The sequence below is a fragment of the Drosophila montana genome, unplaced genomic scaffold (assembly GCF_035044405.1).
Source record: "Drosophila montana isolate Dmon_TW-CO22-7 unplaced genomic scaffold, ASM3504440v1 contig_3846_1, whole genome shotgun sequence".
Classification (NCBI taxonomy): domain Eukaryota; kingdom Metazoa; phylum Arthropoda; class Insecta; order Diptera; family Drosophilidae; genus Drosophila; species Drosophila montana.
This window is the reverse complement of record NW_026998718.1, coordinates 597,322-741,500: the sequence shown is the minus strand read 5'-3', so window position 1 is coordinate 741,500 and position 144,179 is coordinate 597,322. Positions and strand designations below refer to the sequence as shown.

Sequence of the window (144,179 nt, the reverse complement as noted above, 5' to 3'; positions counted from 1 at the left end):
ATAAATATACAGAATACACACAGCTTGGTGCATATGACGTAGACCATTTATTATTTCAAGTTTATCGCAATATCATCAGAAGCTTAAGAAGTAGTTGTAAAACTTTTCAAATTTGCAATGAACATTATTTAATTTATTTTCGTGCCCCGTGCCCCGTGCCCGTAACGGGTGCAGTAAAGCACCTGCTCCCAAATGTGGCCCCTCTGCTCGCTTTGATTTTCATAATTGTTTTATATAATGTGTGAAAGTTTATTTACGAGAGTTTTTCCGTGCCATATCCAAGCGCACGCAAGGCGTTGCACAATTTTGTGGCGCGTCCATTAAAAATTTGGTCCATGCCCTCGACCTCGTCCTTGTCCATGTGGCAACTGGTGCTGACAGTGAAACTTATTTCGTTGCCTGTCAGGCTTTTAATGATAAAGTGTTCTGTTTTAATCCTGCATGCCTGCACTCTGGCGAAAGTGCCACAACTTTAGCTCGGGAAAGTGCCTGATGGGCAGCGCGTGGGGTACCCCTGGTTGTAAAAGGTGTTGGGAGAAAGTGGATGGCACAATTTCCGGCAGCGTTTTTTAGTTGTGGCCCTTGCTGCATCCTACTGGTTTTAACACTGTTAAAAGTGCGTGGCAAGTGGTTTCAGCTATCATCCATTTCGCACTGTCCCAAATAGTTACGCAACAAAGGTTACCTCAAAGCTGGCCCTTAGGCCATTTTCATTTGTCTCGCAGGGCATTGAGGTACTTTCGGGTTGAGTCGCAGTCGGTGTGCTATTTGTCCGGTCGTTTGCTCGATATGATCTGCAGTTCCTTTCACTCAGACTCAATTGTTATTTATGACGGCCATGGACAGCAAATGGAAATGCGTGCGTGACGCAACGTGACATGCACATGTCAGGCCAGTTGGAGCCCATAATAAATTACACAGCATTCGTCCCATGTCGACCAACTGTTCGAGACTCAAGTGAATGCACTGAAATGTCATTTGGTTGCTCACGTGATGCTGGCCACGTTTTGGTTGCGACTATAAGAGCAGGAAACGAGCCCGCTGCAACTTGGACAGCACTGACAAATCGCTTTTACCAGGATCTCCTGTCCGCGGTTTGCCCCCAGCAATTGCCGCATGTGATTCCTAAGTGAGGTGCAGCAAGCATAGGGAAAATACCTTGAGGGTAATACGTGTATATGACGAAGAGGTTAAGGACTTGTAAAGGAGACAGTGTATTTATAAATAAGGCTGAAAGAATGTTTAGAATATGGAGAAAACGGAATTCCAATTTATTTTTTGCTATAAACAGAACCTTTAACCAAAACAGCTTCTGAAGAGAAGGCTAATCAAAATCAGGCCGGCAGCCATTTTTTAAGCATGATTTAAAATAACAAACTTTTTAGTTAGACTTGGCATGAAAGCATAAAAACAAAAACACAAAAATGATCTTACCAGTATGGAAAAATATAAATTTAAAATGGAATTTTTTCATTATAACTGTGAATCTATGTGTATGAAAATCGAAGACAATATACATATAAATATGCAAGGATTGATTCAGGCTCACAAGCTGAACCTAAAGGCAGCAAGTTAGCTTAAACTGCAAAACTGAACCATTAGAAAAAAATATCTTTAATTTTATAGCTATCGACACCACCCTCCTTCAACCCGTAGCTACTAATCGAATAAATAATTCAATTAAAACTGCCCACTTATTAAAGCCACAATTTCAACGCAATTGTTTTTTTTTTTAATATGAATATTCTATAGCATTATAAGATTTGCTGCTGAAAATTTTATCAAGATCAACTAAGAAACACAGAAGTTGTTAAAGAAAAGCGTAAGAATTTCTGTATGCATGTGCACCCATACACACACACATGCATACACATATAAATATAATATAAATAATAAATAGATTTGTGAGTGTGAGCTGTATTTGGTGTTGTAGAAGAGGGTTCAGCGTATATCCTAGTTGGGTACTCCCTACTAGAGCCCCTTCATTTTCTTTTTATTATTCATGGAATAGTATCCAAATGTTCTTACTAAATTTTCTTAATCTGTATATGCTTACGAGAATCAAGATGCCCCAACTGTTGTCTATGAGATATGTTTAAAATCCATTTTATCGACTTGCGGCAAAAGCTATCTATAATTGGACATAAATCGTTGTTTCTTCACAGAAATATATACCTGCTTCTCTCTGTTACAACTGCATTATATCCATATCTGATCCATTTTGAACCCGTCCTCAAAGAATACTTAATTTTAAAGTTTGTTATATAGAAATTATGGATTTTATAAGAATTATTATGTTGAGATAAAGGTTTGGGTAAAACAGCACATTGCAGCTCAATTTTCAAGAGAACATAATTTAAAAGGCTGCTTCTGCTTCTGCATCGTGTTCAATGTCCACAAACTGTTTGGTTCCGGTTGGTCTTGTACGCAGCAGCCGACATACACAGACACGGCCATATTTTCGGGCAACCATCCATGCCCACTAAACACGACCGCAAAATGGTCAAGCGACTGGGTCGCTTTTAATTAATGGCCCAGCGTATTCATGGAGCATAAATGAACGCTCTAAAATTCATACAAAACCAAATCCCGTTCCACATTTAGCGGGTGCAAAGGCCGGCTGGCGGAAATTTTGTGAATAAATGTGGTAAGTCCCAAAAAGAAATTAAATAAATTTCTATTATTTTTGCCAACTGGCTAGCAAATAAAATAAGTGCATATTAAAGATGTGGAAATTAATTTAACAGGCTAAATGAGGCATCTTTAACAACATTAATAAATATATGTATATACTTATATGTGAGCAATAGAAGCAAACTGAGTTGATTTACCATCCGTCCGTCTGTCTGAGACTATTAGAGCTAGATTAAAATCCATTCTCAGATGAGCTTGTTTAGTTTTCTTTTTAGTAGTTTGTTTGTATATTTTCAATGAGAAAAGGATATGAGGGCTCAAGTATAGTATGCACACGTATAGTATGCACGAATTGCAATTTTGGGGAATGCCATTGTGCATTATTACTAATGCACACTAAACAGAAGACTCTGAACAGGAAGCTTCTTATAATATTCGAAAGAAACGACAGGAGAGATTAAAAATCCAGCACATATAATTGAAATTTTGGTGAATGTTATCGTTAAGTCTTGGCAACTTTGTTACTAAAAGAGCACTATTTAAATATTAGTCGGGAGATTCTTATAATTTTTGGGAGAGGTGTGTGGAAAGTTAAATATTCTGTAACTGCAGAGAGTCTTCCTGCCAAATTTGTTGTGCCTAGTTCTACTGACCATAGAGATATACTCCAACAACCGAAGCTAAACATTGATTTTTATCGATTTTGTAATATGCATGTCAAGGATGGCGACAATTCGCACGCTGTTGCATCACCGCGGGTCAGACGAATAGTCGATCGGCATGGTGTTGCATCACCGGAAGATAGGAGAGGGGACAACAATGAATGTAGCAGGCGCAGAGTCGCAATCCCTGTTGTTTTCTACGCGTGCCAGGGCACGGAAATATTTCCAACCAGCTTTTCACTAACACAAATTACAGGGCACACACACACAAAATTAAAAGCAGTGAACATTGTAAAAAACACGAACCGCAGATGAGTAGAAAATGGTAGATAAAAATGGAGTACACATGTGACGGCTGTTGTTGTTGTTGTTGCTGTTGCCATCCATGTGCGGCTTGTTTTACATACTTGTATAACGAGCCACCCAAAATGCGTCGACTGCTTTGCATAGATAAAAAGGCAACAAGGAAAAATCCATGTATTGGCTAGAAAGATACCCTTTGCAAAATCACAAATTCAATGCCACGAACAGGCTCTGGTTATATATTTGAAAACCCTTTTAATCGATTTGTGTGGGAAGACATCTGCTTTGGATATGTTTCTGTCAGTCATGGCTTGGAATGCCCATCAGAAGGCTTTGCCAGCTGGTCACAGTTGCATGGACGGACGCTTGACACATAGCTGTCACTGCAAATCCACTCGAAACGTCAGCCAGGCGTCCACGTGTCGCCCTGCCACACCTGTTTTCGGTGGGTTTATGCTGTCAAAATAGCTGTCCATTTAGTTTTTCTTGTTTGCCATGCGATTTCTTTGCGCACAATTGAGAGTTTATAAAAAACGGATGCTGCGTTTTCCGGCGGAAAAAACTTGGCTGCTGCCAGCTGACTGCGCGAATGCTCGCGCCGGAAACGCGCCAACTTGATTCAATTCGAAGACGTAAATGGAAAACAGCAAAGCGGCGGCCAAAAGCCATGGCAACAAATCCGGCAACAACGATAGCTATGTAATCAAAGCACAATGCAAAGCTTGTTAAATGCAGCCGGGCCAGACCAGACCAGACCAGGCCAGACCAGATGGCTAGCAGGAGCGTAGCCGTTGACATTGCCAAAAAGTCGCCAAGGCAACAATGAATTATTTGTGTGTGCAGCAAATTGAACCTTAAAGCGAGCTGTTGCCGTGGTTGTGGCAAAGTCAGATGCGGCTTGCAGCCAGCACAATATAATATATATATATGTAATTACATATGTGTATGTACATAAAGAAACTTGGCAACATGGGTTTTTTTTATGCACAACAAATATTTACTCCCACGCACACACACACACACGCATGCATATCATTTCGTACGCCATTTTTGTGTTATTTTATTTGCTGCGTTACGCATACGCCGCATGTGCCGCATACTCTTGCATGCCCCTTTCTGATTGTTGTTATTGCAATTATTAATTATCGAACGAGCAATTGTGTGCCACAGATAATGTGAAATTCTCATTGTATGTCGCATACTCATTTAATTTGATTATTTTGCGCAGCATTGCATTTAGAATTAAATTCTTTATTATGGTTTTCTATTTTTTTGCGGCTCATGGAGCAACTATTGTGTTTGTTACTCTAACAACAGTCAAACAACATTTCTAATTACAAATACCCAACGATAATGTCGCCTAGTTGTGGTTTTCTATAGCCTCATTTGTAAAGCTGCTTCCTTGTTGCCCATGCAAATTGATATTTGGAAAATAATGCGCCACATATACGCGTACATATGCCTAATTGAATTTTGTTTTGGTTCTCATTGAACATATTACGCATCTGCCACAAAACTGATAAAGCCTCCACATTATAGCTCAAATGAGCCAATAAATTGGCAGACATTTAATTTGACGCCATTTAATTACCCAAAGGGCGGGTTTACTCGGCTGACGGTACAATCCTAAAGAGGATATTTAAATTTTAGTATTGTGAAAGAAATTTCAGAAGCCACAAAGTACAAGTATTTATGGTCACGGTGAAGGTTATTTAATAAACGGATTACCAATAGGTGCTCCTTTTAATATCGAAGCTGCGACCGAGCTCTAACTGAAAGGACAAAGGACAATGACAGCTTGAGCCAAAACAATTCTCTAAGTTGCAAGCAAAGGGAAAAGTTTTCATTTTACCCCTTAAATTGGTCAGCTCAAGCACACAGTTTCCGCTGAAGGCGTTGAGATGCAAAAGTCTTTGCAAATCCAATTGAATTATGTTGCCAACATTGTGAGCCTCAAGCTGTCAGCCATTTTAGCCAGGTGGGAAAACGTTTCAGACGGCTTTAACCGCGCTAACAAATGTTATCGCAATGGGCCCAAATATATATATATATGTATATAGTATACATAAATAAATAACATTAATAAATCAGACTCTTAGGCCTTTGCGAAAGTTCGTAATGAGATTGTATCAAACTGGGTAGGCCCTTAACATATTCATATTACAAAAAGAAACAAAATAAGAAAAATCGGAAGCAAGAAGGAGAAATAAAATGAAGAAGGGAGAATGTTAGTACGAAAGATCAAGTTAGAGTGAGAGTATGAGCAGAGAATCAAAGCATGAAATCCTTTAGGTCTGAGTTGTATTAGTGAGAATTGCATAGAGGGGCGTTTTTTTAAAAACTACTTTGCTTTCTCTTGATCTACAGTGCAGCAGGTTTCTTGCAAAAATGTGAAGTCTGAAGTCTAGGTCTGTGTTTGGTATACTTACTACTTGCAACCCCTATTCGCATCCAGTAGAGGAACTCCATATCTAGAGAATCATGTTTAAAATAGCATTTGACATAGATATTTCCAAATAATTTTAAGCACGTCTGGGCAAAATGTTGCACTCATTATTTTTTCGCCCATTTTTTTATCGTGGCATTAACTTTTCATAATCATTAAAACTTTTTTTAATTAATTTTGTATCTAAGCTTGAACTGATGGGCGATACTTAAACTTGCACCCATACCACCATGGCCCCGATATTCCAGCCACGTTGTGAATTTTGCGTAAAGCGTGAAACAAGTCTTCAAACAATTTACAATCAAAAAAGTTGCATATAAACTTTTTCTATCAATTTTTTATATTTGGCGGTGAAATTATTCAAAAGGTAACTACAGGACACAATTTATCTGCAGCTTTAACGGCGTTGATCACCAGTCGGTCAGTCAATCAGAGCGTACAAACATATAAGCATACATATACTATAAATGCATATCGATTTTTTAAATGCGAACCGGTAAACTTTATTTCCAGCTGGAGGCTGAATTGAAGGGGACTTACGGCATGGCATCAGCTGCTCAAGTGCCAAACAATTTTTGACACCCAACTTTTTTTTTTTAAATTGATTTTGTTTTGCTCAACTGCTGAATGTGCGCATTTGTGTGTTGCTGTGTGTAATGAAGCATAAAGTGTTTGAAAGTATAAGCAAAAGGCAGCAGCAAAGAAAAACTATTAATTGACAGCTATAAAGCTAAATGTTTCAAGTTTTGGCAATTGTGCAAAACTATGCTCTATAGTATAGTATTGAAAAACGTTGGGACACATGAGAGAAGCCCTCCGAAATAAATGGGTCTCTGAGTGCGGTTTAAGTCTGGAAAAATATAATGCAGACTTTGCTGGTATCCTAAAACTAACATTGAAACTAGAGCACTCACATTTGCTTTTGCATGCAATTTGTCTGCAATTAATGTTCACCAACAACTTTTACATTGGACTTAAAGCCAATTGGGTGATAAGAAATAAGTTTCATACGAACGTTTACCACCAGTTTGCCATAGTAACGGGTGGAATTAAATCACATTAGGTAACTTCTGAACAAATAATAGATTTTTATAGCGTTGATTAGTCAAGCCAGTCAGTCAGCCGTACACACAGTCAATCGGTCAATCAGCTAGTCAGGATGTCAGTCAAATAGTCAATTACTTTGTAAGGAAGTCAGCCGACCAGTCAATCAGTCATTTAGTTCATCAGTCAGTCAGTCAGCCATTCACTCAGTATGCCAGTCAGTCAGTCAACCAGTCAGTCAGCCAATCAGTCGATCAGCCAATCAGTCAGTAAGTTGGTAATTCAATGAGTCAATCAGTCAGTAAGTTAGTCAGTCAGTCAGTCATTTAGTTTTCCAGTCAGTCGGTTACTCGGTCAATCAGTCATCCAGTCACTCAGTATGTCAGTCAGTCAGCCAGTCACTGAGTATGCCAGTCAGTCAGTCAACCAGTCAGACAGCCAATCAGTCAATCAGCCAATCAGTCAGTAAGTTGGTAATTCAATGAGTCAATCAGTCAGTAAGTTAGTCAGTCAGTCAGTCATTTAGTTTTCCAGTCAGTCGGTTACTCGGTCAATCAGTCATCCAGTCACTCAATATGTCAGTCAGTCAGCCAGTCACTCAGTATGCCAGTCACTGAGTATGCCAGTCAGTCAGTCAACCAGTCAGACAGCCAGTCAGTCAGCCAATCAGTCAGCCAATCAGTCAGTCAGTCAGTAAGTTAATAATTAAATGAGTCAATCAGTCAGCCAGTCACTCAGTATAACAGTTGGTTATTTAGTCGGTCAGTAAGCCAGACACTCAGTATGTCTGTCAGTCAATCAATCAGCCAATCGGTCAGTCAGTCAGTCAGTTAGCTAGTAATTCAATGAGTCAATCAGTCACTCAGTATGTCAGTAAGTAAGTCAGTCAGTCAATCAGTTAGTTAGTTACTCAGTCAGTCATTTAGTCAGTCGTCAGTCATTCAGTTTGTCAGTCAGGTTCTGTCAAACGCAGTCCCTATATTTTTTTTGCTATCCCAGATAGTTACTACCGCGCAGACTTCTGCTTAAAAGGGTAGTTCCATAAGATAAGCAAAAGTCTGCAGTGCATATATTTGCCAAAAAAATAAAAGTCTACTTCGACATCTTCTTTAGCTTTGCCAGTTGCTGGGGATACAGACACAAGTCATAGAGAGAAATTTTCAATTTAATAACGACAAGAGAAATTACACTGCAGCATTTCTGACTGCGTCTCTCTTCCTCTGAGTGTGTGTGTGTGTGTGTGAGTGTGCGTGTGTGTACAATACAACTTTCAACTGCATTAATTTATGTATGAAACTGTATGGCACGTACACACTGTAATGGGGAAATTTCTTTACCATAGGATGGCTTTGGAGAAGCGCCCAAAAGTCAGACGGGCATAGAGAGGATGCAAAGCCAGTGGCAGGATGTGGTAGCGCATGTGCACTGGCTGCAGCTAGAGCCAATGGCATTGCCACTGCCAGGAAGTCACTGGCAGAGGCTTATTATCAGACTCAGCCGGGCTCAGCCAGCCCCCCTGCCGCCTTGCTCATTGTCTCATTGCTGGCCAAATATGCACGACTGCAGTCCGACCTCTACACACGTGCGCCTCAATCTTGCGCCTCTTTAAGCCTTAAAGCATCTGTCCATGAGGAGCTCTTGAATTATGTCAAGTAACTGGGGCTAGTTTTTTGTTTTATTTTCTTTTCTGATTGAGAATTGTTCCGTCCGGCACCTAAACAAATAAAGGCCCAACCGAAAAGGACCATTTGTCTGCTTCTTACAAGCTGTTTACGAATTTACTTCTATTTCCCGTACATTTAAATTTAAATTTGACCTAGAGGAAGAAAAAGACCCTTTTTAAATTTTGTGTCGCGAATTCTGAAAAAAGGCTTCTTTCAGTTTAATTATAACAAATTTTGATTGACTGTTAATTTTTTGTAGGGCCGCAAGAATAGCTATTTTGGCTAATTATTGAGTTACAAATAGCTTATATCAATCTTCAGCGCTTTTTTCCCCTTAGCTCTCTTTGTCTTTCTATTCGACTGTCAATGGGGTCTTCCGTCTGCTTCCGACGTTTGTTAGTTGGCATTGTGCGCATTTAATTCGCATTTGAATGGGCTCGGTCTTACGTACATATATACCTCGACCCAAATTATGCAACTCAATTTGTATGTGCAAATGCCCTGATTCAATTGCAGTTCCTTCTACAGTGCTTTGTACCGGAACCAGGACCGGTAGCATTTACGAGTAAACATTTGCTGGATAGGCCAACGCCCTGATTTACGCTTTCAATTAACGGGTTACTTAACAACTTTGAATTCATTAACTAAAAGAAATACGTACAAATAATTTATTTAGGACTCAAGTGCTTTGAACTTATCCCATTAGTCAGTCAGTAATTAATTATAGTGCACCTTAAGCGCGAAAAAAATCTTTAAAGTCTGCCCAGATATAGGCAATGGACAATTAAGAATCAACTCGAATACTATTGACAGGACGATGCATCAGTAATATTAGAAATAATCCTTGAATTTCCAAACAAATGTACAAATATCGTAAAAAATTTTAACGAATTTTTAACGAAACTGTTAATTTAATTTTTTTAGTCTTTTTTATTTTATTTTTTTTTATGTTATTAATTTATTGTCAATTAGAACCTAGAACCAAATAGTACTTTATCCCTTTACATGATCGTATACAGTTATAATGCGACTAAATTTAAATATATGTATTAAATTTATTTAAAGAAGTGAAGATTCATTTTTAATTTAAGAATCCTGCGTGATAGATTCTGTAAACTCTTCTCTTATTAGCCTGAACAGCGCATCTTACAAGTCGGTTAAGGAAATTTAATCAAATTTATTATTAAAGAGAGCTTAATTTACCTATACTTCTTACTTAATTAAACCTAAAACCATACTTCTTACTTAATAAAACCGCAAATCATTTTAAGAGTTTTGCCCTTCACTTAATATCGTAAATTCGATATTAACATCCGAAGCTCATTCTAGAATTTAATAATAAGTAAAACAGAAAAGTTAATCCATAGATCAGTATTAAAATTACCCTTAAACGCTCTTAACAGCATTTCCCTTAGCGATCTGATCTTTCCCATTTCTCTCTTAATCTGCCAGCCTCTCATTAATTCGCCGCCATTCAAGTTATATTCCCATTGGAATTAGTTTCGTGCTCCTTGCAGTCCGAATTCGTGAACTCTTGGAATTCGAATTGGAATTTGGGTGGCGGGAGTGCCGCAGCCGAAACGTCACGCTCAGTTGGAAATCGTTCCTTGTTAGCAGACGTCGTCGGTTGAACTGCATTTTTTTTTATTCGGATATTGCGTTGTGCCAAAAATTACAAAAAACTACACTTATATCTTGTAAATGTATAATGTGTACGTCGCGCGTGTAACAATAATAAAGGTTAGCACAGTTAACCTCAAGAGCAAAAGAGAATGAGCATTTTTCCCACTAATAATATCGAGTGTGATCGCGAAGTGAAGCCGTTCTAGGCGCGGAATTATTATACGCAATTTATTTATGTTGTGTTAGTTGTTGTGTTTGTGTTCGTTAAAAATAAAACAAATGTTCAAATTTAAAATTAGCTTTTTGCAAATTGCAAATTCTTTTTGCAATGCCCTTTTTTCTTTTTCGATTGCTCTAAATTTTTTCATCTTCTCCCATTCCTCGCTTTCAATAACGGATCTCCGTCTTGACGGCGGGTAGGTAGCGATTGAGAGAAGGAAAGAAAACAAGCCAAGTGCAGTGACAGTTAATTTTCTAGTGCTTTCTAATTCCTCGTTCGCTTCTTGTGCAAATCATAAAAAAAAATGCATTCCAGTGAAGCATCCGCACATTAGTTCAATGGAAGCGCTGTGGAAGGTTAGGTGAACGAACGTAAGTGAAATATTTCTCTTAAATTTATTCAAACGGAAAATTGATTTTAACGAGCAAATGGCGAAACGTAATTAAAATTTAATTGAGTCGAGATATGAAATTTAATGTGTTGATTACGATAATAGTATTAAGAGAGCAAGATACATTTTAAGATACTCTACAGATAAGAGGATACTTTGCTTAAAATATTATGAGTAAATGCGGTCAACTAACTAATTGAAATATAGTTTTCTTGAATTTCGCTGACGCAAACTAGATTTAAATCCATAAATTAAAATTTGATTCTTGACACTTAAACAAATTGTGTTGTATGATTAAAGGAACGATAAGGAAATTTCGCTCAAGCCCCTTAAAGATTTATACAGTGCCACAGTAAATGAATACAGAATAATGTACGTTAACGGGAATAACAATCTAGTGTGCATGTCTCAGGTTTCAGGAAGTACCTGGAGAGGTGTTTAGTCATTCAGAGCATGCTTGTGTTATCGCCCCACTGACAAACCGACTGACGGACGTACTGACTGGGTGAAGGAGATGCTACCTGATGCACGAGTGCTTAAGTGGCTCTCCGCGACGGCAGCAGCATAAAAAACAGGCAGACAAATCACTTAGTGTACTTTTCGGCGCACATTTGTTATTTGCATTGGGCTGACGTGTGTGAAGGTCGCGAGCATTGACTACGTCATCGTACAGCAAGCATATTACCAACAATGTGTTAAGCATAATAATGAGCAGCACACATACAGACATGCATGCAGACAAACTCTACATGCATACAAGCATACATACTTACAATCGTGCATACAAATTATGCATACATGCATACATACATACATACATGCATGCATACGAACTGTACATACATACATACAAACATACATGCATACACACATACATACATACTTACATGAATAATAAGCCTGTAATGCTTGACTTTACGGAGGCCTCTCTTGCTCTCCGTCTCCTTTGGGACAATCTTCCTCCTCTTATCATTTGCATTCTGTGCAGTTGTTGTTCTTGCTTTAAGTAAATTATTCTTGGCTCGTTTCTTGTTACGAAATAATATTTACTGTCTATCTTCTTCAGTTACTTTTTTATCCACATACTTGTTTTTATTAGCAAAATCTGTTGCTTTATCTTGAGTCAACTTTTCCAGCATTTAAAACCCAAAATGAAATTTAAATGAAAATGCAAATGCAAATGCAAATGCGCCTTGGCGACAATTTCCATTTCATATTCCCCCAAGCAATTAGTCTGCCACTTACGTTCAATTATTTATGTGAGCTTGAATTTTGAATCTAAACGTAAAGTACGATTTGTGGGCGTGTGAGTGTGTGCCACTTGGTGTTGCACGTGCGTGGTTGCACTAATAGCTAAAATTTAAGGAAGTTACTTGAGGCGAGGATTTAATGTGAAGCCACATCTTGTCTTTTTAAAGTTACCTGTTTCGAAACATTGACTAAGATCTGTTGTAAAATCCGATAAAAAACAGCAATTGGATTTAAAGCCCGCAACTACTAAGAAAGATTCTGTCAAATCTGCAGCAATTGAACAATTCTGAGAACACCTGAACATGATCCCTTAGCACAAAAATAACAAGAAGAAAAATAAAACTTACACATAAGCTTAAATTACATGAGGTAGTTACCGCAGTTTTCGCACAGTTTCTGCCATTAAAATGAAGCGCTACCTAAAACTTCAAGCATAAAAACGTAATGTATCCTTTGGAAGAGGCTGGGCTGAAGTGTCATCTTACAAACTAGCTTCCACATCAAAACATAATTGCAAGTTGTACGATAAAAATGGAAGCACAACGCTCTAAAAACAATTTGCTGCGGTCATAAATCAAATGAATATTGGCCACAACACGTGCCCAGACATAAATAAACAGAATGCGAAATATACATATGTGCCAAAACTGTGCTAGGCAAATGGCGGCCACGCCCACAATAGGCCAATAAGAAACAGCTGCCAGGACATTAAACTCAATGAGTTGAAATTATTTGCAGCCGAAGGTCACTAGCTAAAATCACGGCTAATGGGGTAGGTAGGCGGTGGTGGGCGGTGTGGCTGGTGGGTTGGTAAACGTGGCCGTGCTACCAGGCATGGCATCTGGGGCGATGCCATAAAAGACAACTTCCGCAAACAATAAATTTAACGCGCCAAATGAGAAAAAGTGGGTCCCCGGGCAGCCCGTGGTAAACCAAGTCGAACGCATTGGTATGAAAAGGGAGGGTCAAGGGGCATGCGTACTTATAAAGCGTAAGCTAAAAATTTTTTATACATATCCTTTTGTTGTTGCATAGTTGGCTGATTAAACTTTTATACATTCGATGAGGGACTAAGTTGTGGCAGCACTTCCCATTTTTGGCTGTAATCAGTTATAAGGCTTATTTATAGAATCTACGTCTGCCAAAGCAACCAAAATGTTAGATGAGCTGTCAGATTTAATAGGACAGCAAGTTAAGCCACAAGAAATCAGCTTCAGCTTGGATTTGCTTAGCAAGTTGGCTAACAACGCTTTAAAATTCAGGCTAATTGAAGGATTTTCATATAAAAGCCGCATTAAACCTAATTGGAAAATAGATAAGCTAATATAATTAAAGCAGATACAATCGGGCAAAGCCGATTAACTTCAAGTTTGTGATGTACAGCTGATAAATAAATATTTAATAGTTTTAAAATAAATTGGTTAAGTTTGGCAAGTCGAACATCTAATACCCTCACAGACATTTGGCTCACGCTTTTAACGATATGCGAGAATAGAAAATTACAATACTTTCTACAAGGTTATAAAAATGGTTTATAAATTCGGTACATAACATTGAAGGTTTGGAACGGTAAATACTTGCGTTTAACTTTTCAGACAATTGTAAATCATTCGAATGCTTTGATACATACAATTTGACTTCAATTGAATAATGCAATAAATCAATTTTAATTGCTCCGGTCATAAAAATTTCTCAGAACAACTCTCATTGGACACACTTGAATTCACATTAAATACAATTGCACCTTCCATTGCCCGCGAAAGCGCTGCACTTTAAAGACTTAACAATGCAGCTTCTGTTGCTGCTACTTAGACTTCTAACAGCTATCAAGCTGTTCGAAGCCCATTTGGTTCGCCAACGGAGTACAGACCCCAACCCCAAGATGCAGGATTGTATCAGTCGACTGCACTTGCAGGGCGTCAATCTGACTAAGGTGGTTGAGTGCATGGCGCGTTCTGCCAACCGCACGGCATTCTTGGAGGATACACTGTGGAAGCTGGACCTGTTGGAGCGCCGTCTGTTGAGGCTGGAGGCCATGGATGCAGGTGAGGTTTATGTGCCGACACCCTACGTGAGCATAGACGATGTGCTGAAAATTGAAGGCAGCGTTGCTGGCTTTGATTGCCAAGCTAAGCAGCATGTCGTGCAGGCCATACGCAGAAAACTGGAGCAAGTTCATATGCAAAATGGCATGGAGAGCACACTGTTTCGGTGGCCCTTCACTAAGATGCGAGAAGCTAAGGACTTGACTAAAGAACCTATTCTCATGGGCGGAACAGCAATCGACGACTTTCCAGACAATGAGATTAACGAGATTGGCTGCCTTATACGACGGGCTGTAGAGCGGCGGACCAAAGCGTTGCCTGCGGAGGCCATCGAAGAAAACAAAAATTCAAAGCACTAACTTCCATTTGAGGCCCATCATAATACCTGTCTCAATTGAATAAATTGTATAGGCACCAACTTGAAATTGTTAATAAATGTAACACACTGACCAGCTGTTGTACAGGTGCCCACACAACCAGAAACGCATTTGTTCACACACGGCGTATGGGTGCTGGCTCTGATTTATACACGGCCACAACAGACACCAGCTGGCCCAGTTCTGGCACAACAATCGCAGCTCAATTCAGGACACTTTGAAGTGCCTGCATGCAAATGTGGGCCAGCGGCAGCGAAGCGCATTAAGTAATTGCTTAGAAGTCGCACAACATGCGGCACAGTAATAACAATAATAACACTATAATAATAACAACAATGAGGCATTCAGCAAGCTGCAGTTCCACAGAAGATGCTGCCATGTGTGGCCGGAACGGGACAAATGGCTTGCCCTGGTCGTGTTGGGGTTATTCTGCTCTGGGCACTTGGCAGACTCTGCGTTTTACTTTTTTTTTTATGCACTTGCGTAGTTTATTTTAATGTGCCATATAAAATAATTTAATGGACGCAACAAGCGGACAGACGGCAACAGAGAGTATGGTAAGGGGGTAATCGGGAGTGGAGTTTTTTTTATAATTACCATAGCGAGCAACTGCAAATGGCTTTAATGGAAAATAGTAACTGATGCCCAGTGGGTCCATCAATTAGAGTTGCGCTAGTAAAAGACCTGAACAATAATTGAAGTCAAGGGGCGTATTCTACTTTTATTATATCAGTTTATAAAAGATAAACGCTTACTTTAATCAGTAAAAAATATAACTCTGATAACTTCCTTATCAGTGAAAATCGATTTAATAATTACTATGTCTTGTGCCTATTCCGTCGTCTGACCACAGCCAAGATTTACAAATTTTGAGTCATAAAAATCAAAACTTCGAAGATCTTACTACTTTGAGATATATTTCATCTACTTGAAGATAGATGCATTAGACCAGTTATCCACCTATGAAAAACTGTTAGTTACCCAAAGAAATATGATTGAAATATTCTGCGAACTTAAATACACCTTTTACTGGTTCTTCCTCTCTTTAAGTGCGGTTCTCGAACCTGGTTATCCATTTTTGAAAACACAAGTGGCTTAGTTCCTTTATCGATTCTGCATATTATAGGGAACTGGGTTGATGAAAGTTTCGTTTAAAATTAAAAATATAAATTGGAATTCCGCAGTCGAACCGATTCGATTCCGTGCAGGCTTGCAGCCTTGTTTGCAATGCCATTGTAAGCGCATCGAACCATATTTTGTGAAATATAAATTAACTTAAAGTATTTCCAACGAGCAGTTTCATCTTTTACTTTATTGTTTTCGTGTTCAGTCGTTGTGTGCGTCATTTTGCCGCCATTTTTATGCGCAAGTGCCCAGCCCCCTACGCCATGAAATCCCTCACAGCTCAACGGCTCGGCTGCAATGTCAATAAAAATTCAATTACGTTTCGTACAAAACTTGTCTGGCATGCCTTTCTTATGGCCATTTAGAATTGGCTATCGGCCGTGCAGACGCACAGCGATTTCGGGCATCAACTTTGTTGTCTACTTTCGGCGCTGAGTGGCATTGCGAAATTTGTTTGACATTTGAATAGCAGCTCCAATTGAATTTGGCCAACAAAAGCGGCTTCAAGTTGCGTGTGCTAGAATCTGGTATTTGGAATGCGAAATCTGAGATTTGAACCGAGCCACTTAAATTTAATGGCATGTTTATGTAACCCAACGCCCACAGTAAATAATCATAATCATAATTTCGGCTGAAATGAGCTACTCAAGTTCTGCCGAATGTGCCCAATATATATATATCTAACTATACTGAACGTTCTTTTAGGCTCCAATCAAAAGCAAATTGTGCGCCTTCGTAATTTGCTGAAAGCCATTTTGGTTCTGGCCACATATGCCAAAAGTGTTAAATAGTTGCCGCCAAGTCGAATTCATGTTAAGTTTTATTGTGCGTGTTATGGCCAAATGGTAATTTGCTCTCTACTTTAGGCAGGTGTAATCAAGCCGCCATCCCCTTCGAGTTGCAGCCTCCGAAGAGCATACTACACGCTCACAACGAGCAGCATAAAACTGTTATACTGTTATACGTGCGCCTTGTCGCTGTTGCTGCTGCATACTTACAGGCGCGCTTAGACTTTAGCCTCAGTCTCCCTTTGCCAGTGCTCTCGTTCACACTGACAACTTTTGCCGCCAGCCGCTAGCCGCCTGTCAACGTGAATGTGCCACAAGAATCGCGTAAACTGTGTAAAAGAAACCTCAGCATTCACATTAATCAGGCGCATAAATGTTCAGTCCTGAATAACGTTTACGTTTGTTTCTCTTGGCTTCATTAGCAGCTGCATAGCTCTGTCTCTTTCTCGTTTGTGGCTCGTTTTGTGCGTGCGTGTGTCTATATGTGTGTGCGTGTGTGTGCGTTAGCCTAATGAGCCAAAAGTGTTTTATCGTGTTGTGTGTGTTAAATATTTAATACAATCTCAAATAAATGTTGCATAATCTGCGTGTCGTTGAGCATTAGAGAGTAGCCACAACAGCATTTCATATTGGCTATGACCCTAACTACATAAACTGACATCCAGTATAAGCTATAAATATCAAGTAAGTAACGTCCATTTACTTTTTTGGTTCTTCAATTATTTATAACAAATAGAAGCTGACGAGCCACAAATGTTGAAAACACTAATGCGATTTCGTAAAACCAAGAAACTTACCCCAGTTAAACACGAATGCTATAAGTAAAGCTCCTTAGTCGTCATAATTTCCCACACTTTGAGCGTAATTTAAGATTTTTTCCAAATTACATGACTTAGGGAGCAGGCTGATTTCCAAAGAGTAGATAAATACACTGTCAAATTTAATGTGAGACTCAAAGTGTATTGGCTTCGTTTCGGAAACCTCGGGGATATTAGGTTATGTTTAGCAGGCCGGCCAACCATTTGTCCATTATGCTGCCTGATGGTATACAGGGGTATTCGATTTCTGGTATTAATTTGAAATTGAACGAGTTTTAAATGATAGTCCTGTGCTTACAAAAACCAAATGCCTTCAATTTCATTTTATAAATTCCAATATGCATATTTTCATGTGCACTAGTTTTAATGTTAAGAAAATTCTTATACACAATTCCAATTACCAATAAATTCAATCGATGCACACACAAATTGCCAGCATAAATGACCAAATTTTCAGGAAATCATTTGAAATAAACATGCGGCAGCCACAAAACGTAGTGTTTAGTAAACATACCCTTAGACACACCTACTCTCACACCCCCACTCACCCCCACTCACACCCATAGACACACATACACATTTATATATACAGAAACCCAATTCCATTCACCGTGCAGAGACTTTCAAATTAATTGTAGCCTAACGTGCGGCTACTTGCCACAACTTACTGTAATGCTAGTTCATTTGCCACGCCCCACACCATGGCAAGTACACAGACACACACACACACACACACACACACACACACACCCACACGTAGTGCGTAGGAGCATCCCAACTAAGTAAATAATGCGTAAAACAAGTCGAGCGTTTTACGGTTGCCCACTTCGCAACTCCCCGCCCCGCCCCGCCTCAACATACCCCCTCTCTCTCTCACACTACCCCAAAGAGCTCTGCTCGCATAGGAAAACAGTCAATTGTAAAATTGTGGCAGGCACCAAATAGTAGAAGGAGCCACAGGGAAGTTTTAGCTCGTGCTGTCTCTGCCTGATGACTGTCGACTGCAGCTTGATGAAGGCACTGTCAGGAAGGGCTCCGTCGCGCGTGTGCCGGTGTAATTCATTATGCTGACTAACTAGAGGGTAGCCGGAGAAGCAGCAGCAGCAGCAGGAACAGGAGCTAAAGCTATGGCTACCATTGTCAATGGCAGCAAGGCAATAAAGAAGCGGGTGCTGCAGGGAGGCTGCTGAGGAACAATTCTCATGCAGATAAACATTTGTGCACATGTGACGATGACTATTCAAAAAATAAAAAATAAAATAGAAAATAAAGTAAGAGAAATAGCTACAATTGTTGTTGCTAACGCAAAAATTGTCAGTCATGGTTAGACTTCCGCCATCAACAAACTAAAGCTGTGCCACTTCAGCTGTGTGTGTGTGTGTGCAAGTGTGCTCGCGTGTATGTTTGAGCACGTGTGGGTATATGTGTGTGTAAGTGTGCTTTGCTGCGACAGTTGCGTGTTTGCTCTCCGCCTGAATTCTCTGTCGGTGTGTGTACTTTATCATTTTTTGTATTATTTATGCCGTCTACAAGTTATTCAAGTGCCAGTTGATGGCTTTTAATTAAGCCAACAAGCAAACTGCATACTAAAGTTGTGCACATTTAAAAAGCCTTTAATAGTTAGAGCCTTTAACTTAAACACTAAAACTAAAATAAACATGCGCAAACAGCATTTGAAATATAATTTAATTTAAAAAGACAACACGATTTAGTTACTCTGCCTCACGCAAAGGCTTTTCCATAAAAAATATAACTTGCTTAACATTCAAAACCGCGAAATATTCCAATGTCAGCTATATAATATATACTACCTGCAAAAGAAGACAGTTTCGTGCCAAGTTATATGGCGAAAAATATAAGAATCTTATAAGGGTGGAGAAGTCTCCTGAAATACGTTTCGCACATCTTGCTTAAATTATAATACGCTTTTTCAAGGGTATAAAAAATAAGTGCAACATCACAAAAACAAACTGTGTGGCACACATAATAAAAACTGTTTTTTTTTTTGAGTAGTGCCGAAAAAGTTTGATTTTGACAAGCTATAAAATGTGCGCGCCATAAATCAGTGGGGCGTGCATGCACGATAAAAATCAAGACACACAGACAGACACAAGTTATATGTAAACTATATAACTAACACAATATTGTGGCATAAACAGCAATTACTTTAAAGTTCGAGCCCTGAGCTGTTTGGCTAAGCAAAAGTTTAGAGTAAACTGTATTTGAGCAGCTACATTAGCAATTATTTATGTAGTGTAGTCCTGCGTGTGTTTGTTTGTGTAGGTGTTTTTTTTTAAGGTATGTGTGTATCTGTTTGTGTATATAAGTCGTGTAATTCTGCCATATAATGTAGATTATTTTAATTTTATTTTGCAGCATGCAATAAAAAAAGTGAAGAGAAAGAGTATGAAATATACCCTTGCAAACATGTAGCTGTTTTGCGTTAAGTTTTTACTATACAACATAGTTGTCGTACCAATATAAAATGCTTCTTTTAGAGCCCCATTAGCAAATGTTTTATTTGTCGTACTACACTCGTATACCCGTGTAGATCCTCGTTATAAAATGTGTTCATATTTTCTTTCCCACTCACTGGAGTCTTGATATATCATAGTACGTCACAACATCAAGCCAAGAATATTGCGATCACGCTCAAAGACGCACTTTTAACTTGCAAAATTTGATTTATTCTAAGCTCGCACTTTGAAATTCATGGCATTAAGGATACAGTTTTAGAGTCTGCAATCGAATAGAAAAAAACTCTTTTAGACCAATTTAGACTGGTATTATACGTGTCAGAGTAAGTTACTCCCGGCTGCAACGCTCTTACTTGTTTGGGTTATTAAATTGACTTATAAATTGTTTGATTTAAGTTTTAAATGTTAACAAAAAAAACAATCATATGCTCCTCAAGAAACGGATTTGATAATATCAGAGATTTCATCGTCTTGATTTGAATAGTTTACTTTATTATACTTTCACCCCTGAAAGGCTGTAAAAACAGTCCAAGACAAGACGCTTTATTCCCTTCACAAGCCTGAATGGGCAGACACAGCATGTAGTAGCCACTTACGGCATTATATTCTGTACTCAGTCGCCTATTGCCTTAATGCTTTCGTGCAGCATTGAGACTAATCCCTAAGATTCTTTTTTTTTTAATAAATCTAATGGCATTTTAAATCCGTTTTCATGGCACTTTTTTTTTGCGTCGGCATTTATCTATGCCGCATAAAGTTGATTAAATGCTTGGCTTGTCTTTTTGTGCATTAGCATACAAAGGAAACTGGGTAAAAGAAACACCGTAAGAAAATATACTGAGACTTACGAGTTCGCCAAGTGCTGCTGCCACATTTAGAAAAACTTTCTGCTCTCGACCACATGTAAAAATAAACACAGCTCCTGCGTCAGCCGCTGATGTTGCGCCTGGAAAAATCCTCTTAGGGAGCAACAAAACAAAAAATAATAAAGTTTTCTTTCGGGCACTTGCGTCAATCACGTACTAAAACAAATCCGACGGTTGTAGTCGACTGCACCGACTGCGCCATACTCTGTTCAGTGTTTCTTGACAGCTTCAGTTAGGGGCAAAGATTTTTTTAGTCAGTTTTCAGTGGAGGGTGTGAAGGTGTAAATTGAGACAGCAATACGGACGGAAGTCCAATATACCCGTTCTTACTTTGCAAAACCCTTGCTAAAGCAACTCACAGTTTTCCATATATTCAGATATGGGTAGGGAAAGAGGTTTGGCCGCTTGACATGCACTTTTTCGCATGATATTTCTCGCAGTTCTCGTTGTTGCTGTTGCTGCTGTCTCTCGCAGCAGACAACAATTTATCACATTTCAATCAAATGTATCATCAATCATGTCAGCAATGCCAAAGCGGACCAATGAACCAAACCAGTAAACATTTAGTTAAATACTTATCACATAAATGGGCTACCAGCTTGGTATGAACCCAAATACATGCATATATGTAAAGCGCACATCATCAGGATTAGGGTATCTCAATGAAACAACAACTGTGTGTTCTAACTGTCAGCTGGTTTTCTTCTTTCGTTTCAAAGGCATAAAGACATCAGATTGGGAACCCACTTACAGAAACATTTCCCAAAAACAGTCAATGTGTACACACATATTGCATACGGACCAGTTTATTATAAAGTAGGAACTTTCGTCTTCCTGGTGTGATACTCTGTTTAAATTACATTTTTAATTTTTTGTCAATTAATGTCAAATAGATCCTTCTAGATCTGAGGTTTGAGAATTTGAGTTTTAGAATTTTACTTGTGGAAACTTAGATTTATGCAGTTAGGGGCTGAATCGATCTTTGAAAATTATTTGATGCAAATTTCTTGTCTCCAACTCTTAAGCTGTGGGGCATTTAGATACTTTCTATTTACGGAAGCAGGTTGGACTAAATATATTTAACTTAAAAAGATATAATAAAAATTACATTTATTTTACTTGATTTGTTGGGAAATTCGATTGTAATTTAATTTAAATATTCCCCGATAGATAAGAATATAAATTTCATTCTGGCGAACTAATAATGTGAGTAATTCTTCAGTGAAATCGATTTAAAATATATGCAATTGCTTTCAACCCGGCATAGTTTAAGTGGGCTTATTAGACGGTAGTTACACTTTCTGCCAGCGGCGTCCCTGACATAGCTGCTGCTGCTGCTGCTCCATTAAGCGAAAAGCATTTAAGCCAGGCAACTAAGATGCTCCCCGCACAATGTAATCGGTACCACGCCCTCAAATAGATGCGTACAAAGTGGCGCATACTACAAAATCTTTGTTTTACTACGTGCTTGGTGCTTTCTTGATGCTGTTAGCAAAAGCCGGATGAAAACAAGTAAAGTACTATGCTCAAGGCGTCTGACTATCAAATATCCTGTAGTCCCCTTCGAGCTATAGACACTTAGGCATAAGTACACAACTGCTCTGCGTGTGATACTGGATAGCCCACCTCACTAATTTGGTGAAGATAGATTTTAGAATCTCCGAGGCTAAGCATCGATTTTATGAAATTTTGAACTGAAGTTCTCTCGAGTAAATGTCATATAATAACTTGCTCTGAGAATGGTAGACTAAAACATATAGTAGCAGATACTCACTTCATATGGACAGAGCGTGAAGGACCCCTTCACTTCCATGCCTCCTTCTGGCCATTACATGCCATGGCACACAACAGCTATACCCACTTTCATTGGATGCAGGGTATGAAAAGTGCGCTAATGGTGAAGGTCAGACCGTTGTTACGTTTTTGGCCTTAAGTACGGGGCTGTTGCTGTTGCCATTGTCGTTGTTGCTGTTGTTACAGCGCTCTGCTGCTTCTTTCTTTAACATTGTGTGCCCCTGCATTTGGCATATTAGAGCAGCCTGCTCTCTTTTCAACTGGTTCTCTTTGGTCATGCGCTCTGTTCTGGCTTATGCTAGCCGTATAACAGTTTAATAATTGCAGACTTTTGGGCGATGCTCCTGAGGCTGCTTCTGCTGCTGTTGGCATGAATTCTCGTGTGCTTTGTGTAACTCTTGTGGTTACAACAATGCACTCTAAATTATTTCTGTTAGATTTTTTTCTCTTTTTACATTTGGTTATTTGTGCGAGAAGCATCTTCTGCATGCAACCAAAAATCATGCCACATTTATAGGTTTTTCTTTTTTGGCACTCGACCAAACGACCCACGCACACGCATATAAAAGCTGAAATATCAACTTTTATCTTTTACAACGGACATACAGAAAAGGGGAAAGAGCTTAACTGAACGTAAAACTCCCTATTTTATAATTTTGAGTATATATGTATATTCTATACATATATATTTTCAAGCCTTAGAGTCTTTAGACTATTTGAACTCTAGATATTGTTATTTTTGAGGAATAAAAAATACAGCATAAAATTTAACTAACATAATGTATGGCTGCAGATTTGTTATTTAATGAACTGTGATTTTATACATAACTTTAAAATGTGGGCATAGCCAACTTTCAACAATTCTCAAGGCAATTTTCACAAATAGCTGCTGAACTTCAGTTTTGAAGTGAACTTGGTTGCCTTCAATAAAAATTGGTTTCAGTCATTGCCAAGAGCAGTTGTCGAGGATCTGTCTGTCTGAAGTGTCCAAGGAGCGTACTTTGGAGGCAAGTAAATCCGTACCTAGCCCTGCCACATGCCGCTGAAAATGCCATAAACTGCCGGCATAAGCTTTAATAACTGACTTGAGTCGCATCGCTGCTGTCGTCGCTTTAATGTCAATTTCATAATATGCCTCAAGCACCTTCGCACTTTTAACATCTTTTTGGCTCTCTGTTGCAGCAACAGAAACTTCTTCGGCAAAGTTTTATGGCACGTTTAACGACGAGCTTTGGACTGGGGTTATACGTTAAATCTCTTTGTAGCGCTTTGGCTTGGCTCCTGTGCCGAGTGCTGGCTGAAGCTGACAGCGCAAATGCGTATTTAATTCCACTTGCGTTGCCAACGTTTGCCACGCCCACAGCCCATAAAGCTGACAATTGCTCTCGTTGTTGTCGTTGTTCTGGTTGTTGTTATTGTTTTTGTTGCTGTTCCGCTCACATTAATAAATGTCACATTTCAGCTGCAGTGATGAAAGCCATGCGTGAGCGGGACAAAAGATATGTTAACAAAAGTAGGTCGGGCGTGCCTGACTAGAAGTTACCCTGTACCCATTGTAATATAGTCGCAAATGTCTTCGGTGCTTATAGTCCGATAATTTTAATGCTTTAAACTGCCAAAGTCGAAGATTTTGAATTTCAATATTTGTTTTGTTATATTTCTAGTTCTCTAGTTCTTGTATCCGAGGTATAATAGATTGCTTTTAAATAAAATGCACGGACTTTAGAAGAACATTCTAAAACTTGAAGTTTTTACAGATGGACGCTTAGACCAACAGACATATAAACCCTGCTTATAAAGTTTACCAAGCATATATATACTTTTTTGGGTTTGGAGATTTCTTCATATGACTGTTACATAAATCTGCACAAAACCTTGATAACCTATGATTCCTATGGTCACAGGGTGTTCAAAATATAGAATACTTTTCCGCGAGTGTCTGGGCTGCTTAATGCCAAACTGACAGACTGGCAGAATGACAGAATGACTAGCACAAAAAGCTGATTGTGTATGCGCTTTAAATTAATTAGTCGTGTTTTTTATCTAACACCCTCTTTCACTTTCGATCCCTTCCGTATTTCTGCTCTGATAAGTTGCCGACAAGCAGACTTGCGACATTTGCAATTTATGCAGATAAAAAATTTGAAGTTGGAAACGGGAATCGAGTTTTGTGGCAAGTTAAAGCCTGGGCCTTGGCTGTCTGTGCGTCTCCAACTGTGGCGATAATCGGCTTAACGTTGCAGAAACGCCAACCATTGCATACTTTTCTGGGCACGCTTTTACGTATTGGCAATTAGCTTAATGGCGCAATTGAGTTACGAATGTGAGCTAAATTGGTCTGTTCTGTTTGGCGCTTGTTACGAAGGCCAATAAAAGAACTTCGATTCAATCTTCCAACAGTCTAAGCAGCTAAGCCCTGGCTTATATTGGCTACAACACACGCCCTCCCATATGTACTTGTATATTTGCCGTGTTGGAACGGATCTGCTGGCTTTTGATGCTTGTGCAAATTTGCTTGAAAGTTTACCATTTTCATTTGTAGCTGCAGCAAAAGCCAAACACAAGCCATGGGAGAAGGATGCGCGCGAACTGCATATTTGCCATTCACATACATACATACATACACACACAGGAGTGTGCTTGTTTGCGTGGGAGTGTGCCTTTAGTGCCTGCAGATTATGGCAGCTATTTATTTTTTTAAGCGTACAAAAAAGCCAAGCAGAAGTTTAGCTTTTGAAAATTAATCACTTATGCAACATATGCGAGATAAAGAGAAACTGTGCATAGCTCTCGAGTAGCGAGTAGTGTTTCCTTCTCAGCCTGCGTGGCTTAGCTGTCTGAGCGTCGGCCTGGCAAACGGGTATTCGTTCAAGCCATGTGGCAGCCAGGTAACAAAAATGTCATTACGTACACTCAGTTTACGTATTGATCATTTCATTTGCCGCTTTTAAAGCTAGAAACTTAAACAACTGCTTTTTTCTGATAATAAAATGTCTTTGTATATAACTTTGAGGTTTAAGCAAAACAATCGCCTAGTTTATAAGAGGTTATATTTTTGTCTGAAGTTGGCGCAAACTTACAACACGAAAATTTACTTTTACTGTCACTTGCTGCATTTTAAATAAGAGCCAAACAACGCCGGGTAATACTAACTAGTACTTCACAGACTCAGACATTCATATTCTTTACTTTAAAGTAAAGCTTGGTATGGCTTTACGGTACAGGGTATTAAATGTTGTAGCTATCTTTTAAGCAAATCATATTTTGTTTATTTTTCATAAGCTATTCATGACAGATCAATTTACATATTTCAATATTCAAATGGTAAAGCGATGGCTTTCAAATGGCCGCAAATATTGAAAATATTCACAAATGAAAAAAAATGCTAGATGAATATTGATGAAGCGAGTGCTATTGAATGAGTTCATATCTTTTGCCAAAAGGTCACCAGGAATTTAATCAAAATTTATAAATCACTGCATTGCAGGAAAATAAATTGGTTAGCTGTGTGCCAAGTTTTCAATAGAAGTTGTTTAGTTGCCAGAAATACGTATAGCTGAATTTCTATGTGGTGTTCGGTTTGTGGTCTGTGGCAGCGCCTGTTTGCCACTTACGCTTGAATGCCTCGTCCAGTCATTGATATGCGAGTGCGCCAGAAAAAGTTCAAATTAAAAACACTCGACTATGTGTTATCCAAGCCACTTGAAAGAAATATTCCGAATGGCTAAAACGAGGTCAAAAAAAAAAGTTGTGCAAATCAATTTTTTACAGAGATCTGATGTCCATACCATTGCGTTAGAGTTATAAAGTTGTTCAAGCTTGCAGGCAAACTGTATCAACTGTTGCATGCACTTTTAAGCACTGCTTGACAAATTTGTAGTAAAACTTTGTTTAGAGAAAAATGTGGTGACTGTGGGGCATTGGTATTGGACACAGGCGTTGGTAAAGTTTTCCTTCTTCCATTTCATATGGCTAATCGTCAAGCATACAACTGGGACGACACACAACGCGACAGTCAGGTGTATGTGTCAATGGACATAAGATCTCAAAGTCTGCTCTCATTAAAAAGTAAAATAAACAAGTATAAGTTTCAAAATCAAAAGCGAATAAGAACAGCAGGGACTGCAGCAGCAGAAGAGCCAACGAAAAACAAAAGGAAAATACAGAAAAAAGGATAATATAAAAGAAGAAAACCACTTGAGCAAGTCGCAAAAGTTTTCCATTTATAACGAGCTTGGTGCCATGTGCACATGCACAGGGGTTATTTTACTATGCGGGTGGATGGGTGGATTTTTCTGGCAAGCATAGAAATGAATGTGTATATCCGACTGTCTCATTTGCTATATGTGCATGTGTGCTGGTAAAACTTTAAATGCGCGGTAATGAAATTGTTGGCAACAAATGCTGTCAGCACAGAAACATGCACACACATTAACACGCACACTAAGACAACACAACACCATTTTATGACACGGTTCCGGCAAATGTCGAGCTTGCAGCCGTTCTGCAGATTTCCAGGACCTCAGCAAAGCCAGAAAGTTGTCTGACTCAAGTGTTACGCCCCAAAACAGCATGAAACTGTGTTAAGTTGCAAGAACTTGGATACGCATCATGGTGGGGACTTGAACGGGTGCAGAACACATTTCGAGTTAGCTACAAGTTTTGCAATAATCATATGAATGGCTTGGCATTCGGAGCATAATAATGCGGTTTAGCCGCTTAGATAATGCGTATAAAAAATTCATTTGTAACAATCCGACGCCAATTGAATGTGTGCTTGGGTAAATAACACTCAACGATGCAGTGCTGCATTATCTTCAAAGGGTTGCAGTCAAAACTTAAGTTTGGCTGAGTTTTCTTTAATGAAAATGCCTTTTTAAAATCCGCTTTTCACTTCCTCAGTCAATAAAAGTTTATTGAAACTTTATTAGATAAGGGAACGGTCTGTACACTGGCAGAACATTATATTTTTTCATGTGATTGGCTCTAATTGGGTTAGTTTCTGTTGTGGTTCGTTTATTTGCATATTGAAAAACAGATATGTTTTCCTTGCAAAGTGCTATATGATATAGTCGCCCGATAGAAGCAGACGTAAGGTCGTAAATAAGTATGATTATGGGTAGAGTATTGAGTAGAGAATTAAGACAACAACTTCGCCTGTATAAACATGTAGAATAATGTAATAATTGAACACTATAAATGAGATTGTATTTGGGATTTTCCGCTTTTAAATTACTATTACCGCCCATTACGAGAACAGTCATTGATAATGTCAATTAAAATGAAAATCGATGCAATTCACTTAATCATTGTGTTATTTATAAGCACATTTGCATTAATTACAGTAACCAGTTGCGTTTTATTGGCGCCCACCGTGATTATTATTATCCAACTAACTAGAGAGCATTTAGTTGATAGATATTCAACTCTGCATTAAAATTAAAAAACTGAACCATCAATTGTAGATTTTATACTCTACTCACCATGTGTAAAAGAAGAGTATTAACTGGGAAAACTCTCTAATCTATTCCCACGTTTAAAAAAGTTGTCATGATTCTTGGCCACGCCCAGTGGGAAGTAGATAAATCGAGCACTCGTTACCTCCAACAGTTTTAGAGCTAATGATAATAAAAATCAAGCGACACACATCCTTCTTTTAAGATCAAATTGAAAATATTTTCGGCACGCCCACTTGTGCCCATACTAATAGAAAAACTTCATATATTTCCTATATCTTTAGTTTATCTTCATAGTTTAGTTTATCTTCATATAAACTAAATCCTAAATCGTGAAGGCATTTTAAGAACGACTGAGTTTAATGCTTGCTCAGAAATAAATAAGCTTTTACCTCTAGGGGTTTTTTATAGGCTATATCAAAACGAGAGATGACCCTAAATGTCGACAGTCGCGTTTCACAACACAAGTAATACCAAATTTATATCATTAATTCAAAGAAGTAAATATTTTGAGATCGCAATAAAGAAAGCCCAATATATTCCCTTGAGAGTAAGACAAGAAAGAAACCTAAGCTGTTCTAAATCAACAAAAAGGCAGTCAGTCGAGAGAAATGTAAATATATATTTTAGAAAACTCAGCAAACGGTCAAAAAGTTGTCAAACGGTTAAACTGTCACAGCCTAGTTTCTAATGATATTTGGTTAGTTTAATGTAGGCATTGCTCTTGTATTGTCGACGTGCTCTGTATTATTTTTGAAAAAAAGTGTTTTCTAAATTTTGGTGTATTTGTCTTAGTTTTTGTCTTTTCAACTGTGTATATATAGAGGCATTTGTTTATTTTTTGAAAAAGTTCTTGTAAATTTCAAGTGCAACTAAATTATCGTATTCGTTAATGATGCAGTGTGCGCGAAGACTTTTCGTCAATACCAGTTTTAATAATAGCGTCCCCATAGTCACTACCATTCGTTTCTCCTGTGTCAAGGAGGATCGAGCAAAGGGACTCGTGCTTGGCATTTACCAGAAAGAGGGTGGAAAGGATGCCAAGCTTTCCCACAGCGCCGGGAAATTCAACGATCGCATAAATGGCAAGCTGTTGGAATTGATATGCGAAACAAAAATCGATGGACGACTGGGGCGAGGCAAGGTATTCAACAATATTGATCCAGACTATACGAGCGTTGCCGTAGTGGGCGCGGGATTGGAGGGTGTCGGCTTTAACGAGCTTGAGATGCTGGACGAGGGCATGGAGAATGTGCGCATTGCTGCTGGCATTGGTGCCCGATCCCTGCAAAAGCTTCGATGCAGTGAAATTCATGTCGATAGCATGGACTATGCGGAGCAGGCGGCTGAGGGTTCAGTCTTATCGATCTGGCAATATACGGAAATGCTCAATAAAAAGTATCGATTGACCGTACCAAAGCTGGAGTTGTTCGACTCAAACGATGTTGACGGCTGGACGCGTGGCTTGTTCAAGGCGGAGTCACAAAATCTGGCTCGGCGCTTGAGTGATGCGTCTGCCAACTGCATGACGCCCACGCTTTTCGCTCAGGCCACCGTGGATGCGTTATGTCCTTGCGGAATAACAGTGGAGATACGTACCATGGACTGGATAGAGCAACAGAAGATGCACTCGTTTCTCATGATTGCCAAGGGCTCGTGTGAGCCGCCGGTGCTTATGGAGATTAGCTATTGCGGCACTGCACCAGAGGACAAACCTGTACTCTTTTTGGGCAAGGGCATCACATTTAACTCGGGAGGCATCAATCTTCGACCCTGCAAAGACATGGATGAGTATCGGGCTGGCATGTCCGGTGCGGCAGCTTGTGTGGCCATGTTGCGCTGTGTTGCGGCTCTGTCGCTGCCTATTAATGTGGTCCTTATCGTTCCTCTGTGCGAAAATCTGCCCTCGGGCATGTCCACAAAGCCAGGCGATGTTTGCACCCTGCTTAATGCCAAATCTATGGCCGTACGCGATCTGGACAAGGCGGGAGTTGTGGTAATGGCCGATCCGATAATCTATGGCCAGAAGACGTACAAGCCGCGGCTGGTGGTCGATGTGGCGACGCTTGGCACGGGAGCGAAAAAGGCATTCGGTGGCGGCGCCTCTGCGCTCTTCTCCAATTCGCACTACATCTGGAAACAGTTCCAGCGCGCGGGCTCTCTGACAGGTGATAGAATGTGGCGGCTGCCACTGTGGCAGTATTACAAAAAGCAAGTTACCGATGAGCTTGGATACGATATTAGCAACGACGGTCGTGGTCTGGCCAACTCCTGTCTGGCGGCAGCCGTGCTCCACGAATTGGTGCCCTGCGCGGACTGGGCGCATATTGATACGCGTGGCTCCGGTATGCTCAGCCATTATGGGCTCATACCCTATCTAAGAAGCTGGCGAATGACCGGACGACCCACGCGCACCTTGGTGCAGTTCCTATACCAATTAGCTTGTCCAGAGAACAAATGATCTCTGTACACATGCATATGTATTTATGTACTTCTGCACTTGTAGGGCAACTTGCGAATTTGAGGCTTATCTTCTTAAATTCACTGCCCTACATGTTTTTATTTGAACGAGGAGGATTGTACGATATGAAACCTAGTCAATTGTGTTGTGTGCTGTTGTTGGGACGAGTCTGTCGATATTGTGGGTATATCAGAAATACAGCTACAATATAAAACTTTTGTAATGCAGTTTGCTTTAAGCCTGTGAGGTTTTCGGTCGCAACTAGCTCCATTTAATATATAATTTATGTATCTTGTAATAAACTATTCTCTTAAATAAAATATAACGGATCTGCTCTTCAATTAAATTCAATTTCTTTGCGGTTAGCATTGTTGCAAAATTAAAGAAGTCAGTCGATTGCGGCTACTTCATGGAAACTTTATTAAGCTTCGCCTATAAAATTTATTCTAAAACTAGGCAGTTTGTCTTGTGACAATCAGTAGAAAAGCACTTTACATTTCTTGCTTTTTTCATTGGAAATATTGCAATTTATATTTCTTATTCACGTGCCTTTTAACTGAATTGAAATGCTACAAATATAATGCAGCAAATAAAAGCCAATTACTTGTCGAGCACTTGTGGGTTTTGTGGGCTTCTAGTGGCATGCATAGAGAACGTTTATGTAGCTGCCACAACCAATTATACAAAAACAAATTTGCAATTTTCACACAGGCATTTGCACGTTTCACACGTTAAGGCCATTTTCCAGAGGCCCGAAGCGTGTCCTTGGTATCCATAAAGGACATTTGCTTTTACACATCTACTTGCCGTCGACTTAGCTTCTCAGCTTTTGTTGATGAAATTGCTGCAGGATATTACTTTGAATTATCATAAATAACTGAGCACGGCAACAGCAATGACACTTATGTCACCATGTGTGCGTGTTTGTGTTTGTGTGTGGACGTGCGTGTGTGTGTGTGTGTGTGAAGCTGGGTGTGCGATGGCATAAGGGATCAGGTGCTACTACGCTGCCTGAGCGCAAGGTTGGGGCTGTTTTTGGTCATCCTCCGGTTATGAAGTGCCCGTTTATGCGTTTGGGTGTGTGTGAGTGCTTGTACATCGAGAATTCAATAATGTTGACTGACTGTCTTTCGCAGGTAATCGTCGTGTTGCTCTCGCTGAGCGGATGAACATGGTGACCGACTTCAAGTCTTGCCTTATACATAAATTATCACCCACTTGTGCTGGCTAAGAGCTTAACTGTGTAACTCGTTACTAATTGCATGACAAAACGAAAGCGATTTTTAAATGTTTTTAAATTTTTAAATAATTTTCATGCTTTTTTTAATTGAAACATATCTGGACCCGAATTGTGCAATTGTTATGTCCGTTTAACTTCTTTAAACACTTTTTATTGCTGCTGTGTTATTATGAACTGATTGGATGGGACTTTAATTGCATTCTTATTGAGACTACAGTTTATATTGCACTGTCTATCAGAATTCTGTCCGTGGCCAACTTCAGAATGCTGGTTATATGGCACACCTGCCGTGACATTTATGTTAAATTCAGTTCGATCTGCCGTCGCTGCCACACATTGACCACATTTTAATATAAAATATGCAACACGAGTACATTAAAGGCCTTCAAAAAATCCATTTATATACTTTTAATGCAATAAACGTAATTGAGTTAATCTCTTTTACACTGTATAAAGTGAATAAAAAGTAAGTTACAGGCACGAGGACGCAACTTCGACTTTATTAATATAATAGTAGATAAATAAATGCAATATATTGCTCACAAGAAAATATTCTAAAATTTTAAGTCTAAGCCCCATTTATTAATATCATTTGTTTTTAGTTTGTCGTCTAAAGCAATGACATAAATGTGATTACTACAAAAGGGCATAGGCTCCATATATTGTTGGCCTAACTGTTTTGTCAGCCAACAATAATTTGTTTGTAGACAATGAAAAATTCAATTACAGTTTCTTTTCAGGCCGCCTTTCAAAAGCTTATGAGCTACAACAGGCACAAGAAAAGTTAGCTTGGAAAATGTTTATATATGTATGTCTACTCAGCATGTATTGTATATAAAGCTCATCCTGTAGATGAAAAGGCCTTTGCCTAGTACAAAACAAAGAAAATCCCTTTGGTTTAAAAGCAGCCATAGACTTGTGCTGGAAACACTTGTGTGTGTTGCAGGGGGCTGTCGAGGGCGGATGGGGAATAAACGTTATTTTTATAGCCTTGTCAAGAGTATTATAATTTTCCATTTACGAAATGTGAAACGCAATGAAAGTGGCACCTCTGATGCAATAAATGTTATATGCCAGTTAATACTGCGAGTTTAATTTGTCGACTCTGAGGCATCTTCAGAATTCCTCTTCTTAGTTGAATTTTGGACACGGTTTGTATATCTCTGCCACTCATTTCGGCTTTACAATGATTAACTTGGATCTTTTTTACCTTAAATATAATACCACAAAATGCTGAGAAAAAACTTTACAAATTAAAAATGTATCTTTTAAAGAAATCCTTGCAATGTGCCCCTTACTGGTCTGTATTTAAATATTTTCCATTGCTTTTACATACATACATACATTTTGATTTAGATGTAAAAGTAAAAGAAAATCAAAAAATACACTGCAAGTAACCAAAAGAAACGCGAAATACTCTTATGACAATAAAGATAATAGGTGTTTCTGTTGAATAAATGACAATTAATTAATGTGCCAATTATATAATACAATATTCTTACCTGATTACGAGATTTTAATACTATTTAGATTCAATACAATTCTGATCAAATATCTGATGTTTCTTTTACAAAAAAACGAATGAATTTTTGGTAAAGCGCATATGGAAAATTCTTACCTGGTTATTAAAACTGTGCGAATAAGTTTGATTATTCTTAAGGAATTTTAAAATTCGCTCTAAAATATATACGGAACCGGCATGGTGGAGTTTTCGCTTTTTTTCACGCATCTTTGAATTGTAAATTTTTTTCAGCACAACGGGCAAACAGCTGGAAATTCGAATCATGGCTAAAACCTAAATAATTTAGAATTTTCGTATTTTTTTTTTTTTTCTAAATATATTGTTTTTGCTGTACAAATAATTTGAAACTGAAACTCACTGACATCGAATTCAATGTCCTGGCACCAAATCACACAAAAAGTTGAGCTCTCAGTTATTTTTTTAAGTCTTAACTAAATATATATAAAAAAAACCAAATGCTAAAGGAATCGTATTCTTGATTTTGATTAGTATCAACCAACGTGTCGATATAGTCTGCCTTTTTATTGTTATGCAAGCTAATTGTTCAAATTTAAGTCTATTCTTAGGACTTGTAACATAGCATAATATAACAAATCGTTGTACATTTTTTTTATAAAAATATTTATTTTCGTCAAATCAAGTTTTTTTTCTAGCCCATATTCAACTGCTACAGGGTATAATATAAATACTTTCGAATGCCATCTGAAAGCCCTGGAAGTAATCCGTAATAAGGGAAATTAAATACAAAAAAAAAATATAATTCAACAAAGACTTTTCCAAAGTGCGGTGGGGCTGAGAGAGCTTGAGCTTGAATGCTTAAATATCCCGAACCCATTGAAAATGGGTAAAAAAAAAATATAATGGTTTTGTGGAAATGTATGTAATAGGCAGAAGGAAGCTTCTCCGACCGCACAAGGTATATATATTCTTGGACAGCATCAACAGCCGAGTCAATCCAGCCATGTCCATCCGTCTGACCTTTCGTCTGAATCTCCATCCGTTTAGAGCAAGAGAAATTTTTAGTGCCCGCGTAGTATAAGTTTGTTTCCGATAATCGATAACTTGCCCGTTTCCAAGCAAGCGATAAAATTAAATATCGAAATCCTGTTTTTTAAGCAAATCTCTTATGTTTTAAGAGATAAAAAAATATATATACATACCAAGTAGCTTTCTTTGTATAGCTACTGCAATATTTATTAATGCGAGGGTGAAAAGCACGCCCGACTAAAGCACTCTTTATTGTTTTTTTTTTGTACAGCAGGTCAGCTGAGTACAGGGCATCTTTTGGTCTCGAACAGGGCACTCAACTTGATTTTGTTTCTTTTTTTTCCTGTCTCCCCCTTTGTTTATCTACCAAAGCACATATACGAGCTTTGACGTTTCAGGCATGCATTCATGGCCAGCAGCGTTGTTTAATATTTGACTTAATTAAAGTGCATTTAATTAAGCTCGACGAGTGACGAACTGAATCAGCGCAGGAAGCTTATCAACAGGAACTAACAAAAGCGAACTCTGTCAATGCACAGCAGGGTAAAGGTAAAAGCACGAAAGCCTGGTCGAGTTGGGTTAGGACAACAAGGGTATGACGATGGCGGCACATAGCCAAAGGCAATCATCGCAATTTAATATTCATGACATTCTCACAGTCAATGTATTTTCAAAATATTGCCAGGAGCTGCAGCTGGGGACATGCTAAAGAAAGCGACCCGACCTGCGCTCTGTGCAGGCGACAAGTATGACGAGCTCAAAGTGATGCCTGGAACAAAGTTATGGCTAGACTAAAGGCATGTCGGCATATAGGCTGAGTCTATAGGGTATTTTTGATGTAGCGCTCAAAGTAAATATTTGGCTATAGTAGGGATACATTAACAATTTGATGCCACGCTATAATAGTAAGCACCATAGTCAAGAAATTTGTTTAAAGTGACGCACGATGATATATTTTTATGATTTTAACTTTGAAGTCAATTTTTGGAGTTGTGAGACAAGTTATTCGACTTACGTATATGCATTATTGACTTCTTTGTCGCCTGGCACTCTTTTTTTTAAGAATCGTCTCGGCATGTGTTTGTTCGCTAACATACTTTCAACGAGAAATAAACCCGACCCTCCCCCTTGGTACATTGCTGACACTCTTTGCTCATCTGTTATTTATCATATTGAGCGCTATTCTCCTTCGATGATACTCTGTTCATATGCACTCCTATTTTCACTTTTGTCGCAAAGTTTTTCCGACCTTTTCTGTGCTTAAAATGTCTGTTGGTTCAGTTTTTTTATACCCTGATCCTTGGAAACGGGCTAATAGGGTATAACCTCTTTCTGTATTTGTATGTAACAGGCAGAAGGAAGCTTCTTAAAAACTGTAAGGTATATGCAGATATATTAACATATATATATTCTTGTCATGCTGAGCTGATCTAGCCAGGTCCGTCTGTCTGTCAGTTTGGGGGATCGTGGAAACTACAGAAGCTAAAGACAGAAATTTAAAATATATATTCTCGTATATCATACGCAGAACTAGTTAATTATTTTTTGTCAACATCTCCACCCATAACATCGATAAATATAGGTTTTGAGTCGCGGTTATAAATAGTTATACTAGGTAGATATATACAGAGTATGTACTTGCTTCAACAATTGAAAATTTATTAATTTCTAGAGCCTTGCGAGTGGGTATATATTCAATATGACAGCCTTGAAATTCTATACAATTGGACTATGTAAAATAAAATTGAACTAAATGTAGCTCTTCGCTGGCTTTAGGGTATCTCCTAATCGGGCACCGCCGACTGGTGCATTGTAACTTGTTTGAACTTCCGCTTTGTGGCATGCGGAACTATTTTGATTCTTGCTCCACTGCTTTCAGCTGATTTGCTATCAGCGATAAGTCAGAGCAACGGCTCAGCAAGGTTAGTTTTCCCCACAGTCGAACTTTATGAATACTTTGGCAGTCCTCTGCGAATTAGATTCGCCAATTGTTGGGTTTCGTTTCCATTTTCAGTTTTGTTCACTATCAAAACATCAGCTTTTTATGCTGATTGTGTGTAAATAATAGAGCTCGGCTGTAACTGATTTCTGGTATTCTAGCAATATGCGTGGGGCACGAGCACAGTGTTCCCTGTAATTTATCAATTGAGGTTCTATCGTAGAACCAGAAATAAATTGGCTTTCAAAGCTTTTAACAAGTCTTTGTGTTTTCGGCAAGCTATGCATTGTTTAGCTTGTGTCCATTGTTTGTGGCATACTTTAAGGCACCCCAAACTGGCCAAGCTTGACTGCACACGAATTTTATAACGATTTGTTCGCCGGTCCAGTCACGAAACGTGCAAATGATTAACGATCCCAAAATGCTTGTCTGCCATTTGCTATTGGCCAGCACAGCCTGACGGCCGTAAACAATTTAGCTTATTGGCATAATTACGTCGAGTTTTTAATATAAAACTAGCAGGAGCTAATCCTTCCCAGCAGTCGGTTGATTTACGCTCACCATTATGGCCAAACATAATTTGCCTGTGGTGTCAACATTTGCTCAGGCTTACGCTAAAGTATTGCATAATTAATGATGAAAATTAAAAGTAAATATGCCAGCCTGACTCTCCGCGACCAAGCCACAGATTCGCCCCGCGCGACTCTTGCAATCAAAACGTCCAGTAAGTCGGCAAATCTCTTTGCATAATTGAAATCTGGTATAAGGATGTCGCATTTTAAGGCAGCGCAAAAAATGTCGCATTGGCTTCCGACGGATGACAGTCAGGATGAAGGTGTCCGCGTATCTACAGAACGAAGCCAGAACGAGCAGCTGAAACAATTTCAAGATACAAATTGCACTAATTTGAGCGGGATTTTTTATAGAACTATTTTGTTGCTACCAAAATAAGACATGCTTTTTACTACAACTATATGATAAAGTGCTCCGATCCGCCCAGTTCCGACATTTGCCTGCCTGCAACAAAAAATGAGGTATCAAAGCCAACTTACTTTAAGATAGCTTCAAAACTAAGAGATTCGACTGGGCAAAACAATGTCTTATAGAAGAGTTTCGTTAAACAGTTTTTTCCTATCTGGGCTTCCTCTTGCTTTGGCTAATCGTCAGCACATGCGACTACCGCACTTGAACTTCATATTAAACATTTATTCTTGATCTTAAGTCCCTTATATCACATAAAATGTATATTTAGTATGAAGAATTCAGGGTATCTGAGCGTACAGCAAGGGGCGCATACTCTGCTTTAAGGTGTTGTGACGCAAGCAGCAACTTGTACATTTTGCTCCATTTCCTTTTTTCTTTCCTCTGCATTGTTGTTGTTGTGGAAATTAGCCGCACGGCTGTAAATAGCAAAGCGTATTTCTTGGGGCGTTGTTTGGTGGGTTCTTTGGGGCTGCTGCTGTGCCATTTAACGTCGCTCTTCTATTGTTGTTGTTGGGGGATTCATTAATGAGCACGTGGCTGCCGGCACCTTATTTTGCGGCTAGATAAGAATAGCCACCCTGTATTTAATGTTGACAGCAAAACCACCGCCATTGTACAGATTGTGTAAATATAATTATCGGAGAGAGTATGTATTAAATTCGGTTATAAAAAACAAGACAGTAGCTGGTTTTTTTAACTTGCCCGTAACAAAGTTAAATGAGCGACAGCGCAGCCTGCTGCGCATAATTTTCCTCTGCCGAAGGCGCTTGGTCGCCCCCAAGTATGCCACGTGGATTTGCAAATTTATGCTAGTTGCAGCAACTGAAAATTTACGTAAATTCGAAACAGCTTTGGCCCCGAATTTGCATATTGTTGAGCCTCAAGGTATGCTGCTCACCTTGTGCCGGCCAGCCCAATTTATGCGTCGGACAGTTCATTAAAATGATTAATTAAGAGCTATCGAAGGCATGGGATACTGTCAGTGTTGTCTTTGGCTTTGAAGTTAATTTAAATTAAATTGCTGGAAAAGAGTTTGAGAACTTTTCGCAGATAAAAGAATGTGAAAGATCAACTGCAGGTAGCATAATATTAGCTAAAAATATTTGCAAAGAAGTCGATTGTGTTGAGGATTAGTGACGTTTTAGCTGTAACTCTGAGACAGTGACGAGTAAACTGTTATTTTAACTAAATGAGGTGGATATTTACCATTTGAAAGTCGAGAATGTGATATAGTTGAAGACGGCACCATAAAGGTTTGAAGTAGGGTAAAAGTAGAGTATATCGATATCTGTCATTTTCTCATATATTCTATTTCATAATGGGATATATACATTTTAAAACGTATCTCCGCTCAAGAATGGATTTGAACTAAATCAAAATGATTCTAGGGAAAATGCCTGCCCAACAGGGGTGTTCGCCTGAAAGGTGTGTCCTTTAAGAGATTTTTTACCATTTTGCGACCTCACATTAATGGGCAGATGGACGCTTTTTGCACAAAACCAATATACTCGCTTTCACTTCTTAAACAGATTGTGAAAACTTTTGCGAACATTTTCGCTTTTTCGCCGCTTGCTTTGGATTTTCTATGGATCATTATGCAAAAGCCAAACAAACTTTAACGAGCTGCATTTTTGTTCGTCTTTTTACTTAAGTTGGCTGCAGCAGCTCAATTAAAACGGCATTTGAAGTGGTCGACGAGCTGCATCCTTGTGTACATGGCTTTAATGAATCGCTTGCTGTTGTTTGCTGGCCCTCATTGATCGATGGCTGCCTCTTGGTTCAGGTGCACTTTGTAGTTGACATTTCCGATGCCAACTGTAAATGCAAATGTTAAATTCAAATCAGCCGGGCGGGCAGCGGAAATGGAGCAACAGAGCGGCAACAGCAAAGTTTACACATACAACTTTATATATTTACGTTTATATTAATGTAGTTTAGTATGTACATATTTTCATTCATTCTGGCAAATTGTCGTCACTTATGTCCTTTTGGGTACTACACAAAATTTAGTATTTGCATATTTTTTGCAGCTTCCACACGCACACACTACCCACACACTGTGCAAACGTTGTCCTTGTTAAGCACAATAAAAGCCTTGTATAGCAACGTTTCTATGTGCGTGTGTGTGTGTCGGTGTGGTTATGTCCTGTTCCCACATCACCCAAAAATCCATTTTAGACGCAGCTTACAAACTTTCGAGCAATGTTTTTACACAAAAATGTGACATGTGTTCTTGTCAGTTTTTGGTCTGATCCTTGATGCTATTGTTATTTTTGATTTTATGTGCCGGCCGCATGTAATTTTTGCAAAATTATTCCCGCACAGAGTGGCTGGCAAAGTATTTGAATTATTTGCCTTTGTCAACACGGACCGGCAAGCGACCCTTGTTGCTTTGCCAAAAGGTCAAGATGAAATTCGTCACACACACAAATGAGCATATAAAGTGGTTCATTAAAAACAAATAACAGTGCGGTAGTCGAGTGTGCCCGACTGGCACAGATACCACGTATGCAGTTTCAATTTGCAGTTACACATGGTCTTTAAATACAAATACAAATATATAATCCGAACAATTCCTAAGGTGTAGTAGGGCAAAGTTTCCGAATTCCTGAACCTACTTACCGAATTTTCGCCTCTGGTTCTTAAACTCGATCGATATTTATCGATTTGGGAAAATACAGCGAAGTTCAAAAATTGTACTCAGCTGTTAACTAATTCTTCTAAATCAAACATTTAAAATTTGAAGTCAAATGACAGATATCCTTATCCTTTTCCTGAACCCTATTTTCATCCTTATCCTTATTATATTACTATTAAATCTTTCCCCAACTTCAATGATCATGAAGTGTACTAAAAAATGTCCTTATAGTTTTGAAAATGTTGGGATAACATTTATTAAATTATAGTTCACTTAAAGAAACCATTTAAGCTGCACTTACAGTAATCAACCAAACTAACTATATAAACTACTTGTATTATTATTAATATTATTATTATTATACGTATAGGACGTAGCTACGTACTATCATTAGCCTCTTAACCGGATCCGAGATAGACGACTATAGTGCCCTCCCCTTGACCCATAAATAGAGCTAACGCAAGCATGCCGAAAAACTAAAAAACGATGTCCCGTGCATAAATCACCGCCAATCGCTGTAAACCTAAAAAATAGTCTGTCTGTCAAGTGCTTGTCAAGTGAACTCGACAACTGCGGTGAGCAGTTACAACAAGTCGTTGGAACACTAATTGAATACTCGAGTAAACCACAGGACGTATCCAAAGTGTGGCTAACACTCAGCATTCAATGTCAGACTCCATGACTGAATTAACTGAAGGTCAAGCAATCGACATAAAAATACGAACTATGCAACAAAACTATATCTCTCAGCCCCAGACAACAGCAGCAACAACTGCGAACTGCAAACTGCAGCACAAAGTGCATTTCATGTTTCAATGCTTGGCAACTGGGTGCCTCGCAGCTGTTTGTCAATGTAAACAAAGTGGAGAGCAAAGAGCGAGCTCTGCTGCCGAAGAGAGCGCATTCGTAACGATTGCAAACTGTTATACACTTGGTACAAAATGTATCATATTGTCAATTTTTTTTTTTTTACCAATGGTACACGAACGATTTTTTTTTTTGCCAAAATGGTATTTTATCGTTTTTTGTTTGAAATGAGAATGTAAGGATATCTTTGGCAGGCCGAAGATTTAATACCCTTGTAGACATTTGCCTTGCGGTTTGGCATATATGTGAGAGTAGTCAAGTTCTTAAATGCTCAATTTCATAAAAATATCTTGGCAAAACAGAATATCTTGCTATACAGAAACCTAGTTTTCAATCGATTGTTCATATGCCAGATATATGATACTTATAATGGTCCGATCCAGCCGGATCCGACATTTGTACTGCCTGCAACCGAAAGACGGACCTATGCATAGCTTAAAGACGATGATAGCCTTAAAACTGAGAGACTAGTTCGCATAGAAATAGTCAGACTGACAGACGGACGGACGAACAGACAGATCTAGAATATATACCTTTTGGAGTCGGAAATGTCTAACATTCAAAAAGAGAGAAAAAAGACACAGAGCTTCTCTGTTTGTCTATTTGAACTTGGGTGAGTCGGAGAGGCCGATGCTGGAAATCGCAGCGCATTGCCTTTTCGGCTTAGCCACGCGCTTAATTTGCAGTAAAAACAAATGTTTAATTACCAAACTTGCGTGCAGTTAGAAATTTGTTTTGAACCGCAAATAATTGCAGGTAATTAGCAAATGGCTGACAGGTGAAAAATGATGACAAATAAAATAGATGAAGCTTATGAGCTTGCGGCAAAGATGTCAATCATGTACATGCATATTTATCCAAGCGCAGATACCTTTTTTTATTAGTATGCAGTCTAAATGTGTGAGGGTATAGCAAATTTGGAGTTCTGTACATACCTTCCCATAAAACCAACACAGATAAAACAGATTATTTTTTATGTAACTCTCCCATTTATTGTTCCTTGCTTTTATTTTCAAATATTAAGCTAAGCAATATATTTGCAGGGTATCTGCCAGTCGGACGTCTTAAACTTTTATTTCAAGTCATTTTTTTGGACGTCTTTTCCCGGGCTTGTTGTTCTCAGTCCTTTGTTTTGGCTAGCACTACAAATGAAAAACTTCACAAAAGGCAATCAGACATTTCCCCCCAGCGAAAATCCTAATCAAAACAAAATCTCAAGTAGCACAATAGGCTTATCAAGAAGAAGAATCAGCTGACAGCAGATTGACAATTAAACTAGAGTTTCCAAATCATGGTCGAAAAAACTTCTTCAATGCCCAACAACTTAATGAGCTTTTCCTCTGTTTAAAGTCATATTAAATCCATATAGATTTGGTAAGCTTTAAAGCTATTGGTAGGTAACATTGGGTACCCCAATTAGCATTAGATTCCGTTTTGATCGTAAATCTTACACATATATACAAAAAAAAAAGTAAAGCTTGTGCCAAGAATAGTATATGGGTCATATCAAAATGACTTACTTTACATTTTACCAGGGGCAATGCCGGTGAATACCCGTTAGTATATACATATATATTTTCCCATCCACAATATAACTTAGCTTAGAAACCCCATAAAATTCTTTAGTTTATTTTGCCACATGTTCCCGAATGGAGATTACATGGGTTGTGAAAAAATAACAAGAAGATGTTAAGATATAGATTGTCTTTGCGCCTTATTATTTATTTTACTGAAGTTTTGAACAAAGTTTTAAAGAGTCCATCAAAATATTTATTTATTTAAATCGCATCTTGGTATGTCTTTCGTGTCTGTAGTATAAACAGCAGTAATTATGAATGTATTTTATGAAGCTGGGCACCTCGCATCAAAAGCCACACAGACAAAACAAAAAAAAATATTTTGGAGTTCTCTAGTCGGGAGTGCGCGACTAGGAGATTCCCTGAATCATTTAAGACACATACCTGCATAGAATTACCAATACAGACGCACACATGCCGTGCTTTTACCCAGAGCCCCACACTGTGGGACATTTTATCGTGATTTACTTTGGTGTATATTGTCCGGTCTTTATTTATTTTATTTAGTCACATAAATGTATAAAAACAACAAAACCGAAGAGAGTACCTCTAAAAATGCATTTTTTTCAATCAAATTTGGTGTCTAGCTCTCAGAACCTTATTGAAAAAAATAAATATTCTCATTATATGTATACCATGGAGAACCTACATACTAAATTTGGTGTTTGACTCTCAAAACACTAGATTTCGATATCGATTTATATCGAATTTATTGGAAAAGGGGAAGTTATCGACTACTTGAAGCAAAGTTATCCACGTTCGGAGATCGACGGACAGATGGACAGACATGGTTAGATCTGGATGTGATAGAATATAGATACTTTATAAGAATCTATATACTATCAGAGATGCTTCCTTCTGCTTCTGACACGCACTTGCAACAACCAATGTACCCTATTTACCCAGTTTCAATGGGTTCAGGCTAAAGCAACAACACGAACACTCAGAAATATATGGAATATCTCATAAAGTGTGGAAAAATGCTGCCGGGAAATTGCCAGCTGAGCGGTGCCCAACGTGTGGGTCGGTGATGGGCTGGTGATGTGCCCAAAGTTGTTTTTGTTGCTGTCACGGCTACTTGTCAATTGCACTGCGGCCGTACTGAGTGCTTTGCGGGTGTGTATGTGTGTGTATTTAAGCAGCCAAACAAACAAAGCGCTCAACAATTTTCCGCAAAAAATGTACCAGCTCTGCAGCTGCCATATTAAAAATCATAAAGCATCGCAACAATAACAGGCCGAGGAGAACAGTTCAGTCAACGCGAATTAGTAGAGAGACATTAGTTGATGAAACTTGACTATGCGATACTCTCTTTTTTGCCTGTACATAGAGATAAAGATCATAAACAAATACCCTTTTTAGCCATCTACAAAAAAAATAGATCCTTTGCTTCTTTAAAGCAAAAATAAGATTAACTCTACTCAAATCCAAAAATATAATTACTTTTCTCTAAAGCAAAAGTAATTATAATTACTAACATAATGAAAGCGTAAATAATATATTTATTAATTATTGATTATCTGCAGTTTATCATATTAATTAAAATAACTATTAGCTATGCACTCAAGTCAAATGATTTGCACGACCTGTCGAATATAAATTACCCTCGCAGCCAAATTCATTATATTTCATCATATATTTACAAATTCTTAAGGTTGCTTTAATTAAAATCATAAAAAAAACTTTTCTTACAATAACTTAGTCTTCGACATATCGATACTAAGTTATCTGTATAGTACCGAGGTATGATCCAGCTATATCTGACATGTTACTGCTGCAAATAAAATTATCTATATATAACCAAAATAGCTTTAAAATCGAGAGGCTAGCTCTATTGAAGAGGTGCTAAGAACACGTATACCTTATGCGTTGGGAAACTGGCTCGTATAAAAATGATGATAAAAACATTCTACAAAAGATATATATGTTCATCTAGAAATGTAATTAATTTTCCTGCTCGCATTTTAACAGCTTGGTATATCCTTTATTAGCTGGGCTACAGGGTTAAAACGGCAAGGAAACCAAACTGAAGCCTGAACTTGGCGCAATTCACAGAGCGCTTTTGTTGACAAAAGAAAAAGCATTATGTGGGAGTGGGTATGTGTGTGTGAGGGTATGTATGGGTGTGTCTGATTGTACATGTTTGCTTAAAGTCACGCGGAATGCAGTAGCATAAGAGAAACTCTTAGAAATATTTTACGCGTGGCAGTGCAACCTTTTGTTGCTGCCATTGTTGTTGCTGCTGCTGTTGTTGACGTTGTTTTTTTAGTTTTTGTAGTTGTTGTTGCGTTGCCTTGAGCGCCGCTGAAGAGTTTTCAAGCAAAACAAACAAATAAACAAACAAACGCGAAAAACTTTTTGCGCAAAATAAACAGACAGACGACGTCAGCGCCGAGGCCGGAGGCAGAAAAGTTTATAAAGAAATAAAAAACCAAAAAACCAAAAAAAAAAACGTTGCAAATGGTTCGTCCTTGGAACTTTCAATACCTTTCTAGTATTTTGCATTATTGGATCTGGTGAATTAAGGCAATAAGGTGTGGCTAATGCCAAATGCATTAAACAGCAGAAGTTCAGCCCGTGGCGGCAATCAAGCGGCAAAATGCGAACACCGCAAATGGAGTCCCTCGAGAGCGAAATCCTATGGGTAGCTCTTTTTAGAATTTAAAATGAAAATGACTAACTAGTTGCGCAAAGATTTATTGCCAGGCCTTTTTCTTACAAAATTGTTTGGCTCTAGACGAAAAATTCGTGATTGAGATCCCGGAACAAAAAAAAATTGACTTGGGCTCCAACCATTTGATTTATCTAAACACATTTTTTAGTTGCCTATTTCGGCTTAAAAGGAAAATTGTTTTCTTTTTTCAATTATTTTCAAAAATTTCCACATGAAAGACCGATATTAAAGCCAAAATCTGGGCTCGCGTATGCGATAAACTTCACCTATATTTAGAGAGCTGGTTCGAGTTTTGAACCGAACCATCGATATATATTTCAAAGGCTTGTTGCCCTAATTCAAAGTGTTGTTTGATAATTGTTTGATATGATATATGATAAATGTGCATGATAATTGTTCCAAAAAGTATGCTATTAATATTTTTACGCCGTCGTGTATGTGAAAAACTAGGTTCGCATTTATTCGGTTCGGTTCGCTGGTTCAAATTGTAAGCCGAACCTACGATATATTTTTATTAGTTTGCAGCCCTCATTTAAAGCGTCGTTTGTTAATTGTATAAATCCAAAAAAAGTATGCTATAAATACTTTTAGTCGATTTCTATGAAATAAACACCAAATTGGGGCTAAATTAATTGAAAAATGGACATTACAAAATTAATAATTTTAATATATATGAAAATATTGCTAATTTTGTACCCAAAAGGAGGAAGTTTTGATCTACATTAAGAAGATTTTTTGGCACTATCGAGACCATACATTTTAAACTTGGTATATAGATGTGAGTATGCAATAGACTTCCACGAATCAATAATCAGATTTTATTAAATAAAAAAGACAAGAAAAATCGGACTTCAATCAATTCCTAACAAAACAGATTCTAAGTATTATTGGCCTACATAACACTTTTCTAATATCTAATAGATAATCGCATATCCCAACCAGACTTAGTCTAATTGAATAGATAACAAAACTGCTTTGAGCTGCACATCTTCTGTGTGCTCTGTAAAAAATGGTTTATTTTTATAGTCGATAAATTCAAAGAGACGTCAATTTGATTTCTATTTGCATGAATGATGCTTCAAGTAGGTTTTGCATTTCTTTTACCATTTCGCTGTTCGAGCAAACACTTGATTTGATTGAATACACAAAAATTCAAATACATTTGCTTACTAAGAAGGAGCAGAGAAAATTGCAACTAATTTGCTGAGCTCGTCGCTGGACGCGAAATGAGAAACGGAACGTTTCACACGATTCAGTCAGCCGGCTGCTCCCAAACTGCTGACACATTTGGCACATGCCATACAGATGGCTTCAAACCAAGCGTCAGGGCTTTTGCCTGTTTGTTTCTCAATAGCGCCACACCAGCCCCCGGGGCTCTGCCCCTGCCTCGGTCTGTCCCTGTCTCCGTTCGGTTACATTTAAATTCCTTTCCCCCCCGCTTGCTGCAACTGACTACATTGCTAATGTGTCCCATTTGCAATGGCGAACCACTGAAGCTTAACACGTTGTCTACGCAGACATTGGCCACGGTGCCACGCCCCAAGGCGACAGTCACGTTGCACTCACTCGCACACACGCACACACGCGCACAGACAAAAAGAAAGCAGCGTAAACTTTTGCACTGAAATGTCTGCTTTAGTTTTTGCCTTTCTGTGTTGGCACACATTCATCGTTGGTGTTGCACTGTGTGTGTGTGAGGTGTGTGTGTGTGTGTCTGCATGTGTGTGTGCATAGCTGTTCAAAGTTGCATGTTTGCCCAGCAGCAGCAGCAGCAGTGGCAGCAGCAGCGGCAGCAGCAATGGGAGTTGACTCTGACGGCGTTCCCAGCGGTAATTGTCTCGTTTCTCTCGTTGCTTGTTGGCAAACATGGCACATTTTTGCAATGCCCCAGGCAGAGGCTTCACTGTACGAGGGCTTTTTATGAAGTCATTATTGTTTCTATTTATCCATTAGATATGCCACTTCTTACATAAGCCTTACATGGAACATTCGTTTAAGTCTTGCCTGAGGAACTTGATTATCTTATCAATAAACCGATTCGTAATTCACTTTAAAAAAGCTTTGAACTGAAGATCTCTCAGATATCGCAATGTATTCGGTCTATATTGATAATGCTCGATATATTTTTTAAAGTTTATCTTTATTTAATATCTGACCGTGCACATCACTAAAGACCTTAAGGTTCCAATGATAGGCGATGTTGTCAACAGACAAGCAACGAGCTACCTATCTAAGCGCCACAACCACCCTAACGTCCTGGCAAGGAACCTGCTAGGAAGGCTAAGAAGAATATGGCTCAAAAGGACATACCCAACAGATTGGTCGATCGATGCCTTTAGTGTCAGCATTCAGATCCTCAGCCAAACAAACTAGAACCCAATCTAGTCTTTACCAAATGAACATAAACTACCAAATATAACATTTACACAACAAAGTTACTTTCAAGTTTTTCATAATATAGAGAGTCAAAGAACTAATACCCAAATAGACCTCGTTCACACTTATGTAGCAGAGAAATCGGATGCTGAAGAGATTTTTCTAATGTGATTAAATATTTTGAAAAAAGTAGTTTAGGCCAATTTTCAATGGTTGATGCTGTTAGGATTTAGAAAGTGTTTGCTGTCCTGCTCAAGAATTTATTTGATATTGTCGAAGATCTAGCCATCAGAGCGTTAGACTTTTCACCTCAACATATAGCTACTCATAGCAAATATATATATTTAATACATTTATTTTAATAAATAAATAAATTGTATTTATATTTCCAATATATACAACTTGATTGTCTACTGAACAACCCTCGCTGCTGGTATCCAGGCAAGGGTTAACACGGAAAGCACACAGGTTGACGCTCCGCTAATAATTTATTTACACTTAACGTTTTATAAGCTCCGAACGGAAGAGCAGCGGAGCAGCGGAGGAGCGGGGAAGGCGTGGTTGGGAAACGCAGCGAGAATCCAACCGTTTGATTTTACAAATATTTGCTAGCTGGTTTCCTCTCTTTACCTCTTAGCTGGCCTGCCATTTGCCATTTGCCATTTCAGCGCTGAAGCTAAGTGAAATATGCACAATTTCCGTTTGCCATTTCGGGTACTCGCACACAACCCTACCTTACCCTCCAACCCTTGAACAAATAAGGAAGAAGTGGAGGTGGGTAGATTGTTAGCAATGCGTGTAAAACACAGTTAGACGTGTGTAGCTGCCACACATACACAGTTGTGGAGACATTGCAACAGCATTTTGTTAAGCGGCAGAAGTCCAAAGTGAAACTCAGCCCCAGCTGCCAACTGGCAACAACAGCAGTCGCTACCAATGACCATTAGGGCCATTTGTAGCTCGCTTCTTCTTCTGTGTGGCATAAACTACAAAATGGAAATGCACTTCTAATGGCTATTGGCTAAGACAAAGTTATGCTGTACATTTATTTTCTATCCCTACGTACCCAGAAAAGATAGTTTTCCTGGGGGCCATTTGGCTTGAGAGGATTATTCAAAAGTGGCTGTGATTTGCATAGATTACACATTTATTTGAAATGGAACAGCGAATAGCGTATCAATCTGATAATGTCAGCATATATCGACTCTTTTAAGAACATTAATAAGAGTATTAATATAAATAAAAGGTTACACTTGTAAAATTTCCATTTAGGAAACACGTGAGACTTAGGATATTTTCTTTTAAGAAGTCAATTTGTTTTATAAAACGCTGGAATCGATCAGTAAACTGATCTCTACCAAACGAAAGACTGTGGTATAAAGTATAGTAACAATGTTTCTTAGCTTAACTAGTATTTACATTGAGGAGTATTTACAAGGGTAGAATATTTACAATGAATTAACAGAATAGCCTCATACTATAAACTGTTTAGATTTGTCAATTTGAATATTCAAGAATCCCATTCCAGCAGCATGTATTATCCATAATTGAAATTGATTTATCAGACCCATCTTTTCACCATTTCACTCATCCAAAAAGAATTTGATTACAATCTCGAAATTCGGGCAATAGAAATTGCTTTCCAAGCTTTTAACCATCTAAATGTGAATCTACTCTTAATAACTTTTCAAATTCAGAATGCTCGCTGCGACATGTGGCAATCTGTGCATTGGCATCCGTTGCTGTAGCACCTGCCATTTGGCCATCCCACACACACCCACACACACAACGTTAGCGTGGCATAAAATCCATAAAATCAACTGAAATTCACTTAAAAATGTGATTGCATAGCTGAAATAACCCATATGCAGCAGACGTAGTATATATTGATAGCAGAAGTTTTCTCTCTAAAGATTTCCTTGGAAAAAAAAGGAACAAATTTTATTTTTAAAGACTAAATGAATTTTCATAGTGCTCATTTTGTCTCTGTTTTTTTCCTTTCAGTTCAAAATATATAAAAAACCCATTCAACAACTGTGAATAAGCTACAAATATACAAGCTACTTGTAAATCCCAAGAGAGTCTTACGAATTTCTCTGAAATCACGACCGTGCAACCTGTTTATTGTATTCGTGGCACGTTAAGTTGCAACAAAAGGAACAACTAGAAAAAGTCGCTCTCTAAATTCGGTGCGGCGCAAAAGAAACGGCCAAGAAATCCTTCAGATGTCAAATTACAAGCAGATTGTAAAGGTCTGAGTGTAAAAGTAACTGTGTGTATGAGAGTGCCAAACTAAAAAAAAAATACAATAACAATATTAAGTTGCGATACTTGATTTTTTCGCAAATATTAACAATATTCATTTTTACCAATGTCTGCCGTTGAGCTAAATGGCAACGTGCCGGCCATGGAATTTCATCAGAGACAGGTGAGTAACTGATATAATTAGCAGTAATTGGGTTTACAAGCTTTACTTTAGCTTATTGATATTAGAAAATGAAAGATACTTGATCTGTATATACTATTCTAGAAGCTAAATGTCAGTTTTGGTTACTGTAGCTCTTAAAATCTAAGATATATGCTCAAAAACCACGATTTAGAAACGATTCGATTTTTAATTTTTAGGGGAACAGGCTATGCAGTAGAATAATGATAGAATAGAAGTGAAATTATGCAATTATTGGCATCATGCATTTAAATGAAATTTATTTGAACTAAATATTTTGATCTTTTTAGCAGTTTTCATAATCGTATTGATATTCAGCTTATGAAATCGGTTGTTTTCCTTTGAATAAGTGGTTTCAAAATTGAATTAAGAGCTTTACACCCTTCCCAACTTTTCCAAAAACTTTTTCAGATACCTTATTGACGATCTGTTAACAAAGAATTTGTACTTAAAGCTTCACTACTCCCAAAATCTAGCTTTTCCGATTTTTAGGAATCATTTCTAGATTAAGTTTTGTAATGATTATTTTTCATAATTTTCTAGTAGCTTTTTGGCTATCGTGCTAGATAAACGGAAATGGCGAAGACAATTTTGTGGATAAATAGCAATGTCAGCCCTGTTCGGGAAATAAATTTGGCATTTAGCTCAATTTTATATTATACCCCCACAGTCAGTGTCTATTGGGTACAAGGGGAGGTTAAGTTTTACACACAAACTCTTAAGCTATTCCAAGTATAACGTACCGATTTAATATTGCATAAGCGTATTGTCCTCTTCTCTGACGCTGTCGTTTTGAACCCGCTGCCATAGCCGAATTACCTACATAGTTTTCAACGATGCGATCTATTTCTGACATGTCACATAGTTCCTTTTTAGTTTAATTGGATTTCACTGCGTCTGCAATATCTAACATTAGTTGCATATTTAGCGAAGTATTGCACTTCCCCATTTTTATTTTATGATTTGTTTTTCTTTCTTTAATTTTTTTGTTAGCAATTATCATTTTAATTGCGTTCACAGCTGCTTGATTCAATTTTTTAAAACGGACATGCGCACTTGCGAGCAATTTGAAGCGAACGATCATCGCGGAAATAATAATCGATACCTATATCGATACCTCAAAAATGCTTGATATTTTATGAACTAACAGAATACTTGTGTTCTAGTTGGGAGTACCATGCATCAAGCTGCAGTTATAAAAATAGAAGCTCTCATAACCGGACAGACCCCAAAATGTTAAAATTATGACAACGCAACAAAATGTTTTCCCACAATTTGACAAATTTTATTAACATCTCTCACATGCGGACAGATGCGCCAAAACTCACAAACAAGAGTTTTATTAAATCTTTAGTTAGCCTTGTTACCAATTCCGGCTTGATTTGTAAATTTGGTAGAAAATGTCCGGCAAAGTGGGGTGTCCGCTTAATAGAAGTGCACCTATGAAGAGTTTTCACTGTATTTTACATTTTGAGTCTCTACCTTTACTCGACACCAAGATCGACGTACTCAAGCGGTAGCGATTCATGTATATACATAACATCATAACATAAACACACGCAGACACTCACACACACACATGCACACTCACACTCACAGCCGCCCACGCACGCATACATACACTAAACAGTTGAACACACTGCGCTGAGCAGCAGGAATGCCGCAGTCGGCTGCAGCGCAAGCGAGACAGAACGTGGTCAGATTCTGAACGAGTCTGTTTAAAGCGCACGCACACATGCAAATGCTGCGCGCTAGGCTCGTGAAATAGGTCGGTCAGTCGCATTTTTGCCTTTGATTAGTGAAGTTGCAATTTGAGTTCATCATTTTGATTTTGCCTTAATATTTTTTTTATTCAATTGAAGTTGACATTATTTTGTATTTAAAAAGTTATTTAAACGTATTTAGTTGTGTTGTGCTTATAATTTATATCAAATGGAGGAGGACGGTTGGCCTTCGGCGTTTCAATGTCATGACTTTGTTCAGACAAAGGTCTTAATAACCGGCTTGAAATTTTTGCATCGCCGTTGCATCATGAACGAGGAACTAAATGTGGAATGGACGCAATTAAATGAAGACATTTGGGTGCGTTTTTTTTGGTTTTGTTATTCTTATTTTACTTTTTCGTTATTCATTCTTTATTCCATTTTATTGGTATTTTGTTATAACTGTAGTTGTTCTCCTTTTCCTTTTGCGGCCTCTGTTGCAATTTTCCTTCATAGCAGCAATGCCTGTTGCTTCGTTGGAGCTTTCAAGCTTCAGTGCTTTCAAGCGCCAACTTCTCTTATCCTTGTTTTCTCTAAGCCGCCAGATGGCGCTGGCTAGGACAACCAAAGCTTGCAATGTTCATACATTAGGTGGCGCTGTACATAAAAATCGCAGGCGACAGCGCCTGAAATTCCTTTTCTATGTTAGTTGCAAGCTTTCTTTTCCTGCCACGCCTAATTGCCATAGACAACAAGCTTTATGTTAGAACTATGTAAACCAGGTGGCGCCACATCGAAATTTTTCATCTCAAAGTTCTTTGCTCCAGACCCAAAATAAAATTTTTTTTTGAATATTTCCGTTGTTTTTAAATAAAGGAAAGCAAAGAAATATATAGAAAAAAGAAAAAAAGTACAAGGTATTCTCAATTGCGACAGTCGTTAAATATAATAAAAGAGATACACACATGGTTCGTAGCTTCGATATATTGTCATATTGTCATGAGTCCATTTTGAGATTAGGGTTTGTACTTTAAAAATGTTCTGGATATTATAAAGACATTGCATTAAATCTAAAAACGGAACACCATAGAAAAATATTTATAATAGACTATTTCAGCATGAAGAAGTGTTTAAAGAATAAAATGAATTGGATGTCTCGCTTTTAAAGTGTCCGAGCGATCGAAAGAATATGTTTAAAGTATACATTTTTATCATCTATATATATTTTTAGCATGCCCTTTCTATGTATTTTGATGGATACTAGCATAAGCTAGTAAGCTGGCTGAAAAACCATGTTTTTATGTTGTAATATAAATGTTAATCATGTCAAGCAAAATGTTAGTCATAAACTAATTCCAGCTAATTTGGTTAACATGCAGTCGTAATGGACTCAGACAAGGTGACTGATGTTGTCGTTGCCTTTTGCGGAATAGGCCAACTTTTATTGACTTCCGGCGCAGTACGCAGCTGACGGCTGCCATTCTCATTCTCATTCGCATTCGCAAAGTGCAAAGTGCAAAGTTCTGTAGGGGCATACAAAAACGCCGGCAACCGTTGAGCGCTGCCTGTTACGCAATCAAACAGCGCAGGGCCGCGGAGATAACGTTGCCCGAGAGCAGGTTATGGCAGGGTAGGGGGTGGGGCCTAGGCGTTGCTAGCGGCAGCAGCCACGTCAGCGGTTGCCCAAATACAAACATGCAGCAGAGTAGCATCAAAATCAACAGCAGATTCAGCTTTAGCTCCAGGTCCAACATTCCTGCGCGACCAAAACCCATGCCCGGCAACAAAATTTAGCACATTTTCCTGCGCCCACATACACACACACACACACGCACACACATCTATACACACATAGAACATGTATCGCAACCAAGTGAATTTCGTGCTGCTATTAATGGGCAACTTTTTGAGCTAATGCCGCCCATGGCGAGCCAAAAAAGAAATGAACAAACGACCTGAAATTGTATAAGTAGCAAACTAACCACCACACTAGCTAAATAGCAACAACAACAAGAATAGCAACAGCATCAGCGACAGTAACAACATCGACGACGGCAACAACTATGCCAATTCGGCGACTTTAAACAACAACAAGAGCAAACATTTCAGTCAAGCTATTCCGACTGCACAATACCCTGCTCAGTACGAAAAGTGCTCGAAAAATGTGGGCGTGTCATTTTTAAATTTCCTGTCTTTATAATTAAAGTTTTTGTTATATACTTTAAAGATAACAATGATTGTGTCCAAGCAACAGGCTGAACAAGGCATGTCCGACCACATAAAGTATATATATATTTTTAATCAGCATCCATAGCCGAGTCGATCTAGGCCTGTCCATCTATCTGTCTATCTGTCCGCATGTATGAACGCGTCGAGCTGAAAACCTATAAAAGCTAGAGGCAGAGAGAGAGAGGTCCTTCTAACTTCCGCGCAGTAACAATTTGTTTTTGGTAATCGATAACGTGACTTGTTTTAAACCCATCGAAAAGAATCGATATCACGATCGTTACGATCTTTAAAATGGGATTTAGATTTGCACAAGTTATGGGTTCATAGATAAATTCTACTTGAAAATAAGAATACTTGAGAATAAGTACACCTTGACTTACACGAAAATATATATTAGGTTTCTATATTCTAGCTTCTGCAACCAACCGACTTTGAACAAAGCGAATATACCCATTTCCCTCTTTGGGAATAGTGTATAAAATAAAAGAACAACAACAACCACAGAAGCGCCAGCAATAAACAACTAACTAGAAACACTTTCGACTGCAGGTTTTAGCAGTTTTCAGCCGCGGTCGAAAATTCAATTAACTCGCAACGTTTCACACTTTGTTGTTGCGTTTGTTGTTGTTGTTGCTGCTGCAGCTGTTGCCGCATGGTGCCCACATGTGGGCGTGGCCGGTGCATACGGTCGTCCCGAAAATGTTTTGTGGTCTTGTTGCAACTGTTTTGGCATCGCCTTACGGTATGCAACATTTAATTTAATGAGCTAAGCGAACCAACTGAAAATGGGGAAAGTCCTGAACATAGCCAATTAGTGTGTTCCAATAAGCATTTATTAACTAAGTTATATATTAAAACAAGTCAAAAATTTAATATTCATTTTATGAAAATCAGTTGAGTTTTGACTAAGTTAAGGAAGTGGGAAATTTCGACCTTTGTCTATATAGGATATTTGAAGGTACCATTTTCACATGAATTTTGATGCCAGATTTAGATGCCAAATTGATCTAGAGGCCAAACCATGAACAAAAAACCTTATGATCGGTTGAGTTTTGACTGAGTTATGATTGTGGGAAATTTTGACTTATGTCTAGATAGGATATTTGAGGGTACCATTTTTACATGAATTTTGACAAAAAATAAAGTTGCCAGATTTATATGCTAAATTGATAAAGTAGTCAAATCATGAAGAAAAAGTCGAACCTTATGAAAATCGGATGAGTTTTGACCGAGTTATGGGGAGGGAAATATTGACCTATGCCTATATAGGATATTTGAGGACCCCATTTGTACATGCATTTTGATGCCAGGTTTAGATGCCAAATTGATCTACAGGTCAAAAAATGCTTTAGAGATTATATTAAAATGAAGGGTATTATCTCATAAAAAGATATCTCATTATTTCATTGTAAAGGATGGGACGACCCGGAACTCAAAACGAAACCTAGATTCATGGCTGCAGAAAACCAGGCGTATAAACTAAACCCTAACCTTAAGACATTGCTTCGAACTGTGAGGCCAGCCACCAAAAATGTTGCTCTCATGAAAATCTTAGCCTTAGCTTTAAAACTTGGCTTGAATCAGATTATTATTGAAATCTGTCGAAAGATCTCGTTAAAATTCGAATTGTTTTTTTGAATTATCTGGAATATTTAAATACCTTGAGCTAACATTAGAAATAAATGAAAATATATTAATCGCAATTTATTTAAAATATTTGAGTACTTTGCGCTAAATTAGAAATATATCGCTTATCTCAATATATCAATATTTATCGACAAAAATCATCACAACGCATTTGAAAGCCGGTTGCCCAATGCGCCTTTTGGCCAATTGCATAACAAGCAATGAGTCGCTCGTTCTACCTCTGTTGCCATCTCTGTAGACCATTTTGTTGGCCAATGGCCAAAATGTCAATTCCAATACGTACGACGTACGCGGCACACAACACGTTCCCAGCTTCGACCGTGTTTCTATATCATTTCGGGTATAAGAAAAGTTGGCCATCAAATCAAACTGGCGACTGCATTTGTTTTATATAATGCAACAACTGCGGAAATTATCATAGCAAAAACGAAAGCCAAGGCAGCAAACAAAAAAAGGACCATCAAAATAAAAGAAAAACATCTCTTATAAATTTTGCCTGTAGCAAAAGGCAATCAAGATCTTCACACACCATACACACACACGCACACACACATCACGCTGCAAGACACAGCCTCCATTTTGTTCAACTAGGGGCAGACATGCATGGCGGCATTTCCGGTTGCTTGGCACCATTAGTGCAGCTGCCACGCCCTCCTGCCGCACGCCTTACATTTTGGCTTTTTGTCGAGATAAGCAGTTTTCCTTATATTTTCCTTCTACTTGTTTTCTTTTTCCCCTCCGCCCCGCCTTTCGGCCTTGCTGCAACTTTACGCTAGAAGGAAAAACTTGTTTTTAAAAAGCGCATTTGACATGTGTTTGCTGCAGGCACCCAAAAATGTACCGCAAAGTGGGAGGTAGCACCCTCCACCCTCCCCTCTCCACGCCACCATGACCCTCTTCGCTGTAGTTGTGTTTTCGTTTGGCCAAAAGTCTTTGGCAAGAACTTACCAAGTTTCTCGGCGTCCCTTTCTAAGCTTGTGTGTGCGTGCTACGAAGTATATTCATTATTTTGTTTTCATTTGCTCTGCGCCGAAGTTTGCAATTGAATTTTATTGCATCTTTTTTGGATTTTAGTCAAATACGTTCTCGGCCGAACCATCGCCACATCGCCACAAGAAAAAAAAACACACGGACACACTCTGAATGCATTTTTTATGATGCTGCCAAGAAGCCGCAGTTTGCGGGCTCTTAGCCCAACTTTGGCACAGAGTTTTCCTTCATTGACTTTGGCATCGGTAATTATGTGTTTGGCATTTGGCATGGGAATTATTCCGTATAAATATGTCCTTGATTAACAAGTTTATTATCGTTGTAAGTTCTATTACATCTTAAGTAAAAATATAAAATATACTAGCGGGTATTGCCCGGCCTTGCCCGTGGAAAGTTTTCTGCTTAACATTTTAGACATAACTTTTCACTCTGCTCCCGGTCGTGAAAAATATAAACTATTTCTAAATATATTTTAAATTTTCCTTCCAGAATCCGTGTATTTTGCTTATCAAATAAATATCTTTGAAAATAAGTATGAAGCCGAAAGCAAAAGAATTGCAAATTTTCCACAAATTTTTCAATTAATTAAAAAATAATAATTCATATCAATAGTACCTAGGTCTTCAATCATTTAGCATGACTTCTTTAATCAATGCATTAAATGTAGTGCTGGGGTATCAACTAATCACATTCCAGCTAAAAAAGAACTCTGCCAGCTTACACACTCCTTTTAGTAACTCATTTCATTTAGTATAGGATGAAATGAAATGAGTAAAAAGCGGTTCGAGTCAAAAGAGTTGTTCGGATGTGGGTTGATGTGGGGTCATGTGGGATGTGCGGGCCTGATAAACCGACAAATGCTTTTAACTTTCGCAAATGCTGCACACTTTTCGGCGTCCTTCCGTTGAGTCCGCCATACATTCTCTTATATAGTCAGCTATATATTCACACACACATGCACATAAATATATTCATATATGAGGCTGTTGCTCTTTACTAATGCGTCGACGAGTGCGCCGCATCTCCCTGAAGGCCTCAAACCGGGCCCCTGTGCCGAGCTCTGGGGCTGTTTGTCTGTCTAAGCAAATTATAATTGAGTGTGCAGGACGAGCGCATTGAACTGGCGCGTCCTGCAATCAGCCACGCCCAAAGCAACTGTAATGCCAGGTTGACATTTGCTTAAAATCAGGAACTTTGATACATTATTATTAGATAATAGACTGATATAAAAATTGTAATAATTGAAAGCGATTGGAGTTCTAATTTGTTTATTCCGACATGAGTCGCTTGCATAAGCAGACGCCCTTTCTGAAATGAGCTTTATTTTCATTATACCCTAGTAGAACCGTGTAACGCATAGAAGGCCCCATAAAATATATATATTCTTGATCAGCATCAGCTACCGAGCTGATATTGACAAGTCCTTCCGCCCATCTGTCGACTGTCCGTCTGTCTTTTACAATCCGAACTAGTCTCTCAGTTTTAAAGCCATCCGCTTGAAGCTTTGCATAGGTCCGCCTTTCTGCTGCAGGCAGTATATTTGTCGGAACTGGCCGGATCGGACTACTATACCATGAAGCTGTCAAAAGAACGATGGTTCGAAAGTACATTCTGCGTATGAAGAACTTATTTTAAAGATTTAATGTTATTCTAGTAGAGTTTTATAGGTACAAAGTAAACTTGAGATTTTTAAGAATGAAGCACATTTTATACCAAAGGAAGCTTTAATGTGCTTTTGCCCATAATTTAAGGTTACCTTAATTTCTCATAGCATTTGCAAGGATAAAACAACTCTTTAATTTATGTTAGCAGCGTTAAAGTGCTGTTGAATAAGTTTTCTGCGTGTAGAGTAAGAAAGCTAAGAACCTATTGATTAAAGCTTATAATTTATAAGTAAGGATAGACAAAGAAACTACAAAGTTACTGATTAAAGCTTTAAATTGAAGCTTTATTTATTGCTGGGTTTTTTAATAGAATTACTGCCATGTTTATTGTCATTTCGGCATTTGGAACAGTAACACTTTAAGAGAGTTAAAGAGGCTTCAGTTGTTGGCCCACTGTTACCTGTCCACTTGTATAACTGTTGTTGCTGCTGCTGTTGTTGCTGTTGAAAGCTGCTCTTTGTGGCATGCTCGAAGCAAATGCGCTGCCACTTGAGACGCCGTCGACGCCGTAGACGCCGTCGACTTCTGCCCGGGCCATAAATTTTGTGCCACGTTTTGCCATTTTAATGAATGGATTTTTTAATGCAATGTTTTTGGCTCGTTATGGTGGCCCAAGCAGGGCCAAGTGCTGCTGGCTCCGGGCTCCTGCCTGCAGGCTCCTTGCCATTCAGCGTGCTTTAATTTATTGACTAATTTAGGCTCCCCCCCGCTCCCCGACCGACAGCCAACGCTGTCAGCCTAATAGATACTTTTAGGCGCTCTTAATGGCAACTTTTGCTTTTATGCATGCATATATAACATTTTTTTCTTCTCTTTTTTTCCATTTAATTAGGAGCAGCCTATCGGCAGCCTATTTTGAAATTTAATTAATGTAAATTTTATGCCCAACACACGCAGCTTCTCGTGGCTAGGTGGGAGGTAATAGCTGTTACACCTGAGCTACAGTCCAGTCATATACATGTATATACATATATATGTTTTCATGCGATTAGTCTGCTCATGTGGGAGGCAACAATAACAACAACAACAACGACAACAGCAATAATAATTTAGCTACAACTGAATGAACACATGTTTGCCTTGCGTTTTACGAGCGCATGCCGAAAAGTATGCAATGCTTTTGCTGTGCGTGTAGATCTTATCTGTGTTACGCGCCATTGCCAAGCTGTTGCCACACACACACAAACACACCCACTCACGCACACGAACACCTACACCTCACTGTGCGTGTATCCATTTTGTGTATTCGTTTCCTTTGGCCACCTTTTGTCATCGTTTGCCTCGCGTCGCGTCGTTCCGGCTGTGCGATAACAAGCATCATAAATCCTTTTTGCTTTCAAATGGCACAGCACGCCCCCTGTGCAAGGCACACGCCTAACCCGGCCCTGTCGCCCGCTGCCGACCACTAAACCGAATCTCTTGCTGCTTTTCTTTGTAGCCATTTTGTAGGCGTCATCAGCAGGCAGCGTCTGTTTCGGTTTCTGTTTGTGTTTCGCCTTGGCCATCGTTTGTTATTGTTTGCGGTTTGTTGGCCACTCGCAACGACCCAGCCCCGCCTCCGCCCAGCCCAGCCACCCATTCATATATCAACTCTCTGTCTCCCAATGTTTTCCCACTTTGGGGCGGCAGCAACAACTCTGTGTTAGTTTTCTCAGGTCTCTGCGGTTCGCTGCGCTGTCTTAAGCCCAGGAAAAAAACCAGATTGAATTTAGCGCAAACTGAAAATAGTTCAGTTGCAAAAGCCATCTTTAAAAACAAAGCGAAATTATGGAAGATTATGTGTGAGCCCTGAGGCTTTCTATCGTTTAAGGTTTAAGATGAAGTAAAGAAATTGTTCTAGATGGTGAGTTCTTAGGCTCTCTACCGTTTACAGTGCAAGGAAATGCATAGCTTATGTTAAGCAACTGTTAAATGAAAATAGTTTACTTTGACTATGTTAAAAGACCATGTAAAATGCAAAGCAAAAATTACGATGGATTTAAGATTCAACAGAATGTTACTAAATTGCTCAGTTTATGTTATGCGAATGTTAAGCTGTAAACTGTTGACAACTAGCATTGCTGTTAAGCCAAAAAGAAAAGTTTTTTCTGAAAGGACTTTCTTACAAGTCCATTGTTTTCTCTAGAGCTCTTGGGCTCCTTTCATATGTTTTTTATACAGTATGCCTTTTGCATTTGTGATTTCTATATGGGTTATATACCCTGCATTTATCAGCCGCTGCAGGCGAATCCGCTTAACAGCAGAGCCCTGTTGGGGCGACAATTTGCCGGCCAACCGGGATTAAAAAGTTGCCAGCTTCACGGCATTTGCATATTTGCAAGCAGCTCGAGAACCAAAACAACCAAAGCACACGACATAACGCAGCGGGAGGTACAGAGGGTGCAAAGGGTGCCGCTTCGCGCTGATAGAGCGACGGGTATCTGACTGTGCCAGCTCCAGGATACGGCCGGATGCAGTCACTTGAACGCAGAGTGGAGAAATTGCCACCAGCGGCAGCTCAGTCGAATGGGGCGCTGTTAACTCGTGAGGCTATTTGCATTTTAAATCTGGCTCCTGCTCTGACGCCCGCCACCTCGGGCTGCTGTTTAATAAGCCTCGCACGCCTTGCCATGGCAGCTGTTGTCCTGGCAAAGCGAGCACCGTTCCGCCTGCCTGGTGTCCACACACGGCTAATGCAATCTTGACAACGCGTCAGTCATGTTGTTGGGCAGCCGAAAATGAGGCATGTCGCTTTTGATTTGGTTTTATTGCAGTCATGGTGCATTTCTGATTTGTTGGACACGCAAGTGGCAAGTGGCAAGAGGCAAGCAAGGAGGCAACACAGGACTCTGTTTGTTGAACCACATGACAACATGGTCGGGCGCATTTGTGCAATGTGCATGGGTTGGGGGAAAGTTCACTCTTTGATGTCATTAACAATCTGTGCGAAATTGTCTATGCATGGCAAGTGTCCTCTGGTCAGAAGGAAAATAGAACCCGAAGCTAATAGGCGGCAAAAAGAACTTCATTTGGCCATAGCTGCCCTAATTTTGCTATATTTTTTCTTATTGTATTTTAATTTTATTGAATCACTTTAAAATTACATATATAATTTGATTGTTTTTTGCTTGATTTCAATTTCGACTCTGATAATATTTTGCCGCGCTAATCAATCTATCGATACTCGCAATTGCATAACAGCGCTGTTAATGCTGGCCTGTTAACTCAACAGCACTGTTACTGTTTGGAGTACGTGCAATTAGAGCAATCTGCTCTAATATGAAACTAGGTAAGGCAACCCTTTTTTGTCGACTATTAATTTAAATATAACATTTTGTTAAAATTATTTTACAACTCATCATATTTACGGATTGCATAAAAACAGAATCAACAATTTATTCGCGTAACTCAAATTGGGCGCCAAGAGTGTAACAGTGTTGCAAAACATATAAAGGTTCGTTTTCTGTCTCTCGCTCTCTTTGAGCCGTGAGTCGCTTTCATTCTCTCATTTTGCGCAACGCACAAACATTCTGCCGCGCTCAGCTATGCTCGCATCCTCTGTAGTTGCGCTCTTCTTTTTCATCACTCATTCGCATTTCATTTCTCGTTGCGAGCGGACGTCTTCGATTGTTGCTGCGGTAAATTTAAGCATTGCGCGCGTATTTCCCTACCAATTGTAGTTGTATATTCTCGCTCTTCTCAACAAGTCGTGGGAGTTGAAGACGCTTTAAAGTGAAAAAATTGCACGCTTATATGTTTAAGTTGGTGTCTCTTCTAATCGCAATCGAATAATTACAAAACATGTAATACATGTGTGCAAATGCCAAGCAACAAAACCAAATCCAAATACGTTTTAAGATGAAAATAAAAAAAAATAAAAACAACGTCAAGTGCTTTCAAATTTGAAATAAAAGTGCAGTGCAACAACGAGCTATGTTCAAGCATACATATATACAAATCGGAATCGGCAACGTACAACGTACAGATACAAAATGAAATGAAAAGTTAAAAATAAATATATATGCCATCTCTCTCGGCAGCGGCAGCAGCAGCAACAGCAGCGGCAACGTCACATAGTCAGACAGGCGCGAGGGACGTGATTTCTCTTGTGCCTGTCTGTTCTACCTTCCCCCTTCGGCCGTTCGCCCGCTGGCAGCATCATTGCTCATACAAAAAAAAATTATATATATATATATATATGTATATATGTATATGTATATGTATATATAAAAATTCATTCAATGTGCCACATGTTTTTGTCCGTCTTTCCTCTGCTCCCTTCGCAATTTATTTTGCGCACATTTTTCGCTCGCTGCTTTTTGCGCTTCGTTTACATTTCATGGCTGCTGCGCCTCCTTGTTTATCCTTTGATCCTTTTCGCACTGCCATTCGCTCCAACATTCGCATGCCTCTTTTTCTGATTCGATTTTTCACGTCTCTCTCGCTCTTTCTGTTGGCGGCGGCATCAGCATCCACAAACACACACAGTCACAGCCACACCAACACCAACACACGCTCAGCTGCTTGTCGGTGCTGCGCTTTGTCTTTCCCATTCAATCAACGAAAATAAAATGTGTGTGCCAGATGATGATGTCGCCTCGTAAGAGAAAATAATGTGTTGCCGTTGTCGCTGCCGTCGGTGTTGCCGTCGCATTACCAAAAATTGCATCGGGCTGCAAATCAACAAAGCAAAAACAGCTACAACAATAACAACGCGCCACAAAAATGTAAAATGTTTTTGCGTTTTCCGATGGCCCCAGACAAAGCGTTGCCTTTGTGGGACGCCTTCTACTCGGATATATGCCGCAAAGGGAAAAAATATATAAAAAAAAAATACGTGAAGACTTATCGCTAAATAAACCAGCCAATAACAAGAACAACAACAACAAGAACGTTCACAGTGGCATCGAAATTCGCAATAGATTTTTTTCTATTTATTTTATAAACACATCATTTCATTCAACTGGAAACTTTGGCTGCGTCTGCCCCTGCCCCTGTCCCTGCTCTTCGATAAAAGCGCGTGGTTGTCTCTCATGCCTTTTGCCTGGTCTCTTTTGTCTCGCGTTTGCGCTGTGTTTTCATTCTGTCTTTTTGCGCATTTTCTGTTTTCGTTTCGTTTCGCTTGGCACAGCCACAGCCGCCATCCAACATCCTTTGCCCAGTTGGACGCGAGAGCAACCCCTAAACAACAATTAGTTTTACAATATTATTCGTTAAAAACGTTCAAAAACATCGGAATATAAATTCGTACACATATACATACACTAAGTAAACTGCGCAGAAGGCATTCCAAAATTGTGCAAGTCATAAAATTCGGCATAAAAAAAATATCGTTGTGAAAATCGTCTTAAAATATAAACGACTTAATATATTTATGTTCTCGGGCAGTGCATATAAATAATCTGAACGTCGCCCAGATGTGATTTTTTTTGGAAATTCAAACATCTCCATTTCAGCTCAACTTATTTTTTAAAGATCTTAATAATTGTTCAAATATTTTTTCTCATTTCGTTTTGTTTCTGTTTTCCCTTGAAATACTCAAAAACATTTCGAAAATGTATTTTCAGTTCAACTCAATCAAATCGTGAACTGCGACTAACTCCCAAGTGAAATTCACTCAAATTGTAAATTGTGCCAAAAAGTATATTGTAAAAGCAAATACTCAATATAGCTAATGAATAAAACAAATAAATCAAATACAACAAATGCGACGTCAACTCAAATTCGGTGTTAATTAAAGTGCAACAAGAAGTGTGACTACCCCTATTTACAGAGTGTAGACTATCCCTAGTAGGAATCCAGCACGCTATTTGTTGGTGTCAGTTATACGGGTCAGCTGTGCATATAATTTGCGACGCAACTGTAAACACAAAAAGCCGTCAAACTGTGGGGCTCCGGGGCATTTTTTCTTCCTCCGCAAGGAATGTATTATCCGGTAAGCAAACAAACTAAACCTAGACATTCACACACACATTATCTCGAGTAAGAGTGGACATTATGGTGACAGGCACTGTGCACAGGTCAAGCAACAACAGCCGCATACACATTACAGTGCACACTATAAATATTGTGACAAAAGCAACGGACGACAGCTCAAGCCGTTGTGTGTTTGCTTTTTCTGGCTGCCGTTTTTATTTTTGTTTGCCCCCTCTCGCTCTCACTTGTGCACTTTTTAATCGTCGCTTAATAGCAGCTTTTACTGCTTTAACAAACTACCGTTGTTTTCACTCTCAGTTGCAGGCAAATCCAAATTCTTAAGCGTGTATTTGTGTTGTCGCTTATTAGTCAAGCCGCGCTCTCTCTCTCTCGCTTGGACTCTTTGGATTTGTTTACCTATTTGCATAGACAACAACAAATATGTGTGTTAACCATTGTATTCACACGTGTTCCGAAAACATCTCGTTTCCCCGCTGCCTTTGTTGATTTTGCTTCTACTTCAAAACATTTTCTTCTTCTTTTTGTCAGTGCGCGTAAACTGTTCAGTTTCAAAAGCGCCAAACCCAAAGCACGTTCTCTCTCTCTCATGGGGATCTGTATCTGTATCTAAAGCAAACGGGCGGTCTGGTAATTTGATAGCTCAAAATGCGGGTCGACTTGCGGCTTTTAATTTGTTGATACTTCATCGGTTTGTCTGTGCCGTAAGTGAGGCTCACTTTATTCGCCTTTTTTGTTTGGTGTTATATTGTGCATTCCCCATATCATTTGATACATTCATGTGCCAACTTTTGGCGCCCGTTTCTCGCTTTCAACATTTTCCCACGTAATATATGCGCTCGAAGAATATTCAAAAATTATTATCTTATGTAAATTGTGATACGACAATTTGTCATATTATTAATTTATTTGTATTTGCTTCTTTTTTTCTTTTTGCAGGTACGTTTCTCATTTAAATGCAAATGTATGGGTTATATAGAAATGTTGCATGATTGATAAGGAAGTTGACTACACAGCCATGATTTGAATGTTGATAAATGAAACTGGAATTGTATCTATGCCTTGTACGTGTGTGTGTATCTTGAGATTACCATCTAACGACATGAGTTTGTCTAGTTTTATATGATGTCAGCCATTGAACGAAGTTGGTTTCGATCTCACGCGAAATTAATAGAAGTGCTGCGAGTTTTTGGTGGCCTACTTAATCAAATATCTGTCTTAAATATTCGGTGAAAAAAATGGGAAACTGGTTAGTTGAAATTTTAGGATTTGCTGCTATCAGGATGCGCTTAAAGCAGGGTAGTAAAGTTGTAACCCTTGCAAAGTGAAATAATATATAATAGATACATTATAGTTTGTCTATTGGAATAGATCACCTTACTTCAAAGTTAGATATACTTTATAGCATAAAACCCAGATCAAGCAATGGGACGTTATTCACAAGAAAAGACAAATATAAGTATGATGTACATGTGTATATATATCTTCTGGAGCCAGGCTCCCACTGACCTCTCTATCTGACAGAGATGCCAGCCCTTCATAAATTTACTTTGAAAAATTGTCTGCCATCATGTGCATAAACTTAAGTATATTAAATCTGTTTTTGTTAAATCTCATTTTAACCCAATTAACTCCATTTAGAATTTTACTTCTCAATAATTTAGAAGCACTCGTAACTACATTCGAGTTTCTGTAAACATTTTTCTGGTTTAAACTTTAATCGAATGCTAATTATATATGATATTCCGTACTATGATTAATTCGTAATTTCTAATCACATTGCCCAGCTCTGTCGTTCGACGTATTGCAAATGTCATTCTAATTGATTGCGATTAAAAGTTGTCGACGTCAGAGCAACAACTAAATTTTCACATTACGCGCATGTAACATTCATGTGGCAGCTCATAAAGTTATGTGACTCAAATTACAACATTGTGCAAAAAGAAGAAAAAACAACGTATTAGAAAGAAGAATATTAAATACCCTTTATACAAAAACTTATAAGTCGACCGATCCTACCAATAGAATTATGTAATAGTGTGCCGATTTTGATAAAACCCTGACAAACGCTAGGAGCATACTGAATCTAGGAAATACCCATTTCAAGGTCAAGGAATATTAAAAAAAAGCCTTTTTTGCCTAATCAACCAATTATTTCTGTGACAGCTTTATAACATAATGGTCGATCAAAAAGCTTTTCTTGGAAGAACCTAATTTTCAACTGATTATTTCTAAGATAGCTTTTCCGATTCGTTCAGACGCACGAATCCAACTATATTGCCTTCAGATACTGTTCAAGAAGATATTAACCCGAGATATATTCTATGCGTTACATATTTCGTGACAATATATTAATACTCTTGCCGCCAGGGCATAAAAACGGAGTCGTTCAAACGAAATCTTCCGGTTTGCCGTTTGTCGGAGCCACAATTGAAAAATTGCACATAAATTGCATAAACTGCGCTGCCGTAAATTGTTGTTACGCAGCCAGCACGGGGCACGGGGCAGCGGGCGGGGGATGGGTAAGGGGTGGTTGGGGGATGGGTGTCACTAGTAGCTACTAGTTGGTTCCATTGTGCGTGCGCACTTAACCGCAAAGTTGGTGAGTTTTTTATTTTGTTTATGATCAACGGATCTCGATAACAAGCGACCTTAACGTAGGTTTATGACCAAACATTATGCTATTTGTTTATTGCTGATGACGCAATTGGCACAAATATATAAATTAGAAAAAAAAGCCATTAGATGCTTACAGTAAGTTACTTTCACTTGGCCGACTGTTTAATGTTACATTTCAATCAAGTTGGAAGACAGCAGCTGCTTTAAGGCTTTTACTTTTTCAGACATTTTATCCAATTGGCCATCAGTCTAGTTAATGTTAATGTTATAAAGAGAGAGAGCGAGAGTGAGAGAGAGGTGGAGGGGTGATTTTTGGGAAATTCTGTCATATCATAAACATATTTCAATATTTTCAATTTGCTTGATTGATGGCTTTAATTTATGGGCATTTTTAAGTAGCACTCGAGCAGCATGAGCGGGGTGAGAGATATATGCCAGTACATAGCCCACATATTTTCCAGTTTTTCTTCTTCTTGTATACTTTTTTGTAAATTGCTGACAGCGGGTCTGTTTTCTACGCGAACGCAAATGATATGACAATTTATTTCAATTAAAGTTGATTTAAAATTTTGTTGCTCCCCCCTCAAGTTGCACGTTGATTGCTGAAAATGGAGGCACAAGATGAGGCACAATAAGCATAAAGAGCATGCAGAGCGAAAGAAACTCGTGGCTTATTCGAACTGCGCATCTGTTTGCAGCTTTATTAATGGGGGCAGCTTAAGACGTAATCGGATGAATTTATAATTAGACACTAGCTTAGTGCTCTAGACGAAAGGAAAGCTTAATTTTTCGAATGAAAATGTAGATCAAAGAAATATATATTCATTTCAACAAATTTTATATATAAGAGGGCCGTGCATCTCTGCCAGATAGAGATATCGTTGAGAGCCTGTAGCGGCCGATAAAATGTTAGACGCATGTTGTCTAACAGAGGAGTAACAGGAGCATATGAAAGCGAAGGGATGTGCGTGTGATCTCGTTGACTAAAATAAAAACAAAAATATATCAATGCACAAATGAGTATTAAATATCCAGATATATAATTAAAAGAAGATAGATGGACAGAATATCTGTCTATCATATTTCTGACTGTTACATACATGTAACACATATGTTGTAATTTGTATATGTTCAGTATATTATTATATCATATTACTACAATCATATTATCCAATTTATCTCTGATAATTTATCTTTTTGCTTGCTAAAAAACAATTTTAAGCACAATTAATGTCTTTTTAATCTTAAATAATGGGTTACTTAAAAAGAAGACAAATGCGACCCCATAAAGAACAGCATATCGTATAGCTGCAATGGGAACGATCGGTTTAAAAGCAGGTTCTTGTATGACAAAACATTCTGTTTTCCGAGATATGTTCACCAAACTCAGCATTCACGAGCTTCACTTTTCGCACAGATCTGGACAGATATGCTTGCTTGCTCGTTATAATTGTTTTAAATTTTTTTGAAAACATATCAAAACTTCTTTTCCTATGAAGAAATTCATGCTGCTAACACAATTTAGTTAGAAAAAAGTCATTCGCTCGATTTATAAACAATTTTTCAATGCGAACTTAATTCAAATTTCAGCTTTTTAGATGAAAGAAGTTCAAATAATAAATTAACTATTTGAAGACACAGATAACTTAAATAGTTCTCGATAGCAGATCTAGATCTGTATTAAAGTATTTTCCATCTAACTTTTAAGTAATGTAGCTAATATAGTATGGGAATTATAGTGTATATGCACATACACACTATATATTTGCACTTACATAAATATAAAATGGCGTCTCACTCTTGGACGCGTATATGTATATATGTGGGCACACACACATACTGACGAAAGTAAATAAAGATTTGATTTCTGATAATGGGGCGCACATTCGCATTTCAAGGCGCGAGGCGACACATTTGTCGAGCTGCTGATAAGAATCGGTTGATTTTATTTTAATTAGATCGGACAAGGCGTTTACCCTGATGCCTGATGCCTTTCAATCGTTGCCTTCAATTGCTATCAGAGTGATAAAATTCAATTTAATTTTGAATTAAATTCACATTAATTTGCCAAAAGACTCTTGGCCAAAACAGGCAATTAAATTTTGCTGTTGCTTTATATGCAATACTGAATGTGATTCGATTAATTTGTATGCTTGGAATTGCAGCCCAATTCAAATAGAATGTGCAAACAAATAAATTAATTTTTGGGAATTCGCTAAAGAGAAATAATACGAGTTTTCGCACATCGCTGACAAGTGCACAAGCTGCTGGACAAAACGAGAGGGGGCAGGTTGGCAACCGCTAAACAAATCACAACCTACGGCAATGTGAACGACCCCCCGCAACAGCAGCAAGCAACAACAACAACAAAAACAGCATTTGGAGTAACGTTTAAGCAAAATCTTCATGCAAATTATTCGGTTCAGCTCAACGCTAAGACGCTGACTGCGGCAGCGACGGTGACAGCGACAGCGACAGCGACTGCGGCAGCGTAGCTAATCGCTAGTGTCACTCACACGACGAGTCGTCGTTGCTGCTGGCAATTAGCACAGCGTCGCACGCCTGCGCAATGACTCAGCAGCAGCAGCGACGCAGGCGCAGACGCAGCCGAACTGTAACAGGTTTTTTTCTGTTTTGCACTTAATGGTGTTGCTGCTGTTTTTATTGTTGTTGTATGGCAGCAGCAGCAACAGCAGCAGTAGCAGTAGCATGAAACGGTAATTGCAGCAGCATTAGCTTTAAGTTCCATTCCATTTCGTTTCATTGCTCGTTTCGCTCTCGATTTCACGCCCACGTGCTTTCCACAAAATTCTCACACATTCCGTCCCTCGCCATCATTACATTTTATTGCCGGTCCGTTAGTGTCGCCTCAGTTTGTTTTTAACACATTTTTTTAAAATTTATGCGGCCGGCTTATTTGTATACCCTTTGCAATGGCAGGGTATTAAAATGTTGTCATTATGTATGTAACACATTAAAGGCGACATCTCTGACTCTATGTGTGTATATGTGCACATATGGAAGTAGGGCTACGTTTGAAATGGATTCAGTTTTTATTATTATTGTATTTGCTAGGGTATTTAATATTCGCCATTTTGAACATAAAGTTTCATTCTTGCTTTTAGTTTATTTGCATTTCTGCTTAGTTGCCGGTGCACACATTGTTGTTGCTGGCCACTAAATTTACATTTTATTGGCATGTCATAAATGTCACTCTCCATGTGTGTGTGTGTGTACGTGTATGTTCTATGTTGTATTTATTTATTTATTTTTATATTTACTCGTATTTTCCTGTTGTCATTTTTGTTGTTCTGCTTATAAAAATATTTTTGTATTGAGTAACGCGCAATTTTCAGAAAATCGGAAAATAAAATCTGCCTGCATATATTGACATGGTTCCTTAGGCGACATTATTTAATGAGTAGATTATATAGTTTTTTTTTTTGTGCATTTAAACTTTTAGATATATGTATGTATATGTGCTTTAGTACGTATACCTGAAAATGAAAGGTGTCCAAGCTGAGTGAATGCAACGATTTTCAAACAAGATACTGAAGGCGTGGTATTACATTTATCCTAAACACATAGAGAGAACCTCTCACTCTGTCTCTCTTTATCTTGCTGCCCTTCCCTCTTTCCCTCTCTTTTTTCTAACAAATTGATTGAACACCCTCAATCCCCATTCTCTTTTCACCGTCTGACTCATTCTGTCTAACCGGAAGTGCAATTTCAAACAAACCAAATCATGCTCGTTTTACTTTATCAAAGTTGAATAAAAAAATTGATTCATTGATTCAACAATTTAGCGAGGCGCTCAGGAATTTCTATTATAATTGAAATCCATGCGTAATTTATGCAAATTTAATTAAAAGGCAATTAATTGCTCTGTCTGAGCCAACACGAGCAGAAACAACAGCAACAACAACAACAACTACAACAAATTGTGCTATGCAAATGCACTGTAAAAATAACAACAATTTGCACTAACAATTTGGCGCCCTTTTGCATATAAACACGTAAATTTTTTTGCCGTAAATTTTGAAATTTCGCAAAATACGAAATGTATTTAAGTAAAAGAGTTTCGCGCGCAATTCGCGCGTATTTGTATTCGATGAATTTAATTTATTGCCCAGTTAAAATGTGCAAATTTGTTGGCGCACTGCGCTATGCTAAAGGAAAATTGTGTTTACTTTGCATTTATTGTTGCCAATTAGCATAAAACGGCAGCTAACGACGGCAACAATACAAAACGCAAGGTGAACCAGGCGACTTGCAATTAAAAGATACATGAAGATGCGCTCTCTGGCCCAGGCGCCGTGCTATTGTTTGCCAACTTACAGACCATGCAAAACGGTGACATCATCACCTGGCTGCACCAGCAGCGGACAGACACTTTGACCTTTACGTACATTTGTCGACGACCTTCGGCTCCCTTTATGGCTTTTTAATTATCAGGCAAAAAAAAATCAATTTAAATCAGGCATGCTGCAGCTTTTCAGCATAAGCGTTGCATTAAAATCTGAGGCAATATTCTAAATGCAACTTATGAACTCACGAAGTTGTGTTTACATATATGGTAAATATTCTATTAATTCGACGATTGTGTCAAGCTGAATGCAACGTGATAAACATAAATAAATAAATTGTCTATTCTAAGCAAGGCGTTGAATGTTTCTACAATAATGCACATTTTATTAACTTGTTTAATATAGTGTAAACAATTTAAGCTATACTTAAAATGTTGTGCTGATTGATAGATGTTGTGCCCCATTCATGGTTTTCTGATTGCACTCATAAGTCGCAATTAATAAAGCTCTTATTACTTTTCTTGCTTTGAGATAAGTTTAAGCCACAAATATCTTCCTCTCAGCCTCACTGCACAAGCATTTCTTGGAATCCCAAACCCAACCATTGCATATATCCACCCATTGTTTGTTTAGGGTAGAAATCAAGTTTTGTAAAGAACGTATTAATATACATTTAAAATAAAAAAAGGACGGCGGCAAATCTTTTCTGTAATATATATATGTGTATATATAATATATTTAAGCAGTATAAATCCTTATTTACCTGGCTCGAGTTCCAAGCCTTAGTTTATTTAAATTAATAAGGAAAAACAATGTTGTTTTAATACATATTTTCCGATATATTTATTAAGTATATTGGTAATTATATTTAAGATTTCAAGCTCTACAGGGTATTTATGCTAGGTATAAACAATTGTTCGTGATTTCTGTCGCATGCAAATAATGTTTAATGTTGACTTTAATGACCGAGAGACTTTTGCTTATTTATTTAGTTTTACATTGTTTTTGCGTATGTGTTTTTTCCTTTTATATTGCCATATTGCTGACGACCTTCAACTTAGCATGCAGCACGATTTAGCCATCAATTTTAAATTTTTTTTTTATCATTTAAACTTGTTTCATCTTCATTTTTTATACATATATACACATATGAAATATCAATTAACATGTGTGTGTAACTGCGTTTAAGCCTTAACGCGCGCTGAGTGCACTTGAGGACGTTGCAAGGTGTGTTAATTTCTGTATTTGCAACACCTCAGGCACTTTATTCTCTGGTCGATTCTCGAGTGTCATCTCGAGTATCAATTGAGAAAAAAAACTATTGAGAATACTAATAACAAGCATAGAAGATGTGTTTTGCCTTTAACAATGGCCAACAACTAATTCCCTTTGATTACAAGTCCGAGTCGAAATCGGAATTGAGTGCTGTCTGACTGACTGACTGTCTGACTGTCTGGCTGACTGACTGTCTAAAATAGACAATTTCCTTTTCGCATTAAATGCTATTTGTATTTCACTCACAGACCGAATGCCGTTTGACTATTTATTTGTTTTTAGCTTTATATATCTGTGCTGCGCAGCGTTTGCCTGATGCCCGGGCATCATCCAATTACTGAAACACAGCCGTTGCCAGGACCTGAACACGGGTGTCCTGTTTGTACGGTTTGTTTTTGGGTCTCCGTTCATGCCTTGGCCGCGCCCCGACACGTGGCCAGCATCTGTTACAAGCTGTGGAATCGACATCGACATCGATTCGACAATCGTTGTGTGAAGTTTGGCAACGTTTAACGCACAGTGCCAGCGAAATGCACACGAACACGAACACATTTGTGGGACCTGCTTAAAACAAATCAAATTCTGCTGCGAACTGCCCTGGAAAATATTTTAAAATAAAACATACGTAGCTGATGAAAGGCACAGGAAGGCGTAGGAAATGAATACACACAAAGGCAAACGAGATTCAAATGCGACAGCTTGGGGTCAGGGTCGTGTAGTTGCGGCAAGTGCAAAATAATGGCACAAAATTCATACATATTACATGTATTTACTTACATAGGTATATAAATGTGTGTAGCTGACATACACACATACACACATACACACAGCCCACTCTACTCGACTCGACTCGTATGCAGCTCAGGGCGAACCCGCGCACGAGGGTTGACCCAAGTGCCAACCCCAGAGCCTCAGCATTGTGACATTTAAGAGGCTCTCGAGAGCACCAGCAGCAGCAGCCTGCGGGAGGTGGGTGGTCGGTGGTGGGCTGATGCCAAAGTGTTGAGCTAAAAACAAAACACGCACAACCCACCTAAGCACCCAAACACCCACCCCACACCCTTGAACATTTTCATGCTATTTTCACAGCAACCCTCGCGGTGAGCCATTCAAGTAAGAAAGGTGTGAGTCGACTCTCAGTGTGCGGCCTCTCAGGAGCTCTGTTTCATCTGCGTGTGTGTGTATAAGTGTGTGTGCGTTTGTGTGTGCCCCCCGAGAGTTGCATACTTTGTGGCGTTGGTGGCTGCTTAAAATAATTAAAAATCAATATTTAAACGATGCCTAAAATCAACAGGATAACATCTTTAAAATGGCTCCATTAAAATGCACACATTTTATAGAGTGTACAAGTGGCAAGAGGAAGACAAATTGCTTTAATTATGCGAGAAAAAAAAAAAACCAGAAATATGTTTTAATTAAATTCCATCTGCTTGTAATACCCTAGACTTTTTAATGTCCCCCAGAAAAAATTATCTATAATTTGCCACACAACGAAAAGAAGAAACTCCTTCCCCATGCTTTAGAATTTGCATAAAAATTTTATTAAAGAATTCTATTATTTCTTCCCGCATTACATAATTCACAATTTGCATACAATTTTGTTTGAATTCGCTTCTCTGCCGCACGTGCCACGCCCACATGATGCGACTTCCGTTTCACTTCGGGGCTGAATATTGTTCTCGAATTTTATTTGCTTTCCATTTTAATTCTATAAAAAAAAGTTTATTTTACTTTGAGCTTTGCTTTACTTTTATGGGATTTTATTGACAGCCTTACGACAGCTTAAAACTCAAATTTAGTGGGCGAAAATCAAAAAGTAGGCATTTTGCTCGGCAGCTTAAATAGAATTTCCATATCCAAAGCTATTAAAAATGATGCCCAAACGCAGTTTAAAAATCATTTTGAGAAAATCCATTCCAATTAAAATGAAAGCAAAAATTATATTGATAAACTGCCGAAGCAACAAAAATGTGCAAAGACTGCAGAAAGTCTCGGCCATAAATACATAGTATGTCGAATATATATATATATATTTATGTATATATATGTCTGTGCATATATGGATTATAAATAATGCCGAGCATTGCTCTGGCAGTCAATGAAAGGTAAACACCAGGAGGCACAGAGCGGCCCCATAAAGTATACGAGCTGTGAATAAATCATAGAACCAAAAAAATAAAAACGAAAAAATATGATAATATATAAAATTAAATATCTACAAATCAAAGTGCTGATAATTTATTTTACTGCAAATAAATTGATTTATAAGGCAAATCAAAAATCGTAGCGAATTTTATGTAAAATTGCGAATGCCTTCAAATATCAAATTGTCGAAAATATTTATTAAATATATAGCATACAAATATCTGGCGCAGCTCAATTTGATCATATATCAGATAGTTTTATAGAAGTTTGTGCATGCCTTAATTTATTGCAAACAAAGCAAGTAGAGTGCTCTAGTCGGGTGTGCCGGACTAGGCGATACCCTGAACCTTCTTTCACCAATATCAAATTCAGCCCACGCTAGGGAGGGGCTAGAAAATAAAAGATACTTGATTTGTATGTGCTATTCTAAATTTGGCGACTATTTGCTTGGAAATGGGGCAAGTTATCGATTATACTGCGTGGGCACTTAGAGGAATAACATTCAACCTTCAAGTATTATACGGACGGACGGACAGACAGCCGGACATGGATCGACTCGGCTATTGATGCTGACCAAGAATTTATATACTTTATCGTGTCGGTTATGCTTCCTTTAAAGCTATTTTATATGTGACCAGAGTTAAAAATAAAAATTTATAATTATAATTAAAACCTTCTTAATTATAGTATACAATAAAATTGCATTCATATAACTGAATTATTGTTAAGATATGAAAATCTTTCTAGCAGTTCACATATGTACTTTTTCCACCCGTCGTACAGTTCGCCGTAAGGCCTCTCACGTATGCTCTGGTGTCTGTTTGACTAACCAAATGTTAATTAACGCATTTCCAGCTACTAAAACCCACATGAGCCGCTGTCGCTCGTTCCGCATCCTTCAGGTTGACTCTGTCGTATCCGTGCTGTTCATTAAAAGCACGTCAAATATGGCGACAGTCGCAAAAAAAAAAAACATTTTCATTCAACTTTAACTCATTAGAGATCTAATTTTCCGGGCACGCCGACCGTAATAAACATACATATATGAATATGCTGCAACTTTTGGCGATAACTGTCAGTTAGGCAGCTGTTTTAAATGTTGTTCTCGTTGCTGTTGGCCACGGCCAATGGCAATTAGCTCTCTGATAAGATAAGCGCCCAAAGCTGTTGGCTAAACCAATTAGAGCTGTGGGCGCATTTGGGGGGAAAACCCCTTTTTAACGCGTGGCTGTGGCATGTCGCAAAATGAAATGGCGGCAGCTGTCACACACACACACACACACACACACACGCACACACGCACACCCACACACAGACATGTTTGACTTTTGTGTACGTGTGTGTGTATGCGTGCGAGCTTCAATCAAAAAAGTTGTATTTTGTTTTGGCTTTTGTATCGCAGTTTGGTAACTTTTTGTGCTAGCAGAACCGAAATTTTAGTTACCTATCTTGATGTATGTTACTGTCACTTGCCTGCCAAACTCAGCGCATTGTCTGTATCTATGGGGGTTCGCTTTGTCTGGATTTTGCCTTTTTATTGGCTGCCAATCAAAGCAGAAACCGAAAATGTGGCTGTCCCCCCCGCCCACACGCATGACAAGGCATAAAGTATCTTAAAGATACAAACAACAGACAACTTAATTGGTCAGCTGCATCTGTGCACGTGTAATCAATAGATTTTATGCTGAAAGCCAAAAATTCCATTTGAGAACGAAAGCTGTTCTCCTTCTCTCTCCCTGTCCCTCTCTCTTTTCTGTGTGTGTGAATTATTCATGGTTGCAAATATGAATTCAATTTTCATGTTGTCCGAATGTGCACATAAATTTACATTAGCCCGGCTCAGGCAACGCTTGAGCAACAAAAGCCTTACGCCAAGCCCTCTCCCGCCGCCCCGTAGCCGACACATGAGCAAACTTTGTGTTGCCTCGGGAACACAGTGCCACTCGCAAAAACAAATGTAGATGTTGCCAAGCATTCGTTGCGTCATGTGGGCAAACACTTTGCGACGCAGCCTGTCCAACCGCACCCTGGGCAACCTAGCCCCATGCGCCTTGGCCCCTCCCGTGGTCATGCGTACATATTTATTTTTTAAATACCGAAAAACTGTTGTTAATTATGCGCCTTGGCTGACAGTGTGCGGCCAGAAAAGGTTTTGCCCGACAGCCATGAATAAAATATTAATTAAAGACTGCGCGATGAGCGCCCGCCGGTCAGATTTGACAGGCGTGGCTGGTCGGATAAGCGATAAGGCTCTCGCCTGAAAATTTATTTAACGTCACGACAGTCACAAAATTTGTGGCAAAAAGGCAGGCGAAACAAGTTAAAAAAAAAACTACCCAACAAATTGATAATAAAAGACCGAAAAATTTTACATGTCATTTTCTTGGGGACAACATGGACAAAGAACATTAATTAATTTTCAACTATGTGATTTCAAAGAGAAAATGCAGCAAATTTAAATAGCAAAAGCACATCTATGCTATGGCTAAATAAACTAAAACCTTCTAAGCACATTTAGCCCTGCAATGTGTATAGCATAAAAGGCTTGCAGCTCAGATGTTAGGCCACATAAGCAGCTGTGGCCAACGACAAGCAGCTAATTCAATCTTTTGCAGCATCTTTTCCGAAGCGAACAGATTGTTCTGCAGCTTGCCTGTTCTGCCACATCCGCTTGCACAGCTGTTCGCACTGCACGGAATTGCACTTCCTTAGCTCAGAAATGTTATTTGCACATCAGGCCTAAACAGAGCTAGAGATAGGGAGAGTGGGACAGGGAGGCAAGTTTCTGGCAATGTACAACATTTTGGCATAATTTATATGATGTGCACAGCTCATAATTTTCCAATTTGCCAGTCGTTCATTTGGGAATATCTTTTACATATGCCTCACATGACTCAGCCTCTGATGTGCCATAATAATAATGTTTTTGCAGCATATAATGAAAGAGAGAGAGAGAGAGAGAGAGAAATCAGCTTGTTGGTATGAAACACGTGTGCGTGCTGTGTTTATTTCACTCTTACTCTTGTGACTGCAATTGTGAAGGCAACAAATGACGTTGGAGATAGTCAAGTGAATAAATTTTGTTAGCTCGATGGCTCTTTTAAGCCAGGTGTGTGGCCCTGGTGAAGGTGTCAAAATCAATGCCTAAAGGAAGGCTAAATAGTCTGTTGAGATTGGGCACAGCATATAATTAACTTTTACAATGAAACCTTTCTTGCGCGGACAGCGATTAACGGGTAGTATTTGTCCGCTCAAGAGGAGGAATTGGTATTGCCTGATTCATATTGGTTTGAGAGAATATGTATGCACAAATGGAGTATCCTTTAGGAGAGTTTTCACTGTGTATACTCTACTTACCTCTCATCAAACGCGTCTATCCTTTTAAGCCTTCCACAGATTTGCTTTAGGTTACGCTTTTTACTTTGATTATCTTTGTATTCACCTTCAAATTTGCCTTTTCTAATCAAATGCCCAAAATCCGCAAAACTGCTTTGGCTACACGTTTGTCATGGCTACTCGGAAAAAAAACCGAACCAAAAGAAAATCGAAAATCTGTTCAGTTCAGTTCATTAGGTTAATTAAAATAATAACTGTGGGCTTCCTGCTGTCAGTGCGCCGTCAAAGTCAGCCCAAAGAACCCTTCATTAAATCTTGAACCGAAAAGCAAACGCGGCAGAAGAAATAGATCGAAATTCAGAAATCGAAACCCGTAACAACAACAACTAATAATGGGCCAACCAATGTCTTTAGTTACACTCGCTAAACGCTTTGATTATTAATTATCCATTGATTCCTTTTCGTGCATAATTCGTATCAATTTGTATTAACTCAATCATCAAAGATTTCATTTCGGAATGGCACAAAAGCAGACAAAATAATTAATCAGCAAAATTATTGTAAGCAATGTAGAGGAAACCAACTATTAGATGCGCAGCATTTATTTAAAGAACTTTTGTTGGTTATAGTTTTATAAATCTGAAAAGAAAAAGATTTTTATTGAAATCGAAATCAAAGTTTCTCAAGTAAATGGGGAAAATACACAAACAATTTATAAAATATTTAAATATATTATACAAATCTTTGACAACTATATGAAGCCAAACAGTTAATATTCCCGACGACAATTCGGGTCTAGGGTATCTAAATGGAAGTTACTTTTCGGCCCATGCTTTGCTTTTAAATAGCCCGAAATATAAAATTTGCTAGAATCTACAACGCAGAATATTATTTTGCACGCTTCAAGCGATTTGTCCTTGAGTCGAGGCTGAAGTCATCGCCATCGTCATTCGAGTCATCGCCCAGAAACCACTTGAGCTCAAAGCCAGCCTCGTGGCTTACATAAAGCCATCGGCGTCTGTTGGGCTGCGGTCTCGCTGGCCAAGCCAACAAGTTCCCGAGTTGACAGCCGGACGAGGGGCGGGCGCGATTGTGTTGTCTGTGTCTGAACTGATTATGACACCGATGCCACGAGGCACTCGTCACAGACCGGCGCGCATTAGAAGAACCGGATTAACCAGTGGAAAAGCGCGCACTCGCACTGCAATTGGCGAGTGCAATAAACCCGGTCAACGAGAGTGAAAGTGGTTTACTCTACCAGCTGCCAAATGACCAACGAGCTCGCAGAGAGCAGGACTTTGGTGGGCTTGGATAAATGCGTTGGCATGTTGTGTGTGTCATATGTAAATATGTAAAATTAGCGGTATGGCGAAGGCGGCAGCAAATATGGCTGCGTTGCGAGCATAAATAGCAATTTCCGGTAGCGGACAACCAAAAGAGAAATAATATATTTATGAAATGGCAGGAGAAGATGCAGGTGGCCAGCAAAAATGATAAAAATAAAAAAAAAACGTATGAAATGAAGAAAAGTTGTCGCTTGTTTGAATATGCACGCGCGAGCGGCTATAATTTATTCAATCAACGCCAAAGCGGCAGAAAGCCACAACAACAACAAAAACAAAAACAACGACGACACCTAAATTGTCTAATGATGCCATCATTCGAGGCGCTGCCCCTGGTGGGAGGGGACCCTGAGACTAATAAAAATGTACGTATTGTGGGCACAGGAAGCGACAGTAGCTACGTTAGCGGCAGGAAGCGGCACTTGACAGCTATGAAATATAGAATTAAATAAAAACGAAGCCAGATATGAGTAGAGACGTCTAGTTGAGCGAGAAGGCAAGCGGTGGGAGTACGCGCAACAATAGACAGCTGCATGTTGAGTAAGTGCCACACAGACAAAAGTGGCTCTAGAAACACTGAAAGTCACTTATAGATGCCGCAACTGCAGACTCAAGTGGAAGCGAGGGCCATATATATGTATATATATATACATATATGCATAAATAGATTGGGCTGAAGGTAAATGCTGTTTAAAGAAGATATATAAGGATCTTAAGGCACAGCTGCTTATCTCATTTGTATGTGGACCGATTCTTGGCATTTCAGCAGCCATCAAAAATTGTGCACATGGCTAATTGCAAATGTAGCGCCTCGCCTTTTGGCACCTGATGGGGCATACAACACTCTTAACCGCAGCAAGGAAAAAACAATAATAAAAATAGCCAGAACTCAAACTAATTTGTAATGACAGACAGACACAAAGAGCACAAGGCAGCTGCGGTTAAAACTATCGTTAATGATCATGTTCTTGATGATGATGTTCAACCGATACAAGCCAAATGTATCTTTTAATGACATATGTGTACGTGTATGTACATAGCGTGAAACCTGAGTTATTCATAGATTCTGTTTCCTTATGTGAATCGCTGCTCTAAAACTGAACAAAGAGCAAGTCGTAATTGTGTGGAGAAGTATCGAGAACTATTTGAAATGTTAATTCGATTATGTAATGATTGTAAGGCATGCTTAAATTTTCATTGAGAGTCTGAATGCTTATAGTTATAACGTAATAATCAATTACCACAATAGCTTCATAGTTCTCCCGATTTGAGCTGAGCGTTGATAATAAATTAGTTAATCAATCATTCAGAACAAACAGTTTAATTTATGTACGAAATGAACCGATTTTATTCCCTAAAATCCTAGTCCTTAGGTGGCTATCAAATTAGTTTTATGTGCGACTCACTGTTGCCTAACACGACAAATGATATCATGTTACAGCAATCGTAAGAATACGCATGTTAAACATGATTTGTATTTATCTTAAATCTCGCACTTATGCTTAAGCACTAGCCATGGATTAATGACAAAAAGCGCCAGCTTACGGTCTTCTTTCTCAAATTTGGAATAGTGAATGACACAGGTAGACCATGTTCTTAACGATTTGACAGTAGAGACAGCCCAGGCTTATGAGCTTTGTTACGTTGGGCCTTCTCTGCACATCATGTCCAGCTGACAAGCTGGTGGATCATATAGACATGCCCACATCATTAAGAGCACATCCCAAGTGTGAGCCACACGGTCGTTGCTCTGTTGTCAGAAAACTTATGTGCACGCATTTTTTTTGTCTATTCCCCAACAAAAACAAAGCCGAAAAACACCAGCCAAATGATCTTTCGTACATTTTTCCTGCTTAGCTCGGAGCGCCGCCTTGTCGCTAATTCAGAATCATCAATCAAAGCAAAGCAGGCGAGGCGCAACCACATCGAGATTCACAGCGCCCGCAGTGCGGTCGCGGGCGCGGTCCATTGAGTCATTGAGGGAGTTCGCACTGTGCTCCCACAAGACAAATGCACTGTGTCGCCTAGCCTTTCTGCTGTGGGCGTGCCCCAGTGGGCGTTTTAGGAAGAAGCAACGGCAGCAGCGAGAAGAAGAGAAGAAAAACTGCAGCAGCTCCAAAGTTTTCAACTCTTTTGTCTGATGACAAAAGTTTTTGTAGGCGCTGCTTTTTTGACTTTGACAATGAATTTCGCCTTAAGGCGAAAAGGAGAAATACAAAAAGCCAAATCCTGTTTTGTTCGAAGAAATGGAAAACTGGTTTTCTGTTGTGGGTGTGACGCAGCAGCGGCACACAGAGACTCGACGTCATCAAGGCGGCTTTGTGGTACACACACACAAAAAAAGGGAAACAAACAAAATAATGGCAACGACAACAATGGAAACAACTTGACTGCCCGCTGACAAGACGAGATTGATGGCCATCTACAGCCGCATCATGTGTTGCATTGAAACTGTAGAAGGATTGCCGGATTGTCGGATTGTGGCCATGGTTGATGATGCTATTGGGCGATTAGAAGGTGGTCATTCCGTGGCTGCTAAAAGATGGCAGCACGAAATGAAGACAGATCTGTAAACTGCTAATTGTGCTGCCCAATTATAGTTAGAGTTCAAAGCAAGAGACGGTCAGCGAAGGTGCTAAATGGTTAGGTTTTTTTTTTTAATATTTGCAGAGAGCAGTGCTAACGTACTCTGGCTCAACCAAATGATAATTGACAGAAAGCCCATTTTCAAACGTAGACAAATGTTTTGGCCTCACTCGGTCTCGCCCTTTCTAAATGAAACTTTTACTATCAAAAGTGATTCCTATGCTATTTGCGGGCTTGGTAAAAGCTTCTCCAAGCCTGATTGTACTTTAAGAAATGTGGTGTTAAGTTACTTTAACAGCTCGTACTAAACACGGTTTGGTTAATTTTCCATTCTCATAAGCCACACTTCTCATAAACATTCTGACTAATTTTCGCTAATTACTTATTCTTGTTTTTTTCTCTTTCGTTCTTTTCCATTACAGGTAAGTTCAAGAGCACCCAACGAGTTGGCGCAATAAACCCAGCGGGTCCCAAAGTAATTTCCCCATATTCCCCTCTGCGTCAATGTGAGTGACCCAAAGCGGCTTTAATTAGGCAAAAATCTTCACGCCCCTCGCTAAACTCGGTCCGGAACCCATAAATCTGCCAGGTAAACAGCTAAACAAGCCCGAGCCTCAGCTGCAAGTTAATTGAATTAATGACAACAGCAAAGATGAAAGAGGCCTAGAGCAGGCGGCTTATGGCCAAGGGAGAGAAATGGTCTGTCAAACTTTTCAATGTCTTTGCAATATTTATATCCCCCCAAAAAAGAAAAAAAAAGCACATTTCGCTACCTGTGAAATAAATTAAAAATATAAAAAACAACCTGCAGCAGCTGCTACGCAGATTTCCAGCAAAGATAAGTGAACAGAAAGAGAGAGGCAGTGATTGGAGATAGAGAAAGGGAGGGTGTGGCAGCCGCCTTTACTGGACATTTCCATGCTTAACAAGATAAAAATCTCTACGGATTATTTTATACACTTTTGCCTGGGCATAACATTTTTATAACTTTTCTTACCTTTTGTTGTTGTCGTTGTTGTTTTTGTTGTTGCTGCCGCAACCACGCCCAGTTCAACGCCCAGCTTAGCACTCAAGGCGCTCTGCGGTTGCCTCTGTTTCACTTTTGGTCAAGACGCAACAATTTTTGTTTTATTTTTTATATTTTTTTGTACGTGTTTTTTTCTCATTTTGTTTTCTTAGTCAAAAGTTTGTTCTGTGTGTAAATTATTTGCAGCGTTTTGTGTGGAAAAACAAGTCAAAGCCAAAGGTTCATTTGCAGGGGGCGGGCGTTAGGGGAAACGACAACGTTTCCATGTGACATGTTTTGGCAGTTGTTCTTACTTTTATTTTGCTTAACAGAGATTAGAACGTCGTACAAGTTGTAACTTTGAAGACGCAAAAGATTGGCGAACGGTGCCGCAAAGTTGTGCACATCGACTAGCAAGTTGCTGGCAGAAGGTCTTAAGGGCATTTCAGTAAAAATTTTGGAATTTTAATGCCAGAACACACACACACACACTCGCACAGGCACTTCTAACTAAGCTCCACATCCACAAGATGTCCAATAAAATGTAATGAAAATAATGCAAATGACAAGCTCATGCACATAAAAGATATATGGCATGTTGATAATGCTGATGATGATGATGACGACGACGTTGATGCTGTTGACTGTCATGTCGCATAAAATGTTGCATAAAATCTCTGCTCTCTCCTGCTTCTGCCCGCTGTGGACCTTCTGCTCAATCGTTATCTGTGCGCTTTTCATGCCCCTCGAAGCGTGCAACAAGAGGAACAGCACAAGTTGTCATTGTAACTGCATAAAAACGAAATGCAGTAAAAATACCCGCAAAATACTCAACCCAAACACAGTGAAACAGCAGAAGCAGCAGCAACAACAGCAAAACAAGAGGCAGCATATAAAAATAATTTTAAATGAGCAGCACAGTGGAAGTGGATTGGTGGAGAGGGGTTTTTTGCTGTTGCTGCCACAAAAATGTAAACTATTGAATGCCAAACAAAACGTGGAATCGCAATCGACAAGACATTGAGACAGGCGAGAGGGTTACCAGGGGCAGAGCAGCAAAAATAAGAGAAAGACAAAGTGAGAGCGAGCGCGTAACGCATGGCGTATACTTAACCAAAATATTTACTCGCGTAAAATTGTGGAATGTGGCAATGCGCTCGTGTGTGTGTATGTATGTGTATAAATGGTCGCTGCTCTGCTGTATGCATTGCAGATTAAATGGCTTTTATGTTTATTTCTTAAATAATAGTAGTAGTTGCTGATGTTGTTGTTGTTTCTGCAGTTGTTCGCATGCATTTTATTTGATGGTTTTTCGTTTGAAGTTTGTTGCTTATGAATGGAAAGCCAAGTGCTGCATACAACAATTTGCGAGATAAACTTTGAAGCACTCGATCCGATATGAAAATGCAGCCAAGTGTGTATTGATATGGAAGTTAACAAGAGGAAGCCAAATTCAAGTAGATATGTTCGCAAAGAAAGTCAGCAGAATAAAGAAGTTAATAGTTATATCAAGTTTTATCAAAAGCTGAAATCTAAAAATTAAAAAAAATACTAACTTACTGAGCGGAAAAAGATGGCGAAATAGCTTTAAGATCACATAATAGCATAAAGCCAGTTTGATTTATTAGTCTTTTATTTTGTTAGTTGGATTATTTTAATAGACATTGCTCCTCACATAGAGCTATCTATTGTAGAACATTCTAATTGAAGGCTATTCCCAGTTGCTCGCACAAATAATAGACACTTGACTTGTTGTTAGAGTTTTCTTTTAGCTCATGAATAGATTGTTTTTTGCTATTCTAAATATAGTTAGTATAAAATAAACTGGCCTCTATAGCCTTGTCAAAGACAATGCACGAGTCTGGGTAACTCGTTATTCAGTTGTCTAAATGCCTGGCCCGCTTGGACAGCTCATTTGCCAAGAACTGCATTTACATAAACGCACTTGATTCAATTGAACTAAGTATCATAATTAATGCTGCAGTCTGCAAAAATCTGTTGACAATTTCGCGCACAATTTAATGCTCTTGACAAATGTGTCTCACAATATTACACAGTCTTTTATTACAGCAATCCGCACATCTTTTGCTTGTCGCATGCTTTCTTTATGCCACAGATAAATCACTTCCTAATCATTTGTTGTCTATATTTAGGCCACAAGGCCGTGAAAATGGCAATTGAAAGCCATCGATCAATGTAAAAGAAAATTCACAGCTCACTTAAGCGACGGCCTTGTGTGTCTCTGCCTCCACATTTTCCCCCACTTTTCGCTACACACCTGTGATTGTCCTTTGTTCAATGGGCCAAAACTGATAAATGCGAATTATTGTGTTGCATTTCAGTTTCTTTAATTAGTTGCCCGTCATTTGTGTTCGTAATACGAAAAATGTTTTCGCCTGCTCAGGTCTTTAATTTAATTAAAAGCAAGCGAAATCTACACTCGACCAACGTTTCGTTTGGCAGCCAAAATCGCTTGCACAGTGCCTGACAATAGTTTTCGCACCGACTAGACAGATAAATACTGGGATAATCCGATGTGGCTGCCCACAAGACAAATTGTTCTCGAGCTAGTCGCTCCCACTTTGCAGAAGCTCTGTCATACTCAAATTAATTGACAGCTGGCTTAAATTGCATTGCATTAGGCAAGAAAATTGTACGCTCCGCCCCCTGTCCAAAAAAAAAGAACGGAGAGAAAACTGAGAAAATTGCTTTGGCATGGCCCTTGGCCAATGGGATAACAATCCACTTTGGCATAATTTTGGATCAAAAATTGTGTGCATAATCAAGTGAGCTATTAAAACGCTTATCGCAGACGCTCTGCTGCTCCTGCGGGCACTCGGCAGCAACGAGGACAGCACGTCCTAGACCCTTGGAAAACTTATTGATTAAACTCGCAGCAAACTTTTCCATGCAGTCAGTCGGTGACTTGAGCGCGGGCGTTTGGCAGCAGCGGCCAGAGCGTTGCGGGTAGGGGGGTTGGGGGGATGGCAATAAAATGCGACCCGACACGCGAGCCAGCAATTTTGTAGTTTAGTTTTAGCACCCAAGGCGGAGTTGTATGTGGCTAAGGGGGGCGTCGAAGTGGGGCATGTGTGTTAATAAGCCGAGTCATTGATTGTTGTTGTTGCGATTGCTGTGACTACAAATTGCTTGGGCCTCATTGTTGTTACTGTTGCTGTCGCTGTTGTTTATTATTGCCTAATAGCAAATGTAAACAATTTAGAAATTTAACGCTTCATTTTTATGGCAAAATACTCACAATTCTTTCTGTTGCTGCCCATAATGAAGCAATTAAATAAATTAAGTAAATTGCTTGTGATACCTGAAAAATAACACAAAAAGAAATTAATATAAAGCACAGTCGGAATTTTGTTTGATATAACGGATTAATTGGAGGGCTCAATGGAAACGGAAATTGATCATACGCCGCGAAGCCGCATAAAAGCTTCCCGCGTGCTCTTCAAAAATAAAAATAAATAAAAAATGTATTAAGCATACGCAGCGTGTGACAGGTCACATTTTTTTATGATTGCAGCACATTGTTGCAACTTTAATGGATTCATGCACCATATTTTAATTAATTTTTTGTGCACAATGCATTCAAAAAAAATACAACAAAATCAGTTCCATTCGTTGAAGATTTAAGGCCGCCGCCGTGTCTGGCGCTGATTTAAAATGATTATAGGGAGAGTGCAGCCAAAAAGTGGTTGCACTTCAAACGAAACAGAGCCAACCACAAAGCGGACACGCCTCCACCATGTTAAGCTTGTGCATGGCCAGCACTTTTATATTCAAGTTTTAATACCCTGTAAGCGCTACAAGATGGGTTATCATAGTTTTGCAAGAGCAACCAAAGGGAAACATATTTGAACACAAAGATCGGCGAACTGAGTCGATTTAGCCCTGTCCATCGGTTCGCGTGAATTGAATGTAGTTCGATTAATTGCTGCAGCAACTGGACACATGGTATCTGTTGGTCGAGCACTCTCGACTAGGGTTCCCTTACTGTTTTGCCTTGCTTTTATTGCCATGTTGCTCGTTCGTAAAAATGTCGAGGGTAATTGTTAAAAGGCCAACAACGCACGAAATGTGCGCCAGTTGCTACAGTTGTTATTATTGTTGTTGTTGTCGCTCTATTGCACATACATATGTAAATTTGAAATATATTCAGTTGGTGTGCGTAAAATATATATATATCTATATATTAATATATATATGATACATCAACTAGGTGCATGTAGCACGTGGCAATTATCTGCATTTTACGCTTATGACACAAATTTTCGACTTGGCAAAATTATTATCTAATTATTTCAGTTGTTTAATTGCATGTCAAAAATGTTATGATCAGAAATTGATTTTTATTTTTGCACTAGATGAACACGCAGAGGTTGCCAACAAATAAATTTGTTATTTACCCTGTAATCATGGTTAGTTAAGGGTATAAGCGTTTTGTTGAAATGTATGTAACGAACAGTAGAAAGCATATTCAGGCCCGTAAACTTTTCTTGATGCGCTCAGCGAACTAGGTCGATTTAGCCATGTCTCGATTCTACAACAACAATATTTAGATAGATATATGTATATACATATAGATTAGGAGCTGAGTACAGGGTATTCTTTATGCGAATACTCTCACTGCCGTGTAACTTTTGTATTACCAGCAGGCAGTTGGTTATTTATAATTGTTTGTGTTTATTTGCAATTTAATTTGACAGCAACTAATAAACTTTATTTAAATTAGTGAAATTTAATTCAATTGCACTTAATAAAATTCCATATTTATAGAACATTTTAAGCATGTCGATATATTGGCAAAACATAATAATAAAGAAAATTAATCTGCTGATAATAAAGCAGTTTAGTCTGGTATCTGTTGGTTATTATATAAAATAATAACTAGAAGAGTATAATATATAAAAAAAATAAAACAATATTCTGGTATTTAAGATGTCTAGACGTCTCACATTTACTTCTAAAGCGAAAAAATGTTGATTTATTTAAATTTGTTTTTCCCAACTTTTAATACTCATAAATATATATATATGTACATATGTCTGTTATGCTGCCTACCTTTGCCTTTCAACTATTTCCTTGAACAGATTCCAAATTTAAATACGCTTCGAAGTTCGTAATACGAGCAGTTTCTCCACTGACAGCCACAATTTGGTTAGCGTCACATTTTTCCCATATCGACAGACAATTCTTTTCAATTTGTCTTGCCAGACTCAAATTTCGGCTTTGCCGTGTGCCGCAGCTGAATCCAATAACCGAGCAGAAATATTATATGTATGTATATCACTGGAATATGTCTAAAAATATACATATCTTATGAGCATACATCTATAACATATCGATATGAACTGTCAATAATGCAGTGGGCTGAGCCAAATGCCAAAGACGACAACGACGTCGTCTCATGCTTAAACTCTTTGACAATTTCGACGATAAAAATGTGTCAGAATATATTCCAATTTCCCTACACCCAAATGAAAGCAGCGTAGGGGCCAGTGGGGGCGGGGTCTCACACACAGCTTACACTTTTCAATTTTCCGAATATTCTTTGGCAAAGCGCCAGTCAACTGATTTACGGCAACAAAGGCGCAGGTTTGGCCTGACTCAATGGGGCTCTGATGTTCCAATTGATGGATGCTCTGACATGCCGCTGACGTTGCGGCGCTGCCAGCTGCCGTTGCCGCTGCTGCTGTACTCAGTAGCTGAAAGCGGAAATGCCCGGTTCAATTATTTATTTAGCTCTCTACAACAACAAAAATTAGTTGCCTTTTGTTATGCAACTCAAATATTTGTGCTGTGTCCTGGCCACCAATGGGTGACCATTGTTAGGGCCATTGTTGTTGCTGTTGTTGTTGTTGTTGTTGTTGTTTTTGGCATTAGCCAGCACTGTACTACCCACTCCGCGCCTGGTAGCTGAACAATTGCAATTGTTGCTTCGCTAAAGGCACCCCGATCCTGCTGGCCCCCCCTCTGTGCACAATTGTTTGCATGCCAATCTGAAGCGCAGGTTGGCAGTGGCTATTGGGGAAGGAAGGGTAGCTCCTTCTCGTAGACCTCATATGGTCATGCTTGCTTTGGGTTGTGTCATTTAAGTGCCTCATAAAAGTGTCAACTTGTTGTTGCCTCTATGGCACTCGTACTGTCATGCCCTTTGGCCCCCTTCTACGCTGCTCTTCAACACTGCTGGCACTTTGTTCATGCCTGCTTTTGTTTGCGCCCTTACAACTACAGCCGCACACTCATACTCACACTCACACACACACACACACATAAATATATTTATTTAGCTATATATGCATGGCATGTAGCGTCCAGTTATTTGTGTGTCTACCCCTATGTTTGTTTGTGTGTGTAAAAGGATTTCATTTCATTTCTTTCGTACTGCTTCTGTGTTGTTGTCGGCATCATTTGTTCGCTTTTCATACCTTTTGATAGTCGCTCGGTCTATCCGACTGTCCGACAGTCCGTTCCTGCACTTAATACATATTTCTGTCACCCTTATCTGGTCAGGGACGTCACATGGCCCCCGATAACATTGTCTGGGCCGGAGTGCTCTGTCCTGCCTGCCTGGTTGAAAGTTCCAGTAGCAGGGCAGTGAAGCAGCCTGAGGACCTGTTATGATTGTCAGCTTGATGGCTTTCTAGCACGTATACACATGAATGAACGTCTGTCCTAAGTTGATTGTGAATAAGCTTAAATTGTTAGCAACTAGCCAGTGATTGGGTGCCACCTTTACCTGCCCTAAGTTACGGTTATGGGAATTCCTCACATATCTTTATATCTGAATATTTCTTTTGCAACCCATAAGCCATGAACAGTTCATATAAGAATATTAATATGGCGATAGATTGGAACACTCAGCTGATTTCTTATTAGTTCCTTATAAGATTTGAGGAGTGATGATTTTTGTTAAGCATTGCTTAGGTAGAAGTTATTTATTTATGAATTTTAAAGAACTCTTTTGATATTTTTCACCAAGCAGCCGTTCAAGGGTCCGCCTTTTCCGTTCGCTTAACCCCTTAACCCCATGCTGTAAATTCCCCATTCACCCTTTTCTAGATACTGTTTTCCAATTATAATTTACACATGAAAACCATTTGTCTTTTGTCTGTCTGTTTGGGGCCGCCGCTTACGCGACATTCTCATAATTTAGCCACTTGGCCATAATTTAAAGCGGCGTCGCCCTCACTTTCTGCGACTTTTTAGCAAAGTTAATAAAGCCCATGAGACGGTGGTGCTTTTTGTCCTCTTTGTACCACTTCATTTCCGCGTTCTCTCACCCAACCACGCACACACACACATACACGCACACACACACACACAAACATACAGACACATGTGGCTGGGCAAGTGCAGACAGTACGTGACTTCCGGCCAACACAAAACGGTTTCTCAACATTTTATGATAATTTATTTGATTATTTTCTTGTTAAAGCGCAAACTTTGTCATCTTTTTTCTGAGTTTTTCCATTTTATGTTTTGTTACATTTCGCACTCGATTTTCTTTTCCCTTTAGTTTTGTTAGCTGGCAAAAGTTTATGTTTTATTTGGTGTAGCAGACGGAAACGGAAATGTTGCTCAACATATGCGACAGAATAGTTGTCTGACTATGTAAGGGTATCTACGCGAATGAGCAGCTATATACATATGTGTGGGTGCATGTGTATGCGTGTGTGCTGTGCATAGGATACAAAAAATTTATTTATTGCATATTTTTCGGCGCCATATGACACCCCAGCAAAGCGCCAGGGCAATTTATTTTCCGTGTGTGTGTGTAGCACAAAAGTCCGAAAGTATTTTCCTGCTGCTGCCATTCAATCAAGCTACAAAAATCAAGCGGCGAATAAAAAGAAAAACAAATGAAAACTCGACAGACATTTGGTTTTTACAATATATGAATATATATCGTTTTTTTTTTATTTCCATTTTGGTTTTAGCATAGTTTTTTTGTTTAGTTTCGAATTTGGCAGGCTAGTCAAAGTTTGTTTGGCGTCAGCAATATCCTGACTGCGGCGGTTGCAGTTTCACCTTTGCTTTGCGTATTTGCCAGACCACTTTGAGCAGGTGAAAGGCGAAAAAACGCTGCAATTGATTGAGCCCTAAAGTCACACGTGTGTGAGTGTGTATTTGTTTTGAGTGTGTGCATGTGTGCGTGTGTGTGTCTGTGTATCTGTATTGGCCAAGCAATCAAAGTGAGTGGATAAAGATTTGTTTTTGCCACTCATTTAATTAATTTGCATCATATATTACTATTTTTTTTTTTGATTTGTTTTTGCTCATACGCAAAACTTTTTCGAGTGCATATCCGGGCACCAAAATGGCGCCCGAACTTCCTTCCTTCCGTCGCTCTGCATTTTATTTTACGTTTATTTTTGCACGGATTATAATTGGAATGCATAAATTTTGTTTGCGCTCTGTTGAGAAGTTAAAACGTCGCATCGCAGCATTCCATATTTACCATATTATAATAATATTTTCTGCTCGCCGCATTTGCATTTATCCCGATGCCAACTCTCCGCTGTTGCTTTCTTCTTTCCACTCAGCTTATATTGTTCGCTCGATTTGCGAGCACTGCACAACATAAAACTGAATTAAATGCGCATTTTGGGCTAAACAATTGCCGTGAGATGCTGAAGTGGCCGAAGTTCTGGGATTAAACCGGCGCCGTTTCATCATCGTTTGTTACAATTCGCGCCTTGGCCAAAGTAACAAAAAAAAAAGAGATTTATATTCACATTGCGGTTTTTGCCCACATCCGCCAGCGCTTCCTCTTTACCCAGGCTCAGTGTCTGTTTGCCAGTAGTAGTTGCCTCCATTTGTGAAATGCATAAAATATACATTTGGCGCAGCTTCCACTGCCAACGCAGTCGTCGTCGTCGTCGTCGTCGTCGTCAACGACTTCTCTTGCTTTGTTTCCTTTTCTTGCCTCTCATTTTAATTCCAAAATTAAGGCATAAAAATGCAATAAAGAATATAAATCCGGCCAGAAGAGATGGCAGGCTGCAGGTGGGGCGGGCAGCCTGGAATCGAGTAGCGTCTCGTACAGACTGAAAGTCGTCGAAACATTCGGGGCCAATTTGGCGAGGTGGGGTGAATCCTTGGGTGGCTTTCTTCACTAATTACTTGCTCTTTGCATAATTGCGCCTTTCATTAAACTCGCAACACCAAGCGCCAACACAGAGAATTGTTCCTTGGCATTTTGGAAATCTGTAAGCAAACGTTTTATTTTCCGCCTCATGCATATGCAAATAATATGCAAATATGCCGACTCGTAAGTGTAAACGTGAATGGAAGTCCATGTGACTTTGGGAGCTAGCCAAACTTTCCACATGGCCATCAAAGACGATCCAAGTTCTGCCTAGTCATTCGGCAGATAACGAATGCCATGTGCCTTTGCTGAGTGTATGCGTGTATTTCAATTGAAAACAAAGTGTATAACTTTTCTTTTTCTGGTTTTGGTGGTTTGTCATGATTGCTATGCGCAGCTCTTTGCATTTGGCGAGGGCAGTTAGAGAAGTTTAAACGGCTGTCAGATAGAATCTATTCAAATATATGTTTGCTTAATTGTTTTTTGTAATTCTATATTTCTATATTTTTACTTCATTTGACCGAAGTTTCACACAAATCCTCAAACTCTAAGTTAGATATAATATCGTTGCCTTTTAATTACAAAGTTTCAAATCCTTCACGAGCGCAAAAATGACTCAATTTTCGGATACAACTTGCGAGTCACAATTGACACAGCAAAACAACTGGTGGAAAACTTTTCATTGAAGTTAACGCCAACCCGGGTTTTTGTTGTGTTTTTTTTTCCTTCTTATTTTGTTTGTTTTTTTCCTTTTTTGTTTGCCTGAGCTTTAGAAATTAATTAAGCATGGTTGGAGCGTGCTGTACAAATTTTCATTTGAAATGACAGTTGCCCAAGTTTGTTGCTCTCAATGTTGCGTTGCGCTGAAGCGTAAATCTCATTTTAATGCCAAGAGAGCTCTTAATTTAGTTTAATTACGGCAAACACACGCGCGCACGCACACACACTTACACAGAAAGATGTATATATACACACTATATACAGCAGTCAACAAGTTTGTTGCCTTGCCTCAAAGGCAATGTCTGGCCCTACTTCCCCTATACAGGCAGGCTGCCTGCGCTTCAATGTGATTTTAATTACAAGAAATATATGCGGCCAACGTAGCTGCAGCGTCAGCTGAAGTCGCGACTCTGCAACAGCTCCACTCGTACAACATGACGTATGCGTCATCATTGAGTGCCAGACACAGACAGACAGGCAGCAGCAGCAGCAGCAAATTGTTACTCTGTGTGTGTGCGTGTGTATGAGAGCCTGTTGACAGGCAACACTTTTGTGTCTGCCACATAATTATGCTCACACGAAACAGTCGCAAAATTTGCAGGTGAAAACAAAAGCAGCCGTTTCCAGCCGCCATTAAAGACAATGGCAATGGATGCGCTGCGACTGCCATGTTGATTATGTATCCTGCGCTCCCTCTCGCGTATGTGTGCGTGTGTGTGTGTAACTCACACCTGTGCTGGCAGATTTTAGCAAACTGTGCAATGTTTTCAAAATTTCGTGTCTCCCTCTGCAATTAGCAGCTCTGCTTGCAAATTGTTTGTGAAAATGGCGTTGCAAAGAGCTGTGTGCAGCAGCTGTGAAAACAGAGGCCTGCTGGCAAAAGGGGGCAGCATCAATTTATATACTTTCATTTGATAAGAAGCAAGTGGCCTGTCCTGGACATGTCCTGGCTTTGGCCTGCCGCTGAGTGCAGCAACACAGAGCGCCGAAACGTGACTATGCAGACAGACGGCAGTTGGCAGGCTGGCAGCCGAGCTGGCAGCTGGCGAGGCAGGCAGAAAGCAAGCCAAGGCAACACTTTATCATGTCAGTTAGCAAAGTGGAAAGACGCAAGTGCACCCCACTTGCCGCCAAACCAAAAGCAAAAGCTGCAATGGCGTATATTATTTTTAATTTCGAGTGACTCGCCCAATGCTGCCAAAAGATACAATAAAACAAAAAAGAAAGGACTACAATGAACAGGGTCTAAAGGGATAAAAAACTCAACGAATTTGACATGCTCTTACAAGCACGAGCACATTGTTTTGTTATCCTGACTAACGATAGTAAAGTAAGGAATTAAACATATATGTTAGCTTGTTTTTCTTGTTAAATTATATTAAAGCCAGCTTTTACTTCTATAAGAGCTTTCGATAATCGGCAAGCATATCATACAGAACATGTACCAGGTTAACAAACTACACTTTAACGTTTGTAAAGCTCATGCCATAAGATAAGCGCGCTGGGTAAAACTTTTTAGAATAGTCTCTAGTTAACATGGAATAAAATGGAGCTCACAGTATTACACTGTGCAACCTGTTCTCAATGTGTACACTCTTCGCTGCGTTGCCAAACTTATGCGAAAGTTGTGTTGTGTTGTGTGAGCTGCCTCCCCTGGGTAAGAACAACTGAAGGAGCCATGGCCTGGCAAAAGTTAAAAACCCCCAAACGAGTGCTGCTGCGCGAGGACACCGTTGAATATGCAAATGAAAATGCCACAACATCAGCAGCAGAAAACAGAAGCAGCAGCAGCAGGACGAATGAGGTTAAGTTGAGCAGCGTCAATTGTAGCTGACGGAAATGAAAACAAGATGTGTGTAAAGAGCGCGCGTGTGTGTGTGTGGCTGTGCGTGTGTGTGTGCGCAAGGCGTATGCGTTACTTTTGTAACCCTCGCCGAGTGCGGTGCGCTCTTGGGCATAAAATTCAAATGAAAATGTCGCGTATTTTATGAAAAACTGCAACAATGAAACGACTTCAGAGACGTGCCCAGAATCGCAAAATGTGTGTGCCTGTGTGTGTGTGTGTGGGTGTGTGTGTGCGCTGCTAAATAATTTTCGTGAAAGGCAACTTTAATTGGATTGTAAATTGTAATTGCTAGCAGATCCGGACACAAACAGCTTCATTTTTTTTTTATCTTATTTTTGTTTTTCTTTTTTTAATTAAAAGAGCCCATGACCAGGCATAGAAAAGACATTTCTGAAAATGTCGTCATCGCTCACATTTGAAAGGGAATCAATTTTGAGCCCAGGCATTGATTGGCTCTTGGAATGGAAATAACAAAAAAAAAAAAAAACTAGTGAAAACTTTGTTTGTAGTTTGCTATTTGCAGTTTGCTGTTGTGCGTGTCACATAGCAGGCAGAATTCCATACACACTCGCCTGAACAACAATATTGAAAACTCATTTGGACAGAGCAGCAAAAACAATTTGCAAAATGAAAAACTCGATTGCCACGTTTTTTCATAGTTTTTTTTTTTTTTAGTTTTATCATGCTCTCTCGCGCACTTGGCTCGTCGGCGTAATGAAACTTCCAACTTTGTTGCCACAACTGAACTGAGATAGATGAGCTGCATTAGGAGTGACCTTCAGCCTGCGAGGTTTTGGACTTGATGCCGTAGTTGGTCAATGGGCCACGCTGATGATTCTCTGCTGTAATTAGTGCGCTGCGAGTGAAGCGCGTGAAAAATAATTATTAAATAAACAACAACGCACATTTTCCAGGTTTTTTTTTTCGCTTACCAAGTTTTTTTGGTTGCCCTTTTGAATTATATGCCCGCTTTTTGCCGTTTTTTGTTGTTTTGTGTTTACAGCTTATGCGTGGCCAAAAAGATCGTAATGCGGCCCCGACTCAACTGAAATAGACTTGAGCAATAAGTGTTGCGATCAACGTTCGCTGCTCATTAAAAACTAACAACTCATCGCATTTGAGGCAGCGCTTAACGAGTTTCAACTGCTGCCATTGTACTGGGCCAAAAGCAAAAGTTTCATTTATTTGCCTCGTTTGTTTCCCCTCAATCAGAAAAGTGCCAGTAATGTTAAATATTTGCCCCGACGACTCTTCAGATCTTCAATTCTTCGGCTAAACATTGCCCACAACATGTGTACATCTGTGTACAAATATCCCACAATTGATTAAACAACATAATTTCGAATGTTTTGATCGATGCCGTCTACTCAACGCAATTTATCTTGATTCTATTTGCAGGTATGTACCAAACGACAACCTCCCCCCGAGTGTCTCTGGCAACTGGTGGAATGTCAAAGATTGATGCAGTGCTAAGTAGAAATTGATTATAACAACCGCAGCAGGTCTTATTTTTTGTGGGCGTGATGCTAATAAATTCTTGGTTTCATTGAGCAAAAAACAAAGAAAACAAATTCGGTTTAAAGATTTCACGAAGGGCGATTTGTTTCTCAAGATGCGAATGTTGTTCTTTGATTAAAATAACTTTTTTATGCATTTGAAGCTTTTAATGTGTCTTATGGCGAGATTCAATGGAAACCCATTTGGAAAAGTCTTCTATGTTCAAAATCTTAGGCCGAGAGTCGAACCCGGAACTTCGTTGTTCAACTTCCCAATTGGGTTCTTAGGCAACTAGTCTACCCCGATTGTTAGTCCAGACTGCCTTTAAACAATCCTATTAATATATATACTGTGCATTCTTTGCATCCAACTAAAATGTTCTTCCCTGTTCAAATGTAATTCCAGTTATATGCTGTTGCTCTGAGGTCTCTTAAACCATTATATGATAGGAATAAATTTCATATTTAACTATCAAACAGTTTCCAGATATAAAATCACACCAAACTTTGGTATCAACTTGACTTATTTCTTCAGTTTTTTTTTTTGTTTGTCTGTGTTTTGTTTTTTGATATCAAATGTTTAAGCCAACGCAAACTTGAGAGACGCGCAAGATAATTAAACTTTGCCTTGTTGAAAGCCAAAGTGGACAGAACATCTATCGTTCATATAATGGAACTTTACTTTTTATCTACTTTTAGCTACTTCTCATCTCTTGAAAGCAAATTTCCAAATGCCATCTAGTTGATGCTTCGCCTCTGTGTTGACGCACAACAGCAGGGCGCACTTAGCTGCTTAACGCTCAAAGCCATCCCTACCCCTCTCCCTCTTTCTTTTCCCCTCTCTCCTGCTAGCTGATATCGCGCCATTTCTCCTCAATCATTTCAATCAGCTTTGGCTCACTTACAGCCTCAGCAACATTGACTTGGCTTTTGGCTTCTGGCTGCTGGTGTGGCCCCATCTCAAGGCTTAATAGCTGGATGGCTGCCTGCTGAGCGCCCCTAAGTGTTTATGCGTATCCTGTGGATGTATTTTTGAGTGTGTGTGTATTCGTGTGTGCTTGTCTGCTTGTGTACTTTGTGCCTTAAGTTCGAACTTTAATCAAAGTCAACTTTTATGCGAGCTTTTTAAGGTGCTTTTTTCTGCTCTTGATGGATTTTGTGGCAGCTCTTATCCTGCTTCATATCCTTTTTCCATTCTATCACGCCCTCATCCTGCCCGTTGTGCACCCAGTCGGGGCGTGTCATATAGAAGCACAACTAAAAACGTAACAAGTTGCTGGGCGCATACGTTGTGAGGGTAGACGCAGAGCTGCGATATAAGAAAGGGCAAAACTTTAAATTGAAAATTGTATTCAAGCGTTAAATTGGCTTTTTTCGGCGAGCTCTGTAAAAACCGCACGCAGCACACATAAATACTCACCTCTGGGCTTCCCTCTGCGCTCCTTTCTCACTGTCGCTGCAGCATGTGCTGCAGTTTTAAAAAGAATTGTTCACTTTTTTTCCCTGTACCCATTAAAAACGGGTGAAAATGGGTATAATGGCCTTTGTTCTTGATCAGAATCAACAGACGCGTCCATATATCCGTGTCTGTCTTGTCGGCAAACAGCTTGAGGCTTGAAATTGGATAGTATGTCCTCCTGTTACATGCGCAGATCAAGTTTATATTTAACGAAAACTCGCGCAGCTTCCACGAAATCAATGAGAATCTACTTTTGGATGACGTTTTCTGGGGTGCTCAAAACTCTGCTGGAAACACCAAATTATTGTTCACAGATCAGAAATAAATAGAAAAGTAGATTAACAGGTAAAGCGTTGCGCTATGGTATAAACATATATTTGGTTGCCATACGTAGGGTCCCCAATTTCAAAAAATATCGGGCAATTTTGGGTTATACAAGAATACTTTTTCCTTAGTGTGAGGCGGAGTAAAGAGGAAGCACAGACTGTGCTTGTGTTTATGTGAACATTTGTGTAATAGTAAGTTTGAAAGCTTGTGACGGCTTCTCGGCGCTGAGTACAGGGTATTTCCTAGTCTGGTCGTCCCGACTAAACACTTCTACTTGTTTTTTGTTTCGGGCACTTTTTGCTGCTCTTTAAATTCCGCATCTTAAATCAAATGGGGTCCCTGTCATTGGCCTTTGGCTGTTATTGTTGCGCCACATGTGGCCCATGTAAACAATTTCATCAAGATTTACGTTTTGATGAACACAGCTGCAAGACAAGGAAGTACCTCTTTGTTCTAACTCCTGTTCGCTCTGACCTCGCTATCTCCCTCTCACTCTCTCGCTCGCTCGTTTGCCCAAAAAGCAATCCAATAATCGGTGTATGTTTTGCATGTTAATTATGCTCGCTCGTGTTCTCTCTTCTTTGCCATGCTTTATTGTCATTTTCATGTTTTTGCGTATTCAATAAACGCAACGGCCTACACACACATGCTGAATCACTGCCCTCCACCCCGCCTCCCTTGCCCCGTGCACACCATTTGGCTAGTCGATTCTATGATTTTGACATTTGTTTTCGGGTGCCTCTCTGCATGCAAATGACGCTGGCGTTGATAGCAACGCATACGATTGTTGGCTAAGGGCAGGGGACTGTGACTGTGATGTAAAACGCAGGGGGCGTGCACAAATGGAATGGCAACCAATAACACACACATACACACACGCAATCGCCTGTGTCATTTGTTTTAGGCTCGTTTTGACAGCTTTGCCTGACCACGACTTTCGGCCTGTTATATAATGAAGTGTGTGCCATTTGGGCTGTGCATGAAAACTAGTTAAGACTATATATTTTAGCGTGGTGATGTTTTAAATCCGTGAGCCTAACAAGACGAAGAGCAAAGCTCTCGATAGCTTATATTCTGAGAAATGCTTTGTTCTCTGTTCGTTTCAGCATGGGGTTACTTATCTTTCGAAAAACGATGAATTTCAACGTAGCTTATGTCATTTTCAAGCGAAATAACCTTTGTATACCTTACATATCTTTCAAATAACGATGATTTTCAAGCGAAACAACCTTTCAATTTTCGTCGAGACTTTTAAGCCTCAGGATCCCAACTGAAGTTGAAAAGTAAAGATCGAAGTTCGTGATAGCCTTTAAACCGAAGCGGTCTTGGCTCTCTGCTCCCCTTAAGACTTGATCTATGATCAACTGGTAATGCCATCGTTTGCGGAAGAGGGAGGTATAGGCATTGCTTCTCACAGTGAGGAAACCATGTCCATAAACATGGCGTATACTGTTTCATCTGTCGGTTGGTGCTAACATCAATTGCCTTCTATTCCATGCAGCAGTGTTTAAGCGAAATAAGCTTTTAATTTTCGTCAATCCTGGAACTTGTAAGCCTTAGGATCCCAAGTGCAGTTTTTCATGATTGTTATCACAATTTGTTCGGTTCTTGGGTAGCTTATTAAATACCTTAGCTTATTTTGTAAAAAAAAAAAAGGCTTTGAGAGGCATCAGCCTTGAATGTGATTGAAGCAAACGGTAGCTGCAGCCTACTGGCACTGAAAACACTTCTCAAATTATCTTTGAAGATAAGAATGTAAGTTAATGTGGTTGCAAAATCGGTTGCGTGCCAGATAGCCATCAATATGCTGGCGATATTTATGAGACGCGCCCGCAGGATACAGGCTTTAATGATAGCCTAAAAGAGGGCACTTAATTTCAGCTTCATTTGGGTAGCTGCTTTTCTTGCTCCACACAATCAATAACGATTTGATGATGGGGGCTGCAGTACAGGATTTCACATATCTACCCAGGCACCACTTTGCTCCTTGTGTGTGCGTGCATGTGTTCGTGTGTGTGTGAATCTGTGAGCGAAACGAAAGCGAAATAATAATGAGGGCAGTATTAAAGTAGCAACAAGAAGAAGTCAGAAGTAGGGGTTACAAAAAAGAAATTGGTCAGCAAAAACTACAAAAAACGTGAACTGCGCGCTGCTGTCAAGTATGAGTTTATTTTAGTAGATTGTTCCAAACAAAAGCGAAAACTAAAAGTAGCCAAGTTTTTGCCTCATTTCTGGTTGTTGTTTTTGCTGCTCGTGTCCTGGCAGCCATTTAATGCCTGGCTAACACGCAAGCCTTCCAACTCCCAGCAAAATTTCTTGCTGTCTGCCACCGTGGAAAAATTCTTTTATTTTTGTTTTCGCTTTGAGTTGTTTTTTTTTTTTTTTTTAGTGTGTGTGAAAAAACTAATAAAGGGGCAATTTAGGCAATTCTCGTTGATCGTTTGCTGTGGGCTGTGGAAATTTGTGATATCTGTTCTGTCTGGGGGCCAGGCCGACAATGGAATTTATAATGCCAATTATGAGAATTTATTCAACTGCATATTAACTTCAATTGCCATTGGGTTTGTTGGAAGCATTCAAATAACGTTTCCAACCAGTTAATTTATGAAGATATTCCAGTACATAACACATATTAAATATTCAATTTAAAAATGAGCTGAATTTAGCCAGAAAGTGCCTTAAGACCGGAATGGGATTAAATAATTAAAATTGTTTTTTTTTTATTTTTTTTTATTCTTTAATAGCCAATAAATTTGTATGAAATCTGGTTGGCAAATTTGCATATTAATAAGTAACATGAGTAAAAGTAGGCTTAAATACGCTTCATATAGATTTTGGTTTATTCTTTTGAAACTCAGTCAAGGCTGACTGTCATATTTATTTTTAAACTGTATTTTGTTATCAATCCAGATTAAGGTTAATAACTTAATATTTCAATGGTTACGTAATGGTTTTTGGGTAATACAAAATATATGTTATTTTGTTATTAAGCGATTTTCGATTTGTCACAGAATCAATACACTCCTCTCAATATAGAGAACAGAGTAATGATACAATACCCTTTGGGAAACAGATTTTCTTTCAGTGAACAACTGGAGCATTTAAAGCATCTTAGCATTTCCGCATCTGCTTACTTAGAAGCATCTGTTTCCATTATACTTCATGCTATGTCCATACACAAACTCATGTGCACTTTATCAACGCCTACACACGCGCGCGCCCACACACACGCACACAGATGTACATCTTGCTCATACATCTCTGTTAAGTCAGCACTTTGGAAATCAAAATAATACACAGCTTATGCCACGCCCTGAGCTAAGATCAAAATAAATAAAATAAATGTTACTGATTTTTTTTGTCACACCCGCCCCTCTAGTTGTTGTTTTCTTGTTATTGCTGCTGCTGCTGTTGTTGTTGTTGTTGTTGTTGCTGTTGTTGTTACTGCTGGAAAAGCCATTACATTTATTTATGTATTTGCTTTGGCTGCGTACTTGGAGGCGCCTTTGGTTTGCCACGTTTGCAATCGCCTCGTTTGTCAGTGAGCGCTCAAATATATATATTTTTGTTTAATTTCAATGCTAGTCACGCATATCCTGACGGTGCGTAACCCGACCCCCTGCTTGTCATTTACTTTAAATGTTATTTATAAATTTTCGCGTGCCTTGTAACATTTCTGTCTCGCACTTCCTCATTGACGCTCTTTGTAATCTCAGCTGCTTTGTTAATTTACTTTGGTTTTAGGCATTGCCTGGTATTAGACATTGCCGACATACACACAGACACTTCTGCATTTCCTGTTGTTGTCTCTGTATTGCATTTTCCGGGAAAACGTTAATTACTTGACATAGGTAGACGACTAGCACATGGCGCATTCGGCATGGTTATGTTAATGCCAATGCTTAGTGGAATGGAAAATGCCTGCAGCTTATCTATTTTTGAAATTTATGATTTCGAAATGCGGTCGTAAGAAGCCAACGCCCTTGCGACGCTGTTTTGAGTGCTGCGATGGCAGAAACAATAACAAAACAAGCGAAATATTTCTATCTTAATGAATTTGACCCCCAGTGTCAATTTAGACTGATTAAACGGCCAGACTGGGCCTGAGAGCCGCGAGTACAGAAAATGTGTTTTTTGTTTTTCAAGTGCAGAACGAATGCTACTCTCTCTCTCTCTCTCTCTCTCTCTCTCTCTCTCTCTCCTCGCTCTCGCTCTCTTTTTTTCTCTGCGTATCTTTCCAAGTCTCGCATCGATGCGCTAAGCGGAAGCAGCTGCTCTGTCAACAATTTTCTCGCTTGCTTATGTAATTGAAACATTTGCCTAATAATTATTGCTATTATTTTTTTCACGCATTAATTAAGTTTTGGTTGTTTTTAATCATTTGGAAACAACGCCTGGCGCTTCATTTGTATGCAATCTAAAAATATACCCATTTTATACCCTGTTCTAAAAAAAGTATAATGAAAATCTGTAACGTTTGTATATTATTGATCGATTTAGATTAGTTTATCTGCACTTTTATTTCGGAACTTGTTTTAAACGCCTTTGATTTTTAGCTGCAGGCATATAGACGTCCCAGACGCGTAGATCGGACTACTATATAATATAGTCCCTTTTGAAAAATGTTCAACAATCTAATAGTTGTAGGGTATTAAACTTTGGCACACTCGAGAATACTTGTGTTTCATGTTTTTGGCTTTTTTTTTTTTTAGAAATAAATTCATATATCACGTTATTTGATTGCCACTAAATATGCACATAATTAGCAGTATTTATAAATGCATTATCAGTTATGCATATGTCTAAGCCATAAACTGTGGCAATAATTAGTCAAATATCTGAAAAATGCAACTAATTATGCAGTTGACAAAACTTTTGACCACCCTCGAAAATGCTCTTTGACATGTTTTAGCGGTGGGATAAAGTTATAAGCCTATGTTCACAATATTATATTATACAACATACAAAATTTAAAGATAATAAAATACAATATTCGTTAAATAACTTTTAAATGTGCAATAATGCAAAAAACACAATCATAATTTGATTAAAATGTATAATAATATAAATATCTATATCCAAAATATCTATATAATATCTATATATCTTCAATATCTATATAAACCCATTTAAATTGTCAGCATAAGCTGTTATAATTGAGCCTAAAAACTAAATATTATTTTCATTTTCTTCTTTTCAGGTATGTACCATGTCAGCACTGCAAAACACAATAGAGGTATTGAGTAGTGTATAAATTTATTCAAGTGTATAACTTGCACATGTGTTGCAAGTTTTTGTGGCCCCTTTTAACTAAATCAACACGCATTTCCCTTGCAATCCAATTGTATATATGTTAATGTACCCGGGTCTCAGTCATAAGTGCTATTATGCCTATTTTAAGCCCCATATATTCATTATACGCTCTTTCAGAACCTGCCGCTCTTGTAAGCGCCTTAAGACTAGAATATGTGGCAATGTATGTATATGGGCCTATATGCGCTTATATACATATAGAATCGTGTGTATAGTCTTGGGTGCCATATCCATGCTGCCTTATTTACTACGCATTAATGCCACAAATTAAAATGCTGTGCCGTATGTCGTTGCCATTGCCATTGGTGCTTAATGAGTGGAGCTCCTACAACGTGCTGTGTCCCTTGAATGTCTGGAGTCTAATTTTAGCTATAGCTGACTGGCTGCCCGGTTCCCTGACTGTCAGCCTGAATGCGGCTTGCCCGGGCCCGGGGTCGGCACTCAGACAGTAGCCTACAGTCGAATATGCGCAGCATGGGGTGACCGCTCTCAAATCTCAACAGCACAGAAGGGAGAAAAACATACATACACACGCGGAGGTAGCAAAGAACTGAAGAAAACAAAAAGAGCTGAAAACTTTATTAAAGACCAGATCCGACTACTCCGTCCGTCCGTCCATCTGTCTGACTGACTGACGACGAGCTCTCCATACGCAATTACAAGAAAATCCAGTGCGGTATATGCGCGCCGGGTGATAATATGAACGAGCGACGGAGCAGGGATAAAAATAGACAAGCACACACACGCCGTGTTGCTCACCGAATTACTCAGTTATTTGCTGAGAAGAAGTTGCCAGAAAAAAAAACGGTGCTCGAGTCAGAAAGGATATTGTAGCAAATGCCAGCGAACGGACAAAGAGAAAAAAGCCAACGCGTTGAGAAAGAGCAGAGGGAAACAAGCCAGGGTGTTACGAACAGCTGCTACCGACTGGTTAACACACTATTCACAATTCAATAATAGCTAGAAGCAGGCTGTGTCCGCTTCCAGCTGGGCGTGGCTAGCAAATTGTTACACTTTATCCGATGTGGATAAACACAAGTATTCATATATGTCATGAGTTTCAACATATACGAATTAGTCAATATGCTCGCTTTCAATTTGTTGAACAGTGTATATGAGTTGCATCAGATGCCTTCACCATGTGTTGCATTTCAAAGTGTGTGACTTATGGGGCAAGCAGACCGCCTGCCAGATGAGTCGATAAAATCACTAAAATCATTGAGCAACATGAAATTGCATTCGGTGCGATTTCAATTACAATTGCAGCCCAAAATGCCTTCGGCCCACCTGCAGCTGCAGGCAAACATAGATATATCAAACCGCATGCAAATCAATCAATTCCAATGCGGTCTGCTCAACAATGCCCAGTAAACGGGGAATGCAATATTGTCTGAGCTGGAGCTACATGTTATTCATTTTAAATCCGATTCGTATAGCTCGTCATCATTAAATTCCATGAGATCTGTATACGAAGCGTTCTCTTGCAGCGAACGGACATTGTTTGGCATTCTGTAGCCCATGTATACCCGGTACAGCAGGATAACCAGGATTTTCGTAAGCTGGCAGCTTATATGCAAATGGTTTTCGTACAATTAATATCAAGCAGTCGTGTTCTTAAAATTGCATTCTCGGCAATGGCTAACTCCTTGCTTGCTGGTGCACTGAATAGTAAAAATATTTGTATAAATACCAAAAATATTTGGCATCATATGAAATATGCATTAATGCCGCCTGTTGGGCTGAAAGCAAAAGAACTTCCGACGCCTGCAGCTGAAGTTTGTCAGTGCAAAGTTGAAAAATGTTGTAATTTTTTGCACTTTGCCAACTCAAAGGCGAAAATATGCATAATACATCAGCTGGGCAGCAGCTGTGTTAATGGATGTGAGTTCGGTATGGAAAGGTCAGATATGGAAAGGCATGAGTGTGTTGTGACGAAACAGTGCATAATATATTATAGCCCTAAAAGTTTGCAGTCAGTGATTCAGTGTTTTAAATATATCAAAGAAAATCGAATGAACCTACCTCAAAGAATATTGAAAATGAGATTTAATTGATTTGTTGTCCACCTCGATATCAGGGACTTGCATTGTTTTTAGTATAATCCCTTAGCTCCATATCGTTAACTTTCCTAATTCCATTTCATTTTCCTTATCAATATAACGTTCCCTTTCCAGCAATTAAATTGTGTTTTTCTTTTCCAACAAGTACAAATTTCCCTGTCTGTATGTCCTGCAAACTTAAAACCCATTAATTACAACTAAGCAAAGCCAACCCAGTTGACCACACATTTATCATAAGAGGCCTACGAACTTTACACCTCAACAGCTTATAGCCAGGATGCCATCGTTCTCGCTCCCGCTCGCTATCTCCTACTCCCTCTAGAATGGTCAAACCTATTTCAATAGCCAAAATTTTAATTAAGGCAGCACTTGGGAGCAGCTGGCGAAGTGAGGGTTGGCGAGCAACCCAGTCCAACCATTAAGTTCCTAAAGTCAATGAGCTGAGGTCACAATTTTTGCTTGCACTTAACCCAGAAGTTAGAGCGCAATGAGGTGAGCAGAGGGTAGTCAAAAAAGGAGCCAACGTCAGGTGTCGTTGCGACAAAAACTAACGCCATCCCACAACCCCCTTTATTTCGAAATGCATGTTGTTGCTGTAAAAATGATAAATTATCTGAAAAATTTGCAAAGTTCTGAAAATTACGCATTAAATCATGCGGAAAACATTGTAAGCACCTTTCCTAGGGCATCAGGTTATGTGAGTGCAGACCAGAGTGCAAAGTCATTCTAAAGTTTATTGCTGTGATTGCGGGAGCAGTCTATGGCAGGGTGAGGGAAAGGGGGCTGTGGAGATGAGGGAGGCATAGTGCGTTACGGGTTATAGGGCATCAACAATTTTATCGCTCGCATGAGCAAAGTCTTGCATTTTATAATGCTACTAGCACCAGTGTTTCTTTCGTTTTTATATATTTTGCTGGTCACGTTTCTTGCCCAACGACGTCTTTAGCCAGGTGTGTGCGTGTGTGTGTATGTGTATGTGTGCTCATCGTAAATTTGGGCATACAAACAACACAATAGAGCAACAACAAAAGGTAACAACGATTTTCGTCTCGTAGCATAAAGTTTAAGCAACCGCTTTGGCTATTTTGTATTTTCATTATTATGACTATCCATGCTGATTGCAGTCGTTGTTGTTGTTGTTCTCAGTTACGGTTTTCCTTAGCCTGGCACATACTTCATGGCTATGATTTACTCGCTGTTCACGGCCGTTGGCTCAACAACAACAACGGCTACTAACAACAACTCGAGCAGAACAAGTGCCCAGTTCAGAGTAGCCAAACCCCTCGTAACCCCGCCCAATTTCTGGTCGACTGTTTGTTTATTTTGGGCTAGCTTGGGTCAACTAGTTGAGACATGAACCTAATTTACTGGCTGAGTGCTTTTCATATCAGCTCTCTCTCTATCTAGCCATCTCTCTCACTCTATCTCCTGCTGTCTCTCTCTGTTTTACTTGCTGCGCATTTGGAATGTCTTATTTAGATTTGTTTGTCTTTCAAGCTATACACACCAAAATTTATGCACGTGCCAACAGGCATGTTAAATTTGGCTTTGCCATATATAACTCAATCACAGTAACTTAAAGTATACTTAGGATAATACTAAAATAATAATAGATCATTCGTCAAGAACTGACTGAAATGGATTGTTAAAAAAATGAGGTGCATAGCTTGTTAATATATCAATAATTAAGCTTAACTTACTTTTCGTACTGCTTATGCTTTTCTTTGTTATAAACCAAGCTTAAATGTGGTATATATTTTGGAAGCTAAATCATCTTCATTAACTTTGACTATCACTGTCACATAAAAAATCTGTGCAGCGATGCGTGAGTGATAAAGCGTCAAGCAAATCTCATTCGTCTTGCTGTCTGGTTAGCTTCCATGTTTGCCAATTTGGTCAGGTTAACAAGTAGAACTCAAGGACTTAACCACTCACTCACATCTTTATTAAGTGCCGCACAGTATGCAATAAAAATGTTTTTATTTTCTGACATACCATTTTCCCATTTTCATTTTCATTTCGTAAACGTCTCGAATTACGCATGTGCTAGCGCAGCGGTGAGTGGCAGTTTGGTTAATGGCTGACAACCTTTTAAGTGGAAAATCAGCAAAGTCGCGTCGATAATTGCCAGTCAGCTGGCTATAAGCGCACACAGACACACATACATGCACGCGTCTGCTTTTACTTGAGCTTTCGCTTTTCCGCTTTTCATGTGCTGCTACTTGTGTGTGTAAACGCACTTTATGAAGTCTGTCAGGCTAGTGAGCATTCTACAAGCACTTAATAAACTTTACATGTGCAAAGAGCCAGCCCAGTGGGAGCGGCTGTCATGCAGTGAGACAAACTTATACACACACACACTCACACTCACACACGCTGACACGGACTCAGACAGAAGCTCAGTTTTTAATGAAGGCTCATCAGCATTGTTGTTCGGAGGAAAAGCAGCAGGTAACTGTGAATGTAACTGCAACTGGAGCTTAGTGTCTGGCCTGGCCCCACATACCAATTACTTAGACAGTGTAGCTATTACGCCCACTTTCAGCTCGTCGTGCTTAGTTAATTGCCAAGCCCGCCTCAGGCCGCAGCAGCCACTCAGCGGTTATCCCAAATGCATCTCGGCCACTTTTTAAGTACAAAAACAACAGTAACTTGCATTCCTTTTAACTTGAAGGTAAAATAACCACAAGCCAAAAGGCCACTAAAGGATATGGCCTTTAGATGCGCCAATTCATTGCCCAGCCACGAAACCTAATGCATACTCTGTAAATGCTGTAGTGTTTCTTCAACAGGGTTTTTAAAATGTTACAAATTGTATACGTAAAATATAGAAATGAATAATTTAAGAATTTTGAAATCAGCAAAATGACAAATATTCACCGAATTTGAAAGCTATTAACATGGTCCATTAGTAACCTCACTTGGCGTGTTTATTTCCAAACAAATCCAATCCAAACTAAGTAACAATAACAACATTTCATATTCCATTTAACTTACTTTACGCACACACACATACGCGCAATTGACCCACTTATGAAGCTTCAAAGCCTGAGTATTAATTACATTACCAGCAATTCAACAGTCGCTCAAGCGAATCCGAAAAGCCTACACACAAACTAACCGACAATTTGCCAACAACAAAGCAACAACTACAACTACAACTACAACAACAACAAGAACAAGAACAGAAATATACCCAACGAAATACTTCCCACACTAGTGGGGCTTCACAATCCTTGCGCCAGTCAAGCGTTACAGGCTTAGCCGGGCGCTTAAGCCAAATGGCCAACAGCAGGTGGCGAGTACAACAAAAAGGAGCAGCAATAACGGCAACAACAAGCTGTAAAATTAATTGATTTACAAGTGTGAAAAGCGTGAAAAGCACCGAGAGGAGGTCACACACTACAGTCATAACAATAATGCTGAAATGAAAACCGTAAAAGGAAAACGAATGGAAAAATAAATAGAACTAATGCCAAAGAATGCGCAGCAAAGAGGATATTTTAGTTTTAGCTTAGTTTGTGTGCTTTTGTATAAAATACAAACCGGTTTACGTTAATTGCCTGCTGCAGGTGTGTGTGTGTGTGTGTGTGTATGTTTGTGTAAATATCGTGCATACGCCGTGTAGTGTGGCCCGCCCTTTTTGACCCTGTGTCGCGTGCTCTGCTTTAAAGCGTCCCTAATGCGCATTTAATGGCACTTCATATAGTACATAAACTTACTAGTCACGCCCACGCATCCATAAGTTGCGTGTAATACGCCTCCAGGCCCAATAAAACATAAAACTAGCTCATTTACTTTTCATAACTGGCGCGCCAGGAAGTGAGCTTTTGTTTTTAGCCGTCAGTTCCTTCCGCTTTCAGGCGTTCTTTGTTTATGTTTTCCCCCACCGAGGCGGAGGGGGCAGTTAATAAGCCATAACAATCAGCTGGCCTGAGCTCAGCACCTTGCGTGTTTAGCCCATTTCGATATGCAGCAAAACAGCAGAACTTATCGCCCTGAAAGTTAAGCGCTGTCAGGTGTTTCTATTGATTGCTGCGGGGCTTGATTTATAGCTATGACGCGTTGGGCGTGGCCAACTGATTGCATTTAATGTCCATTCAAATCAATCACACGATTGAAGCCAATGTCTGCTGTGCAGCTCTGATTTCTTGAAGCAAATTCTAGATAGCTAGCAACGCTTTCTACCATCCCAATCGCAATCGCAGCCGCCCCCTTCAATTGCTGTCGCAATGGGGAAAAATATCAATCGCAATCATCGCCGTCATTTATTTCTCTGTCGGTCTGTCTGTCTGTCTGCTGTGTCTCTGAACTGTTGTTCAATTTGCAGCCGCTTAACGGGTAATTCAAGTGCCTCACAGACACACCAACTAGAGCACACACCCCCTGTGTGTAATGCGATATTTGTGGCTTCATTGCACTTGCAGTGCGTCAAGTCTGGCAAATGAAATCGCAAGTTATCATAGAGACTGGTTATTCCAGTCGCCCAACTTTCAATTACTTTCGAGTAATTTAATATACATTTCGTAGCTCTCGAGCACTTCTGCCGCGCTGTCAAATTATGCTTTGCACATGAATAATGTGAGTCAAGATTTATGAATTTTTTCAACATCAAAACAACTTTTTGTTTTCTTTTTGGCTGTTTAGCAAATATGCCAAATTTTTTGATATTTTTAAGTGCCATGAATCAGGCCGAAAATCAACGCAAGATGCCGCCAATTCATAAGTTTTCCATGTGGCCGTACGCCCCATTTAAGCGCCGGGGAGACGTCCGAAGGGGCAAGGTGAAGGTGATGGCAATAGAATTCGAAATATATACATATACATGCTGTATACTGCATAAGTCCTTTCGCAAATATTGGACACGCTCTTGTGAGCCCATGAATTGCAAGAAAACAATTTTTAAAACAAAATAAATCTGTTTTAAAATTGAAAAATGCTCGACTTTGAATTTCCCTGTGAAACGTTCTAGAATGAGTAGAATATAAGCCTATTAAATGAAAAGAATTAGATTTATATTCTTGCTTACCATCTTTAACTAAATCAACTTAAGTTGTTTTAAATACCGATGCTGTGTGCCAGATGAATATTAGCAGTTTCTAGGTAAAGCTAGGAAAAGCTTCTTTTCATCCCGAAAGGAAAGTCGCTAAAGGATTTTAAAAAAATATCAAATTAAAAGGTTTTTCTTTAAAAGAATACTTAAACCTGAAACCCGTTTAACAAATTTTGATTTTATTATAAAAATATGTACGACATTGAGTATAATTTTGATAAAATCTTAAGTAAAATAATTTATTTAAAAGTGATTATTCATGATAACACAATGTCCCTTAGTTGTGAGATCTAATATACTATTCATTTCATGACGACTTAATTTTTTTGTAATATTATATATATTTATTATATAATATACTATTATAGCCTTATTTTTAAATATGACCTCCTTCTATATACGGCATTAAAAAAGCTTTATATAAAATACCAAATTTTTTGTTTTTAATGTAATTGCCGCATAAATTGACAGCACCTTAAAGCATGTGCACATAATTCGTTGTCTTTTATACTTAATGCTTCTTCAGCTTCTGTCAACGCATCTTTTGGCTGCCATAATTCAAGTCTTGTCAGCCTGGCCGACAACTGGCACGCCATTTGCATAGCTAAACATTTGCTTCTAAATACAAATTTCAACAATTTTTCTGTTTTTGAATGTACTCGTATTTGCACGCGTTTTATTTTATTTTGATGTTTGGGTTTTTACTTGTTTTTTTATTTTCCTTTGGATTGGCGCGTTTATTGACAAGGCACAGAACGTGAAGATTTTGGTAGTGTGTACTTTTGATATTTGTCTTCATTTATTTTTATTGATTTTGCTGCTGTCGCTGCTGCTGCTATTTTGGCTGATTTACTATATATTATCAGGCAATATATATATATATACGTGGGGAGCGGCCAATGGCCAATTTCATTTTCATTTGCTAAGCCATTGAATAATCACAATGCATTTTTTGTCCGCAGTCTTGCCAGCTTCCATTTTGGCCTGGCATTTTACGACCTCTGGCAATTTTTCGCACACTCTCTGCGCTTGGTTGGCTTTCGAACGCTTTTCAATTATTTAATTTTCCACTCACGTTCGTTAGGTCGACAAAAATTTAGCGATATAAATCCGGAAAGTGCATCTTCAGCGCGCACTCGATGGCGACATTCTCACGTTTTCATTGGCATTAAGGTTTAGTTGATCGGCTCCGCTGCGCCCTCGCCGCCCCCTTGCTTTGCCCTGATGCATGCTTCATTTGGCCAACTGCAGCAGCTGAAGGCGATTGATGTCAGAGAGTTACAGACAGAGCTAAAGGCAAAGCTAGTCGACAGCTAGAGTTGCAGTTGAAGATGGGTTGGCGAATTTGCCGGGCTTGGCTGCATAAATTCCATTGAAATGGCAAGCCACTCGCATCATCATCATCATCATCACCGTCATCATCATTGTCGTCTTCAGCTTTAGTTGGGCCATTAATATCAACAAACACCGCAATGTGGGCAGCCCAGTGACACACAAAAGTGGCAACTTGCAGCACAAAAATAAAAACAACAAAAAAAAAAGTGGGAAAATCTCGAAATCTACGACACGAAGAAGCATGCAGGCCGCATTTGAATGCTGGGCCGGTTCCCCCGATTCAATGCAGTTAGTCAGTTGGTCTGTTTGGCTAAAACTTTTTGCAGATGCGCTGCTTGCCACCTCCTACTGCCAGACATCGCTGGTTGCTCTGCGATCCATTAAGCCGACCCGTTTGTGGCCTAAGCCAAGCTACAGGCCTGTTTGCCGTTTAGGGCAAACTCTTTGGTTTTTATTTTCCTTCTATATACGTACTGTTGTGTTAAGTTGTTGCCGTTGCTGTTATTGTTGTTGTGACTGCTGTTGTGCACACCTGCACCTGACGTTTCGGCTTACCGTTTACAGCAGCCGCAATTTCAGTTCTCTAACGCTGTTTATCTCTGTTATAGCCTCGACAACAACTGCTGCTGCAGCAGTTTGAATAATCAACCACGAAATGTGAATTTGTGCAGAGAGTTTACTACAGATGGTAGGTACGGCAGTATCCCTATAAACGAATAAAGATTTACGATAAAACCAGCCAGATAACAATAGCAAAAGCCAGTCGACTTTTAAATGTGCTCATAACATATTCTTATGAGTATCTGGCTAACTCCAACAGATGCTTAATTAAGCGAAAGACTGGAGTTAAAAATGTTAATATCTATCTAATCATATATTTGAAACCATTTAAAATTGAATAAAAATTCATTTTCCTTGCCGTCTCTCCTTGGCATTAACTATCCTAGACTGTCTATGAATGTGAAAATGTCTTTAAAGAGTCAAGTTCTATCATATAGTATGTTATCTGCTAACCTAAACAAAGGTTTAATTTATTTTAATTGTAAATGAGAATATTCCGTATTATTTTAAGAATGCAGTATTTTTTTTTGTTCCACCCTTTGATAACAACGCGCGGCGAAAAGCCTTTGAAACAATTCTATTTATCGTTCCACTTGCTGCAATTTCACTTTAATTAGGAAGTTTTTAAATGTTGTGTTATGTGAGAATTTTAATTGGGCTGCTCTGCAGTAACATTTCAATTATTTCATTTGGATGATGTTTGTTGTTTCTGGTATTTGCAGCTCAAAGGCAACTCAAATGATTGCATTGCAGGGCAGAGCCAGAAAATTACGTATACGCCGGGTCGTCTGTGAGTGTGTGGAATGCCCACTAATTTACGCTTGTTTGTGTTTTTTTTTTTTTTTCACCTTATCATGACACTATTTTGCAGTCATCCAACGCTGACTCGTGTTGAATTCACCTTATTAAGGATTGTAGATGTGTAACGGCATTTCATGCAAAACACGGCACATTTTGTATTTGGAAAATAAATTTCCGGCTCAGTCGTTGATTTGCAAAACAGAAAACCCTATTACTGGGGCATACACGTATCTAGTATCTGACACCTACACGCTACATTTGCAGTTCCCGTGGCACAGCAACGGCAACGTCAACGACAGCATTCGCTGTAGTCATATTACATGTCATGTGGACATGCATGATTCATGCACCTGCAGGTCCTAGCTAGAAACATCCTTTTACACTTCAACACGCTTTTGCTATAATTTCCTGTACGCTGATAGACACACTGAAATTCCACACACAGGCTAATTCATATCTGAGCTGCGCCTTAGCTCAGCCTGTCTGCCAGCCTGCCCGAACTAATTCGAAATAACTTTGTAGTTATCATATTCTAATAGGAGCTTACTTTGGGAATATTGCCTTGTTAATTGCATTGACAGCTGCCAGGAAATGGCCTTCATCCGGCCAATTGCAGTTTTGGCAAATTGGCTTTTAACTGATGCTTTAGGCAAATATGCAAGCGGCGCCTTCACAAATGGAAATTGAAAAGCAGACGTGATTAGCATCGACCTAGAAAACTTTCTAGCGCACACCCATTGAGCAATTGAGTCACAAATTTGGTAAGATAACAACAATAGCAACAACAACAGCGAAAAATGTTAAACAATCGACGCGTGTTGTACAAATTTCAATTTCGATTGGCTGCCCGTTTTAATTGACATGCAACGCGTCGTGTCGTGCCGTTCGCTAACCAACTTGGATTGGGCTCTTGGCCCGGCTTTTAAACGAGTGTCGCCAGCGGCCCAAATTTGCCATTGCATTGACCAAAATGGGCGCCTCGTCGACATCAATTGCGTCAGCAGCAACTATTGAGCAATTGGTCAAATGGTTTTCACTGTGTCAGGTTCAAACTTGAAACATGTCCGCTGCCAGTCGCAGCTGACGCACAACGCCGGTCTGGGAAAGCACATATAATTTGGCATAACAAAATATTGTGTGCTGTTCACGTCATGATTTATTAATATTCGGTTGATGTAATGGAACTATATATTTTCTGTACTATATACAAATATTTGGGGCAAGCTGTTATTGTATTTGAAATAATACAGCATGATCTAAAAGTATTTTTCTTGACTGATTTGGTGGAAAACTCGATTTTTAGTTCATAGGTAGATACGAGAATGTTGCTGAAAATTGAGTCAACTGCGCTATTTGTTTGTACAATTTTTGTGAAAATATACATTTATATATATAGTGAATGTTAAACATATCTTCAGAAACAGCTTAACGCACGTTTATTTTTCATTTTCCACGTTGCCTTTTGTTACATTGCCGTGAAACATTTTTTGGCATGCATTTCACATAATTTTTCTTAATTTTGGGCCATCAATCAGCTGCCAGTATGTGACATACTTAATAATTACGTATACGCAGCGTGCGGCACACGAATATTTTAGCGAGTATAATGCATATATTAAACGAAAATTGCTAATCTTAAATGCCTTCAATTTGATGGTAGAGGCAAATACTTGCTTACTTACGTATACATATGTATCTGCATGAGGACTGCTGCATTGATGAAATTTTGCGCCAACACTCAAGACAAATACTTTAAATACCACTTGAAAGCCGGCGCAATTGTTGCAAAAATGAAAAGCGTAAAGTGTTTTGTTGAAAACGTTCCAAAAACAACACATAGAACGCCTGCCGACAAATGTAAACAAACTGTGGGCCCAAAAACGACGCCGTCGACGCAGTCAATAAAACAGCCCCAGCTGACGCCAGTTGGAGGCGGAGGACTGGGTTGAATGGGCTGCATTGAAATCATAATAAAAACTGGGCGGAACGGAGAAACATTTGCCATGCAAATAGGCCTTAAAAAACGCGCCACTCTGACGAACATTCGAGTGCAATTAAATGCAAAATATTTAACAATGCAGCAGTGTATAAAAATGAAAGAATTGTTCGCAAAATTGGAGTTAAATTATAAAAGTGATGCCCCCAATCAATGGCCATGTTAATTGTGCGCAATATATGCAGTATATGTGTTGATTTTTTACTTAATTGTTACATTCAGAAGCACCATATTTAACAATATATATTGAGAACATGAATTCCGATGCTGTTACAATTTTACAAGGCTGAAAGCAACTGTAGAGTAGTATACTATCGACTCTCGAAGCAGCTTCTTCGTTTTTGGCAACGCCAGCTATTTACCCGTCATTTGCAGGACAATGGTTTCCGAAGTCAATTGGAGAATAGAATAACGCTTGCTCGTTGTCCTTAGGCACGTTGAACTCACATTAATCACAATAAGGATTATCCGTAGACTTGAACTGGTTTTGGTAAAGCTTGAAGCATCCATCCGGTCAGTATCTGGGTCAAGTAAGAGTCCACATGTATGTGTCGGTGTGTGTTTGTGTTGTGACTGCATTGTTTTAAGTGGCACTCGGTTTGCACAATTCAAAAAACGTATGCACCAGGCGCAGACTAGATCATTCTGACAGACAAATTAAGTGCTGCGAAGGAGACAGCGACAACAACAACAACGACCCGTTTCACGTTGAGTGCTCTTATGTGATGGCAGCCAGTAGAGACCGCCTCACACCTTCGCCTTTAAAAAGTGCATTATTTGCTGGAATGAGTAACTTCGCCGTGTCGTGGCTTGTTATACTTTGTTATTTGTCATATAGTAAAGAAAATACATATGTATACAGTTATTTTTGGTATACTCAAGACACAAATCTAAAACCATCCGTTTGGCAGACTTTTGAACGATATAGAAGTCACTTATAGATACTTCAAACTTCGGGTATACAGTCGTGTTTGCTTTCGACAATTATGAATCTCTAAATTCCCTACAATGTACTATAACAGATGGATTACTGAACTCTTTAAATGTTCGAGTCACAGGTTGAAAGTCGTTATCTAAAAGTCACAATTTTAGAATCACCAAAGCCTAAATCAAAAAGAATGTTTGCATTTGGCTGTATGCACAGAGTATTGAGCAGTCGACCACATTCGACTGCAGAGATCTCACTTTTTTTTCATGGGACATCGAAATGAATTTTCGAAGAATTTCATGTAAATTCAACATGACAATTTTCTTTCTAGTCGCGCACATCACTGGCATAGGATATTTACACGTACGTAAGCGTGCACAAAAAAAATACAAATATGTAATACATATGTATTTCATATATCTTGCCGCACAACACGGCGAATGCGCAAAGTGTGCGCCAATTTGCACGGCGGATTACATCACAGACTGGGCAAAAGGGGCAAATGAAGGCGCAGGAGGGTGGAAAAGCATCTCAACATGTCGTATGGCTTGCATTTAATTAACAAGCTAATTTTTTAAAGCACAAATCGCTGGGCGTTGCAATGCAAAAGAAGAAGATCAACATGAAGATCAGAAAGGTGGTAGGAGGGGCGACGCAGTTTCTGCCCGTGTGCGGCCAGAAGAGATTGGGCGGTGCCAAAAATATGAAAACTGACATTTGTGTGCCTTCACAGTGCCTGCTCTTTGGGTAGCCTAATGAGATGAGATACGAACCGCAGCCAATGCATAAGACATGGTTTATTATTGGATAGCAAACGTTTCTGTGTACAAAGTTTTTCTTATCTTTGATGTGATTTGGGCTACTTTTGGAGCACTTTTCTTATACTCTGTTCACAAAATGAAGAGAGTGTATTAGTATTGCGAAACTTCTGTTTTCCTCTTAAAACTCTCTAGTTAAAAACTTTCCAAACAGACTTTGATCCTTTAAGATAAACCGATCAATATATGGACAAGATTAAAGTTCGCATTTCAGTTAATATATAGTACCTGAAAATTTCAAGTTTACAATTCTTAAATATATAGCAATTTGATTTTAAAAAGTTGTCCAATTTAGTTTCGTACTTTTTCTGAAAATACTCATTTTCAATTTAAATCGTTTTCTTTACGATTTTATTACCGTATTTCTGCGTATATTGTACTAATTACATTTAAGATTTGTAGAATTTCAAAAGTGACAGAGATTGCTGATTCTGTCAGTTTTAAAATTCCCCAAATATCTCTAACGTTTTGTTAAATCCCAAAATTAATATCCATTTCGGGTAGCCGACAAGGCAAGCGCTGTAACCAACAAACAAAAGCAGGCAACAAATTTACAGTAAAACATATTAAAATGCCACTCACATGATAATCCCCCATTTTCCATTGCTTGCCTTCCCTTCTCGCTCTATTTTTCTGCCCCTCTCGCTCGACTACTCTCAAATGACAAAAAGTTTGCCGACAAAATGGTTGGAAAGGTGGAGTTTGGCTCTGCATCAGGAGGATGGGATGGGTTTTTATTTAGCTACAATAAGCTCCAAATTTTGCATATTTCATAGATGTTGACAGGCAGCGCTGTGTGTGCGTGAGCGGGACAGAATATGTGTGCGTGTGTCTGTGGGGGGTGTAAGGTAACCCAAGCAAAATAATGGCTAAAATTTATACAAATAAAAATTGCAATTTAGAGCAGGCAACGCTACTCGCCCACGCTGTATATGAGAATGTGTATATGTGTATATATGTTTGGGTGTGTGTGTGTATTTCGCAGTCGCCTTTGTCTACCCAAGAGCTTAGCGGCTACCATAGATACCGGTCATGGGTTACCTGCAAATATAAACTATATGGATTTCATTTTGCACTTTTATGGCAGAAACGGACCACAGAGCAACTCACACACAGAGATAAACATTTTTGGTAGTCCAGTCAAACCGAAATGCGTCACCATAAATACAACTAACAATCAGTTTACAGTGCCGGACTGTTAGATACCCATCGCATATGACCATTACAAACTGAGCAACAGGAAATTTCCCCCAAATACAGATATGCTTATATTTAAATAAGAATCCGAGTGGGCTAATGACAAGAATTCCAAAAAAAAAAAATTGTGTATAAGGTTCTAAGAACTACTTCAGCATAAAATTCGTGAATTAAGTATATAACTTTCCTCATTTAAGCTAAACTCTATTTGGTCTTCGGAATCCAAAGTTATTAGTACTTAAATTCGAGGTCGAATTTCAGGAATCTTTTATCCGAAGCCCATAGTTGCTATTTGAAGCCAGTTTGTGGCTACATTCTATCCTTTATAATAAGAACAACAAATTTTAAAACGTAATTAAAATTATAATTCGAGAACTAACCCTTTGCCCAGCCTGAAATGTGTGTACCTTGTTAGGCATTTAAATATATTTTATCTCGTTATTTTCTTTTCTTAATTTACATAAATACCCAAAAAGGATAACCATACTAATCCGATACCCTCCTTTGTCCGCCTCTCTCATTTACAGCACATGGTGCAGGCTGGCGTGGCGCCTTTTCCAGGCGCACCAGCTGGCTATGCCGCCGCACCTGGACCGGCCGCTGCAGCCGCTGCTGGTGCGCCCACAGCGGCCGAGAGCTTGTCGCTGGCCGTGACAGCAGCCGCAATCAAAACTGAGCCTGGAATGCAGTTGAAGGCAACCGCCGAGTCTGCAGCAGCGGGCAATGGCAGCACAGGAGCCACCGGTGCAACACCAGCTTCTGTGGCAGTTTCCACCAGTGTTGCCGATGGCGTAGTCGTCAATGCGCCGTTGTATATTCAACAAAAGGTGAGTTTGCCCAGCCAACTACTATATTAACTACACTCTTACACTCTATATTATTGTATGTAAGTGTGTGTGTGTGTGTGTGTGTGTGCAAGTGTGTTTGTAATTTGGATTGTATTTCGTAGCATTTTTGGCTTTGGCTTTTGGGTTCGGTTTGGTCTTGCTCTGCTTTGATTTGGCTTAATTTGGTTGCATTCCATTTTGTAGTTGTTGGCCGTGCCTATAAATATGCACAAACTCACGCACACACACACACACACACACTAGTAGACAACGAACACCATGCTTGCTGCTGTTGGTTTTACATTTTTGATCACACGCGTTGCGAACATAACTGTAAATACCAGCAGCAGCAACACGCAGAGGAGCACAATCTAAGCTCTTGCGCTCACAATTTAGCATTCATATTTTGTATAGCATACTTTTTGGTGCTGGTCCAGCACGTCGCTTTGGTTATTGTTTATGCGCAGCAGCAAACGCTGGAGGATATTTTGCTCAGCTCTGTGGTTTACTGCGTTCGCATACATTTCACATTTTTTTTCTAATTAAAAAACACAACAAATCAAAACACGCACTACAGAAAACTAGAAGAAAAAAAAAACAACAAGAAGGCAAACGTTGTTCGAAATCAAAGCGGCAAACAATTTTGTGAACATGGAGTTTTCACCATAATCTCTCTCTCTCTCTCATATGTCTTAAGAAAATCATTTCAAGCATTTATATTTTGATAAATAGTTTTTTTATACTCAAAATTCTTTTTTACAAAATCAGTTCACACACATAAAACAAAAAGAAATGTGCACACATTTAAATTGGTTTATTTGCATCTGCGTGACATTTTATTTTGCAGCTTGGCCACGCACACCATTTGTTATTTGAGGACCGGCATGTACTTATTTGTTTATGAAATTGATTCGTGCATTTGAATAATTTAACAGTTGAGCTTTGCATTTTTCAACTAAGCCTTTGTGTAACATTTAATTTGAGTGCAACACAAACTACACACACACACGCGCGCTGAAACATACACGCATACGCACGCAGTTGTTTAATTGTTTGCATTTAATTGTTGGCGAACTTTTGGCTCACATGTGCAATAAATAATCAAATATTTAATTATTGCCAATAAAATTGGTCGTTGTTTAATTTTGATATTTTTCTTCTGCTACTGTTCGTCGTTTGTAGTTGAACCTAACTGTGAAAATAGGCAAAAATTATAAATATATTTACAAATTCTTTGTGTACATTGGATCAATTGTACATTCATTTATATTACGCCTACACAATGTAGCACTATTAAAATAACACACGTATAAAGTTACAATTGTATTTATGGCAACAACTAATTGGGAGATAGTCACTCTTGTAGGGTAGTCTGAACCTGCGATAATGGGATGCGTTATATCATATAGTTATTCGTTTTGGCCGACTATAATATGAGTATTGCCTGCATCGAAAGTCGAATCTATTAAAAGTTTCAGCAAAATATTTTTAAGGCTTAAAAACTAGCTTGCGTTATTTGGTCTAAGTATACTTTGGTACCTACTAAAATGAATCCAAGGATGTTGCATTGTTTAGACAATTTTTAATTTTTTTGAAAATCAGGAAGTAATCACACTTACTGCAACATAAAAGCAGCATATAGTATAATATAATAAATTTATATAAATTCTAAAAAATCTTTAGGATTTGTTTTTCCAGTAGCTTAAACTTATTTTGACAATTGTCTTTTATTAAACTGTCATAACATCCTTACTGGATTTTCAACACTTCCTTACGTAGCAACTGCATATAGGCTTACAGCATTCAATTAGTCTATCATTATTTAAATTCAATATTAATTGGTCAGCTGCAGCAGCTGACCAACTGAGCAGCAATAACAAGAAATGGCTGCCATAAATAAAACACAAATCATGCATAGACTTCAACTCGAACAGAACTAACACAGGACAAAGACAGCTGCACATATGTATTGCGAATTGCTTCAAGCAAAATGCTTGCAATAGCAAAAACAAAACCAACAAATAGGGAGAACCAAGACACAGAATTGATGTCATTTCCGTCTGAAACCATGCTATTTGCTTGAAGGAAAAGTAACATAAAACAAAGCACCAATAAATCTGGTTGAATTTGCTTCCGTCTGGTTGATGGGTGTATAATGGACCGACTGCAAAAAGTCTACAATAAATACTAAATATTATTTAAAAAAAACGTAGCTGAAGTTTAGATGGGTGTCTTCTCATGTAAATTGCAACAACAGTAAATCACGCATACGCCCTGTTTGTTGACCCGCCGTTTGAACTAATCCAGCCATATAATTTTTAAACTTCTTGTTTTTTTTTTTATAAAAATATAATATGTGTTGGTAGCATGATGTATTGACAGATCATTTATCTATCTATCTATCTATTTCTCTCAAAGTATATACAAATATATGTATTTATGTACAATACATTTGGCTCTCACTTATTGTTAGCAAAATTAACCGCCTCCCCCCACCATGTTAAGCAATGCTTTAAGTTTGACAGTTTGCTCAACTGATTGATGAATTGTTATTGATATTGACTGGTTGATGGAGTCACATGTGTGCAACTTAGTTAAATAAAATCCTTGGACATGTATTGTATGATTTTTAATGCATACACATCTATATATACAAATATATTATAGCGTAAGATTGTATAAAAATATCAAAAACAGAAACCTGTTAAATCATTTCTATTTTTTTCGCATTTTGTTATATCACTCTTTTAATATACTTATAATTAACAATATGCTAGCTGTATTCGAGGCATGTTTAAAAACAAAAAATAAACAAAAAAAAATGCAACTAAACCATGAGAAATGCAATTGAAAATGAATTAGTTTTATATATATGTATACATATATATATTTAATAACATGTATACATATTGCAATGTACTTATATACTAAGCAATTTTTTGGTGTTGGTCGTTTGGTTGATTGCCTGACCGTCTGCCTATCGTAGTCATTGTGTCACTTACACTCTCTCACACACTCACACATACGCCAATATATATGTCTGTATATGTTTATACAAATGTATATATATAAATGCATATATATAAATACATGCACAGCTATGAATGCGCCTGTGATGGCAACTAAACGCAAATCCTTGTTGTTTCCCGCAAATTTATCACAGACAAATCTGTCAACACAACAACAAACACAACAGACACAGTACAATGGCAGCATCAGCAATGGAACCGCAGCCCCAGTACCAGCAACTGGCACGGGAACAACTGCCACGACGCTGGTCACGCAACAGCAGCAGCCACCCGCACCTCTGACAAATGGACACGCCATGGAGCAACTGCAGCAGCAACAGCAGCAGCAGCAGCTACCGCATACCCCACAGAATGTGCTCAGCATTGTGAGTTTGGCCAACACAGCAACATCACAAAAAAAAAATTATAATAAAATAAACAGTCAAGAAAACAAAAAACGAAGGGACAACTCGAGAGCAATGCAAACAATTGAAATATACGTACGCCATGAGTTTGGTTTCGGTTTCATGCTTGCTCTGGGTTTCTGCAGCTTAAGTTTTATTTTTTGATGCCTTTGGAGCTGACCAGCTCCTTCATTAGGCAAAAGTTGCTACTTAGTCATACAAAAACCACGTAGTTGGTCGCCATTCATTGCAGCTATCGCATTATCATTCCCAGCGCGTCTTTTATATTGTTGTGCAGCATAACAATTCTCCATAAATTTCCTGACAAGGCAAATTAGCTATCTAGGTTTATAATTTTTTAAATTAAATTATACAATTGAGCTGATGATACAATCTGGGCAGTCTTCCAGCTAAATTATATTTATTAAAAAATTAAAACCTATATAGAATACTGGCATTTAGGTTAAAAACATGTATTTCGAAGTTTTGTTTTTTACATAAATATGCTTATGTCCGACAAAAATATTTTCTTTATTGCAAAAATAAAGAATTTTCTATTTATTCCTAAGCTAGTTTGTGTATATCAAAAATTCATTATTTAACAACAATGTGGCTAACCAACTGAAGAACTTCAACCAGATACCACAGAAAAAAAAAAAAAAAAATCAACTCGCATTAGATAATGCCAACACCTTTCGCATTCAAGTTAAAGCATTTAGCTCAAATTCCTTTGGCGTTGGCTTTTGTATGTTATTCCTTTGATTTTGAGTCAAGGAAAAATTTGATATACTCTGTTAATTAAATGAGAAAAGTATTTTAGAATGAAAAATTCGGCTGTGTCAAATAGAAATTCCACAATTCGCACTTTAAAGGCCACTTGTTTTGGGTTCGGCTTAACATAAAATCTTTATAGACTTTTTGAACTTTTTTCTTTAAAGCTGCTTTAAGCCCATGTACAGAGTATCAAGCAGTCGTTCTCACTTGTCTCTTTAGCTGTTTCGTAATGTATGCAAAAATGTTTGATGCGGCATCAAAATGCGAGCGACCTTTTTGCTGGCGTCGCGTGCCTTACAAAGGCATTTTATAAACTAAAAAGCGTTAAATGTCATTTAGGGTAACCCAATCCCAATTCCAAGTTGTAATACCTGAACGCCCCCGTCCATTTTCAGGCCCGACCTACGTTATCGTTAGCCATTTATACGGCTAAAGTTTTTCACGCTATTTCACTTTGCCCCACCAGCCGCCATCTGAATCCAAGGAAAATAATGAAAATGTGCGCTTAACATGCAATCGGAATCGTACAGAGAATACCCTGCTCTGATATGCATATGAGTTTACAAAAAGAATTTGCTTAGATTTATGTGTCAACAATGCGCATTTAATACGAATTCCGAACGAAACCCAAAATTAAGTTGGCGTCATTTATATTGCCTACTTTATGGGGCGTGTGTATGCTATGGGCGGTTCGAATTTATTTGCTATTGTTATTATTGCATTCGCCAGTGCATTTTGATCGTGTGCGTAAATTGACAATAATATGAAATTATTCAAACCCAGAGATAGAGTGCGAGAGAGACAGAGGGGATGGTTCTGAGGGTGACTCTGTGGGATGTGCTTGGGCATGGCCTGGTTGGCTGACAACAATGCCAATAGGCAACATGCCACTGTGCATATTCAGTTTTAATAATGCAAAAATACAAATGCAAACACATCCGCAGGGTCGTCGCTGGGATTTGGTTGCAGTAAGGGGAATTGCAGTACTTGCGCGACAGTTTTATTGCATAAGTCAACAAAAGTCTGTGCCACAAATGTGCCATTCCATGGGTTCGACAGTCTGTCCGCTTGTCTGTCGAACTGTGTGTGCTTTGTAACTTTTTTATTGGGTCACCCACACACACACAGACAGACAGTTGCACGTTGCAGTGCATAACGTGTGTGTGTGTGTGTGTGACTGTCAGTCTACAAACCACTTGAAAATTGTATTTTCATTTCAATTGTTTATTTATTGCGGCACTTGTTCGCATTCGATTTTCCATGTGGCAGCTGCAGCAACCACAACATCATCGACAACTACGAATATTTTTACATTTCACCAATTTATAATAATGCATTTTTACTAAAGCATTTCAACACTTACTAAAGCAGGTGTTAACAAATGTTTGCCAATATTATAGTAGATTCAATCAAATTATACTTTTAAAATACAATTGATTGGTATTAAAAAAAAAAGTGACAAAATTTTGAAAATACGTTGTATTTGCTGGAATAAAAGTCGATGAGGGTTCTATTTGGGTTCATTTTGAAAACCAAATATATCTATTATTATCTATTATTATTATCTGTACTATAATATCGACTAGTAGAAGAAGTAGCCTGTGCCTAGTTCAGCAGTTTCTTTTATTCAGGTATCTCTAATTCACAAATCATAATAGACGGGCTCTATCAAATCAGTTTGGTCTGATGACATCGTGTAAAAGTAAAGGTTATACGATAAGTTAGAGTATATATCGCTGTATATAGGACTATATTTATATGTGATTAAATTGAAAAGTAAAATTCCACCCGCAAGTTTAGATAACTTGTGGAAAACTGTTATATGCAACTTTTTAATTTTTCATGCGATCCGTTTAATTTTCAAAGATCCATTAGATAAATGAGATTTACTTTAAGAATATGCGAAATGCCTGGCGCAATTTACAAATTAATTTGTTCAATCTATTCTTTTTTCTCGTTTCTGCCACAGTCCACAGTATTGATTGCCAGTGAGGCAGCGGAGGCACAGCAGAACTCTGCGTTGCCACATGCTGGTGGTGGCGGTGGCGGTGGCGGCGGCGGCGGTGGCATGCCCAGCTCACCGCTCAGCAGCTCACCGTCCAGCGTAACAGTTGCCTCGACAGCAGCCACACTCAATGGCAACAGCAACAGCAATAGCATCCCCAACGATGGCAACGTATCGGGCAACTCATCACCAATTGCTAGCGGCGAGCCGCTGCTGCAAACGCCACCAGCAGCACAGCAACAACAACAACAGCAACAACAGCAACAACAACTTCAACAACAACAACAGCTCAATTTAAGCAGCAGTCCTATAGCAGCCACTTCAGTGACCGCCAGCTCCATAGCCTCGGGCACCTTGGCCGCAACGAGCTGCAGCATCTCCACAGGACTACTGCCCACAGCCGGACTGGATAGTAATGCCAATTGTGGTGTGCCCGCAAGCGCCTCTCAGGTGATTGCGCATCTAAACGCAGTCAGTGGCATTATGACAGCGACCGTGCAGTCACCCAATGTGGTCACTAGTCTAAGCAGCGCTCTAGTCCCGGCACAGTCGGCCTGCTCATCGGTGGCTGCCGCCGTAGCCGCCGCTGCCTCGTTGGATGCCAAAAGTCAGCCGAAACGCTTACACGTCTCCAATATACCGTTTCGCTTCCGGGATCCCGATCTGCGCGCCATGTTTGGGGTAAGTCCGCTGCAGCAGTCGCAACAATTTCTCATGCTAACCTACATATTATTTGCCTTCAGCAATTTGGCAACATTTTGGACGTGGAAATCATCTTCAATGAGCGCGGCAGCAAGGTAAGTTCCCATTATGCACCCTTTTCCTGTTGCACGATTCGTTTAAATTATGCACCGGGCGAGCACTTGAGGGGCATACTCAAGTCAAGTGAAGTCCTTTGTCCAGGGACGGCAACGTCACACCGTTGCCAGAACTACTTTGAACCATTGTGTTCCGGCTAAAAATATCACTGGACGTCTTTTTCCTGTTTAGCAACAGCAGTAACAAAAAAATAAAGTATAAAATCAGAATGTCCCTTGCAGTATTCTCCTGGCAACCGCCTCTCACTGATATAATTGCATAGTTACGGGCGCCGTTGCTGTACGACACGAAAAATGTGCATAATTTAAGGCGCTGACGCATGTCCCAAGATGCTGAGCCCCGCATGTCCATGGCCCTCACTGTCTACCCAACGCTCAGTCTGTTTGTGTGTATATTGTAGCTTAGCATTATGACTTGGAACAGACCTTGTTTTATATCGTAATTTATATGCTATATACTCTACCTAAATATATGTATATATATACATATATACTCTTATATACTCTATATGTTTTTTTAATTGCATGTTTGATTGCGAATGGCAGGGATTCGGTTTTGTAACATTCGCTAACAGCAACGATGCAGAACGAGCACGCGAACGTCTACACGGCACCGTGGTTGAGGGACGCAAAATCGAGGTGGGTGCATGCAAGCTATACCATAAATCACACACACTATCAACACACACACCAACACACACACACATAGTTGCATACATCCCATTCACATGGGAAGCTATTATTTAAAACTAATTGCAAACCTATAACAAGTTTCTCATTTGCCACTAAAAAATTACATTTGGTTAAGAATAGAATCCCTTTAGAGGGAAATGGGCTTTTGACTTGCGTGTCGTGAAACTATTTCACGTGTTTTCGCGTTGCAGAAACTGATTTTTAAATCCCGATTGCTTGTGCTTTTGGCAATGCGAAGCGTATTTAAAATCGGATTCACGCATGGTCAGCGCATTTTGATTTCGCATTTTAATCGAACGCTCATTAATTTTTAAATTATTCGCCGCCTTTTTTATTTGCCTTTAATTAAAAATTAATTACTTTTTTCCCATTTTGCATTTCCTTGCAAATGTCTGTCTGCGCTTACCAATTTCTGTATTTATGTTGAGTGGATAGCCGCAAATAATTGGCATTTAAAATATGCTGAAAATGTGCAAAGTGCCAACTGATATTTAAACAATTTAACTGCGGGCCACAAAAGACGGCAGCGATAATTCATTTTATTTGCAGCGCAAGCGAAAAATAACGAAAGCTGCCTAATTACGTGAAATGCAGCAAAGCGTTGCATTTGTATAGGTTAATTAATATTAAAGATCCGAGAAGGAAAACTCATTTAGTTAAATTTTGGAAGCGGGCCTTAGCTGTTTTAATTGAATGCCTATTCACTTGCCTTAACAGTTTTTAAAGATGGTTAAACACTCTCACAGATACACACACGCACACACACATACACCTCATTCAATTGTAATCGTTTACTAACACATAATTTATTTTCACGTTCTTTGTACATGTACATGCGATTTGCGATTAAACAATAATTTTCAAAAAATATAAATCTATATAATGTATACATTATATTAAAACCAAAAAAAAAAAAAAAAACCATCACCAAAACCAACCACGCTCGCTGCAACTCAACTCAACTCAACTCTACTCGTTACTTTGAACTCGTTACTCGAACTCTCTCGTTACCAATAACCATTGTGAAGGTGAATAACGCCACTGCACGTGTACAAACCAAAAAAGTGACAGCAGTACCCAACGGTAAGTTGCTCTAACGTACACACACAAACACAATATACACCTGCTTATACACACACACACACACACACACACACATACACATATAACACCCATGTATAAGCTATGTAGCGAACAAGTTTAAATGTTGAACAAAGAAATGCAATTACGTCTGGCCTAGAAGAACTATAAGAAATGAGAAGCACGCAAACGGCAACTTAAATAACAGCAACAACAACAACAAGAACAACAATAAAAAACTTTAACACAACTGCCATAATATTTGACTGGCCGATGCCGTTGTTGTGTTTGGCGTTGCCGTACTTTTCGTTGATTTCTTTTTTCTAAAATTTATATTTTCTTTTCGTTTTTTGCCCGTTGAACTTTTCACATAAACTTCTGCGGTTGCTGCTAAAATGTTAGTTCCTGAACCGAAATGTTTCTTAATGAAAATGTTTGGTCTTGGAAATTTGTTATTGCTTTTGATTTAATTTGAAGAACTTGTTAATAAAGCGTATACCGAGGCGTTTGGCAATCAAAAACTTGTTAACTGTGTTGTGCCACACTAACAACTTTTACCAAAATTTCGGCTGCTAACAAAACAATGAATACCATAAAGCACACACTCACACACACACACATACGTGAAAAAGTATTCGCTAAATTTGGCCTTGTTTGTTCTGTTATTTTGAGTTATGGTTAAAAATGTCTGCATTTAAATTTTCTATAACAAACCGTTTACTGATGATTGAACACACATTATGATAATTACAAAATTAAAAAACAAAATATTTTTTATTTACTTTGTTTTCTCTTACACACCACCACACAGTTGTACTGACCAAAGACGGTGCCCTACCGGCTCCAGCTCTAGGTGAGCAAACCAGAGAACAAATAAAAATGAAAAATTTCATTTGTTATATATGTCTTGTTGTGCCTTGCTTGCCAAAATATAAATAATAATAATAATAATAAATAATAAATAACCCACTCAATGTTGTCCATAAACGTAGGCACCTAATAACGTACCAGCATAACCCTTAACTATAGCACCCAACTCTATAGTCAACAATGTCCTGGCATGTTGCACGCTAACGGTGGCATGATATGAATCCCCATATTGGCTAAATAACTCTAAATCAACTGTTATACCAACATCTAAACGATATAATCTAAGCATATGCATTGACACTCATAGTCCCAGCATGAATACTGTCCACCATATCCATGTTTTCTATGATTATAAACTTTCTGTACGTACTTCATTATATAAAGATGCAGCTTCGTAGGCACAAAACTATTAAAAATATTTTTTACATATCGACTATATACATATATATATAGAGAGAGAGGCATTAAATTCATAAAATATTTCATGTTTATCTGTAGGGTAACTAGATACGTTAAACACATAAACTTTGGTCTTGTCGTGTGGTTTCTTATGGGAAGTTTTGTCAGTTAGAAGTTCTCAGATGCTTAATGTTTCGTTTGCACTGCGCACAATTTCATTTGAAGTTGCGGTTGCTTAAAAGTTTGCTCTCTTACAAAAAAAAAAAAAAGGAAAAAATATAAAACAGCAGCAAGAAAGTTTCCATGCCATGTATAATAAATAATGCTGCTGATTAAATCGCCTTTCCATGCAAGTTGCCATTAAAAAGTATTCACAGTGCAAAATCTATACTTTAGTTTCGCTCAAATACGATAAGCCGCTTACCAGCCCAAACCCAACCTAAACCCCACCTAAACCCAACCCATCCCAACCAAACCCAAGCAAACAAAACTGAGCTGAACTGAGCCAGCAAAAGGGAAGCAGCTGAAATGTAGCCAGCAGCTGGTACCACGGAGTTTTTGCCTTCACGTGGACAGGACATGCAAAATGCTTTTGTATCGCCAACAAACTTAGATGCAGACAAACCGACAGACGAACGGACAGATAGCAGATCAGATGCTGCACATGCGGCTGAGTCTGCTGGCTGCGTCTTTGGCCTCAGTTGCCTTTGCCGTGGCTTGGCTTTTCCTGCCGTTGCCCGTCCCGGCAACTGTTCTACTCCTGTGCACTGCTCGCCACGTGCACGTAATGCGCTTCATTTGCGTTGCACTAAATGCGAGCTGTGTGTCCGCTGGGACACCCAGCTATTTATGCGGCTGCCAGCATATTATAGAAATAGACAGACAAACCGAAAGGTACTTGGTCAGACGGAAGGGGAAAAAGTGGTAGGAGCCACTTACTTTATCACGTTTCGAACTGGCTTCACTTGCCTGGCAAACGGCTGGCAGCATTAGCACCAAACGGACTGAGAGCAGGAGCTCGTTACGCTGCAAGCAAGCGAAGCGGGCGGTCGGGATAATTATAAAAAAAAAAAAAAAAAAAAACCACAATGTTGCAAGCATGTTGCGGCACACACATAAATTTCAGCAGCAAAAAATCAAAAACTTTCCACCAACTCCTGTTGCCTGGTACGTCCTTTGGCAGTTGCAAAACCATTTTAGTTTTGATCCTTTGGTTGTGTCTTATGCAAATGTCTTCCATTCGCACACATTTTAAAGAAAGTTTGCCTTCTACTTTGTATGTTGACTTCCCTCACATACGTGTACATATGTTATGTATATATGCATATATGTTTCTTTCTGTTTTATTTTTCGTTGATCCTTTGACATGTAAAACTTAATGCGCCCAACCAGCAGGAACAACATTTCTGACTGCCTGCTCGTCTATTTGACATTTATTTTACTGCATTTTTCGATTTGTCGCTAGTTGTAAATCCCTTCCCTTTCTGTTTGCTTAGAGTCGATTGTTTAGTCAGCATTTGAGCTTATTTGTTATTTCGCTGGCAATTTGCTTCATTGTGAAGCATTTCACATTTTCAATTGCATCATTTTGTGAGCATCTTAAATGCATAATACAGCATTGTGACGTAAAATGTCAGTTTATTTGCGACAAAAACAAAACAGCATGCTAAGCTCTAAAACAAACTCAATATAAGGTTTAATCAAAACAAATATAACCAAATTTGGTTAAACCAATTCGCTTTAAACGCGAATTGCGCCAAGTTTCGTTTAAATTGAAGCTAAAAGCGTTATAAATATATAAATGTTTGTTAAATTCAAATAAAAATGCATGTTCTGTGCTGCAACAAACCCCAACCAGTATACAAAAAAAAAATTAAGAAATATTTAAACTACACCGCAACTGCATTAGCACGGCCCAAACTAGTAAATGTAATTGAGCTGCGTGTCATGTATATAAAAAATAAAAAGTTTTATTTATATAAATAAAATCACAATTTAAATGTAAAGCTAATTCAAAGTTTTCTCTTGATTTTTCCATGCTCCACAAAAACAAAAACAACAACTGCTGCGACTATCAAAAAAAACTACACCAATTTATATAAATCAACTGGCTGCAGTTTGCGTACAATGGCCTGAAGGTAAGCGTTCCGTCACGTTTTATTTGTACTATTTTTTGCTGTATTTGTATTTTGTATTTATTGCTTGCCGTATTTTGTTATAAATTCTAAAATAACACAAACAATTTGAACAGACACATACACACACACATATATACAGAAAAAATAAGTTATCTTATATGTATACGAAAGAGACCCGTTCAGTTTTTAACATAAGTATAAGCCGTGGCATATTTTTTAGAGTGTAAGCGACAAAAAACAAAAATACATACATAACTTAATGACAACCCATAAGAAAACAATGTTAGGCAGCTCGACATGTAGAGCATACATATATATATGTAAACACTGGGATCTTTGACAGTACAAGAAATCATTTGAAATGCTCATTATTCAATATTTACCTAACAAAAAACTTAATAGATATTTCATTTTTATTGTTAGGCTCCGCGTTAAACTGTATGCATATATTCTACTCGTAAACCTACATACTTTTTACAATACTAAATATTTTATGACTGTTTGTAATTGTACTTATTTTATTTTTTTTTATTGAGTCATTTACTTTTGCATATAACCCAAACTTGGAAAAAAGAATTGAACCAAAAAATAGAAAACAAAACACGAATGAAAACAAATAAAAACAAAATTTGAAGCATAAAAAAACATAAAAATCGTTACTTACCGCTCGCAAACCCATTCTGAATCAGGCGCGTCACCATTTTCTTTCTAGTCTTAATGATGCTGATGATCCTGTAATCATCGAATAATGGTTATGAATTTTAGCATATTGCGGCTGTGTTGTCTTATGCATACTACTTAACTACTATATATAAATATACTCTTAATAAATATATACATATATATTTACTATATATCTATATACATATGAACAATCAATATAATTTTGTTTGACACATTTCTTTTAACCAGTTTTGTTGTATGTGCATTTTGTTTTTATGTCCTGAGTTCGTATTATGTTTTATATATTTTGGTCTGGTTCTTTGATCTGAACATTGTCGGAAATGCTCCTTAGCATAATTACTTATTACTTAAGTCAATACACAGAAACCTACATACACACACAGACACATTCCCACGCAACTACAAATACGAATGTATGTAAATGTTAACTTTCGTCGCGATCCAAGCAGCTTAACTTAGCACTAGACCTAAGCTATATCACAAAAACCAAACCAAGCCGAACCAAGAGAACGTCAATCACTGCATCCCAGAATTCGATATGTAAATACAACACACAGCCATACACACACCCGTATATATATATATATATATATATATAATATATATATATACATACATACAGACAGACATATATTCAGCTCATCCACTGATCCATCGAATGATACAAACAATTTTAACAAAATTTATGAACGTGTATATGAACCTCAAGGTTATCGGCTGCCCATGGCCGCCGCGTGGCCATTTTTGGGTGCGCCAGTTGGGGCCGGAGCGCCGACGCTGACACCGATGACGCTGCAGATGCCACTGCAGATGGCACAAGCGGCGTCAGTGGCACCAGCGGCGCACAGCGCACCCACGCCCACAGCTACTCCAACAGCCACGCCCATTGTGTTAGCGCAACGCCATCCAGCACACAGTGCAATGCCAGCAGGTGTGACGGCGCAAACTGCAGCAGCAACGACACGGCGGAGGTACATTGAAAATTCTGGATCGAATTTGTTTGAGTGTATGCGCCAAAAAAAGCAGAATTCAAAAATAAAGTAAACTCGCTGACTCACACAAAAGACAGACCAACGCATACAGATACACAGAGAGGCACACCCATACACACACACATACACAAAGGCATAACTACAAAGTCAACAACGAGTCACAAACTCTTAGTTTTGAGATCTGTACCATATACTTACTACACACTCACATATATATATATATATATATTTGTTGTCTTGTTAATTTGGTTACGCATTTGGGTTTGACTGTATGCCAAGTACTATATATTGCATACCTTTTGGTGCCCTTGAGATTGCATTGTTCTACGGCTAGGCACACACAAGTAAACACAAATCCACGAACCCAAGAACCAACCAATCAGTCAATCAATCAATCAACCAACTAGTGGCAACTTCACATGACAACTGTAATTAGCAATTAAGTATGGAAAGGTTTTTAGCTTTAACCATAGTGTACCTACTATATATCGTAATTTATAGCGTACCCAATATCGTGTGACGGTAGACAATTTTTGCGCAGCAAGCAATTTAAAAAGGCTTTTCTTTTAGATCATTAGTTTTTAGCAACTCTTGTACTCTTTCTCTCTCTATCTCTCACTGTCTCAATCTTTCTCTCTGTTTATATATTTCTCTATTGTTTCATATCTCTCTGTTTATACTCTTGATATGTTTTTACTTACTTTGCAATTGTGCACGTTTTACTTTTTGTGTTTTCATCGCCAAAAATACAAGTTTTTTAAATTAAATGCAAATGGAAAATGAAATTAAGTTAAATAAGATTGTCTCGATAAGGAATTATTGTCAAGTTGCGAAGACGATACGTTTCTACAGTTTGTTGCATGCTACAAAAAGATACGGCCAGAAGTTATACACTTTAATTGCTTGGCTTTAATGCTTTTTTATTTGTAAATAGCAAAAATCGAAATTAACTTTGGTAATTGAAATTAAAAGTGGCCTTTACTTTGTTGAAAATCTAAATCATTTGTGCTCTGTCCAGCTTTTAATTTGCATTCGAATAGTAAAATCGAATTTAAATTAAAATAAAAATTTGTTTTTGGGCTGATAAATTTCATTAATAATAATAGATGCGTTAGATTTTCAAAATGAACTGTGTAAAAGTTGCCGCAATTGCAGCTGAGGCTCCAATTATGTTCGCTTTTATCCTGGTTATTGCGGCCAGACTGGTCAATTGTTCAACATGAGCAACAAATGTAATTTTAATTGCGTGCCAAGCCGCAATGGCATCCATCGATGTTTGACATATTATAAATTTTAAAAGATTTAAAAGCATTTCATGCTATTTGTGTTTTACTTTAATGTAAAGCCTGTGAAATACAACGTTTTTACTCTAGATTATCTGAGCACAGTCATTTGCCGTTGCAAAAGATCTCATATCTGTAAGCTTTGTTCCATTTATATTGTTTTTAGTAAATGTGTTTTAATAGTTTTGATTTTGTTTTAAGGCTGTAGGGCTTAATATACCAAAGTTAGCTAAATCGTACAACTTTCTATATAAACATATATATTTTTTTTTATGCTTTGTATACGAAAACCTCTAAAAATACTTTGACCAAAATTAAATGCAATAAGTTGTAACAAAACAAAATGTCTTGCCGCATACACACGTAAAATATGAATTCTATATATGTTTTTAATCTAAACTGCAGATCGGTGAAATGTTTTTGGTATTGTTAATGGATGGTCATATTCAATCGTATATATCTTTAAAACACACACCACAAACAATAAAAAAAAAACAACTGCGTAGCATTTCTTGGTAATTCAATGTTATAATGTTAAGTATGTTTCAAACTGAATCCCCCTTTAAATGACTGACTTCACGTATGTCTTATGTATTGTTATATGTATATACCAAAATCATTTCAGTACTCAATCGATACCTAAACTATATACATTCAAACAGTTACTACATATTGCCTAGTATTTGCTAAACATATACTATATGCTATATACTATATATATAAATATATATAAATTTACTTATATAAAGAGAGAGAAACTAACCGCATGCATTTTATGTTCTTTTCTTTTCCTTTTTTCTACTTTTTGCACACGAACAAAAACAAACGAACAAACACACAAATACACACGAAACATATATAAAATGTAATGCGTGTGTACAAACACCCACACACAACACACACTTACAACACTCACACACACACACACACACACTGGTAAAAATGTTGTGTACAAATCGTTGCAAAAATATCAATCAAAAATCAAAATCCAAAAACAAAAAATCGTTTGGCCGCCTCACAGCCGCCGTAGCCGCCGCCGCTGCCATGCGTGGAGTTGCCATACAACGTGGACACGTGGGCGTGGTCGGTGCCACACCCTTCCATCATCCCCATCATCCGCACCATCACCAGGCGCTGGTTGCCGCCGCCCAGCAGCAACAGCAACGTCAAGTGGCCGCCGCTGCCGTGGCCGCAGCAGCCGCCCAACAGCAGCAGCACCAGCAACAACAGCAACAGCAGCATCAGCAGCAGCAGCAACAACAACAGCAACAACAACAACAGCAGCAACAACAGCAACAACATGCCGCAGTAGCCGCCGCCGCCGCTGCCCAGCACTCGCAACACGCCGCTGCCGCCGCCGCCGCCGCCGCTCACACACATCAGCATGCACATGCGCATGCTCTCGCCCCCCAGCTCGCCCAGCTGCAGCCGACGCTCCAGGCGGTCGGGGTGCCCACTGCCGCTGGCAGTGCTGCGGCTGCTGCCGCTCAGCAACACTCGGCGCTGCATCAATCGCTGGCAGCTGCCGCAGCTGCACAAAATTCGGGCGTGGCGGGCAATGCGAACGCTGCCGCCGCCGCTGCGTATGCGGCACGCCTCTCCGCTGCCACGGCTTCCCAAACGCCGGCCGCTGCTGCTGCGGCTGCTGCTTCCATGGCAGCGTCGGCTAATGCGGCCAACAGCGCTTTGCATGGATTTGCGCCGTAAGTAGAGTTCACTCCACGTTGCCCCAAAATCGTCGCCGTCGCAAAAATCGCCATAAAAGAAAAGAAAAAAATACTTTCATGTAGCTCTAGTTGTACCTTGTTTTCTTTTCTTTTTTTTTTTATTTAGTTAAATAATCTTATATATTGAATGTAGTTTTAGCGCACTTACTTTTTGTTTATGTGGTGTCTACGCTCGCTCTCAAACGCTTACTCAAATCAACAACAACTGCAGCAACAGCAGCAGCAGCAGCTGCAAGAACAACTGGCTCACAGAATTGCATGCAACAAAATATTACGCATACGCCACGTTGTGCCAGCTGCTGCTGATGGTGTTACTGTTAGACACGATCTGTCATCATTTTACACAACTTAACTTTTCCCAAATCCCCATAATATAAACAACCTCATCCCACATCCCAGCCACCTCCAACTTCGAGCGCAAATTGTTTATAGCTTTAACGTTGTTTTTTTGTCTCTCAATTTTTGGTCCATGCGGTGATTTTCTTTAAATATTTAGCTACCTTGTGTGTGTAACGTTTTAATAAGTATATTAAAAAAAATATATATGCATAGCGCCACATTTGCCTAATGTACCATCTAATTCAACCGCAAGTTTAGACTTGTCTCTTGTATAAAGTCAACTAAAACAACAACAGCTACAAAAGCAGCAACCAATTAACGCACGCCAACTACTACATAAACTATTTAAAATAAAACATATATATATATAACAAATATATATATATATATAGATATACAACTATATATTCTTGACTGAGAGAAATTTTTTGGCATCGTTTAATATGTTCGTATAATTATTTGATTATTTTGGTAAAAGGGAACTACGTAATTGTATATTGTGTACCACTAGGCGTATGATGAATTTGAAATTGAATTGATTTACAAATGTTTTTGATGCGTCTGCTGCTGCTGCCGCGCATGTTTCCTCTATATCTCAATAATTATTAATATTTTTATTTCTAAATACACCCGTTCTATTTTTTTTTTTTGTTCTTTCTGTGGCTGCTGTTCTAATAAACTAAATAATAGCGTATGAATGATGATAACGATGATAATGCTATACCATTATATATGAATTCTACCCAACTAATTAGCTAGGTGCATGAATGTCTGTTCTGTCTATTAAAATGCAGAGGTCGAACAACAAGTGTTTTTTGTAGTATCGGGCAATTGTAATGTGTACCCGTACTTACCATATATGGTTGATTATCCTTGCTAGTGTTCTACTTATAATTTACAAATGCATATGCATAACCTAAAAATCACCTCGTCATCAATTAGGATAAAGCAAACAAAGGGCACAGAATATTAGGTTTAGTGCTAGGTGTTAGGTTTCTTAGGTGGGAATTTCGTTTCTGTGAGGATACGGTTAGGGCTTACTTACTTTTTCAGTTACACCTTGAGTTTCAGCCATTATACCCAATGCAAAAAATTAAACAGACAAAGGTAAAGGCAAAGTTTTCGCAAAAAATTAATACAAATATATCACACAGTGATATGAAGCGCCAAAACTATGTAATTACCTTCTGCCCATAACGCCCAAACAAAAACCCACACACAAGTGCGTTAAAAAAAAATAATAAAAATATAAAAAGAAAAATAATAATATAATATATGTATAAAAACATTTTTGAATTTTGCTTTTAAGTGCTATCCAACTGACAGTTGAGTCAGATCAAATGAAGAACAATATTTATTGGAAATGTTTTTGTGTTGATCCGGCTCAGCTGACATTGAAACCAATTGTAACAAGTGCCCAAGTGAGTTATTAATCTTGAATTCCGTCTTATCCTTCTTCTTAAACACACACAGCGTATACTATGATCCCTTCTTAGCAGCCGCTGCTTCCGCTGATCCAAATCTACGCTTCCAGGTAAGTCTATCAAAATTGTACACCAAAATATTTTTTGTTAAGACAATCATTTAGATATAGGATATGTGTATTATATGTTAAGCTATGTTAATAACTAATTTAAAGCTGGCTAGCTAAACTAAAAAAGCCTTCGTTTTCAAAATATATATACATATATATATTATATATAAATTTTACAGGCAGCCAAACCGGTCACTGAAGTTCCAGCCGCACAGCCAGCCGCCATATTAAATGTAATGAAATCTATTCAAATTGATACGCTAACCGTAAAGCATAAGAAAAACGTTTTGAGAACGTTTTCTTAACTATAATATTTATTATACACTCGTACATACACATTTATTTACACATTACCTTCTATTGAACTTGTGAAAGACACCAATATTTGACTTGGTTTTTGAACAGAACATTCCTCTATATATGTTTGTACAATTATTTTTTACTTCTTTTGTTATCCTTTTTTTTGTTCCATATTATAATTGCATATAACACTAACGACGCGTTTTGAGATACACTTCTTTCTTTACGTACCCACACATTGGGATTGGTGTTTTTCTATTGTTTATTATCCTTTGGTAACTGGTCGTGCAACTAAGTCTGTAAAATTTTGGCATATATAAAAGCGTGTATACTACATATAAATCACAACACCACAAACAAAAAATATATATATTATAAATTCGAATTAGGGCCCAGTGCTGAGCGTCATTAACAAATTTTCATACATAAATAATTGCTTTTATGTATTTAAATACTCGTATATATGTATATTACCATTGTGTTTGAATACTTACGTCTATTTCTACTTATAAAGCGATTACATATTTGCATCCTTAATTGATTTTGTTAACACATTTTTATAACTATCTAAGTATATTCAAATTACACGCGTAGTCTCCAAGAGAAATACAAAAAAAAAAAACAAATGCTTTAATTAGCGGCCACTTAAAGACGCATAGCATACTTTCAGGCTGCATGCCGCTCTTCCTCTCTCTCTCTCTCTCTCTCTCTCTCTCTCTCTCTCTCTCTCTCTCTTTCTCACTGTCTCTGTCACTCTGTCTAAATTATGATTTGAAAACGAAAGAACTTAAAATATAATTTTCTCTTGTTTTTTACTACATGTTTATCAACATTTTTCACGCAAGTTTTGGTTTGATTTGAATTTTGCTTTTAAAATCTATATATATATAAATATATATATATATATATTAGACTGATATCTTCAATTAAATCTAAACTTAAGTAGCATATAAATAAATATTCTTCAATGCTGTGAACATTTTCGTAATTACTAAGTATGTATTCTTTTTTGGTTACTTTTTTCACGACTGTTACAACATACGCAACAACAACAACAATAACAACAACAACAACAACTGCATCAAATATCGTTACAACATTATCAAAACCAAAATTTATACAAAAAAATTATACCAAATATATCGAAAAACTTACAGCGCCGCACTGTGACTACGCTAAACAGTACCCCACATACGATCAACCGCATTCCGGTACCACAGAATGTTTTGGTAAAAATAATCATTTTTAGCTAGCAATTTTGAAAATTCCAATCAAATATATTATTCAAATCCATTAGAGATTTATTGTTTGTTGTGCCCAATTTTAAGTTTCGGTTATATGTATGTGTATTGTTGTTTTTTTTTTCTGTTTTTCATGGGACTGCGCTTTATGTCTTGCACCCATATCTAAGTTATGATCTGAATACTAGCCATAATCAATATGCTATAAGTTCTTTATAATTCCCTGCACTTTTGGCGCTTTGTTTGTAGCATTTAATTACTACGTATATCCATAAGATTTTTGGCATCTTGGGCTTATAGCTTGAATTCGCTGGTCACCCCCTTAAATATTAGATTTATATCTATTTATATATAAAAACAAAAACGCACTGATATAATTTGTTTGCACTCCTCTTCTTTTTCTTTTTTTTTGTTGTGGTTTAGGTTCTTAACTCTATTTGCCATTTTGCTCTCTATCACCTGTCGCTAGTTTTGTCGTTGCCGTTGCATTTGTTCGATTTGTCCCCCACCTTTAACACACAATTTGCTTCAAATTATTCCAGGCCACTGCTCCGCTGTTAAAGACACCCCTGTCTCAGGCCCAGCAGCAGGCGTACGCCACGGCGGCCACCACCTACACGGCGGTCGCTGCCCGGGCCGCCTACGGCGCCGCTGCAGCAGCAGCCGCCCAACCAGCACTCGCTGGCTATGCCACCGTAGCGGGGTAAGTTTTCATCAAAATTTTCCATGTGCGCCACTTGCTGCCTCAGCCAAAGTTGAGCTGCTTCACATTCACAAATTCTCCACGAAACACTTGACTAAACCTACCATTAACTCAACATATTCTGTCATATTCAACACACCTAAAAATTATTTCAAATAATAAAAACATTAACTAATTTAAAGGAATTTACTAAAATTGGTTTTTACCGCGTGTTAACCTTGAATCTTAAAACTGGGTCAATTCATGTAGTTGGGCCAAGAAATGTATTTTGAAGTTAGGTTAATTGACTAACTAATTTATTTTAAGGCTTAATAGATTTATTTTTTCTATTTTATTGAAAGCTTCAGGTAAGGGTTTTTACAAGAAATATTATATGAAACGGAACTTATTTGAACAATGTATCTTTTTACTTGATTTGAAATTTATTACTTAACTTTTCTTTATTATGTTGTCAACTTTTTATGTTATTGTATTATTTATGTATATCGTTATATCTACCCTAGACTTGTTTATAACTCACATTTGCAAAACAGCCGAGTCAATCCAGCTATATCCGTCCGTAATTCCGTTGGTTCGTTTCAGAAACTGTACGAAAGTCACCAAATTGTGACTATGAATTCTCGTATACCACATAATTATCTATAAAAGCACCGTTTTCTGAGAATACACGTTGAGACTCGGTTTCTTAAGCATATTTCTTACATAATTATAAACCGCTCTCTCGCCCTTTTTGGACGATATATTCGAAAATTTAGAAATATATTGAAAATCTGCAATATGTCCGCAATTATTTTACTCTTCGGCACCCCGAACATAATTTGTATTGCTTAATTTCATATTTTATTCAGAATATTGTATTTCTCAAGTCAATCTTTATTTAACAGTATTTATTTCTTCATATTCGAACATATTCTTTATTTATCAGTATTTATTTCTTAGTATTTTATTGTATATTTTATTTCAAAATTTCATAATTCATATTCAATTTTGTTTTATAATTTACTGTAACCTTCACTAATCTATTTGATTTGATTCTTTTTTGTACAATTCTTAAATCATAAAATAAATTATCAAGAGTAGGAAAAGTCTAACAACGAAAACTGATGATTTACAACTAACCATTGAACATTTTTGCAAAACTATATCGAAACTAAACCATTTTTACTAAACTAAGTCAAAAGAAACTGGGAAATAGAAGAAACCATCAGCTGAGCACGAGATGATATTTACAAAAGATAATTAATTAGAGACTAACACTTTGGAGAATCCAGTTTTGAAGTTATGAAGAAGTGACGTTTGAAGAAGAATCAAAGGATTCACCTTATGCTAAGAGCAACAACTAACAAAAAGCACACAAACTAAACAAACCTAACCCAAGTGGAGACATCAAGAAACGATCGCATTCCTAAATCATATTTATAACAACTTATTTTCATCAAGTATTTAACTAATAAATCGCAAACGAAATATTTCTAGTTACGCGCGCGAGTATGCGGATCCTTATCTAGGACATGGCATTGGACCCATGCCAGGCTATGGGGTAAGTGTCCTAAACAAATTTCAACCAATTCTTGACAAATCAATCGGGAACATATTATATTTGATTATCTATTATATTACTTATATCAACGTTTCGCAATCTACTCCACTATCTCTCCTAAAGGCAACACTGTATCGCGGTGGCTTCAATCGTTTTACGCCATATTAGAAAGCTTCATAAGTCAGCCAAATAACGCACTTGAACTACTCTCGAAAATGCTCAATGTATGAACAAAAATTAGACGTAAATACTCCTCCTCTACAGTGCAGTAAGTAGAAGTTAATTCTAACGCAAAACCAGATGCTCAAAGATGATCGAACAAAACAAAAAAAAAAAAAAAAACAAAACAAAACCCGCTCAATATATGGAGAGATGAAAATCAAAGCTAAAAGCAGCTGCAAACCTGTGGCAAATTAAGCAAAATAAAATTTAAAAAACAAACTAAAATTTTTTAAACAAAAAAAAATCAATGTCGTCCATAAAAACAAAACAAAAAAAAAATGATGAAAACAACAAGAAATGCAGTATACACAAAATATTTAAATGGCAATTAGTTTGCAAAACGTGCTTCATGCGTAGATTTTTACCAAAAACAAAAGCTGAAATTTTGTGCGGCAGAATTTATATTTAAAAAAAATATATATATATATATACCAACAGGATATATAATTATTATGATTATTATACCAATAGATATGGTATTTGTATATCAAAAAAGGAGCAATTTTAATGTATTTGCCAACTCAAAAATTAACAACCGAAAAAAAAGAACATTTATTTTTTGTTCAATAGTTTTGTTCATTAAGTTAGCTTTATATTTATATATATACAAATTTGATTATTTTCTGTTTCATGTATTTGTATATCAGTGTAGTCTGTAGTAAGCAATAAGAAACAAAAACAAGCGCCAGACATTGAATTGTATATTATATTTTTATATATACAAATACACAAAACTAACAAAAAAAAAAAGTTGCCAAACAAAAAAACATTTTATTAGAACAGACATATGAGAACATTTTACCTTAATTTCTTTATACATTTTTAAGTCTCCAAAGAATACTCATTTTATTATCGTCAACAATTATATTTTAAACACGTTTTTTAATCTGCTTTGCTTATTATTGTTCCTAGAAACTTTTTTCGGCAGCTAAAATGCATAGTCAACTCAATGAACATGATATTGCTCAACTTGTAGTGCATAAGTTAATGCAACAGATCAACACGTAGACATATCCTTGGAACATACAATAATAATTACTTTAATGCGGCCGTAGCAGCAACAAAAAAAAAAAAACAAAAAAAAATAATATAAATAATGAGTATAAAATTAAAATATTAATGCATAATAGTTTTTAACTTCAAGCTTCCAGTGACAGAAAGATAAAAAAAAAAAAAGAAAACCCAGAAACGGAAACGTGAAAATTGTGTAGTAAGCATTAAAATAAAGTACATTATTAGCTCTTACTATGTAGCACTTTCTTTGTGTGTTGTGTAAAAAACAAAAAGCTAAACGAAAAAAGAAAAAAGAAACAAAATCAGAAATGAAAAATTTTCAAAAACAATTATATAACAAATAACTTCACATCGTTTCAGTGTTGTTCATTTTGGGTCTAGACCACAAAACTTCCCTAAGCAAGCTAAGAATTTATTTTACACATACTCTATAAAGTCTAATGCACACAATTCACTTTTACAGTTGTGTATTTTGAAATGTATGTTGGAAAAACAAATCCAAAGAAATAAAAAAAAAAAAAAATATATAAGTAAATAAGTAAAAATAGAAAGGAAATGCTCAAGAAGTAATTTGACCTCGTTCTCTATTTCGATTCTTAGACAGCTACTGTCGCAAAATTTATACTAGTTGTTTATAAATAATATAAACCAATATATCTTTGATTCGTTTTTGTGTGTATGTAACTGTGCAATTGATCTTTCGAATTTATCCTTTTAATCAAACAAAATCCAAAAATATTTACTCTTCATTGATTATACTCCATGCGATATTTGATTGTAGCCTGGTGAGAAATCTGCAATCTTGTGTTTTCTACTAAACAATTCGTTGTCTGAGATTGTAAATAATTACTATGAATTTTCTTATTCTCACACACATTTGCACAGCCATACAACGGCAACTTGAAGCAATTTATGTCATACTCAGATTTTAAATGTTTCTTTAAATATCATTATACAAAAAAAATTAAAAAAAAAAAATAATAATAATAATAAAAAAAATAACATATTAAGTATAATTACGTTGACATTTTTCAAGCCAAAGTTTATATTTAAAAATGATTTTTAGTTAGATTTAGTTTTTATGCCGACGACAGACACAAAAATAAAATAATACTAAATGAAACAAATCAATTCAAACCCAACAATTGCCAAATTAAATGTAGCTTTCAAGTGAATAGACACTTAATTAAAGTAACAAAAATAAAAGAAAAACTTTTAAAATAGCACAGAAATAAATACATATTAACAACAACTAGAAAAACTTAAAGTATATCACACTCTTTGGCAGCACACACAAAAATAAATAATTGAACGAAAAACAAATACTTTTGGGTTTGATATACAAGGCGAAATAAACCAAGTAGTTATTAAAAATTAAACATAATATATAATACATACAAAAAAAAAAATTATAAACTCAACTTCCACCGCAATTTTTTAATACAAAAACAAAACACAGTCTTAAGCAAGGTATGAACTAAAGTCAACCTAAGTCTAAATATGTAAAATGCAAATGCAACTCAATCAAACACTGCAGCTATAATGTTATATATATATTTATAAACATATATATTTATAAATATATATATATGCATATATAAACATAGCTACTTATAAAAGATATTTTAATTTTTACTTGATTATCTGTGCGCCCATCCCTCTTACACACACCCAATTTTAACACCCAGTACAAGAGCAAGAATGAGAATTACGAATCTTTAAGCTGTAATCTTTAATCTGTGTAGTCTAACCATAAGCCAACGCCGCTTTTGTTCACTTTCACATAGAGCATACGCATAGGCGTTATATAAAGTATAAATATAAACTATATATATAAATATATATTATATGAAAAAACAAAAATAAACACTTATCTTTAAAGATGTGCCAAATTGTAAGTTGTACCATTTGTTTTTATGAATGGACAAAGCAAACAAATGCAAAACGCAAAACTAAAATAAAAAAATAAAAAAAAACAAAAATTAAGTGAAAAAAAATATATGAATTAAAAACTCGTGAACAGAATTACCCCTCCCCAAGATGAATAAAAGCATTGTTTAGATATTTCAACACTTAAATGAGGATGGAAAATATTTTTTAAATTTAGCAATGT

General features: G+C 38.3%; 3 protein-coding genes and 1 long non-coding RNA gene across 32 annotated transcripts; 3 read left to right on the top strand and 1 right to left on the bottom strand.

The window, feature by feature from the left end:
* Nucleotides 1–13,980: 13,980 nt before the first annotated feature.
* LOC135438121 (uncharacterized) lies at nucleotides 13,981–14,759 on the top strand. Its single transcript, XM_064696281.1, has one exon. It carries the CDS (start codon nucleotides 14,025–14,027, stop codon nucleotides 14,640–14,642), a length of 618 nt encoding a protein of 205 aa, XP_064552351.1. The 5' UTR covers nucleotides 13,981–14,024; the 3' UTR covers nucleotides 14,643–14,759.
* A 13,946-nt stretch (nucleotides 14,760–28,705) lies between these two features.
* LOC135438119 (cytosol aminopeptidase-like) lies at nucleotides 28,706–30,791 on the top strand. The gene has a single exon (XM_064696280.1). The coding sequence runs from the start codon at nucleotides 28,877–28,879 to the stop codon at nucleotides 30,443–30,445; it is 1,569 nt and encodes a 522-aa protein (XP_064552350.1). The 5' UTR covers nucleotides 28,706–28,876; the 3' UTR covers nucleotides 30,446–30,791.
* A 2,160-nt stretch (nucleotides 30,792–32,951) lies between these two features.
* On the bottom strand, nucleotides 32,952–33,558 carry LOC135438110 (uncharacterized). The gene is made up of 3 exons (XR_010437845.1): nucleotides 33,304–33,558; nucleotides 33,188–33,249; nucleotides 32,952–33,131 (listed from the first exon to the last, which is right to left on the bottom strand). It is a non-coding gene; the product is annotated as an uncharacterized LOC135438110 (long non-coding RNA).
* A 15,981-nt stretch (nucleotides 33,559–49,539) lies between these two features.
* Rbfox1 (RNA-binding Fox protein 1) lies at nucleotides 49,540–143,933 on the top strand. 29 transcript variants are annotated; one of them, XM_064696199.1, is made up of 17 exons: nucleotides 61,495–61,545; nucleotides 63,475–63,842; nucleotides 117,999–118,298; nucleotides 121,462–121,692; nucleotides 124,454–125,170; nucleotides 125,233–125,286; nucleotides 125,854–125,946; nucleotides 127,029–127,083; nucleotides 127,892–127,933; nucleotides 130,467–130,487; nucleotides 134,468–135,149; nucleotides 136,986–137,046; nucleotides 137,226–137,279; nucleotides 138,504–138,575; nucleotides 139,130–139,290; nucleotides 140,767–140,830; nucleotides 140,954–143,933. In XM_064696199.1, the coding sequence occupies exons 2-17, from the start codon at nucleotides 63,831–63,833 to the stop codon at nucleotides 140,996–140,998; spliced, it is 2,664 nt and encodes an 887-aa protein (XP_064552269.1). In that variant the 5' UTR covers nucleotides 61,495–61,545; nucleotides 63,475–63,830; the 3' UTR covers nucleotides 140,999–143,933. The 29 variants fall into 29 exon arrangements, 24 of the variants coding, with proteins under 24 accessions (XP_064552290.1, XP_064552292.1, XP_064552293.1 ...); XM_064696200.1 differs by lacking the exon at nucleotides 61,495–61,545 and adding an exon at nucleotides 61,871–61,886; XM_064696210.1 differs by lacking the exons at nucleotides 61,495–61,545; nucleotides 63,475–63,842; nucleotides 134,468–135,149 and adding exons at nucleotides 49,552–49,677; nucleotides 131,881–132,142.
* The last annotated feature ends 246 nt before the right edge of the window (nucleotides 143,934–144,179 follow it).

Coding starts and splice junctions, on each gene's coding strand:
- LOC135438121 (XM_064696281.1), top strand. CDS start 14,025: ATGCAGCTTCTGTTGCTGCTACTTAGACTTCTAACAGCTATCAAGCTG.
- LOC135438119 (XM_064696280.1), top strand. CDS start 28,877: ATGATGCAGTGTGCGCGAAGACTTTTCGTCAATACCAGTTTTAATAAT.
- Rbfox1 (XM_064696197.1), top strand. CDS start 49,621: ATGTCTGCCGTTGAGCTAAATGGCAACGTGCCGGCCATGGAATTTCAT. Junction 137,047..137,225: donor ATCCAAATCTACGCTTCCAG/GTAAGTCTATCA, acceptor TAAATTTTACAG/GCAGCCAAACCGGTCACTGA. Junction 140,831..140,953: donor GACCCATGCCAGGCTATGGG/GTAAGTGTCCTA, acceptor TCTCTCCTAAAG/GCAACACTGTATCGCGGTGG.